Source organism: Apodemus sylvaticus, chromosome 4, assembly GCF_947179515.1.
Source record: "Apodemus sylvaticus chromosome 4, mApoSyl1.1, whole genome shotgun sequence".
In the NCBI taxonomy this organism is placed as follows: domain Eukaryota; kingdom Metazoa; phylum Chordata; class Mammalia; order Rodentia; family Muridae; genus Apodemus; species Apodemus sylvaticus.
This window is the reverse complement of record NC_067475.1, coordinates 61206905-61351083: the sequence shown is the minus strand read 5'-3', so window position 1 is coordinate 61351083 and position 144179 is coordinate 61206905. Positions and strand designations below refer to the sequence as shown.

At 44.5% G+C, this 144179-nt stretch overlaps 1 pseudogene; it reads right to left on the bottom strand.

Moving 5' to 3' along the window:
* Positions 1–57352: 57352 nt before the first annotated feature.
* LOC127683589 (calcium-binding and coiled-coil domain-containing protein 2-like) lies at positions 57353–120193 on the bottom strand (annotated as a pseudogene).
* Between the last annotated feature and the right edge of the window lie 23986 nt (positions 120194–144179).

The following is a 144179-nucleotide window of genomic DNA, read 5'->3' as shown; positions in this document are numbered from 1 at the left end:
GTGCATGCTGCCTCAATATCTGTAAATTCATATGTGCATAGTCTGTGGTGACTGGACAACACTTTTCGTGGAGTCATTCATCAGCTCTGGCTCTCACAGTCTTTCTGACTCCTTTTCCACACAGATCCCTGAACCTTAAGGAGAGGGCTTTGTTGAAGCCCTCCCATTCAGGACTAAGAGTTTCAAAGTCTTTCACTCTCTACACCTTGTCCAGTTGTGGGTCTTTGTGTTAATTCTCATCAACTACAAGAAGAAGCTTCTGTGATGTGGACTGAGTAAAGCATCAATCTATGGATATAGCAGAAGTCACTAGGAGTCATTTTATTGCTATGTTCCCTTGGGTGTCACAACTCATATGCTATTTACCTTATTTTTTGTGACAGTGTCTCTAATCAGGCAAAGCTGGCTAACCAGTGAAACCCAAGGCTCTGCCTGTTTCTTCCTCCCCAGTGCAGAATCACAAGTACATATAATTACACTTGGATATTTTTTAAGTGGCTTTTGAGGATCAAACTCAGGTCCTCATGTGAGTGTGGAAAACACTTGACGAACTCAGGGGGAATTCTGTGACAGGGATGTGGGAGAGGGTTGATTGGGGAACAGGGGGAGAGGAGATGGGTTATGAGACTTTCAGGGGGAGGGAGGACCAGGAAAGGGGACAACATTTGAAATGAAAATGAAGAATATATCTAATAAAAAAACCAATATCATTGAACCAAGCAACATATCCTGTTGCTTATTTTCAAGAAACACCATTCTGAGGAGATGGGGAAGTTTTTTTAATTTGGGGACGTGTCTCTTCTCCTTTTACGTGTGCTAAGAGTGTGCCATAGTTACTCCTGAGATACTGTGTTTTCTGTATTCCTGTCAGGGGTCTCTTTCCTTCCTTCTTTCTGTCCTCCCACACTTCCTTCAAGGTGGGACCTTGCCTTAGAAGAAGATGGGCTTGTTAAGCTCCTAGCTGTTCTTTGGGACCAGTCACCACAAGAAGTGTCTATGGCAGTCTGGGAAAGGTTGCAGGGCTCCATGGGAACTGCCTTAGCCAGCCCATTTTCTTCTAAAGAAGATATCATCTGTTGCTGTCCCTGTCCCTTCTGAACAGTGAACTGGAGTCTAGCTGCTACTCTTTGTGATTATTGATCTCTTATGGCGACTCGCTTCACTGTTCACATCTTCACCGTAATGTGCCTGGGGGTGGTTCCTATTCATCCTATTGGTCTTCCTGAAGGTTTTTGTTGCCTATGTGGACTCACATTTTCATTTATCCTTCTATATGGCAAAATCTACAATCCTTGTTTGCAAACAGTGGGGTATGCAAATTGCTCTCAGCTCCATCCTAGCTCCAAGGCTCAAGGCTGACTGTCTCAAGTTTGATAAAGACTAGATGGATGCAGTCCTAGCTGCTGCCAGAGAACTTCCTGTGATTCAAAGTCAGCACTGCTTCCTCTTAGACTCTTCAAGTTTCTAATACTTGAAACAAGCATGGTTCAATCAACTCTGAAGCTGAGCACACACTTGTAACTCTAGCACTAGGGAAACTGAGGTAGAAGATCAGAAGTGCAAGACTGATCTGAACTACAGAGTAACACCCTATCTCAAATAAGAAAGAAGAAAGGATGGTCGAATGGATCTACAGTTCCCAGCATGCACTGTTACCAACATGGCTTTGGTGACTCACCAAACTTGTCCCTGTTCATGGGAATTTACCTGTCAACATAAGGTTCTCCCATTACTCCCTTCAACTCTCCCCATGTCTTTATCTTAACCCCCATGTATTTTTACACTGGATTTTTTCCAGGAGTGAAATAGCTTTTCCCTATACACTGATGCTACTTTCAGACACTCAACTTCTATGACTAGAAAAAGATGACTGTTAAAAGAACAGATTTCAGAGACCTTTAGAATGATCCACAAACATGGTGGTTTGAAAGAAAAATGTCCCCCCTAGCCCATAGGAAGTAGCACTATTAGTCTGTACAGCTTTCCTTCAGACCCATGGCCTCTATTTTCACTAAGTGTTATTCCCATGTTTTTTTTGGTATATTCATATGTATATACATATATGCTTATGTATATACATTTATTCCTAAATATAACCTGGTTACTCCATATAATGTTATTTGTATGTTTGCATTTGGCACTGGACAACCGACTGCTGCACTCTTGGAGAAAACCACTTCTGCTCCCAGCTTTTATTTCAGTTGCTTATATTTCTTTGTGTGGGGTGAAGGCTCCTGGGCTTCCCTCCCATCTGTTTTGGCTTATCCATTGGTATTGGTATTGGTATTGTATTGGCATTGGTATTGGTATTGGTATTGGTATTGGTATTGGTATTGGTATTGGTATGGTATTGGTATTGGTATTGGTATGGTATTGGTATTGGTCAGCTCACATCTAGGCAGTCATGTTGGTGAGACTTTATGGATGTTGCTTCGGATATTCCTAGAAGATATGATATCATAGCCAACTCCCTCATATTCAGGCTCTTACAATCTGTCTGCTCCTCTTTCACAATGTTCCCTGAGCCTTAGGTACAGGTGTCTTTTGTAGATGCAATCACTGGTACTGGGTTCCACAGCTCTGCATTTTGATTAGTTGTGGCTTTTTGTAATGGTCTCTATCTGTTACAAAGAGAAATTTCCTTGATGATGGATAAAGACTATATTTATCTGTGGGTATAAAGACAAATGCTTAAGTTGTTGTTATGGATTATGCTGTTTTAAAATTAGTGGTTGTAGATTCTCTTCCAATAGCCATGACTTCATTAGCACTGGGTAGTTAAGTAGGTTTCCAGTACCAGGCATATTTTCTCTCTCATTTTGTAGGTCTTAAGTCCAACTAAAGAGCTGTTGGTTGCTACCACAGTGTAGGTGCCACTATTGTACCTTTAGATGTATTGTGCCTTGCTTAGTCATTGTTGGGTTCACAGGTGCTAGTGCTGGGTAGAACTATTGGTTGCTTGCTTCCTTTGGAAGCTTCTGTGTCACCTGTTGGTAGCATAAAAGCTTCTCCTCAGTGAGAAACATTCAGGTCAGTTCTAGCTCAGGGCTCCTTAGGCCGTGTTTCTGAAGTGCATGGCATCTTCAGCAATAGGGACTTACCTTCCACGTCTGGGGACAGCCAAGGACAACAGCAGTAGGCTGAATGTTTTGGGAATCTTTTGGAGAGCCCTGGCCAACAACTCAAAAGAGGGCCTCTTGTGCCTGGTGTTGGGGTTTTTGTTAGGTGGTCTTTTATTTTTGGAGGGAGTACTACGAGCCCAGATGAGAAGAGTTCATTAAAACTCTGTCTATAAACATGGAAATGTGTGCCTTACAGGTTCTTCTTTATAGGTAAACAGTTCATAGTATGAGTCCCTGTGGCTTTTTTCAGTCATCTGTGTTGTTGTTTCACCTCTCTTCCCTCTGTAAAGAGCTCCCCATTTTCTCTACCAGGTCACTGCACCCTTCTGCTCTCCTGCACCCTCTTCCCACCTCGGAGCATTCTGTTTGATGGAGTTAAGTGAAACCTGACCATGCTGTGAGCCGAATCCTGTGCAGCTCTTCTCTGTTGGCTTAGCTCACCTCCCATCCCCAACTCTGAGGACAGAGTCTTCCTAGATTCTGAGTTCAGATCCCCAAGGCCCAGGTAAAAACTCAAGAGTAGTAGTGTGTTCCTCAACTCTAAGGAAGTAGAGACAGGAAGATCCTTGAGGTTTGCTGGCCAGCCAGTCTAGCTAACCCAGTAAGTCCCTCCCCCCCCCCCCAGTAAAACATTACCTTTATTTTCTTTTTTACTTTATTTTATTTTAATTTATTTTTTTTTTGCTTTACATGCCAATCACAGCCCCCTCCCTTCTCTCTTCCCAACTCCCTCTTACAAATCTGTTCCCCCACTACCCCCCTCTTCCTCAGAAAAGGGGGAGCCTCCCCAAGGGTACCACCCCACCCTGGGATATCTAGTCCAAGCAGGACTAGGCACATCCGCTCCCACTGAGCCCAAGCATGAAGTCCAGGAAGAGGGAAGGGAATCCAATGGCCGGGAACAGAGGCTGAAACAGCCCCTGTTCCACTTGTTAGGAGTCCCACATAGAAACCAAGCTGCGCATTTGCTACAAATGTGTAGGGGGCCTAGGTTCAGCCCCTGCATGCTCCACGGTTGGTGGCCCAGGCTCTGTGAGGCCCCATGGGCCCAAGTTGGCTGACTCTGTGGGTCTTTTGTGTTGTGAGTCTTTTGTGGTGTTGTTGACCTCTCCAGCTTGCTCAGTTCTATCTTCTACTCTTCCACAAGATTCCTTGAGCTCCACCTGATGTTTGAATGTGTGTCTCTGCATCTGCCTCCATCTGCTGCTGGATGAAGCCTCTCAGAGGACAGCTGTGCTAGTTTCCTGTCTGCAAGCATAGCAGAGTCTCAGTAGTGTCAGGGGTTGGCTCTCTCACGTGGGATGGGTGAACCTTGCACTCAGTCCAATGGTTGGCTGCTAGTATTTGCCTTTGTATCTGTAAGGCTCTGGCGGGGCCACTCCAAAAGACACCCATAACAGGATCCTTTCAGGATACACTTCTTGTCATCCACAGTAGATTTGGGGTTTGGTGACTGTTTATAGGATAAATCCCCAGGTAGGACAGTCTCTGGGTGGTCTTTCCTTCAGTCTCTGCTCCACACTTTGTCTTCATAGTTGTTCCTGTGAATATTTTGTTCCCTTTCTCTGAGGAACCAAAGCACACCCCCACTTTGGTCTTCCTTCTACTTGAGATTTCTGAGGTCTGTGAATTGTAACGTGTTTATTTTGAGCTTTTGGGCTAATATCCACTTATCAGTGAGTGCATACCCTGTGTGTTCTTTTGTGATTGGGTTACCTCACTCAGAAAGACATCCATTTGCCTAAGAATTTCATGAATTCATTGTTTGTTTGTTTTTATCAAATAGTTTATTTACATTTCAAATGTTATCCCCTTTCCTTTTTTGTTATGTAAATAAAGAAATAAATAATATCTTAGCCATTCTGATAATGTTTAAGATGGACTCTCCTGGTCATTTTGATTTTCATTTCCCTGCTGACTAAGGGTGTAGAACACTCCTGTAAGTGCTTCTCAGCCTCTGTTGAGAAGTCTCTGTTTAGTTCTATATCCCATTTTTTAATTTGGCTATTTGGGTTGTTGGAGTCTAGCTTCTTGAGTTCTCTCTTATGGCTTCATCTTCTTTTCTAGTCCTTCCTGGATATTTGCCATGGGACAATTTTGATGAGAACGTCATGGTATACGTAAACAGGAATCTCTTTCTCAACCTACACAAATTATATGAAAATATGATTCATTCACCCAGAATCCCTCTGTGCTGTGTCCTAGAGAAGTAGACACACATTTCCAAAGGACACTTGGATCCTCATACTTACAGTCCCTTGTATTGTGAGGGTCCCAGCTTAGGGTGGTGTTGATGGCTTCTTGTTGGTCTACAACAATGCACCCCTGGTGAAAGGGAGCAAAATGAACTCACCTGGCCAAACTAAATCTGTGGCAATAAGATCATCATGGTACCAGGTCCACAGCTCTCTTTAACCTACAGCAACGCCAGCCTCCCTCCATCCTCTTCTTTCAGTGTGGAGTCAGCTGCTCAAAGCTTGTCTTCCGGACTGGATCAGGTTTCCTCCAGTGACCTTGCTGCCTCTGTCACCAGTCACTGGGTCTACTGAGCTTTTTCATAGTGACAGAAGCTGCTGGTGAGATCTTTACTGCTTTTTCCTTCCTTGGGAATGATGTAAGAGCAGAAGAGCCCTTGGAGATAGGGCATCCTGGTCTTTGGGAACTGGCAGCTTATGTTCAGGCACCTCTTTCCCCATCTTTGAAGACATCAGGCAAGTCAATTTTTCTCTTATGCATTTCCCAATACTATTGTATTCTCTGCACCAAGACAATCAATGTTGCAACATTCTGTGTGGGCAGATGACATCATGGGTACCCAGACATATAATACCAATGGCAACCAAATATATGTCTTTCAAGAACTCCACCCAGATCATTAAAAATGAACTTTCACTTACTAACTGAATGTGGAAACAGCTAAGCTTGGGAGTTCTCAACATGTTAGACTCAATGAGAGAACCATTAAGTGATTTTGCAGTTTAGCAACCTTATTTGAAGATAATACATGTGTCAGTTGCAGGACAGTGTACAGTGGGGTTAAAGGACTTTGTCATTTGCCCTCCTCCTTTATTTCCCCCAAACTAGAGATGATACAAGGTTGGGTGGAACCACTGGCAGATGAATTGATTGACAAATTAAGATGCATTGAACAAACAAGACAATGACCTGACACAAATGAAAGACAGAGAATGTTAAGGTAAGTTATCTGCTCTTAGAGTAAAATACCAACTTGCTTAATTAATGTAAGAATTTAATCCAATGGTGACCTAGTTTCTAGAGGCTCGGATAAAAACATCTTGATGTTTCAATTTATTAAATGATAAGTCTTAAGTAATTATATAACTGATAAAAAGAAAGAAAAGGTTGTACAACCAGCTACCTGAATCAAGCACAAATGGAGGCCAACTTTCTGGCTCCACAGTACTGTCACCATCATTGGGTCAGGTCCAGATGCCATGTGTTGAGGACACTGGAAAACCAATCATCCTCTGAGAGAGTACACAGGGTTATAAGTGATCCAAAAGATGTGAACATAACCCAGTCCAGGATATAGAATTGGAAAAAGAGATTTCTATTCTCAAGGATTTTAAGTGCTATTGAATGGATTCTCTCTATCCTGTTTCACAGAACTCAACCCCCTGAGACAGTGTTGAGCAGGCAGAATTTCTTCACACTAAAGAACCAAGGACATTTTAGTTCAGTGGGTAAAGTGCTTGCCACACAAGCATGAGGACCTGAGTTCAGATCCCCAGGGCCCATGTAAAAACCAAGTGTAGTAGTGTGTTCATCAGCTGTGAGGAAGTAGAGACAGGAATATCCTTGAAGCTTGCTGGCCAGAAGTCTAGCTGACCCAGTAAGTTCCAGGTATAGAGAGTCTCTGCCTCAAAAAACAAAGAGTGGAGATAGTGTGGCCTTCATATTCTGTACACATATGCACACAAATACCCATATATACATGAACATAAAGATAGATAGATGGATAGATAGATAGATAGATAGATAGATAGATAGATAGATAGTTAAGAACTAAAACACTACTTGATAATGGCCTAAGTTTTTTTTTCCTTCATTGAGATTATTCCAGAAGATTCTAGACATCTCTCAGGAGAGTTATCAAAATTATTTGCTGAAGAATGGGAGTTCAACAATAGTAACTTGCATCCCTGGGCATCTCTGACTTTGAAGTTATTTCATACTAATGTTTTAATGGGTAATGTATATCACATAAGGCCCCATGACAAAAGCAATGACTAATAGTATCACTCATGCTAGGACTTTTCACAGACTTTATCATGAATCTTAAAAGATAAAGTTTGTGTCTAGTGTAGGGCATTAAGGGTCTTACTGGTATCTTTCCAAGACAGCTTCACTGTGTAAGTCTGGCCTTAGATCATTATCTGCATACATCAGAATTTTTGTTTAATATTGGAGAAAGATGGGTAAAGGAAGCAAGGGAGAGAGGTTCATTTATGTTTCTGAAGCCCCATGGAAGCTAATGTATACTTTTATACATTACCGGGTCCCCAAGACTAGAACAGTAGTTATAATAGAAGAGATGAAACTTCCTGAAGATAAGCACCTAAGGTGATAGCCCTAATAAATAGGCTCATGAGACAAGTGGTCTAAAATTCCAGGTCTTGGACCTGGCATACATAGTCCCACCACCCATCAATGACAATGAAGCCCTTCTTAGCCTTAGAGAACTTGGTCTGTTAGGCTGAAGGTCAACATAGTAAGAAAGACATAATGGTGACATAAACCCATGACCATGTGGGGCTTTGGAACCAGAGCCCACAGCATCCTGGAGGCTCTTCTTTGGAATCTGGGTCCTGATGCAGCCCCAGGCTAAATATTGCACTCTTTTCAAACCAAGGAACCCAGAAAGCTGTCTCTGTTCCAAAGCCACCCCCAGGCCTGCACCCCAGGGAGCAGGCTCAGTGGGAAAGAATGTGTTCCTAACATCCATATCTGGGATCTCATCTTCCTCCAAGCTTCTAGACCAGTCTGTGGAAGCCTCCATGCATACCAGAGAGAAAGCCCAAGATGAATGCCTACTACCTAGAACTTCCTGCTGTTTCCACTCTCCTGAGCTCAGTCTAGCCTCCAAACCTTAGAAGCAAATAATAGCCTTCTAGCCTCCTTCACTGATCTTCCATTTTCCAGATAACAATACATCCTGACTCAAAAACAAATTTTTGATCTGTGTTAATCTTTGAAAGGAAAGCTAGGAGAACTTTGTGGCATGGGAATGCAGAGTGAAAAGGATGAGATGGAGAGAGAACAGTCTGGATCTCTGCTATCCTGGAGGGAAGGATCAAGGTCAGAATCGTTCTCTGAACTCTAGAGATATCCAGCCAAAGTCTAAGATCCTTGGAGCAGTGCAGGGCTCCTGGCTTCACTGTCCTCTGCAGAGGTCAGGGGAGAATACAAACTTGACTACGGGATTCCATGCCTGTGGATAGCATCTGGCAGAGACATTTTACACCATCTAGGCGATAGTGACTCTTCAACAAAGACCTGATCACACTCTGCCTGTTTTCTATATGGAGTTGCAGACAGGTCAAGTCTCTTACAGTAGAGAGTTGTTAAAACCAAGAATCAACCATCTTTATAGTCACAGAGAATCTAGTCCAGGGCTGACAGATACTGTAGGCTACGTGATGTCTGTTAATGTGACCTTTCTGGAATGATACGATGGTGAAATTAAGAAAGTTTGCGTGAAAAGCTGGACTGGCCATGAACAAATGGAAAAACTCTAGGTGGGGAGTGAACTCACATGGATTGGAGGGAGGCTTCTACACAACAGCTGGATTCCTCTTTCCTACTTTGTCATTCTGGGCACTTAGTTCACTTCTATATCTTTTTTTTTTTCCTATTCTTGCTAAGAGCATTTTTACTAGATATTTTCTTTATTTACATTTCAAATGTTATCCTCTTTCCTGGTTTCCCCTCAGAAAACTCCCTCCCTCCTCCCCCTGCTCACCAACCCACCCACTCCCACTTCCCTGTCCTGGCATTCCCCTACACTGGGGCATTGAACCTTCACAGGACCAAGAGCCTCTCCTCCCACTGATGTCCCATTAGGCCATCCTCTGCTACATATATGACTGGAACCATGGGTCCCTCCATGTGTACTCATTGGTTGGTGGTTTAGTCCCTGGGAGCTCTGGGGGTACTGGTTGGTTCATATTGTTGTTCCTCCTGTGGGGCTGCAAATCCCTTCAGCTCCTTCGGTCCTTTTTCTAGCTCCTCCATTGGGGACTCCATGCTCAGTCCAATGGTTGACTGAGAGCATCCACCTCACTGTACTGGCAGAGCCTCTCAGGAGACAGCTATATCAGGCACTTCTATATCTTAATGAAGGGGTTGGTAAAGCATTTCTTGAGACTCTTCCAGAAAGAAGTCCAAATGTAGGAGGGCAGAAAGAGTCTAATTCCACTAACAGCTCTGCAGTCATCCCTATTCTGCCTTGAATTCCTCTTTTCGGATAGGGCTCCTACCTTCTGATCACACTGGCTGCATGCTTTGCTTTCAGGAAAGGACGGATCTCAGGAGGGGGAGATGATCCTCTAGGTTGAGTGGCCTGGCTTACAAGCACAAGCTCATGTTCTAATCTCCACATTTCAAAATCTACCTTTTCTACCATCTTGAAAACATCTGTCTGCTGCCAGCTGTGCACTGTGTGGAGCACTAGAATCCTTCATCATATCTGCAGCTGCATCTGTCCGAAAATGGAAAGACTCTGAAAGACAGCTCGAGATCCTCTATTTGCACCTCCCCCTTCCCCTCTCTGCCCCCAGCTCCTCTGCATTGGTGATCGCTCTGCCTCTTTTCTACATGAAGAGTGTTCTCCTCCTCAGTAAAGAAGAGAATGCAAAGAAATTGAGGAGCTCTGGTTTCTTTCTCTTTCCCATTAGCATTTCACCAGCTGTCCAGAGGAAGGGGACCGTGACTCCTTTGATTTTTCCCTTCGCTCTGATCACAGTTTTTAAAACACCCATTACATTCTTACACTCAACACATCTGCTTCAATGGAGAACTTCTCTCTTCCTGTGGGTCTCTGCTGACCTTGGTTAGGTCACCTCCTGCCATGTCTACATAGTTCCTCTTTGGAAAGCTGAACTCAACAGCCCCCAAGGGCCACCATGCTCTTTCTCTGGCTGCTCAACCTTTTTCTTTATCACCCTCATGTGTAATCAGTCACAATTAAAATATTTAGACTCTCCTAGACTTAAATATGCTTGATTGCCCTGGGTTTCCATCTTATTTTTTGTGGAATCTGCTTTTGTAAATACAAGGAAGGTGTTCTTATCCATGGCTTCTGGGAAAGACTCCTTCTCCCAGACTTTCTGCCATTTCTTCATCTGCCAAATCTTTTCTTCCATACTTGAGTCCCTAGATTGGAAGGATTCTCATGACTTCAAAACTGAGTTGGGCATGGGGTGGGGGTGGGAGGGTGGTGCTGAAGCAGGAATTCTAAGGACATGTCCCCAACATTCCACTTGTGGAAATGACTGCAACAAAGGTTCCAAACATTAGCTGGGCTTTTACCCTAGCAAAGCTGTACATTTCTGACAGATTATCCTTAGCATTTTCTAACACTGTTTTCAAAATAATATTACAGTTGCAAAATATAATACTGTTACAGATAATTAAGACCAGAGTAGCAGTTCACCTTCCGCATTTTCTACCAGAGGAGTGTGTAAAGTAGAAGCAGAATGCAGTCACTTTTCTCCTTCTGACACTGCAGCTCCACTCTCAGACATTCCTCTCACACAGGACACATTGCCATCTGGGACAGATGGCCCCAAAGGCACCAGTCGTCACCCAGATCTTTCTCCCCAAATGACACTGATTTCATTAATGCAGTCACTGGGACACATTTTGAGCCTTGCTTTCTTTCCCAGGATATCTTCTTCTTTTTGTCTTGCTAGATTCTTCCCACCTTGGGGGAAGTCATGGACTCATCCACTTTTCTAGAATATAAAGGTGGGTCGCTCAGTGCCTTCGTCTTTTTCTCCTGAAAGGGCCTGACTTCACTGTGAGCCATTGCCAATGGGGACTTCTTTTTTCTGTGAGGTGAACTGAGAACAGATTCCAAGCTAAGCAACCGGGAGTCTCCACTTCAGCATGGGAGAAAAGGCATGGGAAGGAGCATCTCAGAGAGTGTAAAGACAAACCCACTCCCTTCCTAATTTCTCAGGGTTGATTCTATCCAGGATGCACAGTGACATGGAAACTATAAAAACAGAACAGAAGCCATGCTAACAGAATTCATGAAGGAAATGTTATGTATAGATATAGAGCAGATATGAAATTGTCAAACAAAACAAAAAATTCCTCCTACAACAAGTGAGGGGTGAGGTTTGAGCACGCCCAGGAAGCGGCAGCCTTAAGTGATGAAGGAAGACAGAGGTAGCATCATTCAGTCCCGATTGGCTGTTCTTCAACTGCCAGAAGCCATACAGAGCCAAAGATCTAAAATAAACCTCCCAAGCAGAAAATTGGCAGAAAGGACAAGGAAGGGAAGCTCTTCCTTTAGGCCCATCATTGCAAAGCTGTTCAGTAAGCAGCAACATCTGAATTAAGAGTGTGACAATGACAAGGACAGTGGTAAAGGGGTCCTATAAACCAACCACAGGCAGAGAATAGACTCTCCAGCCAGTTCATGTAAACCCTGAGCTTATCCAAACATAAAGTAGCTGTATATATGCTCCATTTGAAGTCAACTCAGCAGTAAGGACAATAGAGATAGAAGCCTAAAACAAGACCACTAAGAGCACAGCCCTGTCCATCACCCTGACTCCAGAGATCCTAAGTGTGGCATAAAGCATAGCTAAATTGTTTTTGTAGCAACATCCAAAGCAGAATGATTCTCCTCTATAGTTTGGTTTCTAGTGTTTTCTTTTTCTTTTCTTTTCTTTTCTTTTTTTTATTTGGTGTGTGTTTTCTCTAGAGTACTCTCTGAAGTTTTTAAGGAGCTACCTAATGGACATTCTTTCTCTGGTATTAGTTCAATGCCCATCAAATCGCCATGCACGAGCCTTCATCAAAGTTCAACATGAAAGCATCTGGGAGGATGCTGGGAAGACACACCCAAAGCAGACGGTTTACCTCGCTGAGGACGTCCATACCAAAGGGTCAAAGAATCCAATCCAGGTAAGGCACGTGTGACCCTGGATAGGATATGACATGTCCTTAACATACCATTTCTAGCAGGATGTCATTTCCAAGTATAATTAGAAAATGAAGGAATTACTGCCACACAAAACAACAAATGACAAGAAGTAAAAGTAATTCCAGGTGCTACTGTCTATCAGAAAAGAGAGGCTACATTTTAGGGCTAGAGAGTGAGTATTTTCATTGCCCAAATATGAAGCTGTGTCTATAAAGCTAAGCGTTCTATCCAGGAAGTTCCCTTTATTTTGCACAATCCGAAAACCTACAACTTCTGGTATATATATATAAAATCATTTGCACTTTACCATACCTGACACAGTGTTAGCCTCTTCCTATACCTGAGAAAGGTACTGCTCCAAGTTCTAGAAGCAGACTCAATTCTTCTGATTCTCAATCCAGGCCTACTTTGGAAGGGTAAATGCCAATGAAAGCTTTCTGGATTAACTCTAAACTTTGTTGAAATTTTCAATCCTTAGGTCAAAAGCATTCAAAAATGGTATCTTGGGAAACTTTAGAAATAGCCAAGAGAAAGAGATTTGGAGTAAAAAGCATGATATTCTATAAAGAGTGAAATACTACAAAGTGGTGGCCGTGGTGATAGTTTCTTTTTGGTACCACTTGCCAAGTTTCTGATCCCAGACCCCCACCCACACAAAAAAAAAACCCTCCATTTCAGTCCCAACTACTGTAGAGCCAGTGAGATTTGCCAGCCCTGCTGCACAAGCCATTCAGATCTACAGGAATGTCCGTTGCCTCCATCAGTTCCTTATGCTTCTAGCTTGAGCCAGTGCAGAGAGAGGAAATTGCAACCCTTCCATTTTATGACCTTGATGCTGTGACTGAAGGATTTAAAGCAGCCAGCCCCATCAGAGAGGCTGGTGCTTCTGGAATCCTTCTCTTCATGCTCATAAAATGTGTCCCTAGTGTATGTATCCCAGCCTCCTGGAGCAAGAGAATGGGTCCTTATGACAGCTGACCCTACACCCAGCTGCCCTGTTCCAGCTCTGAGATCATAGAGGCTGGGGACAAGGACTTGGCTCAGAGAGTAAGGGTCACAGTAGACTTTCCTTAGATATTTAAACATTAAGTATACCGTACAAACAACTGTGTTAAGAGGGAGGCTCTGGGCCAACCAAATCTAAGTGCGGACCCTCGATAGCTGTAACATAGTGGGAAAAGTTACCTAACGGTTATAGTCCTGGTCTCCTCTGATGGTAACAAGGTTAGCACGATGGCCATTTCCTCTTTTCTATAAGGACTCAGTGAGGTAATGTGGGTTCTCAGTGCAGCCCCTGTGCAGCACAATCACTGTCAGCCATTGCTGTCACTGGAACAGCTCTCACAATTATCAGCAAGGACTTGACATGCTCAAAAGAGATCAGAGAAAGACTGCTCAGAGATCAATGAAGCACAAAACCTAAGTAGCACTGTGTCCAGGGACCCTGAGTTGAAAGATCAGGATGACAATTCTCTTCCCTTTTTTAGCAGTTGGGAGAGATGGGAGGAAGGAGGATCAGTACACCCCTAATGGCAGTGGGCTTCATTCCCATTATTATACAACCCTCACCCCTACACTACTTGCTTTACTCACAAATAATAAAGGTTGGTCCTGCGGAGCCTATGGCGCCAGGGTGGGTCAATAGCAGATGGAATTCAGGCATGTGTGTGACTTTAAAACTTGTTCTGCCTAAGATGCTCAGAGCTTACTCAGCTCCAAGAAAGAGTCCATGAATCTGGAAGTCTAGAATGTTGTATTCTAGTTCTGGTTATGCCTCTAGCTAACTGGGTGACCTTGGAAATTATTATATCTTGCGTCTAAGTACTAATTAATAACTTTTCCAAGGTAACAGTAAATCAAGTACATAAAAGTTACATGTTTAATATTCCTGTCTTCAAAGCCCAAGGAAGCATCTGTAAAACAAAAAATATCACCCTCAATAACTAATAAGGGCCCACCATCTCTGCATTATGGAAGTGTCAGATTCAGGGTTGTTATTTATTTCTTCCCAGAAGTCTCCTTACCATGGAGCGATGATCCGAGATGCTGACTCCACAAGGCACTCCTGTTTGAGGCTATTCACAAGTGAAGACTGCTTGGACATGGGCTTAAGACAATAGATTGTCTCTATTAGGCAGCCAGCAACTACACTTAGATGTTTGGGATCCCAGTGTAGCAATGAGCTTTGTTCAAGGTGAAGTTTTAAAAGTCATGCACTGGGTTGACATACCTTGGTTAACAAAAGCAATTACCCAGAAGCAGAACTACAGAAGCTAAAAGGCAATGTTAATTCACTTTAAGACTTTCTCAGAACTATATAGAAATTGGTGGGTTAGGCATTTGTTTTGGTTTTGGAATGTGATGCTGTCTACATGCTGAGTTCTACAGCCTGAATGGTACTTCCATCATGGAGTCAATTGTGCTAAGATCTGGGGCCCTGTTACTGTTCATTACACAACAGCTTTATATTCAAAACTAATTTCCTTTCTCTTTCTTCCTTTCTTTTCAACACATATGCATATAGTTTATCCAGCTAAGACAAATACCCACATTCCTTTTCTCTAAGACAGCATACAGTAAACAGCATTCAAGTAGACAATGCTGAAATTAATAACTTTTCCAAGGTAACAGTAAATCAAGTACATAAAAGTTACATGTTTAATATTCTTGTCTTCAAAGCCCAAGGAAGCATCAAACCTTCCAATGTTCTAGGGCTCAGAAGGTACAGCCTGGTATTTGGCCTGGTGAGACTTGTGCTCTTTTCTTCCACCAAATACTCTCTTCTCAGCCACATGAAGACACAGGGGACCCTGGGCTAACTTCTAGACCACCTTCTCCAGAACATTCACCTAGATGACTTCAGCAATTATGACTGTAACCTTGAGTTTCTTTAATGAATTTAAACAAATTCAAATCCTGGAGTCTTGTTAACAGGAAACTAGAAAGTCGCCTTTATCCTGGGTAAGGTCACCATTGTCCTGAATGAGGTTACTGTCGACCTGGGTTAGGGAGCCTAAGGTCAGATATTCCTTCACTAGAACATTCCCAGTCAAAGTCTCAGAGACTAGAAGAAATACTAGCCAAACTTTTATTGGAATGACAGTTCACAGAAAGGATAGTATTACTTGTGAGAAGAGGTGAGGTGAGTGACCTTAGAAGAGATCAAGAAACCAGCCAACTGTCTTAAGTTGTTGTCCACTGAGACTTTTATTTAAGGTGAGCAAGAAAAGTATGTTCTGCCTGGGATATGAGCCTTGGGCATTAAATCTGTGTTCCAGTTCCCCGGGCCAACATAATTAACTACATTCTCTTACTGTTTGTTTAACTTCGCAGTCAATTAAAGACTGTCATGTATGGCCCAGGACTGGAGATGAGTGTTCGAGATAGATGATAGCTAAGTGAGTCTGCTTTGCTTTTGTTAGCTGTGGGCCAACTAGACACAACTAATTATGTTTACTGTTGTTACTCTTCACCTCGGCTTTGTGGGCACTGCTGAGCCCCAAGCTGTTGTTATGGTTCATTTTTAACTTAGCACTGAATAACAATTTGATGATTGTTTGTTGAAATGTGAGACTTGAAAGTGATAAGTTGCCTCCTCCCAGTTACCTGGGTTGACATCTACCCTTCCAAACCAGTCTGTGCTATAGATGTGAAAGGTCATGACCCTAAGGAACTTTTCAAGCAGCTAACTGCAGTATCTGTCATCTGAGTATGTTCTGCCAGCAGGCTTGGAACCCTGGGTGGGAGATGCAGCTGGTGATAGCCATCGCCCCAGCACCAAGAGTGACCCAGAGTATAGGAGGAAGAGCAGAGAGATTGCCCCAGGAAATCTGATATAAGGCTTTAGATTGATAGGGCTACCCCATCATGTGGAACCCCTCAATTTTGTACTTGTATGCATCCTGCCCCCTTCATTGAGTAGGTGTGTGTTTCAGAAAAGTCAACACTTTTTCTTTCTGTTTTGTGACCAAAAGTGAGGCTGATCACTCCTCACTGAGGGTTTTACATAATTAAATGAGAAAGTTAGGACTCCAGGATGGGATGGCAGGCTCGATGCTGCCTCTGTGTGACCCAGTGAAAGACAAAGGGACAGAATAAGAAAATGTATACTCTAGTCCAAAGAGTCTTGAAAATCTGTAAATTATATAAACAGATACCCTCAAAACACAAAGGAAAAGGCAGGAGGTCCACCAGCAAGAAGTGAGGGGATAGGGCTTCAACCACCTAACTCACTAGCTGGGGGTGGGAAGCAGAAGCTACATTCAGAAGGTAAATGAGGACAGGTCTATAGTCCCGCACGCCTCCAGTCTTGCTATGGTGCTGACTGAGACAGAAGTTCCTTTTGAGATGGATCTAGAGTGGAGACAATATGTGTTATTCTCCTCGTATAACTAACTCATAACTCACTGGCTAGGTGCCATCTTAAAAGAAATTATGATTAAAAATTAGGCTAGCTACCTTGGACACCTGAGATTAAGGTTCATTCACAGACCAGACGGCTTCATTTGGCTGCCACTACCCCATAGGAAGGAAACAGTTGTGGAAAGTAGGAGGGCCAAACGCTGGTAAGTCGTGATGGTTTGAATAAGAATGTCCTCCCATAGGCTCAGATGTTTGAATAATATTTGAATAATTGTCCCCTAGTTGATAGAGCTGTTTGGGTAATGTCTTAGTCAGGGTTTCTATTCCTGCACAAACACCATGATTAAGAAGCAAGTTGGGGAGGAAAGGATTTATTCAGCTTACACGTCTACATCGCTGTTCATCACCAAAGAAAGTCAGGACTGGAACTCAAGCAGGTCAGGAAGCAGGAGCTGATGCAGAAGCCATGGAGGGATGTTACTTACTGGCTTGTTTCTCCTGGCTTGCTCAACTTGCTTCCTGGTCTTGATATTTGTGCAGGAATAGAAACCCTAAGACAGGTAAGATTAGGAGGCATGGTCTTGATGAAAGAACTCTGTCACTGGGAGCAAGCTTTGAGCCATTCCAGGTTACTCCGTCTGATTTGTGGCTGCAGTTCAAACTGAGACCCTCAGCTACTTGCTCCTACTACCATGCTTACACTCCATCATCATGGACTCTAACCCTCTGAAACTTTACAAACCCAAGTAAAGTCTTTCTTGTAGAAGTTGCTTTGGTCATGGTGTCTTATCAAACAATAGAAAAGTTACCAGTGTACAACAGAAAAGTGGCAGGAAGCTCCCCACAAGCAAAGAAATGCATGTGGAAAGACAGGTGTTTGGGAGTAGAGTTCATCAACTGAGAATAATCCTGGAGTCTGATGAGCACAAAGGCAACTGGCAGGTCAACCTCTGGAGCTACGCTTCCGCTCCTCACGGCTGTAGGGCTGCAGACATCTGACGTCCCAGCAGATTTGTTATCCATGGCTGCAGCCCTCCAGAAAGGCAAAATGATACTCAGGATCTTAAAAGATCTTAGAGCTGTGGTTGCGTCCTACAACCCCAATGCACTTGGGAAACACACATTTAAAATGTTAGCCATTTCATGGTGTCCAATCTTGGAGGAAGGTCTCCAGAGGGCACGAAAACCTGCTCATCCCATAGACTATAAAGCTAAGTGTGGACAGCAGATGCCTCAGTACTCAAAGAATGCAAAGCTATTGACATGAAGACAGGCCTGACAGACACCAGACACGTGTGCAATACAGACTCAGCAGCAGTATATATGGCAGGGAAAACACAAGCATCTGCAAGCTTGGCAGAATCCCCACTGTACATAGAGCTAGCAGTTTTCACATTCCCAAGAAGACACTCCAGCATTTCAACTTTTTAAAGGGATAACCATTGTTTCTTCTGCTTGGCTAAGTATATTGGTAATTTTTCTACTGTGTTGTGATTCCACTCCTTTTACTCTGCTGCCAAAAGTATTTTTACTTTATTATGTTTTTTAATTTTTGTTTTCATATTTTATTTCCCTCAGTGTATTCATTTAATTTTTCATACTTGTGCTTTTCATTAGTGAGCAATCTGTTTTCTTTTCCTTAACTTCTTTTCTTCTATTTTCTTTTTGCCTCCAATGTGTTTTCTGTTTTTCCTTTTCTATCATACTTTTAGTATTATTTTGACATTGACTTACTTTTTAATACCCATGCTTTCATATTTTAATCCCTCTTCTTACTATTATTTAATTTTATTACTGAACTTTCTCATTATTGAGAAATCTTTCTCCCCCTTTAAAATATCTCTTTTTTTTTCTAGTTCCTTGATATTTTCTCTTCTCACTTGTCTTAGTCAAAGTTACTATTGCTGTGATGAGACACCATGACCAAAAGCAACCTGAAGAGGAAAGGTGAAATGGAAACTTCTGATTTCTTTGGACAGTCAGTTATGTCAAACGATGTTTTGTTGGGGCATACTGTGAAAGGATGTTTTGCTATAGCAGACAAGTAAAAGAATGTTTTCTGAAGCAAAACACAGGTAAAAGGATGTTTTGCTAAAGTAGATACATTAAAGAATACTTTGCTGAAGCAGACACTGGTGACAGGATGCATGATGTTTAAAAGAAATATAAATATAACCCCACAAACAGTGGGAGCTCCAGCATTGTTTTGCCTTGCTCCACCTCACTATTCTTCACTGATAACGTGCCTGTATTGGTTTGCCTTACATTGAGTTGCTGAGCTTTGCTTGTGATGACTTCATACAGAGAAAATCATCTGTGGACTCAGGCTGGTTGGTGAGCCTCATGGTTCCTTGTGGATTGAACTGCAGTTACTGATTCACGTTTGGTGTTTGCTAGTGCACTGGACTGAGAACAATGAAGATTAGAATCATCCCAAAGAACTATTTCTAAACAGGTCCACTTCCCCCTGGGTCCTAATAACCTCTATTTTCTACTACCTCTGGTAGGTGCTGGGCTGGAGGGGAAGTTGAACCCTTATTAAAGTAGATTGAGAAAAATTTATGCCTACAGAAAAATTTATTTGGCTTATACTTCTACATTGGGTTACAGTCCCTAACTGAAGGAAGTTGGAACAGGAACTGCAACAGGGCAGGACCTTAGAGGCAGGAGCTGATCAGAGGCCATGGAGGAATGCTGCCTACTGGCTTGCTCCTCATGGCTTCCTCAGCCCGATTTCTTATAGAACTCAAGACCACGAGCCCAGGGATGGCACCACCCACAAAGTGCCCTCCACCATCAATCACTCATTAAGAAAATGCCCTACAGGTTGGCCTACAGCCCAATCTTATGGGGGCATTTTCTTAATTAAGGTTCCATATTCTAAGATGACTTAAGTTTGGATCAAGTTGACATAAAATTATCCACACAGCCATCCATTAAGTCATTCATTGTCTCCTCTTTTTTTTCTGTCTATTTAATCTTGGTTCTCTTCTATTCCTCCCTGTCCCCTTCTTCTTTCCCTTATCTCATCCACCCATTACTTCTCCCTTTACCATAATTAATGTTTAACATCACAGCACATTCTAAAGTAGCTTTGTCATTTTGTCTTTTTGTTTACTGATGATGTATTTGGTCACACTTAAGTGTATTTCTATATCTTGTGTGCTTTCGTGTTATTCCTATTACAACAGTTTCTTCTCCCTCTCTAAGATTCCCAAATAAAACTAGAGGTGGTACAAACCAACTGATGCACATATTGCAAAAGAGACTCATGAAGTGAATTCCTCCAAAAGATCTCATCTCCTGAACTACTAAGCCTGAAGATACTGGAGTTACAATGCAACATGGAATTTGCAAATATTTACTGATGAAAGTGATCAAGGACCTTTAAAAGGATACAAATGAGAAGAAGAATTTAATCCAGGACCTGGAATAGAAAGTCAGTAAAATGGATAAATATGTCATTTACATACATACATATGTAATTTACATACATACATATGTCAAAACATACAGGGAAAGTCAGAAATGTGAATGAAAAGTCAGGAGCATGGGAGAAAAGGTCAGGAAGAAAATTAAGATTCTGAAAGAACATATAAATGTTGGAAGTAAAAAAATATTCAATGGATCAAATTATAAAAACCAGTACAGAAATAATCAGTAGACTTGATTAAGCAGAAAATTATAATTCCAGAGATGGTGGACAAAGCCAATAAAATACTGCATTCAAACATCAGTAATGAAAAATTAATAAACGAATGTGACTACAATGCCCAAAAGTTCTGGGATATGATAAAGAGATCAAACATGGGTTAGGATAATCTGAGCTAATTATAGCAGAAAAGTTCCCATATCTAAAGAAAGAAATGACATCTAAATAAAAGAGGCATTTCAAGCACAAATAAATACAATCAGAAAGCAATCTCTCCACAACATTGTCAAGATGTCAAAAACATAGAGCAGGTCATAATATTAAAGCTATAAGGAGGCAAAGGCAAACATCACAGCTCTCAATAGATTAGAAGTAGACGAACAGAGAAGCACTAAGAAGAAAGCTGTTATGACCAACTCACCAAACCAGCAAAACCCTAATACTAATAGGATACAAAGAAAAAAAGAAAACAATAATCTAACTAACAGGGGAAAAAGTAACCCAAAAAATACAGGAATTAATAAACATCTCTCAGTACAAATCTTAAATGTAAATGGCTTCATCTCAACAATGAAGAAATACAGACTGGCTGACTGGATTAAAAGATAGATCAAAACACATCTCACTGGTAAAGACACCCACAGGCTGGGATGCATACTAAGATAATAGTGTACAAGTCAATCTATCAAGTAAATGGAAACAAAAACAAACAAACGAACAAACAAAAAACAAGTTAGCATTGCTATTCTTGTGTGATACAGAATAACTCAAACTAAAATTAAGAGAAATGAAAAATGCCACTACACATTAATAAAGGAGAAATCAATAATATCATTTAGAAATGCATAAGTTCTTATGTGTAAAACCTGGGGTTCCTATTTTATAAAACCAACAATCATGGGTATAAGCGGTCGAATGGGTCCTGATATAATAAATAAAAGTAGGTGGGTGATTGCAACACCTTATTCTTACCTTTTGATAGATCATACAAGTTAAAATTCAGCAAAGGAACCTCAGTTAACCTACACCATAGATGAAATAAAATTGATAGATAGCTACAGAATATTTCATCCAACAGAAACACAATGCATTTTCTGCTCAGAAGCCAGAGAACATTCTCTAAAGTTGGCCACATTCTAGACCACAAATCAAGTCTCAACAAATATGAAATAATTATTTGAACAATTATTTCAAAATACAATAATCTCTTGTATTTTGTCAAATAACAGAGGAATAAAACTAGAAACCAACATCAGGATAAAGTACTGAAACTTCACCAACACTTGAACGACTGGTAAATCACTGGAAAACCATAAACATAATTTTTTAATTCCTATAATCAAATCGAAATGAAAGCACAACTTGCCAGAATATTTGAGACACAGCTAAGGCAGTTCTAAGAGAAAGGTCACAGCTCTGAGAATCTACATTTTACTGAAGCATTGAGATCAAATACATCATCTCAAACCCCAAAGCAGTAGAAGATGAAAAATAATAAAGATGGATCAGAAAATAATGAAATGGGAACAGAATGAATAATGGATAGAACCAATCAAAGAGGTTGTTCTTTGAAATAAATAGACAAGACTGGCAAAGCCAGAGTCAAACTAACCAAAAGAAAGAGAGAAGGCCCAAGCTAATACAATTAAAGATGAAGGGGGGAGGTAGCTACAGATTGCAATGAATTCCAGAGGATCATTTAGGAGAACTTTGAAATTTTATGTTTAAAACACTAAAAAATTCGTAAGATGTGAGTAAATTCTTAGAAGCATATGATCTAACAAAATTAAATCAAGAAGATGTAAGAAAAACATAAGCAGCTCAAGCAAATTCATAACCTTCAATGAAAATGAAGCAATAATAATAAAAAAAAAAAGTCTGGAGTTCACTGTATGGCAAGTTCCCAGCTCCAGAGCTGCAGGCCTGCCCCGGGGGACAGTTCCTAAGCTGGTTTGGAACTCTGGGTTTTCTTCAGGTTGTGTTGTTTTGTTTCCTTCTCTCCTTTTCCTCCTCTTTTGTAAAGGTGATTTACTAGACCCAGGACAGACCCTTAAGAAACCTGGTGTCTCCCACTCGTGTTTTTCCTTACTCTCCTACTGGTACCCACAACTGAAGAGTCTGTGTATTTGGTGGGCTGGTAGGGCCTGGACAGTGTCTTGGTTTCACTTGTTTTATTTTATTTTATTTTTTAATTAAAACTATATAAAGCTTGTGGACTAAACAGAATAAATTTCTAAATTTTAAAAAAAGAATCTGCAACAAAAAGAATCCAAGAAAGGACAGATGCTCCACCAAACTCTACCAACTCTTTAATGAAGAGCTAATACCAATATTCCTCAATAAAACACAGAGAAGTAATGCTCCTAAAACCATCCTCTGAAGTCGGTGTTACCCTGATGCCCAAGCCAGATAACAAGACAAGCACAACACTACTGACCAATTTTCCTGACAAACATTAACACAAATATTTGCATAATGAATTTAAGAACACCTTGAGCAGTTCACTCCAGACATTCAAGGGTGCTAATGTACATGAAATTAGTAAGTGTGATTCTGCACATAATAGATTTAGGGATACAAATCATACGATTACCTCAATACACGTAGAAACCTTCTTTGACAAAGTTCAAAATTCCTGTGTAGTGAAAAAGCCCTGAAAAAAAATGGCCATCATTAAGCAAATAACAACAACGCCCGGTGAAGACATAGGAAAGTGGTGAATTTATGGACTTAGGGTAGAGGTGTAAATTCTTGTGGACATGATGGAAATCAGTATGAGCTACTGCACTGTGTTCTTTGTGGTACCTCTCACAGCAGCTAAGAAGCGAGAGCAGCCTACATACATGTCCATTCACAGGCACGGTGAATTTTTTTTTCAGCCACAAAGAAAAGTGAAATCATGACCTTCACTGAAAAGTGGTTGAACTAGACATTAATAAGCTGAGCAGTATATGCCCAATATTAATCTCCTATGTATAGATCCTAGATTTAGAATTATCCATGTAACTATGTATGTGCGTGTATTTGTGTGTATGTGTATGTATCACATTTTCATTATCCACTTCTATGTTGATGGACTATACTGATCTCATTTTGTTTTGCTATTGTGAAAAAAACCAATAAATATGGAGGCCCCAATTATTCTGTAATAGGATACGGAGTGCTTTGGGTATAAGCCAAGTGGCTGCTGGCTGGTCATATAGCAGCTCTAGTATTAGTTATTGGTAAGTCTCCACACTGATTTCCACAGTGGCTGTCCTAATTTTCACCCTTACTAACAGTGGATCAGGGTTCCTCTCTCTTACCCTAGCAAGCAAAGAAAAATAAAACCTGCCAGTCTGTAGCCTGTGGCCTGTGTTCTTACATAAACCATAAGACTCCCATCAGAACAACAACAACAACAAAATGTCTTTCTTTACAGAGAGTAATCTGCATATGGGGGAAGAACTACATAACTGTGTAACACAAATGCTGACCCAAGGCTAGAGGTTGCTTCTCTTCAACAGTGCTCCTTCTGTGTGAGGAGCAGGGTCTGCAGGCAGGGGTGAGGAGCCCTGGGGATGGAAACTCAGAGAGTAAGAGGATAAGGGACAAAAATCACTGCTCCTGAGCAGACAGCATCTACACTTCAGGTCCCCTCCGAGCACAGATGAGAGGCCCCATCCCTGTAGCCATGGGCTTGGCTTCCACAGCTCTCACCAGTGCTCCTTTGCCACCTGTCCCACAGGCTAGATAAAGCCTAGAGCCAGCCTGTCCCTCTAAAGAGATGAGGAACAGAGAGTCAGAACTCATTAACCCTTGGCAGCCCTATCTCAGCGCTAATGGGCCTGGAAGGCCTGAGCCATATTTAGCGGGAGTGGGAGGGAGGTGTGTAGATGAGAGTGGCAGGTGAGCCAGCTAGGTGACGGCAGATGGCTGTCACTGCTCCGCCACTGTCATCCAGAAAGCAGCATCGATTGGGAAACAGACTGAAAAAGACAGGGCACTCAGAGAGATGGAAACAAGGAGGCGTCAGGAGGCAATAAGCACTGGCTCTTAGCTACAAAAGCCAAGTGAAGCTAACTGTAGAACATTCTTGAGTGAGGAGAACAATAAATCAATGTACCAGTAAATCTCAAGTATTCTATCTACATCTTCAATCTACTGATCACAGAGACATTGGGGGAAAGAACAGGAGGAGCTGGTGTGAAGGTTCTGGAAACCCACATGAGCATCTTAGACTAGCTTCAGCCCAGAGCTGAAGCTAGAGTGTTTGAAGACTTGAAAAGTCCCATGAGGAAAAATCCTCAAAACAAAGGTATCCAAGAGCCTCTCAGCCCCAGGGCACTATTCACTAGAATTACTTCCTGCACTGACTGGTGCCCAGCTAGCACAGAATGTGTTTGTTCTGTGAGACTTGGAAAAAAAAAAAGCTGCAAGAATGTCTAAAATAAAACAAAAATCACAGCTGGTCCTTGGCCAACTCTAAACACTCAGCACTTAATACCAACATTGTCACCCACTTGTGGGTATCAAAGACACTTACTGACAGGAACCCCCCCCCCCTCCTGGGATGAGGTCCATTGCCCTCCGACTCCTTCTGTGACTCTGCACCCCACGTTTCCCTTCCATCCCCATAGGCTGAAAGTTTTACCAATGTGTTTTACAGTTTATCCTTTTCCTTCTTTCTCTCTTTTAAAGTCATGCCCACTGTGGTGATGCTCATCATTATTTTTAATCTACACATATGTTCTACCTGGATGTGTGTCTGGTTTAAGGATCCCCCGGAACACACAGTCGTGAGCCACCATGTGGGTCCTGGGAATTGAACCTGGGTACTCTGGAAGAACAGTGCCCTTTACTGCTAAACCATCTCTCCATCCCTACCCTTTTCCTCATGATTCCTAATTTCAACACCTATTGCATCCTGCTCTTTCTTCTTTAGGGAAACATATACATTAGTTTTTCATTAGTCACTTAAATGGCTGAGCTCAGCCCAGGCCCTCTGGATCGAGCACTTGTTTCAGAATCCTCTCGCCTCCCTTCAGTACCACTGATCTTCTTGAACAATGACTTTAAAATGTCATTTCCTTGTGTGACTCCAATGATTACATATTCCTCCTAAGTCTTTCCTTGCTCACGTGGACCTTATTGGCTGAACCTGTCCCATCATCTGTGCTGTGAATTCCTTAGCCCTCTGTCTCTCTCTGGCAGAGCTGTACCCTGTCTTCATGTCTGTTGTGAAACGTTCCCTCACTCTCAAAATAATGAAGGTTCTGTTACATTACACCCTCCCTCTCTATAACATCACAGTTTATCATGGAAGTGGAGGTTACAAAGATAAACTGTAATCTACACATCCACCTCACCTGGCCTCCTTATAGCCGGCTCTCCACATATAGTCTAAGAAGAGTGAGTTCTAGATAAACAGCTGTTGACTTTATCACTATCTTGTCTACCCATGCCTGTAGTCCATTACCTCTACTTACTCCAAACTCACAATTGCCCCTGTGACCTCCTGATACTTATTTAAATCTTACCATGCATCAAGACACCCTCTATCTCTAAAGTTCTGTGTGGGATCCTGAAGTGTAGAGTCCTACTAAACTTCATCACCTGTTTGCACATGATTTTTCTAGATTGGTCAGTTGAGGATACAACTTTCCAGTGATTCTGATTGGAGAGGAACATTTGACAAACATTCCAAGATAGCCTTATAGACAAGCAGAGAGAAATATACAAGGCATCTTAGTATGAATTTGATAATTACTAATTAAATTCCATGTACCAAGTGTATAGACCAAGTGTAAAGAACAATCTTTACTGCTAAGCCATCTCTCCAGCCCTACCATTTTCCTTCTCATGATTCCTAATTTCAACATCTATTGCATCCTGCTCTTTCTTCTTTAGGGAAACATTATTTATTTACATCAAAATATATAAAATCCCATTTATGTTAATGATTTCAATTAAGGTCTATAAGGCTTGCTTAACACATAAGCTACAAATAGCAAATGAGAACTGCTTAAATAGGAACTTCTTGTTTATCTAGAACTCAAGGAAAGCTTGAATAGGGAAAGCGTGCACATGGCTTATCAGAGTAGGTCTGAAAAGGGTGTGAGTTTCAACTCACCCTGACCTCCATGTGTCAGGATGGAATGATAGTTGAAGAAAGGAAAAAAGGAAGGAGGGGGAGGTTGTTTCAAGTGCTATGTGGAAGGCTGAGCGGATCTACACAAAGCTCTGTTCCTGTAGAGAGGAGTGTGAGTGTCAACGTGATATATAGCTCTGCAGTTACCTAAGTTCTTCCAAAGGACCCAGATTCAATTCCCAGCACCTACATGACAGCTTACAGCTATTTGTAACTCCAGTTTCAGGGAATCCAGCCCCCTCACACAACATACATGCAGGCAAAAGAGTGCACATAAAAATAAATAAAAAGAGGAATTAAAAAAAAAGAGGAATTAAGACTATTCAGAGCTACCCAGTGGTCTGATGTATATCATGAAATTGTTAGAAGTGTTAGTCTGTGGGATTTCCTAAACAACTAGATCATGAAACTAGCCATGAATGAAAGGCACATTGGAACATAATGATTTAAAGCAAAGGAATTCTGTCCCTGGGTTGATCAGAGCCCATCCAACATGTCCATCCTGTACTATGGACACTCCAGAGGACAGGGAAAGAGATCACTTGGGCAGGATTAGAAAGGGCAGTCTGACCAGCAGAATTCAAAGCCATATCGAAGAAATTAACATTTTATCTGAAAAAGAGTGGGCTTGGCAGGAGAGCTGGGTGGCCCACAGGATGCCAGGCTTGGTCATTGTAATTTATATGTTGTTCTTTCTGTCAATGTGATAAAAATTATCTGAGACAATCAACTAAGAAGAAAAGGTTTATTTTGGCTCCCAGTGTGTCAGTTCCAGTCCACAGCAAGTCCAGTTGCTCTTGAGTTTATGGTGAGGCAGAGAATCATGAGGAATGGACACATAGAGGGGAGACGGCTACTTCTCTAGGATAAGAGAAACAGAGAGAGAGAGACAGAGACAGAGACGCAGGAAAATGGTCAGGTATGTATCAAAGGCATATACCAAAGACCTGCTTCCTTAACCTAAGGTACTGGAGCCCAATCTTAGATCTTAGGCAGTTTTATTAGAGATTAGTCCAAAATTAGGCCTCAACCAATTGATTGATTGATTCAACCAGAGAAGATGAGAATCAATCCAGGAAGGATAATAATAGTCCCCCAGTACAAAGGGAAGGAGAGAGAAAACAGGAATGCAGGCTAAGGGTCAGGCCAGGCACAAACGGCACCATCTGCGTGAGTGCAGGCCATTCGTCCCTCATCCAGGTCATTGCTGTGAACAGGAGACGCCATACTGACCTAAAGATGCTGAGCAGCAGGTGGTCCCAGAATGGTCAAGCCAGGCAACAGCTGCAGCAGTCCTTCTTAGCCTCTCCTTGTCTGCCATAGACAACACACAGTCATGTCATCCTTGAAAAAAAAACCAGGATTTTCCCAAGTCTTGCCTTCTTTAGACTAATTGTTTAAGAACTTTCCCTGACTTTGAATTTCTTTAGCTTTTGAGTTCATCCAAGCTCCTCATTCTTAAGTGAGAAGTTGTGGGAAGTGGGGAATGGTATATCACAGTGTCAGAAGTCAACAGATTGTGAATGGAAGGGCAGAACCCGGAACAAGATGCTCTAAGCTGCTCATCCCACTTGTGTTCCCTTTGTGTCCCCGTGACACCTACTAGAGTAATCACGACACCTACTCCAGTGACCAATCCCAGCCTATGTCCATGAGTACTGGCCAAGGTGAATTAAGTCAATACCAATGTGTGAAGACCTGATGCTGAATACTCTATCGAAATAGCAAAATTGGAAGGCAGGAGATGAACGCAGTTTCTGCTCTGGATGGAGAATGCCATGGCACAGAGAAGGGCTTCTAACTTGGGCATCTTCTTTAGGAGTATGCTGACATGAGTTCTGAGTGTTGACCCCAGACATACTGCATAGGATTCTGAAGGGATGCTGAGGAAGGACTCTAGGGAGGCTTTGGTCCCTGGATGCCTATAAATAAAGCACAATTTTCAGTTGAAATATGGGCTATAGGTTTCTCCTTTCCTGGCATTTGGGAGCTCTCTGAGGCCCCCAGAGTTGTGCCGCCAGGAAAGGCCATTAACTCCCACAAACCCAGGGGTAAGTGCTCCTTCCCAGCCAAGGCTCATAAAATTTCAAACAGAAACCCTTCTGAACCCAGGAAGAGCAGCCCAGTTGACAAGAAACACATGGGCAGAGCCAACACATGGAATGCGTTTTGCTCTGAACAGCTTCTTTTGATGATGTTTCCAAGGGCTGTGACCACAGCTCTCTGCACCTTCCTGGCAAGGCTTTGTAGGCCTCGGCATCTGGTTGGATCTGAGTCCTGGTGCTGCTGACTCTCAATGCCCTCATTGTACCACAATGGCATCGTCAACCCTGTGGGCATGAACACATCTCACACTGTCACTATCTCCACTGGACCATCTCCACCTCCACCACAGGCCTCCAGCTACAAGTGTGGGCCTTGGCATTTAGACAGGCAGCCTGTCACGGAATGCTCATCCCAGCTGCAATGGAGGGCCATTTCCCTGTTCTTCCCACCTTCTTGGAGAAACCTCCAGGCCTAAGAAACAAAACTTCTTCACTGGCTTCTCAACAGCACCCTGACAGACCCCACTACCTTCTTCTAACACTCCCTCTGTAGCTATTACCACCATCATCACTGAGGGCCCCACCATGTGTGGCCACAACTAGACTCCTGCACACATTTAGCTGTCCCATCCTTCTCCCGACTATCAGGCCCTCTCAGGTCTTCCTTTCAACCTGCAAGGCTTTGTCTCCTGTTATCCATTCAAGGAACTCTTTATGAAGCTTTCCTCAATGGCCCTGTTCCTTCCCTTCCCCTATCTGTTGTTTCACTTAAAGCCAAATTTAAAAGAAGAAATAAAGTCTGTCATGGGCACACACTCATTTTTAGAGAATCTCTGCAGGTGCTCTAATGCAGCTTTCTTGGAAGTGGGAAAGTCCCCCCACTCTGCTTCTCAGAGCCAAATCACTGCAAGTGTTAGTCCCGGGCCTCATCTCACTCTCCCTGTATTTGATTCAGAGTGCCCCTGAACTTCAGTTACTAAAGAATGACTGTCCCACTCACACTGCAACAAGTTACTTTATCATTTGGCATGGGGCTTGTGGTGGTTTGAATATGTTTGTCCCAGAAAATGACACTATTAAGAGGTGTGGCCTTGTTGGAGTAAGTGTGATCTTGCTGGAGAAAGTGTGTCACTGAGACTTAGCAGTGTGAGAAGCCAGGGAACGCCATTAGTGAAAGTACAGCCTCAGTTGCAATTGACAGCCCAGGACTAAAGGGGTCAACTTAAGGCTTAAGCTGGATATGGTGGCACACACCTTTAATCCCAGCACTTGGGAGGCAGAGGCAGGTGGATTTCTGAGTTCGAGGCCAGCCTAGTCTACAGAGTGAATTCCAGGACAGCCAGGGCTATACAGAGAAACCCTGTCTAAAAAAAAAAAAAAAAGAAAAGAAAAGAAAGGACTTGAGGCTTAGCACCATGAAGAGAGCTTATGAGAGGCTATTGGTGAAGCCTAGTTGCAGTAGAAGACGCCATCAAATTGGAGTTGCCAGTACCACGGGATGATCACCAAGAACAGTAGCAGCAGTTGAGTGGAGTCAACCAAAGGGCAGAGCTGGAGAGTAACCCACCCCCTTTAGAGGAACCCAGAAGATCATGTGTGGATTCCAGACATTGGAACTAAGAAGGTATAAAGTTTAAGTTGCCTTGAATAGCCCAAGATGGTAGAGATGTCAGAGCCATGGGATGCCTGCCCAGCTAAGCTGCTAACAGAGTGTGAACATCCCAAGAGAACCAAGTTTGCTGCAGTCAACAAAGATGAAAGGAGGTGGAGATATGAAGAGTGACTTTATGTCAGACATGGAGCTGCAGAGTTTGGAGTTTGCCCAGCTGGGGTTTTGGTCTCACTTTGACCCAGTATTTCCTCACTATAATGTTTTAGAATGATAATGTGTATCCTATGATGTTGGAAGTATATGATCTGATTTTTGATTTTAGAGTGGATTAAAGTTAAGTGATTGGATGAGTCTCAGAAAAGACTTTAAACTTTGGACTTTTAACATTGTTGAGACTATTATGGACTATGGGATTTTTTTTTTAACAAACCTATGGAGACCAGGTAGTGGAATGTGGTGATTTGAATATGCTTGGCTCAAGGAGTGGCACTATTAGGATCTATGGCCTTGTTGGAATAGGTGTCGCCTTATCGGAGAAAGTGTGTCAATGTGAGGTGGGCTTTGAATCTTTCTTTAGCTGCCTGGAAGCCAGTCTTCTCATGTTTACCTTAGGAATAAAAGGCAGAACTCTCAGCTCCTTCTCCAGCACCCTATCTGCCGGGACTCTACCATGCTTCCCATCTTGCTGATAATAGACTGAACCTCAGAACACAGAAGCCAGCCCAATCAAAAGTCTGCCCTTATAAGAGTTGCCTTGGTCATGGTGTCTCTTCACAGCAATCAAACCCTAAGACAGGGCTTTTTTTATTTCTCTGTGATTTCAACTTATTTCAGAAGTGCCCTTATTCAAAAAGAGTAAGAGCCATTTTCTGTGTGGCTTTGACCTAGATCTGACTTAAGGCAACAGGAATGGAGAAAAAGACAGACACAGACACATGGTACAAAAAAGGCCGGAATGGGTGAGTTGTTCTCACTCTGTCAGAACACTGCTAAGTGATGATAGGCCAGGTGTTTTTATTTTGGTTTATTATGGCACAAGAGGAGGTTTCAGTAGTCTCAGCCTGCAGTCACCTGGGAAGCTGTACTTGCTAGTTTTTGTACATATTGTTAACATCTGAATACTAATCAGAAGAAGTCTTCTGAGCCTCACCCTGGGGAAGGCTTTGCCACTGCCTTTGGGCTGAGGTATTGGGTTCTTGGCGTGACTGTGCCTATGTCTACACACACACACACACACACACACACACACACACACACACACACACACATGCACAGGACTTCACCTGCTCTCTACACATTCTCTCACAGTTTCCTCAGCTCCCTACAAAGGACAGGAGACTCAGGAGGTTCAACAGTTTCAATGAAGATAAAATTGAAATATCTCTACGGAGTCTTCAAACTTGTTGGAAATAACTCAAGGGAGGGACTCTAATCTATGAGAAGGTGACAGCCTTTGGCTCTTTCCAAGCTCCCAGACAGGATGAGGGCTGGGAGACCGAAGACAAGGCCAAAGTGAGTGGTCTCTCTAGCAGTGTCAAGGCCCAAGGCACCAGCCTCCTGAAACCAAGCTGGTCCTGAGATCCAAGTCTCAGGAACTGTGCTGGGGCCACTTGCCTGCATCTGTCACTGAGAATTGGGAGAGTTTGGGACAAGCCCCGATGTGTGCAGTGAAAGCCGTCTTTCTGGAATTACAAGGAGATTAATGAGGCTGAGTTTTACAGAAAACATGTTTCCAAACACATTCGCCACAGGCCAAACCCTCCACGGGGAGATTTACTTTTAGAAGCACTTTGAACTTGCTTTCTCTACAGGATCTGAGCGATAACTCACTCCTGCAGTTACTGTTCTGCTTACTGTGAGCCTTCTGGGGTGAGGTGACCATCCTTGGCAGATGGTCACCTCAGCAGGGTCTATGTTCTGGGAGCACAGGAGAAAAGACATACAAAATCCCAGGAGTGAAGAAATGGGAAGCTGCCTCCAATGACACTTGTCTCTCACATGCTTCCAAAGTTCCCTGACTAAAACTGCCAGATCTCAGAAGCAAGTTTCTCTTTGGCACTGCCACAACCTTGGGCGCATCCCAACTTATCCAAGGCTCATTTTTCCTATTTATATATGAAAGCATAGCAAAAACCCATTTCCTCCCTAACCTAGAAATTGCCTTCAAAAGTGGAAAGCCGTACCTGAAAGTGTCCCCAGGTCCCCAAAAGGGACATGCCTACTGACACAGGTGAGTTCTGTCACACTGGAGTCTTCCATACAAAGGAAGCATTTCAGGATGGTTGATCCAATCATCCAACATGTTCATGAAATAGGTGTTACAATCTAAACCTGAAATCCACTCCCACAGGCTCATAATTTGCATGCTTCTTCCTGGATAGTGGTGCTGTGTTAAGAGGCCCTAGCTCCTCTGGGAGATGGGATCAAGAGACAGAAGTTGGTCACACTGGGAGAGCCTTTTAAGGTTAGACTCAGTTCTTTTCTCCTGCTTTGCACTCTGCTTTTGCGGTACACCATGGTGTATACACGCTCTGCCACATACATGATCCTTACTGTGATCTATGGCTTTGCCCCCTGCTTGGCCTGCTGGACTGAGCCTTTTGAAACCATGAGTCAAAGTACACCTTCTTCCCTAAAGGTGTTTCTATCGGGTGTTTTTGTCTCAACCTGTGCCCCTTAGTTCCCAGAACCCTGGCTAAGTGTGGTGAAGAAAGAAAGAAAGAACAGACACACATATGGTGACATGAGGGTCTGCCGGAACACTCTAAGCACTGTGGCTACAACCTGGTGCTTATTAGATATAGCACAAGGAGGCGGAACAGAGATTGGGGGTACAAGAGGCGAGAGTCTCTGGCTGTGAACATCCTGAAGGAGGAAACTGCGGTTGCTAGTTTTTGAACACACTGATCAATTGTCTGTAAATACTCATACTTGGACCCCCAAGGAAAGCTTTGTTATTTCTCTTGAGCCAGGGCTGTAAGAGTCACAGCTTTGTAATTTGTCACATGGGCCTGAGGCCTCAGAGTTCCCAACAAGCCATCCCTTTGTCAAAATATATATTTACTAAGGACATCAATCACTCAAGGCTGACTCTGCCCTGTACAGGGTCTGGTCACAGTGATACAAAAGTAACTCCGACAGCAGGTGACTTAGAGATAGGGATTCCAAGAGAGTGTGTGGCAGTCCCAGAGCTGAGGAGGGACAAAGTGGCCGAAGTCACTTGTTCCTAGCGCACTTCCTCCTTGACCTCTGTGGCAGCTGCTGAGAGCTCTCTCACAGCTTGCAATTAAACTGTATTGTTAATAACTGTCACCATCTGAGAGTCTACTAAGAGCCAATGTGTCTGCTCTCCTTTTGTATCAAGTCTAATTCCTACAGCAATGTTGTGAATAGGTAGCTCTAGCCTCCACTTACAGCTAAGTGAGCAGTTAAGAAGGAGGATGATTAGAAGTAAGGAAATTGGTGTACAGTGAGCCCCTGCTTCTCTCTATCAAAAGAGAAAGAATTCTGCTTGAAAACCTTTGAAAACTCTTAAGATCTCCCCAAATATCTGTAAAATCTCAAGGAGGTCAACCTAAGGTGATGTTACAATTAGAGTTCACCCACCTGTGTGCTGCCAATTATGGGGTATTGGAAAATGGTGGGCACCCCAAGCTTCCATAAAGACACCTCCCGTGGGTCGTAGTGGACATGTGGAGGTTAAGGGACACCTTTTGGGGATCTGTTCTCTCCCTCTATGGTGGGCTAAACCCCGGTGGTCAGGTTTGCATGACTGCTCCTTCACCCACTGAGCCACCTCACCAGCTGTTGGCTGGACTCCTAAGGCAATTATTGGTGTATCTGCTAATCATATTATCTTAATGAGATTTAATCTTTTGGAGAGTCGAGTCCATAAGTCCCACTTCTTTGCCTTCCCAGACACACAGCAAACATGGAGAAGCTGCCCCCTGCATGCGTGGCCACAGCTGCTGGCTGGCAGGGCCATTGGATGTTCAGGGCTGAGCAGAACTTTTTTTATCCAGTAGTTCTCAAAGGTTTGTATAAAGGTAAAGGTGAAGGGAATGAATTCTCAAAGTGCCTGTTTAAAAGAAGCAAGGTGAGGACTGCCCCACAAGGCGGGAGGATGCAATCCTGCCTGCAACATAAAAGGATTATATTAGAAACAGTATGAAAACAACAGGATTTTTCCCTTTAAGAGGGGCAAAATTGCAACAACCCAGAATGTTTCTCATCCTAGACAACAAGAGGCAAGCAAGAAAAGCTGGGGTGGGGGCGGGGCGTATAAACTAAGTTCCCCCCAAGAGAAAGCAGAAGGGCCACTCTGAAGAACATTAGGCACAGTTCGCAGAAGTCTCCAGTGTACCCAAAGTCAACAGGACCCCCGGTGCACACAGTCGCTAGGCCCCTCAGCGGGCACTTCCTGGAGAGATTAGAGTCCGCTTTGTGTCGGGAAGAAAGCCTCACTTGCTTCCAGAACACTGAGAAAACCAATGAAAAGAAAGAGAGGGGTAACCAAGAGTTTCATTAAGTTCGGCTTTGGAAAGCAGCGCAGCAAGCACTTCATTACCCATGCGTGGCTTCAACACTTAAGACATTGTCCACTCAGTTTCCCCTGACAGAGTAATAGCCCCCATCCTTCCGTGCCCACGGATGCCCAGGGATGTCCCAGCACCTGTCATCAGAGGACTCAGAACACTTATGCAGGAAAATATTCCCCAGAGCAAGCTAGCAAGAGATGAACCTGCTACTCGCCCCGCCCCCACCCCATTCCCAAGCTAATCCTTCATGATTTGGGGCTTTTTCCGAGAACTAAGGAACTAAGGATTATCCACATTCCTCTTCCTCCAGAGCCTGAACTCTGGCCCATTCTATTTTGCTGCTTAAAGAAGCATTCCTGAACTGTGAGCCCCATGACTGTTAGAAAAGGAAAACAGTGGGAATTTCACAGGATTGGACCAACGCTCAGCTGCACAAATCTGGGATGTGTTAGGGATGTGAAAACAGCTCTGCATTTGCATGGCGCCGTCCTTTCCCCAAGCTCAGAGGCAGGCACGAGAGACTCTTGAGTGGGAACCTCACCAGCAACGCAGACTCCTGCACAGCTCAGAGCCTGACTCCCCCTGACCACAGAAGGCCTCCCTGGTCTTCTGCAGGCAGATTGGGCCCCATTCTTTCAGCATTCCAGACTCCACGATTCCAGGCCACAAACTGAGCTGATGAGCCAAACTCTACTCAAGTCCCTTCTCTACAAAGTTGTGCACATGTGCCTGCATGGGCACGTGTTGATGTGTGTGCATGTGGAGGCCAGAAGACAACCAACCCCAGGCACCATTCCTCGGTTCCACCATCTTTTGTCGGTGTGTGGAACAGTGTTTCTCAGTGACCTGGAACTCACCGAGGAACCTAGGCTAGCTGGATATCAGGCCCCACAGATTTCCAGGTCTCTGCCTCCCAGCACTCAGATTGCAAGCAAAGAATGCAACACTCATCTTTTTAGGTGGGTTCTGGAAATCACACGTGGGTCCTCTTGCCTGCAAGGGTAGCACTTTCCCAGCTAAGCCAGCTCCCCAGCCCTAAATGAGAGTTGTGCTCCTCTCCTTGCCTGCATCATTAACTTTTAAAGCTTGTCTTTTGCTACCTTATAGGTGGACAACTTTGGTGACTTGTGATGTCATACCAAGCAGTTATAGGAACTCCTGGTGCTATGTGGGCTGATACCACTATCAGGAGTTTTAGGGTGTGTGGGGTCCAAGGGGCTCTATCCAGTGGGATGGAAGAGTCGACCATAGGCTGGCTCCTGCTGACTCTTAGGGTGGGGGCTCCCCACAATTCTGGCTGTACTTCTCATTCCATCCACTTTCATACTATCCGTAGCCAGGAGATTTACATATTCCAAACTCTGGTGTTCTGTCCCTAAAGAGGGGACAGACATAACCCCTATTCCCAAGCTGCCTGATCACAAACACCAGCAGAGATGGAGGTGCTGCCCTCCAGCCTGCAGGACATGAATGTACCATGCTCGCTTCTCCATTTGGGGAAGGCAGAATGTCTTTTTGGTTTGATATCTCAAAGGAAATGACTATTTTAAACTAATCTGGGGGATGAGAAGGGAGCTGGCCATTTTTGTTGCCCAAGAAGACTGTGACAATTTCCAGAAGGCGAGAGGCCATCTGTGAGTGGTTTAATTGTATATTTTAAGTTCTGTGTTGACGTTCATTCGATTCCCATAGTGTCTTCTGTTGACTTTTTTATGAAGAGTTATTCCCTTACACTCTACTATTGGTGTTTCTCAACACTTACTAAGATATCTCAAGTGAAAAAGATACACAGAACTCACCCCAACCACACGATTAGCAGCTAATAGCCTGAAACCAGAAGCAAGCTGTAGAGTTAAGATCTTCTCCAACGTTCGCTGCTGACGTGCACTCAGTTCACCTCTTGGCCTCTCAGTACCCGAGGGAGCTTTGGCTGCCTTGAAAATTGCCGGACCTTTTCTGTTTGTCTCTTGAGCTCCAAATTCATCACCTAACCTGGAGAACGGGAGCAGTTTAGCAATGATTTCTGTGTTTTACGGAACACAAGAGAATTTCTGAGCCTTTTCTATTCATTGTTTTACTTATTAATGTATTTTGGATTCTGTTTTTGAGCTAGATTTCTGCAGCATAGCTCAAGTCGGCCACCTCCTGCCCACTCTGCTGAGTCACAGGGTCACAGCTACAAGCCATCCTGTCTAGCCAATCATATGTTTTCGTCCTTCGTTTCTGTTTTTAGATTGTATGTATGCATGTCCACGTGTGTGCTCACGTATGCAGGCATGCACACATATATGTATACATACATGTGGAGACTACAAGATGACATGGTGTCTTCCTCAGTCATTCTCTACCCTTTTTTTTTAAAGGCTAGATAGCCCTGGCTGACCTAGAACTTGCTGTATAGACCAGGCTGGCTCAAACTCACAAAGATCCGTGCCTACCTCTGCCTCTTGAGTTCTGGGATTAAAGGCATGAGCCACTACACCCAGCAGCTCTATTTTTTGACACACGGGCTATCACTGAGCCTGAAGTTCACTAACAAGGTAACGGTAGCTGACCAAGAAGCTCCAGGGATGTCCTGACTCTGCATCCATTGCTCTGTGATTTCGGGCATGGCACAGCATAGCAGCTTTACATTGGTTCTTCTGTTATACCGTTTAGCTTTCTAGTTTCAAATCACAGAGCTAATGGATGGAGCTGAGACTCTGCTGAAGTCTCCTGGAATCTGGTTCCCATGGCGGCTGGGCAGCAGCCCTCTCCAGCCATGTCTCCTTTTGAGAAGGCAGAGCTAGAGTGGACAGGACGTAAAGGACCTCACAAAACAGAGACATGCTGGAACACTGGGGGTGCTTGCCCATGGCTCTCATTCTAGCATCACCCCCTAGTCCTACTAACCCTGCATCTCTGAGCATGGATTCCCAGAAACCTGCAAATGTTGTTTCTGGAATGGTTCTTAGGCACACTAATATCTAAGGACCTTCTCCTTAATTCAGCAAGCAGGTTTCTAATGCCAAACTGTCAGACTCAAATAAAAGTGGAGGTTGGTTTGGTGCTGCTTGTATTCATGTGCTAAATTCTGTACCCCAAGATCTGGTTGTACCAAGGCCAGAAATCCCCACACACAGCAATCTTTGTTGTGCAACCCTTACTCCCCAATTTAAAACTACTGGTTAAATAAAACTGGCAACAGCCAATTACTTGGGGAATAGAGAGAGGTGGAGTTTGAATTACCAGGCTGGGGGTTGCAGAGGGAGACTGAGAACAGGAGAACTCAGTTAGTCATGATGCACCAGCAGCAAGTGCCCAAATACAATGCCCCTGCAGGACACCAGACTCTGGGAATAGAAATAACCCAGGAAGATTCAAACAGCAAGTATTTGGGGAGCACAGCTGGGGAAGTCGCCAGTCTAGCATGGAGGATTAGATTAGGAGTAATCCCTCAGTAATTGTGCAGAGCCTAACAAATATATCATAGTTTGAGTCTCATTTATCCGAAGCTAGACAAGGATAACTTTAATTCATATTAATTTGCAGGAAAGTTAGAGAACATCTTCTGAGCCTCCGCTTGACTGTGCTCCTCCCCTCTCCTCTGCCCTCACCTCCCCACCTCTCCCTGCCACAAAGACACGCTCTGTCTTTCTCTCCTCTATCTCTGCATTCTGTTTTACTTGATGTTGCTAAATATACTCAGAAGAGGAAAGGACAGTGTAAAAAGATAATAACGAAACACTTTCAAAAGCATTTTTTCTCTAAAGAGCCTTTCCCTCCCACCCTTTTTGCAAGAATAATACATTATCATCAATGTAAAATCAGCAACACCTGGTTTGTTGGCTGGTTTTTTTCTCTTTCTGTTTGAATGTGAGGCATTGTGTACAACCAGTTCCCCCTGGCACAGGCTGGGGGTGCAGTTCCACCCCTCAGCTCTTTAATTAAAGTCACAAAAAAAACATCAAGAGGGTCTCACCCTTGTAAACACAAAGAACCTTTCCAGGAAATGGCTCTGCCTCTTGTGTTAACAGATGTCACGGGGTGGTCAGCATGGAGGGTGTTGTTTTAAAATTCTCAATCTGTCTCGCTGGAGTTTTTCCTTAGATGGTTCCTGGACAGCATCACACAGTTGCCTTTTTGAACGTTCACATCGCTTTATTTAGCTTTTCTGCCCTGATTCACCTTAAGCACTTGTCTTGGGAATTACAAACAACCCCCAACCAACCTCCTTAGATCTGTGCTGCCATCACCCCCACCAGCTAGTTTCTCTGGATTTGATTCTGTTCTCATTTGCCTCTGGATGCTGAGAGGGGGAATAGTTTGCTACTTAAGCAGACCTGGGTGAGTCTTTCTGACTTTAAACATCTGGGTGAAAAGTGGGAAAATCTTTTAATCAAATATATAGTCATTATAGTGACATGATTCCAGATGCTCAGGGGAATTTTTTAAATTGAGGTTATCTTAGGGTTTCGTGGCTTCAGGGCCCCTTTGTATACACTAACATCAGGCTGCTTTGGGAGCATACATCCTTCCCTCCCCAACTGGGGCTAAGTCCCAAAGGAGAGCAATGGATGCCTTCACCTGGGTAAGGGCTGGCCACTATAAAGGAGACTTCCTGGAATCAAGAGAGTGAGAAGACCCGTTTTACAGAAGGAATCTTCTAGAATCTTGAAGATGAGTAGTTTTGAGTTGGGCCATGGTCTAGTGAGTCCCATTTGGCCACTGATAGCTAAAGGGAAAGAGAAATATATCATGGACGCTGGCTCCTCTGGGGACTGTGCTGGGGTGGGAGGGATGCCTCTACTCAGATGCTGAAGTCCTGAGATGATTCTACCATCCTCGCATGCACTCAAGAACACAGGCTGTCCACCCGTGTCACAACGAAAGCAATATGGCCATAAATGGGTGGTGTCATGGGCTTGGCCACATTAAAAATGGAGAAGATAGAATGTGTCCATCCAGATGGTTGAGCAGGTAAAAGCACTTGCTTCCAAACCAAATAACCTGAGTTTGAACCCAAGAGCCCACATGGTGGGAGCACTGATCCCAGCAAGCTGTTCTCTGACCTTCTTATGAATGTCATGGTACACCTGTACACACACACACACACACACACACACAAATAGTACTAAAGATAATAAGAGTAGCATATCATAATGATAACATCATAATTTATTATTATGGTAAAGAAGAGGAAGAGAAGAAGGAGGAAATGGAGGAGGAAGAGGAGAAGGAGAAAAAAGAGGAGGAGAAAGAAGAAAAAAAGAAGGAGGAGGAGGATATTTTTAAAGAGTGGAATGATAGTTTTGAAACTGAGGTAGATGCCAACCTTATTCCAGCCACACTTGTGTTTGTGCATCCACAGGAGAGTAATGCCTCTTGGGTATCTGGGATCTTGTGTATAATGGGCTTTTCTTGCTCCCTCAGTCCTTGCTCCTGTGCTGGGAGATCAATCTCTGTGTGCTAGATGTGTAAACATTCCAAGGCCCTTGGGTTCCACTCATTCTGCACATAAGCAAGAAGGAGATAGGTGAGACTCCATCCAAAGTAAGAAGAGTAAGGACAGGTACTCCCAGGAATGGACTCAGAGTTCAATATCTTGTAATGAATGTTATACAGTAGAGGAGGTGACGGCTCAGGGATAGAAACTGCAGAGCTGGAAGCCATTGTATTCATCGAACCACAAGAAAGGGCATCCAGCGTCAGGCTGAGCAACGGGGCTGATAGTTAGTATAGGGAGCAGCAGAAATAGTGCTAGTCAAGAATACAGAGATCAGTATCTCAGTCAGACCCAATACATTACTGTGTGATGCTGCGTGTACTATGACATTGTTGGAACTCAGTTTCCCCATATGTAAGAGGAAGCACTGGGTGATTGATCTCTATGGCTTCCTCCAGATCTGACTTCTAGTTCCACAAAGGTCCTTGATGATGAAATGAAGCCACCAACTCCTCCCCCCCCCCACACACACACAAATACCTACAGTTGTTCTGTCATGTGCAGCGTGTCCTTCGTTATCTTGTCATAGATAACAAAGTATTGTTTCTCTCTCTCTCTCTCTCTCTCTCTCTCTCTCTCTCTCTCTCTCACACACACACACACACACACACACACACACAGAATTCTATGGGATTAGAAAGCACAGACAGAGCAGAGATAAAAGTGGCCATGAGTGGAAGGGAAGGAGAGCTTCTCAGAGCTCCCCAAGGATTACGGCAACCTAAGGAGAGGGCACCATCTGCATCCTCCACCTCACCCCAAACCCTCAGCTTGTCTACTGATGCTCCTGTGCGAGCATCCAGTGCCTGGCCACCATTCTCTGCCACATCCTGTTTTCTCCAAGCTTTATTAGCACTCCAGTGCATTCTTGTCAGGCTAAGAAGCTGACCTGGTAGGATCTAGACAATACGGAATACTTCTGCTAATGTAGTTTTGCCACATACAAAACTCTCAAAATTAGTGGTGTAAAGCAAGGACCATTTTGCCTGCTCTGATTCCATGGTCATCTGGGGATGGAAGACAGCTACCCAATGACAAGACAATGCAAACTATATACATACTATAACTTCACATTTCTAGTAAAATTGATTTTAAAACTTAAAAGGAAACAACGAAGCTCATTTTAATAATATTTTAAAATTAATCCAACACACTCAATGAGCTAGGAGTGTGGCTCAATGATAGAACTTACTTTGCATGCACAAGGCCCTGGGTTCAACCCCCAGCTCTGTGAAATAAAACACAACCCTAAAAGCTCAATTGCCATTGGTCAAAGCAAATCACGTGACCAAACCTAAAGCTAAAATGGGGTCCACCCAAGGACATGAAGATGCTTGTCAGGGTCAGTTGGAGGAGGCCGGTTCTCCAGTCCCCAAAGCCTACAGAACAATCCACCACTCCCTCTTTCTTTTCTTCAAATGAAGTTCCCACCAGGAGGTAGCACAGGAATTGCAATAGCATGCAATCCCTTTCTTCTTGCCATGTTTGTGCATCATACAAATACATTTTACACATTTGCAGCCACATTGTTTAATACTCATTTAGTTGTAAGGCAACGAAGTATCCTTAACACGTTCCATATTATCAAATGCTCTTCTGAAGTTTAAATTTTAATGGTTTAACTCTGGTCTACTATATGATCATGATATTTATTTAATTTATTTAACTATTTAAATAATTGTATATGGTTAAGGATTTACTCTCCATTTTCACACTTACAAATATTAAAGGACCAATTTAGGTTTGTTTGTCTTTTCATTCTCTTAAGCTTACTTAGAAAGAATGGGTCCCTAGAAGTGGAACTTATTGTTTCTTTCATGGTATCTAATTCCTTTGTTCAACAGAAATTTCTAAGCACACCATCTCTCCAGACACTCTCAAAGGTATTAGGGCTTATAGCAGTGACCAAACACAAAAGCTAGTTCCTGTCCTCGTGGAAGAGTTTACATTTCCCTGGAGGGAGGCTACGGTGCATTTCAGTATATCTCAGACTAATACATGCTATAAAGAAAAGTTGGTCCAGGATAAGGATGAAGAGTGCGAGGGTGGGGTGGGGTACAATAGCAGAGCTCTCAGGATAGGCCTCCCTCACGTGACAGTTGGTCAGAGATTATTAAATTTTTTTTATATAGTACATAAGACAGGAGGGAAGGACCACTGGGCAAGAAAGTACTAAAGCCATGATCCATCTGTCACTGTGCGACTTCAGCCACCAGCTGTCCTTTTTGCCATCAGACACCCAGAAAGTTACAACTACATCCCAATACATCAATCTGGAATCTCTGCAGAAAATCACGGATTTAGCAGAAATCATACACATGACAATGTAATTAGAGGTGACCTCCTCAATGATGCACTTCCTCTAACTTGGTTCACCCCCTAATGTTTTCATCACATCTCAACAATGCCATTAAACGATGTCTTTATCCACGAAGTCATCAATTTAGAAGTCAAAGCATTGCTTCTGGACGGGACTCGTACCAAGGACCGGGCCTGTGAGACACAAGACTTTTTAGGAGATAATTCACACCTAAACATAATCCTTGGCTTGCTTAAGAAACACAAAAGATGTTAGCGTAGCAAGAGCATCGTGGGCCATTCCCAATGGGCATGGAGGAGGGATTCGTAAGGAATTCCTGTGGGCCTCTGATTTTATGCACTCGTCACTGACAGGGCAAGGCTGTTGAGGAGATCTGAACTTGCGTTATTTGTTTTGTATACCAGAAACAAAAGGGCAGGAAAGGGCAAGAGAGGAGACCAGTGAGTGAGAAGGCCCACACAGAACCTTGGCCAGAGACAGTCCTTGGAATGTGATGGTAGAGTAAAAAGAAGCAATAGGGTTTGTGACAGGTGAGCTGTTGGCTTGGGCTAATGGGGAAACTGATAAAGGAATGGTTTACAGAAATAGAGATTATGGTGCTGGATTTAAATTACATCCTTATCAAGTTGGAAAAGTCTCCTGGGTATTCAGGGGAAATGTTGAGTGACAGCTAGAAGTTAGGCCAGTCACCAGGTACAAAAGGCACCAGTGAAGGATGAAGAGATGTGCATGAGGTTCTATGGACTTAGTAACTGTCCCAGTCGACACTCAGATGACAAAAAGAGCATGAGCTCGGTTCCTACCTTCTGAGTCAGCTGCCTCCCCCAGACAGCCCTCCTAGCTTTCACACTGCTAACCTGTAAATCAGAGTTGGTGGCAATGCCTGCTGAACAGGGCTGTTCTGAGGATGGGAGAAGCACCCTGGACTGCCACAGAAGGGCCCAGGTGCCCGACCCAAGCCAGGACTCTGTAGGGAACAGGCTTTCTGCTCTAGTGAACCACAAAGGGTTTCTAGAAAACACTAGGACAAGTCAGGGAGGGCCCTCAGAGGGAGTCTTCAAGGAGCCTGAGCCAGTGTCCTATTGACAGCCCTGGTCAAGGTAAAATTAACAGTGTACAGTGGTCATTTGGATCTGAAATAAGTTTCTCGGGCGTGAAAATGGTGGTGAAATTCTTGACAGCTCTGCTGCTTGTCAGCTGGTAACATCATCTTCACAGATAACTAAGCCTGAGGGACAGTGCAATGGTGGAAATCATTCTGCAAATTAGTGCCTCTGGGAAGCGCTCTCTCTCTCTCTCTCTCTCTCTCTCTCTCTCTCTCACACACACACACACACACACACACACACACACACACTTTTATTCCTTTTCACACTCCTCTTTCTTTCAGGAAGTGCCTGCAGGAAGCCTATTGGGGGGGGGGGCGGGCAGCTTGAGTTGCTTTCCTGGCTCTGCCCCAGGAACTTCAGAGCAGGGGTTGCTCAGACAAGGATGGTGGTTTTGTGAGCTATTTGTTGTTGGTTTCCAGTGTCCAGAAGATTCTCTTTCCCATGTATTTAGGAGGTGCAGACTCCAGGCTACAGACAGTGAGTGCACAGCCTCTGAAAGCAAAGGCTTAGAGAGAGGAGGACAGAGGACTCATTCTGTGGTCATCTGTTCCCTTCTCATGATAGGGGCAATTCCAGACTGGCCCCGCTCCAGGGTCTTGGTGGGAAAATCTGTAGACCAACTACCCCTGCAAACAGCACCCTTGAGGAATGTTTCTGTGGCATTTCAGTCATAAAGGAGGTTTCTATAAAGGACATGGCTCCAGCTTGGTGTGTCAGGAAGAGGGATGGGGAACTGCTGGGTAGCTTCTCCCCCCCCCCCATAGGGAAGGTAGAGGTAAGCTGCTTAGCCAAGCCAGGGGCCCAGCAGGCCTAGAGCAACAGTAAACAAGACAGAATTGATCAGCTCTGCAGGCTCTTTATTCTGGGTGAATGAACTAAGCCTTCATGTACCAGGGCTGCTCTGCCTGGAAGTGCCTCACCAGTTGCTGGGAACCCCATAACCTCTCTGAAGTTTCCACCTGAGCAGAGATATTCTCCTGCCCCAGATCTTCCAAATTAGATAGACGGGAAGGTGGGCACCAGAACGTGGCAGCAAGTGGGACACACAGACTAGGCAGGGATCCAAGAACAAGCAAAAACCAAGAGTCATCCGACCTTCACAGTCATGAAGCTCTTCCCTGTGGAGGTCTCTGCTTTCACCACTGCTCTGTCAAAACACAGGCTCCTAGCAGGGCAGACCCATGGATGACAGAAGTCCTAACCCAATTGCACACATGAAAGAAGAACTCCTTGCCCCAAATTGCTCCTCTTTACACATTCGCAGTGTGCATTGTCCTGGACTAGCCCCTCTGTTCTCGAGGACTATTAGGCATTTGAGAAATGAAAGGGAAATAAATCTAGAACTGGATCTAACAGTAGGGATCTTTAGGCAAACCTCAGTTATTCAGCAAGTATGGTTGAGCTTCCTGAAAACGCCACAGCTTGTCTGAGAGGCCAGGGTCCGGGTGCATACCATGCCTTCTGGGCTCATGGGTTCTGACACAGCACACCTCAGCATTCTGCTAACGGCTGGTAGAAGAACATGGAAAGATCACAGGTGGCCAGAAAACTTCACTGGGTTAGCAGCAGAGTTCTACACAACAGTGAGAAAGACAAATGCAAGCTCACTTGGTTTGTAAGGATGGAGATGTTAAGTGGGGAAATGAAAATTGGGGGAAGAAATGCTGGAGTTTAGCATTTAAAATTTTTAAATGGAACTATGGCTCAGTACTAAAGAGCACTTACTGCTCTTCCAGAGGACCCAAGTCAATCCCTGTGATCCTCTGGGAGATTCCCAGCACCCATATGGCAGTTCACAACCATCTCTACTTTCACAGGATCCCACGCCCTCTTCTAGCCTCAGTGAGAACCAGGCAAGCACATGGTGCATATACATAACAGGCTGGCAAAACATCCGTATGATAAACAACAATGACAATGAAGATGATGATGATGATGGCAATTAAGATTGAGAAGAAGGCTTATGGGACATATGGGGAGGGGGGAACTGGGAAAGGGGAAATCATTTGGAATGTAAACAAAGAATATAGAAAATTTTAAAAAAAAGGATTGAATGTGCAGAAAATAATCACATATACTTCTATTTGTAGGCAAGCATGTCCAGTTTGGAAAAGTAATCATCTCTGGTGAGGGAAAAGATATGGAAGGTGTAATCAGAAGGATAGATTGTACCTAAAATGATTCACTGTTTGAAAGTTGTGTGTGTGTGTGTGTGTGTGTATGTGCTTCATACTAAAATATAAAAAGAAAAAAAAACCTTAGCCAGACTAACCAGAGAGCACAGAGACAGTATCCAAATCAGCAAAATCAGAAATGAAAAGGGGGGCATAATAACAGATAATGAGAAAAATTAAAAAAAAACAGATCCTACTACAAAAGCCTATACACAACAAAAGTTGAAAATCTAGATGAAATGGACATTTTTCTAGACAGATACCAGATACCAAAGTTAAATCAGGATCAGATAAATGATCTAAACAATCACATAACCCCTAAAGAAATAGAAGCAGTTATTAATAGTCTCCTAACCAAAAGAAGCCCAGGACCAGATAGGTTCAATGCAGAGTTCTAGCAGACCTTCAAAGAAGACCTAATATCAATACTCTTCAAACTATTCCACAAAATAGAAATAGACAGAACACTACCCAATTTGTTTTATGAAGCCACAATTACTCTGATACCTAAACCACACAAAGACCCAACGAAGAAAGAGAGCTTTTGACCAATTTCCCTTAGAAATATCGATGCAAAAATGCTCAATAAAATTCTTGCCAACCAGATCCAAGAATACATCAAAATGATCATCCAACATGATCAAGTAGGTTTCATCCCAGGGATGCAGGTACAATATACAGAAATCCATCAATGTAATCCACTATATAAACAAGCTCAAAGAAAAAAAAACCACATGATCATTTCATTAGATGCTGAGAAAGCATTTGACTAAATCCAACACCTTTTCATGATAAGTCTTGGAAAGATCAGGAATTCAAGACCCATATTTAAACATAGTAAAAGCAATATACAGCAAACCAGTAGCCAACATCAAACTAAATGGAGAGAAAATTGAAGCAATCCCACTGTAATCAGGGACCAGACAAGGCTGCCTCTCTCTCCCTACCTGTTCAATATAGTACTCAAATCCTAGCCAGAGCAATTAGACAACACAAGGAGGTCAAAGGGATTCAAATTGGAAAGGAAGAAGTCAAAGTATCACTATTTGCAGATGATATGATAGTATACTTAAGTGACCCAAAAAGCTCTACCAGAGAACTCCTGGTAAACAATTTCAGCAAAGTGGCTGGTTACAAAATCAACTCAAGCAAATCCGTAGCCTTTCTATACTCAAAGGATAAGCAGACTGAGAAAGAATTTAGGGAAATGACACCCTTCACAATAGCCACAAACAGCATAAAGTATCTTGGGGTGACTCTAACTACTAGCATCTGCCTCTGTATCAGCAAGGCTCTGGCAGGGCCCCTCTGGAGACAACCATAACAGGCTCCTTTCGGCAAGCAGTTCTTGTCATCCATAATAGTGTTGGGGTTTGGTGACTGCTTATAGGATGAATCCCCAGGTAGGACAGTCTCTGGGTGGCCTTTCCTTCAGTCTCTGCCACACATTTTATCTCCACAATTGCTCCTGTGAGTGTTTTATTCCCTTTCTCAGAAAAATCAAAGCACCGCCACTTTGGTCTTCCTTCTCTTTGAGCTTCCTGTGATCTGTGAATTATAACTTGTTTATTTTGAGCTTTTGGGCTAATATCCACTTATCAGTGAGTGCATACCATGTGTGTTCTTTTGTGATTGGGTTACCTCACTCAGGATGACACTTTCTAGTTCTGAGCACGGGGTTCCCAATGGAGGAGTTGGAGGGAGGACTGGAGGAACTGAATGGGAAGAATGAAGCCCCATGGGAAGAATGAAGATGTTGGCCACCCAGATGCCCCAGGACTCCCGGGGACTAAGCCATCAACCAAGGGGTACACCTGGTTCCAGCCAAAAGTGTGGCAGAGCAATGCCTTGTCGGGCATCAGTGGGAGGAGAGGTCCTTGGTCCTATGAAGGTTCAATAGATGCCCCAGCATGGGGAAATTGAGGTGGGAGTGGGTTGGGTGAAGGGGCATCTTCTTGGAAGCAGGGGTTGGGAGGATTGGTTGGGGGTTTGCTGGGAGGGGGGAAACTGGGAAAGGGTATGATGCACCTCTCTTCCATCCAACCCGCACCTAGGCTGTCTGCCAGCTGGGGACTCGGGAGAATGTCTCAGCAAGGCACCTGTCTTATAAAAGTGAAGAGGAGGCTACAGCAGATATTGTGGCCAGAGCAGAAACTAGAGTCTAACATCAGGTTCTTACAGGTTCGGCACATGTCCGCCTTCCATAACCAGACTGTGGAGAGGCCTCAGAAGGCAGACAAATCCAGGTGTGCTTGTCTGCTCACTCAGTAATGGAGACTTGAAGCTAGGAGGTAACACCCAGTCAACTTACCTACTTTCCTGATTTACTGATGAAAGCAGCAGGTGCCACCCAGACCCTGCATCTCAGCATTCTCTTAAGGCTGTAACTTGGGCATGGTGATATTAGCCTCCACTTGAATGGACTTTTTTTAAAAACAGAAATGTTTAAGTCTCATGATGAGCCTTGACTGAGACTAGGGCCACATCATGGTCTGTAGAGACAGAGTGAAGACCTCTGGCCTTTTAATTCTTCTTGACCATCCTAGCTGATGTCACTGTCAACTCTGCTCAAGGGCAGAAGGTCACAAGTGGTGTTTTAATTAGGCCATAACATTCCAGATACAACATGCACTTTGTATTTTACTGTTTGGTTTTTATTTAGCCTTAATCTCAGAGATAGCGCATGAATATATGTCATGAAGAGCCAATTCTTCTCTACGTCCCATGCTGGGCTCCAAATGTCAGACCCACCTCCCCAGAGTGGAACTAATTTCTCTCCCTGATTTTCTCACATTTCTTCTCCCATCCCAACACACTTGGAGAAAATTTTTGATAAGGTCAGTTTGGGGGATATATGCTGATTACAATTATGTAATTCATAGCTGAATTATATGGTAAATTATAATTCAACTCCCTCTCTGCTCATTTTCTGCTTTCTCTAGATTTAGTAATATCTTTTTCCTTACCATTTTCTTTTTTTCCCTAGTAACTTGTTGACAGTTGTTTAAATAACCTCCCAACATATTCAGCTACACCAAGAGTCTCAATTACATCTCCCTGAAGAATCCTCTCTTGGGGTCTCATTCACTTTTCTGTCTTTCTTCTTTGACACGTGTTCAACTCTCTTCTACAATTCCACCTTTCCTGGATCCTGATAACTGGTGTATTTCTCCTACACTGAGTTTTGTGCCAGTTACATTTATATTAGAGTCACTTGGGAAGGGGGCAACTCAACTAAGAAAATGCCCCCACCAGACTGGACTGTAAGGGACCCATGGTACATTTCCTTGATTGATGATTGATGTGGGAGAGCCCAATGTTGCCGGAAATATTAAAAAAGAACTGCAAGTTCCCACACTACACCCAGCTACTGTCTGCCCCTGTGGGCTGGCCAGCTATGCACTGGCAGCAATGGCCGGTCTTTTCTTATCTCGTGGAGACTCTCTGACCTAGAGCTCCCAAATCTCTCCACCCAGCTTGCTAAGTTCCTACTGGTGGGTTGCTACCATGCCAGCCCTATGTGTCAACCCCCCCACGGCCTTTTGTGGTGCACATCTGGCAAACCAACACTTTGCCGCCATACCTTTCTCTCTGAAATCCAGTCAAGCCGCCACGTGAAGGAAAACACCACACAAACTTAGTTCAGAATGAATGGTAACTCAATCTCTGGGTGCAACAACTAGAACCCAAATCTTGTAAGCCATATTAAATCTAAATCATCCAGTGGCCGCCACAGAGAGACTTTAGCAGCTACGTCATATCCTCTCCTCACCCTGTCCAAAAAGCCCCTCACTCTCTCCTCTTCCTCTCTTCCTCCATTCGATGCAGAAGTCCTGCCTACTTCCCAGTAATTGGTCCCTTTATCCATTTGGGGGAAGGTTCACAAGAAGTCACCTGAGTCTGTGAGTCATTCCTTATTATAATACCTGTTCACTGCCCTCTCTACTTGGAGTCAGTGACTAATTTCCTATCCTAGTTCTGAACCACAGGAGAAATTCCCCATGTAATTCTGTGTATAAATCTATCCTAAAAGTGAATAATTCCAATTTTATAAATTCACAGTTCAATGTTGCCATTCCTCGCTGGTCGTCCTGGGTGCTATAAGAAAGCAGGCTGAGCACGTCATGGGGAATAAGATAGCAAGCAGAACCCTCCATGACCTCTACATCAGCCCTGCCTCTAGGTTCCTGCTATATTTAAGTTCCTGTCCTGACTTCCTTTAATGATAGACTGTAACGCGTGAACAAAATGAACCCTTTCCTCCCTTAAGATGCTTTTGGTCATAGTGTTTCATCACAGCAACAGAAACCCTAAAAAGTCTCCCGCCTGCTCTGAATTCTGTGTCTCCTGATTTTGCTTTCCACCCTGGTAGCTGACTGAGAAAAAATATATGAACTATAGTTAATGTCCTGGGTGTTTAAACACGGATTTATTTCACACTGGCTCTTGATTAGTGACTTGGCTAGGAATAGAATTCTAGCTATAAATTGCTTACTTTGGAAATTTTTAAAGCAGTACTTCATTGTCTTCTGACTTCCACTAATAACACTGAGAAATAAAGACACTTTTGCTTTATGCTCCTCCATTATAACCGGCCTCATAAAGAAAATGTGTAAGATTGTCACTTTACAAGCCCCAAGGACCATGCCCTTGGTAGTGCTTCTGCAGGCTGCCTACTTTAGGTTGGGGCCATGGTCTGGCCAGGGACCTGGGAAAGGGTAACAAAGGCCCTGGCCCTGGTGGAAGGGCTATGGGCGTCTGTCAGCTGCTGGGGAAGAGAGAATCATTTTTCTTTGGAAGCGTGGCCAGTGTCCGGTTCCCAATGCCCCAGTGGATGGTCCCCACACTCAAAAGTCTATGGGCAGCACTAATCACACTCCATAAGTTATAAGAAGAAAAAAGAAAAGGACATTACATTTCAAGGGAGATGTACTGAGGAAAATGAAAGATACAGAGGAGTGGCTACAATCAGATCCATTGTATACATGCACAAAAGTAAAACAAATAAATAATATTACTTTGTTTTAAAAGTGACACATGCTATCTGGGGGCTAAGGAAGTCCTGTTTTTCCCCAGGACAACTATCTCAGGGACATGTCTAAGTGGCATATTTACAAGGGGGAAGGGAGCCCCTGAAATGCATAAATGAAAAGCAAAATTTGATTTTGTTAAGCCACCGAGGCTTTCGAAGGTCGTCAACTGCAGCAACCTTATTACGAATTCTGGCAAATGAGTTCGCCAGCATCCTGCAGCGTCACAGGGACTCTATTTTTAACCATTGTGTTGGATGCTTAGTGGGCCCTGTGGACTCACAGCCTTCATTTCTGGAAAATCTTACTTCATTCATAATTACTTCTCTAGTTTTCTCTGGAACCTTTCTTGAATTTTTCTTATTTGGTTGCTGGACTTCCTGAGTAAATCTTCTATTTTCATTTTGTTTTGGGGTTGTTGTGTTTTTTTTTTTTTTATAGAAAACATATGGGAATACATCTAACCCAAGTATTCAAAGAAATGTTAGAAATTACACTTTGTTTTTTTCTTATCAAGTAAGTATACTGTATTAGAAACTCATAAATGCCACTGTTAGCAATGGGCAGAGGAAGTGGGCACTGTCCTACTCTGCTATTAAAATGTAAATTTTCCTGGATTAGAGTTGAACAATGGGAACCCAGAGCCATGCTATGTTACAGCAAATGGCCACCAGCTACATAGTTACTCTAATACAAGTATTCTCCTTGTCAACCACATTGGCTCAGTGGCCAGACTGCTAGTGACTATATATTGAACACGTCAGACATGGAATATTTACATAAACACAGTTTTTTTTTTACATTTCTATCACTGTACATTCATTATGTGTGGTATTATATTCCATAAAGATTCCTTTCAATGAGTGGGGTGAGGAGCAACAGATGGGGCTGAAAGGAGGAATGGGAAGGGGGGAAATATAATTATCTTTTAATTAAAATTTAAAATATTTTCAAAAGATAAATTTAGAATACATTGTATACTTGACCTTATTCAAACCCAACACCCCATTTTCCTATCTCTTTCCTTCCCCAAGCCTCCATTCTGTCTTCATGTCATGTATACATGTGTATAAAATATTAATGTACCTATATAAAATCTAGATTTCACAATGTTTTTTTTCTCAGAGTCTAGCTGCCAATGTCTTCCAGCAAATGATATCATTTCAATCTTCATTATGGCCAAACACAACTATCTGATATATACCATGGTTTCTTTGTGTGTCTGTTGATCTGTGCACAGACTGCTTTCATACCTTGACTGTTGTGTTTACAATGGTGCTGCAGTGAACATAGTGTTCAGGTGTCTCTGTGGCCTGCTTAACCTCCTTTAGGAATATACCCAGAAGCCATGTAACTGGGTCTTATGATAGTTCTATTTTTAGATTTTTAGGCTTGCCATGCTGACTTCCATAGTGGGTGGAAGTTATACCCCCACAGATGGTGTATGCCCACTTCCCTTCCCTACATCCTCACCAGCATTTCTTATTGTTTATTTCCTCTTTATTTACATTTGTTTAGTGTGGTGTGTGTGTGTGTGTGTGTGTGTGTGTGTCCATGCCACAGCACACACCTGGAGAGCAAAGGACAACTTAAAGGAGTTGGTTCTCTCCTTCCGCCCTGTGAGTTGCAGAAACCAACCACAAGTTATCAGAATTGATGGCACGCACGTCCACCTGTGAAGCCGTCTAGCCAGGCCTTGTTTGCTTTATTTAATGAAAGCTGTCCTGGCTGAACTGAGATGGAATCTCAATGAGGCTTTTAAAAGAACAGAACAGAAATAATCTGGATGTCTATAAAAAGAAAGGTGTTATTATAAATCCATATAGACGGGTATGTGATATAGGCTCTTAAATCACAGCTTGGGAGCTGGGAGGCCCTCTCAGCGAGGAACGTACTTGCCGTACAAGCACAAGGACCTGAGTCTGATCCCCCAGAACCGACATGAAAATGCCAGGAATGATGATGAGCATGCATTTATAACCCCAGCCATGGGAAGGTTGGGGCAGGAGGATGCCTGGGACTCACTGCCCACCTGCTTAGCCTAATTAATGAACTCCAACTAATGAGGGAGCCTGTCCCAAAGGAGTAGGCAAAGTCCTGATGGCCTCTGGCCTACAAACTCTCTCTCTCTCTCTCTCTCTCTCTCTCTCTCTCTCTCTCTCTCTCTCTCACACACTCACACACACACATACTCATATACATGTATGTGCACCCACCCCACCCTCACACACACACCTCTCACACACAAACATCCACAAACATGTACATACACACACAAAAAACCCAAGGTTTACAATTAATCTCATGGTAGTACTGCAACCATTGTGCTGCTAAATGCACTGAGAGCCTATAAAGCAGCGTGATTGCTAAGTATCAGTAGTATTTTATTATTTAATATATATTTAATATAATAAGTAATATTTAATATATATTAAAGCAGGACAAAATTTGCCCCAAAATATTTTTAATTTGTGTTATGAAGCATGATGATTTTGAATTTGGGGGCAATGTTTCCTGCCAAAAGATAAAAATCAAAAGTATGACTTAATATCTGTTTGACACACAAAGAAATTAATAATTTTTATTGACTACATTTAACATTTAGCAGGTGTTGGCATATTTTTATGTATGGAATCATATTGCACATGAATGGGTGATATATATAGATGTGTGTGTATATAAGTGTGTGTGTGTGTGTGTGTGTGTGATGGCTTGATAGAAAACAGGATTTAAATGGATCAAAGAGAAGAATCTAAACACCGAGCAACTGATAGAAGCATTGACGGAATTGAAGAAACCAATGAGTTCGTCTCCCAGAAACCTGCCACAACATTATGGCCTCACTACAATTCCCAGAAAGAAATGGACAAGAAGAAAATACCAGAGCCCAGCATGTGCTAGACCACTGCAGGCAGTCTGTGGCTGCCCAGTGAGAGAATCACTCATGAACAGAGGCAGCAACTGCCCCAAACAGCACCAAGCAGAAGGAACACACAAGAAATAAGGCCTTGTTTCTTCCTCCCTAGCACTCACTGGAGGTCCACCAGCGAGGGCGACCCGGAAGTGGAGACTGAGCAGGACACGGAGCAGGAGCTGCGGTGAGGAGCTGCCAGTTGGTAGGTGGAGAAAACCCAGCTTGTGCCTGTCTGTTGTACATGTGTTCACCCAGCACACTAACATAGCACACACATGTGAGGGATGCAAGCAGTTTCCTGTTTAGTGGAGTATAGAGAATGTATATAAGTATGTTTCACCAATTTGCAAAAGATTCCAACATTTGTATGCACTCGTATTCAAACAAACATATGCAAACACAGAAGATGTTTAAATTCATGTAATTACAGAAAACTAAACTGGTTTGGAAAAGGATCCTGGTCTGAAGAGAGTTTCTAAAAATAATCCCTGGGAACCCTTGGGAAATTCTATTTTTTAGTTATGCATGCTCTTGCATACAACTGAAAGCGTGCCAAATACACAATTCGCACACAGCTTCAGTTGACTGTCCTCAGAGCAACGGCCACGCCCTTTCCTTCCCTATGCTCCGATGCTCTTTCTTTTTAAAAGCAATGTATGCTAATTGTACAATAATGGGTTTCATTATGGCTTTTTCATATATGCATATAATATAATTTGATGATATTCACCCGCCATTTACCCTCAAGTGTACCCTTTCTACCCTTGCGTGGGTCTCCCTTCTCTTTATTACATGTCCTTGTCTTTTTAAAAATCAGCTTCAATGCATGAGTGAAAAAAATGCATTATCTGCCTTTGAGTCTGGCTTATTTCATTGAACATGATTTCCAAGCGCACCACTTTCCTCCACATAATATGACTTTATTATTTGTCATGACTGAGTAATACTCTATCATGGATATCTGCCACATTGTCTTATCCGTTCATTCACTGGTCGCCCCTGGGCTGAATCTGTAACTTGGCTTCTGTGAATAATGCTTCAGTGAACATGGCTGTACAGATGTTGTATGCTGACTTTGATTAGGTATATACCCAAGAGCATGCCGCAAAATGCAGCTGAATCACATGACAGCCCTACCTTTAGTCTGTGAGACGCCTCTTATTTGCTGTTTTCTGTAAGTTAGATATTCCGAATCTCAATATAGTACCAACTTTGTTGAAATCTCAATGTGTTTCTAGTTTGAATTTCCCTTGTGCCTAAGGTTGTACTGACTATTCATCTGCTCAACCACTGACAAGATTATTTGCTCCTCTAGTAGTTGGCTTTATGGGTTCTTTATGTTCTGTGTATATTGATCACATTAGATGAATTGCTGTAAAAGAATAGCCCCAGTGCTATAGACTGATAATTGGTTCTTTTGCCATACATAATCTTTTTAGTTTGATGTTATCTCATTTGTTGATTCTTGCTACCACTAATATTTCCAGACTACTGTTCAGAAAGTCCTTGCATATGCTTATGTTTTGAAGTGATTTCCCTATTTTCCTTCAATAATTTCCAAGTTGAAAGCCTTACATTAAGGCCTTTTATCTGCCTGAAATTGGTTTGTACAGTGTTGCAGGACAGATCTAGTTTTAGCATGATGATACTCAGAAATTCACAGCTTCTTTGGTTGTAGAGAAAAGTCTTTCTTCCACCATCCTGTCTGGCCCCTCCTTAAGAATCAGCCGGCTACAGTTGTGTGTGTGTTTATCTTGTATGTTATTTCACTGATGTATATGCCTATTCTATGCCAGTACCGTGTTGTTTTTGTTACGGTATCTCTACAGTGTAACCTGAAATAAGGTGTTACAATGTCTCCAGCATTGTTCTAATGCTAAGTATTGATTTGGCTTCAGGGTTTTACATGCTCTTTAGAATTGTTTTTCTAGGTGTGTGAAGAATGTCATTGGAATTTTGATGGGATTAAACTGAATCTTAGCTCACTTTCATTGATACAGTCATCATTGTAATATGAATTCTGCTGGACATAGCAAGTCTTTCTAGTCTTTTGTAGTTTCCTCTTTGATTTCTTCTTCAATAGTACCCAGGTTTTTTTCTAGTGGTAGAGCTTTGTTTCTCGTGTATTTGCTCAATTGTTCTTGTTTATCTTTTATTTTTTGCTTTATTTGGGGTCTATTGTGAATAGGGTTGTTTTCCTAATGTGTTCTTTACACATTCATTTTGAATCTTGCTACTTGAATAAAAATTTTAATGAGATGTAGGCATTCTCTAATGACGTCTTTAAGATATTTTAAGTAGAGTCATATTGCTGGCAAATAGTGATGGTTTGATTTCTTGCTTTTCTATTTATACTCCTTAATTTCTTTTCTTGACTTATGCTTCTGGATAAGGACTCAAAATATATATTGGAACAAGTGGAGACCCTTGTTTCTTTTCAGTTTTAGAGAAAATGTTCTCAGTCCCTGCGCCCCCATTCTGTCACAGGTGTGCTTCTTTATGATGCTCAGGTACTGCCTTACTCCTCGCTGTTTCACGACTTTTATCATGAAGGGATGCTACATTTTGTCAAAGACTTTTTTCTACATCTATTGAGATGACCATGTAATTTTTATCTTACAATTGTGTACGTTGAACTATCCTTGCATCTCTTGAATGAAACCTATTTGGTTATGATTTATGATTTTTGATATGTTGTTGAATTTGATTTTATTTTACGAAGGACTTTTATATCTATGTTCTTCAAGGATGGGTATTGGTCTATAGTTACATCTTGTTGTTGTTGCTTTCTCAACCAGCTTTGATACTAAGGTAATTTTTGGATTTGTAAAATAAGTTTGGATATTAGGGTAATTACGTCTCTGGAAGCATCTCTTCAACTTCTCTCTCTCTCTCTCTCTCTCTCTCTCTCTCTCTCTCTCTCTCTCTCTCTCTCTCTCTCTCCCTCTCTCTCTCATTGTAAGAATGTCTTGCTTTAATTCCAGGTGTGGGACTATGGGTCTATTTCTCAACAGTTGACAACGATTTGCTTCGTGCTCTAGCAGAGGCATGATTTTGTCAGCTGCAGATAGTGTGACTTTGGAATTCTGGGGATTTTTCAGAGAATATATAAACAGTGCCCGGTCCAGAGAAGCTTTGTCCATGCTTGTTGGGTGTTGGTCATGATTTGTTAAGTAGTCATGTACAAATAATAATAAGAAGTTAGATACCTTGATTAAACTTGCCAAGAACATGATGTACCTAATCATCATCACTTCATTTCCAACCCCTGACTTTTCTCAGGGATCTCTTTCCTCCCTATCTGTTTTTCTCTAGTCTTAGGGCTTTGAAAGAGTGGAAGAAAAGGTATAGAGAAGGGAAGCATAGGACCCACAGAGTGGCTAACACTGGCTATACCTTCCAACTACATTAGGAAAGTTGCCTTACCAGAATAGGAGTTTTTATAATAGACCCATAGAGGAGAGTTTGGGCTAGCAACTCCTTAATGTGAAGGGACCTTGAGCTTAGCAGCTCCTTGATGTGAAGAGAAGTCTTTCCTATCCAGGGAGGTCTGCAGTGCTTTGCTCTCATTCTTCAACAGAGAGACTTGGTATTTCACACTCATTCTCTTTCTGCATAAGGTTGTAATAGATTGCGCAGTGTCTGAGCTGTTCTAACAGGATAGGGCTCTTGTTCTTTAGCTCAGATTGCTTCTTCCTTATTGCAGCTTTCTCCTTTTTCAACATTTCCACTCTCTCTCTGTTCAAGCATCTTCCAGAGATTCTGTTCAGTTAAGCCAAGGGTGAACTGGTTGTTTTCTTTCTTGAGCTGTTCCAACTGCTCTGTCTTTCCTTGATCTCTCACCATAAGCGCCTCCATTTCTTTTTCTTGAATTGCTAGCTGGGGCTGAAGCTCTTCTACTCTGATCCCCATGTCCTCCTTTTCCGAGGTTATCTTCTTTCAGTTGGAGCAGCTCACTCTCCCAGGAGGCCTTCTCTTCCTCCCAAGCGGCCTTCTCTTCCACTTCCTGTTCTAAGCTCTTGTCCATCCTCTGCATTGCCTCCAGTGCCACCTCCTTTTACTGGAGCTGCTCAAGGAGGTCAGTCTTCCCGTTCCTGGTTTTCTTGGTAAAGCTCCTCACTGAGCTGTTCCATCTCTTCTATCCTTTCCTTATTGGCAACAACCATTATGTCCTCATCTGGGTCTGGACAGAACTGAAAAAGGACACTTGTTCCCCGGACCAAGTCATCTTCATCCACATAGCAGAATTGGTAATGCTCCTCATCCTTGGGCAGATAATAAGCTTTGAATTGGATTTCCAGCTGTGTGGCTGATTCCTTGTTTAGGTCTTTTGGCAAAGGAGCCCACATGAAAGGTGTAATACTCCTAGGTCATCTTCCACCCCACTTAAAAGATACTGATCCAGCCCTTGCGATGAGGGATGAACTTTTCAGTGAGGATTAACAGCATATGACATCTCCTGCAGGAACATAGAACTTCTCCACACTGTAAAATGGAACCTGAGAGAAATGGCCACGTTCCAGCGAGGTAGGAGTGGGCACCGCTCCATGGCGGAGTCTGGGCAGCAGGCAGCAGTAGCACAACAGCAGCAGCCTTCAGCTTCCCTTCTAAGGCTCAGATTCAGAGCATGGCTGTTGGCTCTTCCTTAAATGCCTTGCAGAATGCAGCAGTGAATTCATCCGCTCCTGGGCTTGTTCTTTGTGCTGAAACTATCTAAATGTTTCATTTTCATAACTTATTATACGTTTATGTATTTATGTTGTATATACCAATCAAATCTTGGTTTGATTTTGGCTGAACACAAAAGTTTAGAAATATATATACATCTCCTGTATTTGCCAATTCGTTGATATATAAATACTCTAAATATTCTCTAATGATCTTCAGGGTTTTAATGTTATTTATTGTCACATCCCTCTTGTTATCTCTAGGTTTACTGGCTTGGATGCCCTCTTTCTTTTGTTACTATTGGCTACAGTTCATCAGTCTGGTTATTTTTTCCAGGAACCAACCCTTTGTTCCTTAAATCCCTTGTATTTCCTATTTAATCTCTGTTTCATTGGCGTCTTCTCTCATAGCTTTTATTTCTTCCCATCTACTAATTCTGGGTTTGCCTTCCTGATCCTCTGAGACATTGAGGTTCACCATCAAGTTGTGCACTTATTCAATGTAGTTCTTGATATCTATAAAAATTTCCACTTAGAACTCTCTTTGTTTTGTCTCAAAGATTCGGGTGAGCTATGTTTTTGTTTCGATTTGATTCTAGAAAGTTTTAAATCTCTTTCTTGGTTTCTTGAATACCCCACTAATGACTCAAAAACGGACTTTCCCGTCTCCACATGCTTTTATGTTTTCTGAAAAATATTTTTACTACTAATTTCCAGTTTAATTTCATTGTGATCTTATAAGATATAAGAAATACACATGCTATAAACATAGTAAAGCATGTGTCCTTATTGCATGCTGGGGAATCCTCTGGGTATATGCCCAGGAGTGGTATAGCAGGGTCCTCCAGAAGTTTTCTGAGGAACCGCCAGACTGATTTCTAGAGTGGTTGTACCAGCTTGCAATCCCACGAGCAGTGGAGAAGCTGGTAAGAACCCAGATGTCCCTCAATGGAGGAATGGATACAGAAAATGTGGTATATTTACACAATGGAATACTACTCAGCAATTAAAAGCAATGAATTCATGAAATTCTTAGGCAAATGGTTGGAACTGGAAAATATCATCCTAAGTGAGGTAACCCAATCACAAAAGGACACACATGGAATGCAGTCACTGATAAGTGGATATTAGCCCAGAAGCACTGAATACCTAAGACACAATTCACATATCAAATGATTCAGAAGAAGAAGGAAGGAGAGGGCCCCAGTCCTGGGGAAAGGCTTGATGCAGCAATGTGGGGGATTATCAGAACAGAGAAGTGGGAGGGGTGATTGGGGAATGGGTGGAAGGAAAAGGGCTTAAGGGACTTATGGGGAAGGGCTAACAGGAAAGGGGAAATCATTTGGAATGTAAACAAAGAATATAGAAAAGAAAAAGAAAAAAAGAAAAAAGAAAGAAACAAAGAAACAAAGAAAGAAACAAAGAAACAAAGAAATTTATGTGCATAGTGGTGCACTCTTTTGATCCTAGCCATGGGAGGCAGACTCAGGCAGATCTCTGTGAGTTCCAGGCTAGTCTACAGAGTGAGTTCCAGGATGGACAGTCAGAGCTACATAATAGCTCTAGAATATCATGTATTTTGGGGAAAGTGCCATAGGCTTCTGAGTAGAATGTATATAACCTCCAGCTGTCAGGAGACTACTGTGAGCACCACTTGATCTCTGAAATGGCTTCCTTTCTAATCCTGGTGGTAGGTACATCTATTGATGAGCGAAGGGCGGAAGTCACTCCCTGTTAATGGACCTGGACTCATCTGCCCTTGTTTCTAGCACTTCTCACTTTACAAATCTGTGCACATCATGATTCAGTGGATAAATATTCATAGTCATTTCTTCTCGATGAATTGTTCTTTTTATTATGCAGTGGACTTCTTTATCTCTTCTGATTAAGATGCATTTGAAGTCTGATTTGTCCAGGATGAGTGTAGCTATTCCTCCATTATTGAGGATTCTATTTGCTTTAAACATTGTTTTCCATTTCAATCTGAGTCTTCACCAGTGAGGTGAACGCCTTGAAAATTGTTTCCTACTTTCCTCTGTAGTTTATTTTTATGTCCTTACTTGTTTTAGCTGCCCTTCACCTTCCCTCCTACTCCCCTAGTAATGAAGGCTGAGCCCAAGGCTTTTTACAGCTAGGCAACCACTCTGTCACTGAGCTAGACCCCAGCAGGCTTTGACTTTTAAAGATTTATTTATTTATTACATGTGAGTACAGTGTAGCTGTCTTCAGACACACCAGAAGAGGGCGTCAGATCCCATTACAGCTTCTTGCTCTGGCCCCACTTGATCTGGCTCTCCTTGAAATCTTGGGACAGGATCTCACTGAGTTTCTCAGGCTGGCCGTGAACTTGTAACTTTTCTGTCTCAGCCTCCTGAGTAATTGGGATTTCAGGCCTGTGCAACAAAGCTCATCTCGCCTCTTTTTATCCCTAATTCTAACTACTGCTCCACTTCTGTCTTCGGAATGTAGTCCATCCTTTGTTAACCCTGATACTTTTTATTCATGGACTCACATAGAAGAAGCTGCTAATCAGCCATCTTGTTGATTTCATATCTGCATTACTGTAGTTTTGCAATAGGTTCTGAGAATTCCTTTCTATTTTATCTTCCAATTGTTCTACCAAAATTTTAACTTCTATTTCCTGTTTTAACTTTCAGGTGTTCCTTATTTTACTTTGTTTTTACTTTATCTTATTTTATTTTTCTGAGGCAGTGCCTCATTTAGCCTAGGTGAGCTTCAAATTCACTAGTGAACAATGAATGACCTTGAACTTCTGACCATCTCACCCTTCACCCCTTACTCCTCACCCCTCACCCCTCACCCCTCACCCCTCACCCCTCACCCCTCACCCCTCACCCCTCACCTCTCACCTCCAACCTCCAAGGGCTGAGAGCACAAACATGCACAACAATGCCTGACTTAAAGCTCTTTTTTGTTTTTATTTATTTTTTCACTGTGAAAGACCAGAGCTTCTTTTTCACAGTTGATATATCATTCCTATGAATAATATTTTCCTTTTAATAAAAAAGTATTCATACATCTACTCTTGATTTGCATTTTACAATTTAGATGAATAATAACTCTACTATATCCTCAAGTCTGTTATTTTAACTATTGCTCCAGAATTTTCTCCATGAATTTAATGTATTTTGATCCAACCCACTCGTGCTCCTCCCTTCAAACTCATGTATTCTTAAAAATTATTTTATACATGTACACAATTTATAATCATACCTGTCCCCACTCTGTCCCTCAAACTTCCCCTGCCTTCCTCAACATAACTATTTCCTTCCCTATTTTACATCTTTTTTTAAAATAACCCACTTAGTCCTGTATGTATGTATGTATGTATGTATGTATGCATGCATGTATGTATGGTCATCTATTGGGGTGACCTCCTCATCAGCCATCAGCTCTTGAGCAGAGGGTGGGGCACTGGCTGCCCCTCCTCTTCTATGCTGGGATTATTAAGTCTCTTGGTCTTGTGGAAGTCATGCATGAATAGCCATTGCTTCTGTGAGTTCGTGATGTAACAACCATGTCATGCCTAGAAGCCAGCCTTTCACAGAAGCTCCTCACATCCTACCACTCTTACACTCTTCCCACCTCCTCTTCCAAGTCCTGGAGGGGAAGGGTCGGGCAGACGGTCTATGGCTGAGCACCCGTGATTGTTTATTCTTGGCATTTGGAGTGATTATAAGACACTGCATTAACTACTACCCACTGCAGTAAGAACCTTCTTTGGCCACAGTCAGAAGCAGCACAAACCTCTGGAGACAAACATACATTTTAGGAGGGACTTTGAGAACCTGACCATTTGGAATAACAACTTGAGTAGGTTCTCCCTAAGGCCTGAGGCTTCCCTAGACATGAGGGTCAACCACATTTATAGCACAGGACATGGTTTCCCACCTGTGGAGCAGACCTCAAACCCAATCAAGAGAGCAGCCAATCTACTTTTATGAATTAAACATATGCAACCCTTATGCAAAGAGATAGCCTCACTATGTCTTCACTGCTGTGCAGGATTTAATGATCCACCACAGTGAGGGCTGCTGGTTACCTACCGTGTTTCCATATTGTTCTGCAAGCCACGTGTCACGAGCAGGACAGCCGAGGTGTTCTCACCTGTGTGCTCCATCCAAATCCAACGAGCCTGGACGGCACGTGCCCGTTGCCCCTCAGGAGTCTGTAGCAGTGTGTTGCTGAGATTCAATACATAATGACTAAGTGAAGTTCGCCCAAAGCTCCTCCTCATCAGACCCAGAGCCTGGATCCTTTCATTACACAATTGCCTGGTACTCTTCACAGACAAAAGGGGACTCTGGGGCAGCACATATTGAAATGTTCAAAAGGAGGAATTCTGATTGTAACTATTTTATTTTTTAAGATTTGTTTTTTAAAATCGTGTTTAGGAGCTAGAGCGATGACTTAGTGGTAAAGAATAGTATGTCCATTCTCAGCACCCACACTGTAACTCCAGCTCCTAGGAAAACTGTCACACACACACACACACACACTAACAATAATAATAAATCTTTTTAAAAATTATGTTTATGTGTGTGAGCCTGTATGAGTGTACATGCATCATGAGTGTAGGAGGTTGAGGTCAGAAGACAGATAGTTTGGAATTGAAGTTACAGGTGTTTGTGAGCTGCCGTGTGGGCACTGGGATCCCAGCTCAGATCCTCTGCAAGAGCTGCAAGCACCCTTATACCCTAAGCCATCTCTCCAGCCCCAAGAGCTATTGTAAAGTGCCACCTGCACTGGGCATTTGTCTGCTCCTCCTGGTTCTGTCGGGTCTTAGTTCAAAAATTTAAAATCTGTGCTTCACACACTTAAGACTTATATTTTCCTGATGAGTTCATCATGGTGCCTCATTGTCTCAGTGAAGAAGGCCTCTTCTTTCCGATCACAGGCCTGGACTTGGATTCCATTTGTACATCTTTTTCTGTGAAATGCCTATTAAAATATTATTGGGCCGTGTTTTTTTTATTGTAAAAATTCTTTATATGTTACAGATAGGTTGGATGTGTTTCTGAATGTTTGTCTCAGACATATTTGAGACATTTTCTTCCAATATGTGTCTGGACTCTATAATTTTCTTGTTTTATGTTTTTTTTTTTGAGAATTTTATTCAATATATTTTGGCCATATATTTCCCCTCCCTGACTCCTTACCCATCCCGCCTCATCACAAAAAGCAAGAGGTTTTTAGTATTGATAAAAACTAAATAATTTTAACAGTTCAATATATCAAGAGTTTTGTATTCTGTTCATAAAATGCTTCCCTAGTTTAGAGAGATCCGCTGTCCATTCCTTACAGAGGTTTTATATCTTTAAATTATACTTTAAAATCTATGATTTCTTTGAAGATGACATGTATATGAGGAGTAAGTAGTGTTAATCCTCTAAACATCCCCCTCTGATTAAAAAATATTCTGGCATAAGTCATCTGGTGCTTCATAAAACAATAAAATGAGATTGTATAAACACTAATGGGAATTTTGTGATGGCATTAGAATATCACAGCATCAATGGCTTAAAAAAAAAACTGCCACTTTATCATTGTTGAATTTTCTAATCCAGGAATATGATTTATCTCTCAATTTTTCAAGAGCTTTAATTTTACTGAACAATATTTTGGTTTTCATTATACAAATAATGGTTTTTCATTTCTAAGGATTCTCAATCTGATAGTATTGAAATGGTAATGTTTTTACTTCATTTTCCGATTTGAACACTAGTATGTGGAGCTAAAATTAATTTTTAAATATTAACTTTATAGCTTATGATCTTGCTAAACTCATGACCTTTTCCACATTTTTGAGATCTCTTAGGATTTTTGATGCAGAGGATTGTATTGTCAGTGGGCTGTAGTAAAATATTGACAAGAACTAGTGAAGGCGGAACTTTTTCTACCACTGTGGAGGAGCATAACTTTGCGTTAAGCACTTTATTAAGCATAGGGTTTTTTTTTTTTTTATGGATGTTGTTGTTTAGATTACTGGCCTGTTTGCTTTCTACAGTGTGATAAAACACTGACCAAACAACTTGAGGAGAAAGGGTTTCTTCAGTTTATTAGCCACACCTCATCACCAAAGGAAGCCAAGGCAGGAACCTGGAGGCAGGAACTGAGGGGAGACCAGAGAGGAGAGGAGCGCTGCTCCCCACAGCTTTCTCCACCTGCTTTCTTACTTTCTTTTTTTTTTTCCAGAGTGATTGTACCAGCTTTATTTTTTTTTATTTTTTTTTATTTGATATATTCTTTATTTACATTTCAAATGATTTCCCCTTTTCTGGCTTCCCACTCCCTGAAAGTTCCATAAGCCCTCTTCCCTTCCCCTGTTCCCCCATCCACCCCTTCCCACTTCCCTGTTCTGGCTTTGCCCTATACTGTTGCACTGAGTCTTTCCAGAACCAGGGGCCACTCCTCCGTTCTTCTTGGACATCATTTGATATGTGGATTATGTCTTGGGTATTCCAAGTTTCTAGGTTAATATCCACTTATCAATGAGTGCATATCATGATTGATCTTTTGAGACTGGGTTACCTCACTTAGTATGATGTTCTCCAGCTCCATCTATTTGTCTAAGAATTTCATGAATTCATTGTTTCTGTTGGCTGAATAGTACTCCATTGTGTATATATACCACATTTTTTGTATCCATTCCTCCGTTGAGGGAAACCTGGGTTCTTTCCAGCTTCTGGCTATTATAAATGGGGCTGCTATGAACATAGTGGAGCATGTATCCTTATTACATGCTGGGGAATCCTCTGGGTATATGCCCAGGAGTGGTATAGCAGGGTCCTCCAGAAGTGACATGCCCAGTTTTCTGAGGAAACTCCAGACTGATTTCCAGAGTGGTTGTACCAATTTGCATTCCCACCATCAATGGAGGAGTGTTCCTCTTTCCTCACATCCTCGCCAACACCTGCTGTCTCCTGAGTTTTTAATCTTTGCCATTCTGACTGGTGTAAAGTGAAATCTCAGGGTTGTTTTGATTTGCATTTCCCTAATGACTAATGATGTTGAGCATTTTTTGAAGGTGCTTCTAAAGCATTTGACAAAATTTAGCATCCTTTCATGCTAAAAGTCTTGGAAAGAACAGGAATTCAAGGCCCATACCTAAACATAGTTGAAGCAATATACAGCAAACCAGTAGCCAACATCAAACTAAATGAAGAGAAACTTGAAGCAATCCACTAAAATCAGGGACTAGACAAGGCTGCCCTCTCTCTCCATATCTTTTCAATATAGTACTTGAAGTTCTAGCTAGAGCAATTAGACAATAAAAGGAGGTCAAAGGAATACAAATTGGAAAGGAAAAAGTCAAATTATCACTATTTGCAGATGATATGATAGTATACTTAAGTGATCAAAAAAACTCCACCAGAGAACTCATACAGCTGATAAACAACTTCAGCAAAGTGGCTGGTTATAAAATCAACTCAAGCTAATTAGTTGCCTTCCTATACTCAAAGGATAAGCAGGCTGAGAAAGAAATTAGAGAAATGACACCCTTCACAATAGCCACAAACAACATAAAGTATCTTGGGGTGACTCTAACCAAACAAGTGAAAGATCAATATGACAAGAACTTCAGGTCTCTGAAGAAAGAAATGGGAGAAGACCTCAGAAAATGGAAAAATCTTCCATGCTCGTGGATTGGCAGGATTAATTTAGTTAAAATGGCCATCTTCCTAAAAGCAATCTACATATTCAACGCAATCCCCATCAAAACCCCAACTCAGTTCTTCAAAGAGTTAGAAAAAGCAATTCTCAAATTCATCTGTAATAACAAAAAACCCAGGATAACTAAAACTATTCTCAACAGTAAAAGAACTTCTGGGGGAATCAGTATCCCAGACCTCAAGCAATACTACAGAGCAATAGTGTTAAAAACTGCATGGTATTGGCACAGTGACAAGCAAGTGGACCAATGGAATAGAATTGAAGACCCAGAAATGAATCCACACACCTTTGGTCACTTGATCTTTGACAAAGAAGCAGAAAATATCCAGTGGAAAAAAGATAGCCTTTTCAACAAACGGTGCTGGTTCAACTTGGGGTCAGCATGCAGAAGAATGTGAATTGATCCATTCTTATCTCCTTGTACTAAGCTCAACTCCAAGTAGGTCAAGGACCTCCACATAAAACCAGACACACTAAAACTAATAGAAAAGAAACTGGGAAAGACCCTTGAGAACATGGACACTGGGGAAAAGTTCCTAAACAGAACACCAATAGCTTATGTTCTAAGATCAAGAATTGACAAATGGGACCTCATAAAATTACAACGTTTCTGTAAGGCAAAGGCCACTGTCAAAAGGACAAAATGGCCACCAACAAATTGGGAAAAGATCTTCACCAACCCCTACATCCAATAGAGGGCTAATATCCAATATATATAAAGAACTCAAGAAGTTATTCCCCAGAAAACCAAATAACCCTATTTAAAAATGGGGTACAGAGCTCCGTCTGCTTTCTTATACCACCCAGAACCACCTCTGTGTGTGTCCTTCACCAAGGAAACGCCCACAGATATACCCACAGGCCAATCTGATGGGGGCAATTTCTTAGCTGAGGTCCCCCTTCCCAGATGACTCACAAATCCAAGTCCTTTTTTTTTCTTCTTCTTCTTCTTTAATAAAGCAAGTTCCTTTCAGACACTGCTTGCTCATGACTTGCATTTGTATGCTGACACATAGCTTCAATAACTGAAATGCTTATTCCATCCCATCAGATGCAATTGCAGATGTGGTTGGTACAAATCCACCATGTTTACCCTAGTTCTGCATAGAAAACTTGATGTTGCTTTCTCTGCCTGCTGCTAAGCCTCCATATCTTTGCTCCCCTTTAGTGTTTCAAATTGAATACTTTGTATCATATGCCTCAAAGTTTTGTCTTTTTCCCAACTATATCTTCTATGAATTCTTTCCAACCAGTCTTCATACCACATAATGTATTTTTCTATTCTTAAAATATAGTTTGGTCCTCTTTTGTGCTATTTCTTGCAGCATTGTGTTTTCTCAAGCCATCTGAACACATTGCAAAAGCTGTTCTTGTCATTTCTATTGTGTTTCCATGTTGAAGTTCATTTCTATTGACAATTTATTCCTTCTTTTGGTCATGTTTTCTTTCTTGTTGCATCTGAAAAAGATTTCATGGTTTATTGGATACTGTTAATTCTGCACATCTCAATTTCTTAACTTTTCAAAGTGAAAAATTATGCTTTGTTTCCACAGGAAGTTGGATTATGTTCTGATGATCTTGCTTCTTTCTAAACTTGTCCTCAAGTGTCTTGTCCTTTTGAATGGACATTAAGACTTTTTTTTTTTTTTTAGAAAAGTTTCCCTTATAATGATACATCACCCTTTCCAAGTCTGATTGACAAGAATTCTCTATTCTAGCTGCTTGGAACCTAGTTTCTCTCTAGGCCTACATGGCATCTAGTCTCTGCTTGTGGGAATTCACTCAGTATACATACACTATAGCATACATCAAAGATACAACTAGACACCTACATGGATTTCTGCTTATTTTTCATTTAGCGTCCCCCACTGCAGCACTCTGCCATGAGTCCTATTTGTCTCCAGACCTCTAGACTCTGTCCTCTGTATCATGAACCAAGCAAGGCTCTTAGGCTATGTTTTAATTTAGACTAGTGGTTTTAAATCTTCCTAATGTTGCAACCTTTTAACCCCACATGGTATGATGACCCTCAACCATAAAATTATTTTTACTGCTATTTCATAACTGTAATTTTGGTACTGTTATGAATCATGATATAAATATCTGATATGTGGTCCCAAAGGGAGAACCACTGGTTTAGACTATGTTTACAAACAGAGCCATTGCAGGTTTTACCTCATATCAGGAATCTAGAGCTTATGCTATCTGGTGTCCATGGTGAAAATATAGCTCTATTTTCTAGTTGCTTATGGAGATAAGGTAAGTCTATTACTCTGTCATGTCTAAAATTGATTTTTTAAAACAAATTCAAAGAAAATAATCTATGTATTGTATGTTTTTTTACAAACTTAGGATTTTTCTTCCTTTCTACAGTCTAAATTCTACCTATATGAAGAATTTCTTGCAGTCTATCCTAGAAAAATTTGTTTTTTCTCAGATTTTCTTCATTAAAAATGTCTTCATTTTGCCTGTTTTTGAAGTGAACTTTAGCTGGGTATGAAAATCTAGACTGGCAAAGTTTACTTGTATTATTTTCTTTCAACATTGAAATCAGTGTTTTCTCTTTTATTCCATATTCTTGGTGTGTTTAATCATTCTTAATGTCTGTTGTTGTGGATGACCCTGGTGCTGCCTGTATTTTGATGTTAATTCAGCTTTCCTAGGAGGGGTTGTCTAGAAAGAGGAAGAGGAATAAGTCACATAGTCAGGTGTTTCTTGTGAACCTTCTGGAATGAATAAAGGGACCAATCACTAGGTCAGTAGGTGCACTTCCAGGTTGGACAGAGGAAGAGGAAGCAGGAGAGAGTTGGGGGCTTTTGGCATGAGGACAAGATGTAGCTGCTAGTGTCTCCTGGTTTCAATGGTGGATCCACCAGGATTCGCCACTGGAGGATTTAGATTTAATATGGCTTACAAGATTAGTATTCTATTGTTGTGCCCAGTGACTGAGTTACCATTGTTTTTGCACTAAGTTTGTGTGGTTTTTCCTTCATGTGGTGGCTCCACAAGTCTCCAGAGAGAAAGGTAAAATAGCAAAGTGTGAGTTTGCCTGATGTGCAACCTATAAGGACAAGGACATGGGAGTTTTGAAGCCTGGGACTGGCATGGTAGCGACCCGCCAGAGGGAACCTAGTGAATCTGGTGGAGATGTTTCAGGAGCTCAGGGGCCAGAGAGTCTGCTGAGATGAGAACGCCCCGTTCTATGTGGCCTTCAGGTGCTCAGCTTAGCACGGGAACTTGTGGTCTTTTTAATATTTCCCGCAACAGTCTGTTAAGCTTCTCAGATTTGTAAGTTTATAGTCTTTCATCAAACTTGGTTTTTTTTCTGTGTTTTTCCTTGTCATCCTTCCTCAAGTCCTCAGAGTCTGCCCCCTGTGTTGGCAGCAGCTGGACACATGCTCAGTTCCGTCATCTCTCCAGCTATTGCTCTCCATTGGTCTCTTCTAAGATTTCTTGTACAGTTGGTACATTAAAATCTGCAGTAGGCAGAGTTCTCTGGGGAAACATAAAGAGGGATGTGGGCGTGTCAGTCTTTAGATGGGAATTTGTGTGCTTATGTGATAGGGGCTTTCTGCATGCTAGAAAGGCAGAGACCGCAGTAGCTTTTCAGTCCAAGAGGCTGGGTACCTGCGCAGTCACCATCTGGTGTTCAAAGCCTAGAGGACCCCATGAAGGTTTGCTTGTGTTGAACCCACACTGGAATATCAAAGATGCTGAAGTCTGATATGAGCACAGCATCTTAGTTCTCAGAGGTATACATGTGCTCACTACCTTTTCCTCACATCTGTTTATATCTAGGCCACTGGGTCACACCCTCTCTGTTGTTCCTTTCTGGAAACACCTTCGCAGACATGCTCAGAAGTGTGCCTTACAGATGATACTAAATCAAGTCAGCAACCAAGAATAGCCATCACAAGCCCCACCTTGTCAACTTGATATTTAACCACATCTCTTTGTTCCATTCTTAATTTTCAAACAAAAATAGCAACAAACTATCCTTTGTCTGGCATGATACAATTATCTCATATAACATTATAGACGCTTTAGCAACAAGCCATCCTTTTGCCTAAAATGATACATCTACCCATTATAGATACCCTATGCCACTAAAGACACCCTAATTGTTCCCACAGAATAAATGACAGAGTCCCTTGAGGGATGCTTACTCTTCTGATAGCCTGTAACTTAACTATAATAATAGCAATTTAACAGATAGGCACTAACAGTAATTCAATCAATGTTGTGTTACATGGTAAAGGAGTAGAAGAGGAAAGAAAAAAGTGATAGATATAAATGTAAAGAAAATGAAAGTCTGATTAATATATGTATGTACATACACACAAGCATATCCTTCATAAAAATGGAAAAGAAAAGTTCATGACAATTAAGATCCTCCTTTCTGACTGCTCTCCGGCTGTACCTAGTATTATAACTACTTTCCTCTGTTATCCACTCCATAGTCTCCCACCCTTAAGAATCATCTCAGCAGTTCATGGCTCTTTACATAGTGAGGTGAACCATGTATTGATTCCTAAAGGTTATGGGCCATTTACCAGCATACCCTGATTGGATGGCCGTAGTTTCTCACTAACTGTAAACCCACGGCAGAATAAAACCAAGCACTCTCCTGCACAGCATGTGCGCTCTGTCATACCTCACTTATGGAGCAGTAGACTAACGTCCTCCAGTTGTCTGGACCAATTACCTTTTCTACCACTGTAATGTCTTTCTCTTAGCCTGTTTGTTCAAGGGCATCAAGAACCCAAAGGGTCAATGGGGGAGTTGGAGCTTCCAGTTCTATAGAATGTTTGTTGTATCCCTTGATAGATGCACTCCTTCTTCTGGAACCAAGACTTGTAGGGACAACAGAGCATAAGGATCAGGAAGCAAAACTTTTGCAAGTGGTCACTAGGAGGTGAGGTTGAGTGGTACTGTATTAGTCAAGTTCTCTAGAGTAACAGATCTTGTAAAATTAATCCATAGATTGGTAAGTAGGTCAATAGATAGATAGATAGATAGATAGATAGATAGATAGATGATAGAAATTTTATATAAGGGGGATTTATTAGGCTGTGGTACTATTGTTGGAAGGATATTCCAGTGTGGGTTCAACACAAGCAAACCTTCAGCTAATCCAACAATGGCTGGCTGTGAATGGAAAGTCTAAGAATTCGGACATGCTCATTCCATGAAGCTGGATGTCTCATCTGTACTTCAGTAGACATTGGAATCCAACAACAACAACAACAACAAACCTAGACTCTAATGCCAGTAAAGGAATGACTTGCTAGCAAGGCAAAAACAAGCAGGCCGAGCAAACACTCAGTTTGCCGTTATACGGGCTGTCAGCAGAAGCCCTGACTAAAGGCATGTCTTCCCACTTTAAGATCTGGATTAGAAATGGGTTTTCCTACCTAAGGCTAAGCAAAAATCACTCACTGGTGTGCTCTCCCCTTTTGCACTTTAATGAATTCCAGTGCCATCAAGTTGACAACCTAGAATACCCATTGTAGGCACCATTTCCATTTCTACCCTTTGGTTCCTGGACCTGTTAAGCCTGACTATGGGAGAAACACTAACATATATGGAACACCGTTATGGAGTTTACACAACCTCTTACATAACGTTGCCACAGCGTGCAAGCTATTACTGCTTAGCAATAGCTGTATGGTCACCCCAGGGAAACAGTCATATTAAAGCTTAGTGGCAATCTCTGCTGCTAGCATTAAGCATCAGCCAGAGCCAAGTTATCTTTGATGAGAAGACTGCTAATGAGTGAGCCTATACACAATCCCAACCCTTGTCATCATGGCACTTTGTTCATGGACCCACTGGGCAATAGTAGGTATGGCCAGGGAAAGAGGTTAATTGCTATCTATAGGAGAGATCATTCTAGCTAACTGACTTCCTATGCTGTGGTCACTTCTTATAAACACTGACACAGAACATAAACATCTTCATACCCTCTGCCATTTATCAGCTAGTTTCCACTAAGATCCAGAAGCAAGCCAAGGGCTTCCCTCTATCTGAAAGGGAGAGTAGTATCTGTAGATGCCAGAAGCCTTTGCTTTAAAATCCTAAAGGCCTCCACTGTGAATCGTCTGTGGGAGCTGGCCAATGGCTCCAAACAACAATCCTATGTGCCATTGACACCTCAAGTACCAGTCTAGGGGAGCACAGGAGCTGCATTGCCTGTTCTGAGCTATAGTTAAACTAGATGCTTTTAGAGTCATTTTTTAAATAAAGTAACACTCTGAGTAAGGAAGGCACTGCCTCCCAAATCCTAATAGGCCTACTAAACATGTGCTTCTTTCTTTGTACTGGGAAGACTATTATCCTTTCCTATAATAAAGGGTGATAAATTATCCTTTACTATAGAAGGGTTGTCTGCATTCATCATTCTAGTGACATATGGAAATGTTGTAGTAGAAAGCCCTTAAATCTGGTTGGATTTTTTTTATTCGATATATTTTTTATTTACATTTCCAATGGTTTCCCCTTTTCTAGCCCCCCACTCCCCGAAAGTCCCATCTGGTTGGATTTTTAGCCATCTTCTCAAAGGCAAATACCTTACCAACAAGTCCAGAGAGGTTTCTCCTTCCCATTCACTTGGTTCAGAATAATTTCATTAATGAACACCATAAACCCCTCAGAAGAAAAGAAGATTCCTGTGAACTAAGTTACAACACAAGGATAAAGAGTTAATGCACCTTTGAAACAGAGCAGTAAGGGTATACTGTTAGCCTTGTCAGCTAAAAGTGAATTGCTGCTGATGGTCCTTAGGGTAAAATATGAAGATAAAAGCATTTACTCACTGTGTACCAGGTACCAGGAGAAGTGTCGTTCTGCTAAAGCAAGCAAACCCTATGTGTCCCAGCACCTGCAATTGGAGTTCCCACTTGATTGGGCTTATAATAATCACCTGTCATTCTAAAACATCAGTCCATCTTCTATTAAATGGAGACAATGTGGTAGGAACCACCTTCCCTGTGTCTTTCAAGATCTTAATGGTGACACTAATCTCTACCATCCCTCCAGGGATGTATTATTGATTTTAGTTTATTTTCTCACTTAGGGGTATCTTAAGTGGCTTATATTTGCCTTTCTAATTATGAGAACCTTCACTCACAGGTCTTAGAACCAAGTAGAGATTCAGCCAACAGTAAGTGTATGTGTGGCAATTATCCATCACGGGTATGGCCAAATAACCTCAGGATGAGTTAGCAGATCTACTGGACCTGTTGTGAATAAGCACTTGTCTGAAACCCATGAATAACCTGCCCTTCCTAAGTCCCTACTTTAACTGGAGAGCTGTAACCCTTGCTGCCTAAAAGCTCATGGAATCAGTACCACTTTAGAGACAGTGTGCAGCAGGCCCAGAAAGGTCTGAGTATTGCCTTCCCAATGTATAGTTACCAGGTAAAAGGTCATAGCTCCTTTTGGGAAAGGATAGGAGGAAAGTTTTGGGTACTGGTATAGGGTCATTTCTCAAGGGCACTGGTCTCCCCTTCATTCAAGGGGCTCTGTGTCCATACCGTGACTCAAATCAGGAAATTGATTGAGGAATTTCAATTCTCTGTTATGGTGATTGAGGATAGCCTTTCAGTCATTTAGTCTGGAATTTTTCTGCTTATATAAATCAAACAAATATTTAGCAGGCATCTTACTGTATTTGCTTCCAAGAACACTGTGTTAATTGTGCAAAACACATAGGAAGAATGTAGGCTTCCCTACTGCAGCTTTCCCTCACATGACTTCCTCTCTAATTTGCAGCCACATTGGCAGTCCCATTATCCTCTGGCCCCGCCTGGCAGCATGCCTAGAACTTTCTGTTAGGTTTTGTCACCTCGCCCTGAGTCATCTGCTCAGGTGTCTGACTCTCACTTGCTTGTCCTTCCTCCAGTTTGGGCTAACCTTGGCGTTACTCTAGTGACTTTATTAAAGGGCAATGGCTATCTTCTATAGAGAAGTTACTTCACCCAATGTACTCTCCCGTGACCAGGAGCACTCTTCTCTATTGTGCTGGCTGGTCTTATATCAACTAGACACACAAATGAGAGTCATCTGAAAGAAGGAACCTCAATTGAGAAAGTGCCCTCAGAAGACCCAGCTGTAGAGCATTTTCTTAATTCATGATTGATCGAGGAGAGCCCACCCATTGCAGGTGGTGCCATGCTTGGGCTGTTGGTCCTGGGTTCTGTAAGAAAGCAAGCAAAGCAAGTCAAGTGGAACAAGCCAGTAAGCAGCACTCTTCCATGGCCTCGGCATCAGCTCCTGCCTCCGGGTTCCTGCCTTGTTTGAGTTCCTGCCCTGACGTCCTCTGATGATGGACAATATGGAAGTGTAAGACAAATAAACCCTTTTCTCCCCAACTTGCTTCTTAGCCATAATATGTCCTCGCAGCAATAGAACCCTAAGACATCTGCATTCATCAGATCAAACAATACATGCCTCAAAATCTTGCCCCCCAATAAGTAATTTTGTTTATTGTTTTACTTATTGTTTTTCTTCTTTGTAGCACACTAAGAAATATATTTCTGTTAAAATTAAGCCCAGTTTTATTTTGTCACTTAAGCAGAAGAGCTGTCTTTCTCAATTTATTCTTCAAACCCAATTTACCTGAGTGCACAGTTGCTTTGAATTTTCATTTTCTTTCTGTCAGTATTCTGTGTAACCAAGATATTTCTTGTATTTTGCATCAACTGGCCCTGAACACAACTTAATCCCTGTTAACACTCAGAATTACAATGCTAATATTATGTTGATGCTGAAGGAAGTTTGGCTCTTAGGACTTGGTTGTAGAAAGAGATTATTATTATAATAGATAAGATAAGAATTGGTTCACAAATCCCTGAACTTTTTCTTCTTGTTCTGTAAGGTCATTGTCCTCATACCTGGGGAGCAATGGAAACCTTCTCCCACACCATTGGACTGTTTCCCTCTGCAAACACACAACCAATTCCAGCAGCCTCTACCCCCAGGCACCCTCTAGCATGAGTGCTTCCAAAATACTGTGTTCTTGTTCCTGAACTTTCCCCATCCCACATTCCTCATTTTAATCACACCAAAGTGCACTTATTAAAGTCCTGGCAGAGCATGGGGCTGCAGCCAGCAAGTTATGCACATGTAGTCTCTGCTGTCAAGGCACACAGCATCACAATGAAGAAATACAGATGGCTCAATGTAAACAGTGAACGATGATTCCTTTAAGTCTGTGGTCTACTGTGCCTATAGGATGCCAAACATCTGGATGAAAGATGTAACTTTCAGCCAGGAAGCTGGGTTCTCTTCCAGATAATTGAATAGACTTTTATGTGAATTGCCTAAACCTAGCAATTATAATAGTTATAGCAACTTATATTTGGATAATGATTTATGACTGCAGTGTGTGTATATAAGCATGCATGTGTGTAGTAAATGTGTGTATGCCTGCATGTATGTTTCACGTAATCACGATATCTTTATGGAACAGGCTTATTTATATCAGTTTAAAGAGAGGAATTTGAGAGCCTTTATCAAGCATGCATGGGCCTTACACTCTACATTCAAATATATGGAAAAAGAAAAATGATAATCCCTATCATAAAGGTGCTTATGGGCCAGGGGAGGAGCTCAAAACTGAATGAACCTGACTTGCCCAAGGTCACACAACTAGTTACTGTCAGATCTGGGACTCAGTCCAACTTCCCTGGCACCAAGACCAGCACTCTGTTCACAGCTGCCTTCAATAAAGGCCAGATGCACTTACAGAGCAGAGAGAAGAAAGGGGAAGGGACAGCCTGCCCCAGGAATCGGAAGAGTCCCATTAACAACACTGAGATCAGGATGAAGCATGCATCATTAAAACTACAGCCATGACGGCTGTGATCAGTCACCGAATAATGTTTTTGATGCAATGTCCAGAAGACAGGGTGGGGTACAAATGGCATGTTCTCGTGTCTTCTAGGTACAGATATGGACAGACAAGGCAGATGCAGCCAACTCTGGCAGCAGCTTATTTCTCGGGTGTTAGGGTTACAGTTAAACTTTCCTCCTTTTTCCATCCTATCTTTACTTCTCTCTCTAAAACATGAGTCTTTCATTTTTATTGATGTTGCTTGGATATAAATTATAGGTAAGTAAACAGATCATTGTAAAAAAAAATAAGGTTGTTGAAATCAAACAGACCTGGATCCAAATCTCAGCGTCACAATGCATCTATATAGCCTAGGAGAACCATGCCGGTCTCTGTGCCTTGGTTTCCTCGGTGGAGAACAACACTAAACTGCACAGTTGAGTTGAGTATTAGAGATTCTGTATTAGACACGAAGACCTGTAGCCACCGTGCAACCTGCAATTATCTTTAGCACCATCATTATCTTGTGTGAGCCAGGAACTGCTCTAGAAGTTCCTGCGGGCAGGTGCTGCTAGGCCTGCTGTGAAATGCAGGGTTGGCCAAGTGTCTGCACGGCAGCTTTAACCCAGAGACCAGTAACCTAGAATCCTCCTCACCAGCTGAGAACAGGAACTGGGCCAAGTCGTACAGTTATGAACATGTAGAAAGCTCTCCTCTGTCTTACAGAGAAGGAGAGTCTCAGCAATCTCTACATCCTCAACAAGCATGTACTCTGTAGACGCTGTAAGTCAGAGACAAAGGAAACGCCAGAGGTGTGAGGATAAACGGGAGAGGACTAAGGAGCAGTGTTTGTCTGACACATGCAAAGCTCTGGCTTCCATTCTCAGAACTTCAAGAAAATAAAAACAAAACAAAGCAAATAAAAAAAGAAAAAAGTGGTCTGCGCGATTCCTACTACAGTGTGGTAAACAGGAAACCCTTATAAAATATAATCACAATATAGCATGATGGTCATAATCATAAGGACAGTGTCTCCGCTAGGGTTTCTATTGCTGTGATGAAATGACCAAAAAGCACATTGGGAAGGTTTACTTGGATTACACGTCCACACTGTAGTCCATATTGAAGGAAGCCAGGACAAGAACTTAAATGGCCGGAACCCAATGCAGAGGCCATGAAGGAACGGCGCTTACTGGCCAGCTTCCCAAGGCTTCCTCAGCCTAATTTCTTATAGAACCCAAAACCATCCCAGCCCTGGGGTAGAACCATACACAATGGTCTGGGACCTACCCTATCAATCACTAATTAATTAATCAGTAATTAAGAAAATGCCCTAAAAGCTTGCCCAGAGCTGGATCTTATGGAGGCATTTTCTTAATTGAGGTGTCCTCCTCTCAGAGGACATTAGCTTGTGCTGTTGGCATGAAACTGTCCAGCAGAGACAACCATACAAAAGCACAGACGATGAGCACCCAGCCAGCTTGGCCATGGAAGAAGGGAACTCGGAGAGGATCTCTGACAGGGTAGGTACTGAGCTAATCCCTGAACACAGGCAGGGCCTAGAGCTGATTAGGGAAAGGGGGCAGACAGAGAGCATCGAGTGCACAAACTATGTTTTCTTTAATTACAAGTGGCTGCGTTTTGCCAGAGCAAAGCAGGATCTGGAGCTGAGCAAGATTTTGTGTACCTCATCCAGAGAGCAAGGAAGAGTTTGAAGCTGGGAAGGCAGGAGTTGAAGAAGCTGGGTGCACACCCTCTGGAACCCTCTGGAACCCTCTGGAACCCTGTAGAGGACAGATTTGAGCAGAAGAGCCCAGCTGCAGTCAGAGGCTACCTCTGACTGGTCAGGGGAAGCTTAGCCATGATAGGGTAGCGCTCATAGGGCATCAATCGTGGAGCAAATATAAGGGGGGTGGAAACCAGAGAGCGGAGATAGCGCTAAAGGTCCCACGAGCTTGGTGAGAAGCAAATAGGGAAGAATTAAGCTCTTAGAGAGAGTCTGCGACACATCCAGTCTGGGCAAGCTTCATGAGGGAGAGAAGACATGAAATGCCCTTAAAGATGAATGGACAGATGGAGAAAAAGGAGCCCATCCTAGGCAAAGACTGAGCTCGAAAGGTCAAAGATGCAGGAATAATTAAATTATGGATGAGCTGATGTACAAGTACGTGGTCACTGAAATGCCTTCAGTAACTTGAATTCTATCCCCATCCTGGGAGGTGTCAGGATCGAGTACGCACTCTCCCGAAAGCTCGTTCCTAAAACTACACACCAGGAGACCACAGCAAGCTCAAGGGGAATAACTGGCTCCACATTTCATTCCTCACGATCTACAGGGGCAACAAGGACTACCTTGCTCCTGGTGGCACAGAGGCCTCGCGATGACCCTGTGGCTGTGAGACACCCCCTGCTCCCCTCTCATGCCTCCTCCACCCCTACTGCCTGCCAGGCAGTGACAGGCAGCCATCATGGGATGATAAGCCATGGCATCAAAAAAAGGGAGAAGGAAGATGGAGGAAGAGGCGAGAACAGTACTGACAGAAACGAATGAGGTCAGAGTGAAGGACAAAGACTGATTCCAACAATGAGAGGTTTTCCTACCAACCTGGGCATCCATCACAGGTCAGAACGCAGTCAGCAAACTTCCTCACAGAGGACCACATGGTAGACAGTCACTGTCTGAAGTCCTCAACCACACTGTTGCCAGACAAAAGCAGCTATGGACGACGCTTCAACAAGCACAGCTATGTTTCAGCAAAACTTTATTTATGGGCAGTGAGATTTATATTTCATAAAGTGTTCCCTATCCCGTGAGATGTTATTTTTTTCAGATCATTAAAGATATATGAAAGTCATTCTTGGCTGAAATGTGAGCCTAGGCAGTGGCCACACCTCTTGTGTAGAATGCCGATTGCCACCCCTGGTCCAGAAGAACCAGGTGGCAGCTGAGGAGGGGAGAGACTGACTATTGTTGAGGGGGGGGTGGCCCAAACAGACAGTCCTTTGGGATGGGAGACAGTAATGGGCTGAATTTCTGGAAATAACTCTTCTCTGAGTTTTATGGGTGCATTCCTGGGCAACAGTAAATTGTTTAGTTAGGGGCCATACCACTCCTCCATAATTAAAGATGTAGTGGTGAGCTTTTACATTTTGAAGGGCTGCTTTCTATATCTCTACACTACGTTATAATAAAGTATTCAAAAACATAATAATAAAACAAAACAATATGTATCCTGGCTATTAAATGCTCTGCTGGCTCCTAAAAAGACAATCTAGATGTCATCTGAGGCTGGCTACTCCAGCACCAGGGCCTCCTGCAGCCTCACCTGGCCACCAGGAAACTGGACACGACTGTCGTGGAAATACAAGACTTAGTGCTGGTCATGCTGGTCTGTGAGATCCTCACACCTACAGAGACACGTGATGCTCTATTCCCCCTCACAAAACTCCATCTCTTCCTTCACTGGTTGTTAAGAGTGTTTTCTAAGTTCCAAAGACTTTGTGTGGTCACGTCTGGAAAATGTCTGAGAGTTTGTGAGCTCTGCCTCTTCTTCCAGTGGTGTAACTGGGAAGACTAACGAGCAAGATTCTTGACAGAAAGCCCAGTCACTTCCCTTGGCCTGATCAGATGTCTCTGCATTGCCTTTAAATAAATTATCCATATCATGTCAAGTTCAGACTATAAAACCACCACCCCTCCCACCTATACATTCTTTCTTCCCTTAGCCCATGGCCCCCAGAGTAACAGGATTCACATATAATTATATTTCCCTTCTTTTATGCTACTTGGAAGCAGATATTTCTCCATATTAGAGAAAATGTCTAGGATGTTTCCATTGTCCTGCTCCCTCATTTAGGATTTAAGAACTTTCTCCCAAGTCCCAGGAACCACCCTTCTTTTTCATATAACATCTTTTAAAGGTCTAAGTAGAAAAGAAAACAGCCGAACATGGAACTAAAATAAGTATGTCAAAAAGTCTGCATGCCTGTTTCTCATAGCACTGTTTTCAATCATCAAAAGATAGAATCAACCTAAGTGTTCATTCATGGATGTCTGTATAATGGAATGCTACTGAGCCATAAACAAGAACTAAAGCCTTCCATGTACAACGAGATAGATGGACCTGGAGAACATTATGTTAAATGAGATAAGCCAGGTACATGAACATAACGCAAGTTCTTACATATATGTGAAACTGAAGACGAGAAGAGAATGCTAGTTACCAGAATCTTGGAAAGGCATGGAAGGCTGGACAGGTAGGGAGAGGGTGATTGACGGGCACAGGGCACAGCGAGCTAGGAGGAACAGTTTTCACTGTTCCATAGCACAGTAAGGTAGCCATAACTGAAAAGTTAGTTGAATATTTGAAAATAGCTTGTGAAGAGAATTTTGAATATTCTTCACGCCGAGACAATAAGCTACCCAGGGAAATTACTAATTCCCTAATTACTAATTACTAATTACACTAATTACTGACCTGATCATTACACATTTCTGTGTGTGCATTTAAAAATTACTTCATAAATATATACATTCATTTGTATGCCAATTAAAAAATATGGGCATAGAGTTGGCAAGGTGTCTCCACAGGTAATGGTGCGTCTAGCTAAGCCTGTTGATCTGAGCTCTGTCCCTGGGTCCCACATGGTAGAAGAGAACTGACTCCCAAAAGTTGTCCTCTGATTTCCACACATGCACTGTGGCCTGTGCCCCTAGCCAGTAAATAAATAAATATTTATAGTTGTATATGTAATTTAATATTTTCTAATTACAAACACAAACACATAATCCTATATCAGAGGGCCTAAGGAAAGTAAACTTAATTGGTGACATTCTTTCTACACTCTGTTGGCTTTTGTGATGGTGAAGGTGCCAGCCACTGGACCCACCGAGGGCATAGAGTGTGATCCAAAGACCTCAAACTTAAAGAACTCCACCAAAGGAGCTTCGCAGACACCGCCCCCCCCCAATAGCATGCTTTATGGGGCACGTTCCCAATCAACCAGCACTCACAGGATTTGCCCAGCTCTGGGAAGGAGCCCACCCCTCACAGTGGAGAAGCCAGACATTTCTCTCCCATCTGCCAGTTCCAGGCAGAAACCCCTTTGCTGTATGAGGCACAAGGCTGGTTCAGCTGCCTTCCCACAATCTGGTTCTGAAAGAGACACATGGGCCCGGTCAAAACCCATCCATCCACGTTCCCCATTTGATCTTCCTCCCACATGCCGTTCAGATTAATGCTGGAGCCTTGTTTCCATCTGTTTTCAGCTCGTAGCTAGAAACACATGAGTCCAGTTCTGCCCTCTGTGGGTCTAGGCATTCTGTCGCAGGGTGCCAGTTTGGAGCAGGGGTTGGCTGCGGGAGATCTGCGACAGACCAACCCATGTCAACAAGTCAACAGACACTGGACGTGGGCCTTCTCTCTGCCAAAAATCCTCACCCAGTAGATGCCAAGACACGCTGCTGTTCAAATTCAGGCTGGCTCCCACTCGTCCCCATGCTCTCCCTGTGACCTGTAAGAATTAAAATAGCCGATGCCCCACCTCCATGACCTCGTCTCCCACCAAGTCTCTTCTCTCTCTTCTTACCCTCGCATGGCTCCCCCACAGTGCCTTTGCACTGCCTGTAGCCTGTCCTTTTGCTCCAGTAAGGCCCTCTCCCTCAGCAACTCAAATTTTTGTATAAATATCTTTCTCAGCTGCGAGCCAGAGGCCGCTGTGGCACCACTAGCCCCTTGCCCATCCTGACCTTTCTGTTTTGCATCACATCCACCACATGACACTTTGGTCCATGTCCTTAGAAAATGTAACTGGGAAAGATAGTTCCAGAGAGGCAGACGTGAAGGAGAAAAGAAACAAGGAAAAGATGGAGGCAGAGAAAACCTAAGGGAGTGTTGTCTGAGTGGCCGTAGTTTTGGAACCAGATGGCCTCCTGGGACAACTTCAGATAAACTGCCAGTCCAGTACATCTTCAGATGCCCGCACATCCTGCAATCTTTCTCCTATCGGCCTCTGTGAATATCAGTAGTTTCATGCTTCCAGGTGAGAACATGGCTTGGCACAGAGTCTGTCACCTAAGTGGCCATAAGAAATCCCCATGGACAGAGCAAGGGGCTATAATGGTAAGCCTGTGAACAACAAGGGGAACAGAGGCTGAAGGAATGGCAGGGCCATCTAAAAGAGGCTCCCTGACTTCAGGGATAGATTGAGATCCCGGATGGTCTCCGCCTCTCATAGCTTTATCTGTTTGTGTTGCCTGGTGCATACGAAGAGTCTAAAACTGCACCTGGCATGTGACGGTTTCTCAGCACACTTTGAAAGGATGGAAGAGCTACCATGCTGTGTAAGACAGACTCTGAGCTTATGCTGCCCAGGGAAATCCAAACAAGCAAGGGATCTCCATAGTACCAGTCATAGAGTGCTGTGCAGGGCAGACTGGTGGCTGCAGAGGCATCCGCCTGAGCAGCAGGCCACTGATCTCACAGCTCGAAAGGTTCCATGTCAGATGTGTCCAGCCTAAGGAACCAAGAGCACTAGTGTGGGAGGGACATGTGGACTCAGTGACCCATCAACATCTGGACTTGGTGGGAGTGCCCTGATGCTGATGTTCCTATGAGTACTCACCAGTGGGGGCTCCCTGATGCTGATCTTCCTATGAGCACTCACCAAACATCTAGCTGTGCCAGTTATAGGCTGTATTGCCATTTCTTTTCTTCCTCTAGTCTCACTGCTATGTATTAGAGAGGGTGGGATGCTCATCATTTTATAGAAGAAAACTAAGCAGAGTGTAGAGAATCCCAGCAGATCTACCAACCTCTGCTGACCAAGAGATGTCAGATTTGAACTTGAAAATGACCAAACCTAAAAGATCCATCCCAGGGTCATCAAGATGGCTCTTGGGGCTGATGACCTATGCCTGGAACCCACACAGTGAGGACAGAACCAATTCCAGAACATTGTCCTCTGATCTTCACATGACTTCCACAGCCACACGCATATACACTATTGATTGATGATTGATTGATTAATATAAATATAATAATAAAAATAAAGTCCTTTCCCACTAAGCTGCATCCTAAAAATGTCAGGATCAAAGGGAAGAGAAGGCAATCACACACTGTCCACATAGAGCTAATTATATGGTGTTTGTTATATGATTATAAGGACTAATAAAGTGGTGACCTGTAGCCACCAGGCCTCTCTCCATCACCAGCAGACTCCTTCCAGTACCTCAGACGCACAAGCACCAATCTCTCTACTAGATCCATGAGGACATACACAGAACCAGCCGTCCCACAGTAGAGATACTCCAGTGGAGGAACCATGGGTATACACAGCATCCTCTACAACTCCACGTTACCAAACTTCTCTCACTCATTGCATACCCTGAGGTGAGACCAAGACTGACACGCTGAGCCTATGACAGGACAGGGTGACTGATAGCCTCCGTGACTAATCCACATTAGCATTGTCCAATAGAAACATGATATGAACTACATAGAAACCTCTCTATATATTTATGGGAAGCTGCCAAAGAATAAATAAAAATATTCTTTTTAAAAATCCACATATTCCAAAAGACATAGTTTGAAAATAAGCAGAAAGAGGTAAAGTTGACCTTTTATCTATCTATCATCTATCTATCTATCTATCCAAAATCTAATACATCAAAAGTATATAAAAGGAAGAATGTAAAACATAATCATATAAAATTTTATTTGATTTTTCCTCTTTGAAACAGCGTCATGTAGCCTAGGCTTCCCAAAAATGACTTTAAAATCCTGATTCTCCTACCTGTTTCCAAAATGCTGGGATGTGATGTCACATCTGATGTGTTGCTAGGGCTGAACCCATGGGCCTCTTGCATACTAAGCAAGTGTTCTATCACATGAATCATATTTCTAGATCATATAAAATGTATTGAAATAATTTACACTCTAGTTCAAGGCCTCCAAGGGCTTAGTTGCTAGATACGGCTTGAAGCTGCTGTTTTGAACAGCACGGATCTGCTGCTGCTGATAGAGGACATACACACCTACACACATGTTCATGTGCACATGCACCCATATTCACATTAGAACATCACAAATAACAAGGAGCGTTGTCAAATCCCTGAAGCAAATCACACCAGTTAGAGTCTCACGCCCGGGCATCTGGGCACCACACTGTAGACAGCCTGGGATGCAAAAGTGGGGATACCTGAAATCACATCCAGGGCGTAGACAAAAGAGAGGAAGCCAGTCGCTCCCAGGGGGAGCGAGGGCAGGACCACATCTGGCTTGCTGCCCTTTGAAGTTCCGCTCACCTTCTAGTATCTGGAGTAGAGGCCAAGAAAAGAGCAGGAGGCCTTTAAGCAATTGAAGCGAGAGGGCAGAGGTCTCCGGTCAATTTCTTGGGAAATGGGTTTCGTATGAGATCAGGAGGAAGAAGGGAGTGACTGCAAACGTGTAAAGTTAACGATGTGTGCATCCAAGCAGCATCGCATCCAAGCAGCATCGCGCTGCAGGAGTAGGAAGCCCCGACACAGTAACGAGAGCCTCGGCCATAGACTCACTGACACTGAAATTGATTCTCAGGACAGACTCCCACAAGCAAAGGACAACAGGGACACTCTGTGTGTGTTTTTTCTAAGAAGTGAGGGCTTAGAGACTGCTGTCGGGGAAGGTGTTCTAGGAATGGAATGAATTGAAAAGGATCATAAAAAAAGAAAGAAAACATTTCCACCCCCATCTTGTGAGCCTCCAATGTCATTAAAACATGCATTCATTGAAGGAGGGGACCTCTGCTGCCAGCAGAATGTCCCAGCACCCTCCCTCCAGTGTCAACTAACAGGGTCCCCAAACTTCAGTTGCAGCGTGCGCCTGGTCTGCTCCCAGCTCCCTGCTTCCTGCACCCATTTAAGGTTGCACCATCTGAGCAACACTGCCAGGCTCCACACGGAGGGTGTCGACTTGCTGTGTTTGTGAGGCGGAGGGCTGAGCCACATGTTAGACACATGCAGGAAATGCATCGTAACAATCTGATGTTTATAATTCGGAAAGGAGGGCAGAGTCTGGCATGGGACTGATCAGGTTCCAAATCTCTTTCCTGGAGTCAGATTTAAAAGAGAAACATTAAGGGAAAGTCTGTGATGATATGGGTGAGTCCCAACAAGCCACACGTTCCTGTCTGTTGCTGTTTGTAGATTTCTGAAGTCTCTTGGGCTCTTCCCACAAGGCCGAGTCCATCCGTGTGGACGGTTACAGAGCTCTGAAAGCTGCCTCTTGCGATCATTAGCTTCAAGTTCAGAGAATCTGATTTCCTATGAGTTCATTTGCAGGATGGCAGCCTCCTCTTACTGTAATACCTTCATAATGCTTTATTGTTGTTGTTGCTGAGACCTTAAGTGCAGCCATCTGAGTGCCGCGTCTAGTTTTACTGATGTTAACCAGCCACCCAATCATAACCCAGTCTCCAAACTTTCTCTCCGAGACAAACCACAACTTAGATCGGTCTTGTTCCAGCTCCTGGCACACGCCCATCAGAGGACACTCGAGCTTGAGGACTCTTCAGTGCCTTCGGTCTGCGCTGGCTGCTCCCCTACAGCTGCTCTGAGTCACTGCTCACATTGTGTCTCACGTAGGATGTGAGGATTTGTAACTCTTGCTGGGAAGTAGATTTCCTGGACTCCCTGGCCTAACATTTAAACTCTACAGTCACAGCACTCAAGAAGAGAATCAGGAGGCAGGAAAGCCATGGAGTGAGCAAGAAAACTCACTGGAAGGATGACAAAGAGTCATCCCTGTGAGCACCGCTCTTTAGAGTCATCCCTGTGAGCATGTCTCTTCAGAGTCATCCCTGTGAGCATATCTCTTCAGAGTCATCCCTGTGAGCATGTCTCTTCAGAGTCATCCCTGTGAGCATGTCTCTTCAGAGTCATCCCTGTGAGCATGTCTCTTCAGAGTCATCCCTGTGAGCATATCTCTTCAGAGTCATCCCTGTGAGCATGTCTCTTCAGAGTCATCCCTGTGAGCACGGCTCTTCAGAGTCATCCCTGTGAGCATGTCTCTTCAGAGTCATCCCTGTGAGCATATCTCTTCAGAGTCATCCCTGTGAGCATGTCTCTTCAGAGTCATCCCTGTGAGCACGGCTCTTCAGAGTCATCCCTGTGAGCATGTCTCTTCAGAGTCATCCCTGTGAGCATGTCTCTTCAGAGTCATTCCTGTGAGCATGGCTCTTCAGAGTCATCCCTGTGAGCATGTCTCTTCAGAGTCATCCCTGTGAGCATGTCTCTTCAGAGTCATCCCTGTGAGCATGTCTCTTCAGAGTCATCCCTGTGAGCACGGCTCTTCAGAGTCATCCCTGTGAGCACGACTCTTCACAGCTCACCAGGACTGCATAGAGAACTTCATTTTACCTCCAGGCCATAGAAGATATAGTCTTGTTTTTAGAATAAGGAAGCGGAGGAGCCGGAGGGACAGCTCAGCAGTGAAGAGCACTTTATGCTGTTATAGAAGATCCAGGTTCACAGCCATCCATAACTCCAGTTCCAGAGGCCTTTGATGCCCTCCTCTGACCGCTGTGGACATCAGACACACACATAGCACACATGCGAAAGGCAGACAAAATAACTCAAACATAGAAAATAAATAAATCTAAAAATGAAAACACAAAAAAAGGAATAAGAAGGTGGCCCAGTTCGCAGCCATGGCTCACCTGAAGCCTCACACAGTTGTCGTGGACCCCAGAGCACCTGAAAGACGCCGTTCAGTCAAAACACTTAGCCAATCTGTCCACGTAGCTTCTCTTTCTGCAGCAGATATTTCAGACATCAAGATTGATTGTAATTAGCGTTCTTTAATCAAATACTGAGTGTTTAATCTCAAATTAGCACTCCCTTTTCATCTACAGTATTTCTAAGATCCTTCTCTCTCAGCCTTCTGATAGTGATGGCACTTGGGTAAAATAATAAATAATAAATTCACTCAATACTTATAATAAGAGAAAAAGGTAAAATTTCATTCATTTGTCTGTTTGTTTATTACTCACCATGCAACCCCGGCTGGCCGGAAACTCACTATTTAGAACCAGGGTGTCCCCAAATTTGCAGCAATCCCCCTGCCTCTGTCTTTCAAGGGCCCAGACTCCAAGAGACCATCCCTATCCTAATGGAAATAAGATAAAATAAATTTAAGAAAGTAGCAAAAATGAAGCATTTTTGTCACACAGTTTTACAGAAAGTGATGTCAGCACACAGAGAAGGGAGAAGTGGCTGGAGGTGTAGAGTTGGCAGAGGATAGTGGTTTTTAAAATTCTTCAGTCTTGAAAAATTCCCATCCTCATTTCCCATGGGTCAGAACTAATGAATAATTTAGGGCTTGTGACTGCCCCCTTTCTCTAGTCATGGGTTCAGTTACATGGGAGGGTACTGTTTTAAAGTCTATTTTTATTTCATGGGCATGGGTGTTTTCTGTGTGAAGGTGTTGGATCCCCTGGAACTGGAGTTACAGACAGATGTGAGCCGCCATGTGGATGCTGGGAATCGAACCCGGGTCCTCAGGAAGGGCAGCCCCTGCTCTTAACTACTGAGCCATCTCGCCAGCCCAGGCAGACTACTTACAACCTTCCAGCCCTCAGAGTTCCAAGACAAGCAGGCACGAGGCGCCAGCTAGGGGGAGAGAGAGGCGCTTCGTGCCTCCTGCTTATCTCTGACTCTGGTGAACTCCAAGCACACTTCATTAGGAATGGAGCACAGTGACATGTCAAGAAAACCCCTACTGGGGATGTACATTGTGAGAAAACATACGCCTGCCTATGCTTAAGAGATTCCTCTGCTTCGAGCAACAGCCACAGCAGCTTCAGGTTGCTGAGGGCAAGAGGTCCACATTGCCAAAGGTGCGAGATGCACGCTGAGTTGGGGAGGAGTGTGGGCCCCGCTAGGCTGAGCAGGGCAAGCAAGCCTGGGCAGTGACTTCCCTGAATCCAAGGCACCAGGACCACCTGCTAAAAATAGAAGCTCCTGAACCTAGTGCCAAGCCTCCTGAGTCAGAATTTCCCAGACAAAGGGCTGGTCAAGCCTGTCTTTAACCTGAGTCCTAGGTGACTCCTCTCCTAGGGAGAGCAAGGAGACAGTGGGCAGTGTGAGTAAGCCCGGGGTCTGAGGGGGCTCGATGGGGACAGGAGAGGAGCACAGAGAAATGTGGGAAGGAGATCGGAGTGCGAGACTAAGGAATGGCAGATGTCACCTGAGAGCAGGACCGTCAAGATGCCAGCAGGGTGCAGGGCAGATGGAGGAGCAGGCTGCAGGAAAAAGACCTGTGGCTCCCTCCTGCCCTAACGTGGTGGAGAAGGCAGTGTGGGCAGCAAGGCGGTCCTGATGTCAAAGTAGCACTTGTTGCATGGGAACCTTCTCTGGGGGCCAATCCCCCTCTTCATCTAGAGGAGAATGCACAACAGAGTGGCCCAAGTTGCTAAACATTTGCTCAACACGCAAGCTTTTTCTCTTTTAACCCAATGCTTTCATGACGGAACCAAAGGTGACTCTGGTGGAAAGATGTCCCAAGGTAGCGTTTAGTGGCCATGGCACAAATAGGAAGGGCCTGGGTCTACGTGAAAATTGGGTTGACAGCCCAGTTTGACAGGAACATCTCAGTGAAAAGGCACTTTGGCCCACAACTCTTTTACAGTTAAAGGACAGCAATATTCTACACTGCTACTGTGTGTCTAGCAATGTCCTACATATTCTATGTGTTTAAATGCAAACAGTCCTCATTATAACAATGTAACTGGCATTGTGATATTGTTCCTGCTTTACTGATAAGAAAACTGAGGCACAGAGAAATTATATTACCTTTCTAGTTTTTTTTTAAAGAAAACAAAAGCAAAAAACAGCAGTCAAACAACTGCAGTCTGGCTCCAGAGCTGAACTCTTGACTGTTCTCTCTCTCTCTCTCTCTCTCTCTCTCTCTCTCTCTCTCTCTCTCTCTCTGTCTCTTGATAAGAGTGACAATAGGCAATGCAGAATGGTCAGAGTGTGTGTTCATGGCATGTGAGAGCAATTGTCTGTTTCAGTGACATGAAAAGTTTGCTGTGTCACACCAGTGGCGTGTGTGATGGAACATGACTCTAGGCTGGGTTAAGAAGTCCTGGTGATGAGCTTCCATCCACTACTTAGAGGAAGTTGACAGGAATGGTGGAGACTGGGAGAAAGGACCAGGTTCACTCATTCATTCATTCATTCATTCATTCGAGCAGTCGTACCCCAGCCCAGGACCCATCTCAGAATCTGGAGACCTAGTGCTGAGAAAACAGATCCCTCCCACCCTGGCAGGTCTTACAGTGTGGTAGAGGTAAGAAACTGAAGGGAATCCCAACAAGGGAACAAAGTCATTTTGAGAGTTTTAAGCCAAATGAAGGAAAGAACTGGAATTTTACAGCTCCTTGGTGTGTTTTAGCTGAATGACAGGAGACCCATGAGAGAAGGGAGCACATCTCACAGGAAGCAGGAAAGGAGGCCAGCGGAGCTTCAGCACACTGGACAGAAAAGCTGGGGCTGCAGAAGCAGAGCCCGCCCTGGCTTAGGGACCTGGAGGAGCCAGGAAGACGTTCTGTGTGCACTGGGAAACATTGGTGGGCTTCAAGCAAGGAAAAGACACAGTGTATGTGTTCGCATGTGTACACATGCACTTTGGGAAGCATGTGTGTGCTCATGCATGTGGAGATCCAATGTCAAAGCTGGGTGTCGTTCATTTTTCAGGAGTCTGCCACACTCCTTTGTTTTGTTGTTGTTGTTGCTGTTGCTGTTGCTGTTGTGTTGCTGTCGTGGCATGGTCTCCCAGTGGAACCAGGAGCTTACCAGTTAGACTAGTCTGGCTGGCCAGCAAGCCTGAGAATTCCTCCTTTCTTTACTTGGCTGGTGGTGCTGAGATCACAGGTGGGTGAGCCTCTCTGACTCAGGAGCTGAAGCTTGAACTCCTGCTTATACAGAGGTGCTTTACCAACTTAGATGCGTCTTTGTTGTTGGTTTGGGTTTGGGGTTTTGAGGGGTGCTGTTATTGTCCTTGTTTGTTTGTTTGTTTGTTTGTTTGTAATGTTTTGGTATCCTGGCAAGAGAACAAACCACCTATAGGTTACTACTTCTACCAAACCATAAAATCTGCCAAAGTGGGAGGTATCTGTTTTTTCAGTCTCCGGGGTCTGGGTCGGGGTCTGGAGTGGGGTATAGGGTAGGGGTAGGGTCTGAGAGCAAACTCCTACATGTCTTTTTTTTTCCTTTTGTTTTTGTTTTTTGTTTTTTGTTTTTTGTTTGTTTGTTTTTTTTTTTGGTTCTTGGAGACAGGGTTTCTTTGGACAGCAACCTTGGCTGTCCAGGAACTCACTCTGTAGAGCATGCTGGCCTTGAACTCAGATCTTCCTGCCTCTGCATCCTGGGTGCTTGGGCAGTACGCAGACAGATGAGAGCATGGAAGAGAAGAATGGGGTGTACTTTAAAGACAGGAGAGCTGCTCACTGTGTTACCCCACCAACATTCAGAACAAGTTTACAGCAGTGGAGTTCAGACCAAAAGCCTCTGACTGACCCGTGAAACACGAATGCAGAGAAGACCAGAGAGGCCCCAGGGTTCCACGTCTGCCCTGGTGGGAAGGACAGATAGACACAAAAGATGCTCTATCTTCCATGTCACTCTCTGGCTGTGCCAGATCTGAAAGGCAGTGCCAGGTTGTCTTGGGCGTTTTTCTAATGAACCTGAACCAAGGGCAGTGCTCCAAACAAGAACAATGGCTGTTCTGTGGGGAGCTGAGCAGGCACCCCACACCCTTGTGGAGCAGTCACAGCAGTCACTGGCAAGTGCACTCTCCTAAGACCCTGAGTCTCAGACAAGCTCAGAGTAGAGAAGAAGAGGCGACCAATGGGCCACACAGCCACCTCTAGAGCACAAGGAAAGAGGAGGCGGGGCTACCAGCGAGTGACCAGTGCCTGCAGCTGGGGGACTCACTGTGGGGACTCTCCTGAAAAGGAAGTAAAACTGCAGCTGAACATTAGATTCTTAGTACTGTCAAAAGACTTTCCTTTTAAATAAAACCAGTAGTCTAGTAACTTTCGCTAGCTTCCAAATGTTATCCCCTCTGTTTATTTACTTAGTTTGTGGCTATTAACAAAACATTCGAGACTAAGACTCTTTATCAAACTGTAACAGGCTCACAGCTGTCCCAGATTACCTGGGTCAAATGCAGATTCGGGTTGGGTCGACTGGCAGTGCCTGAGCTGCCTCCATACACTCTGCTGATGCCTCCAAGGCAGACCCTAAAACTACACTTGGGGTAGGAGGTGTGCTCATTACTGTGTGTTTCTGTCACCAAACCCCTGACTTCGCTGAGGAGAGGTTTATCTAGAGTCCCAGTTAAGGGGCGAGCTCACTCAGTTGAGGTGGGAAGGCGCAGTGGTGGGAGCTGTGGGGAGGGGAGGAGGGGGGTAGCAGTGTCTGTAGCTTAGAGCAGGAGGCACAGAAGGGAGTTCCTGGTGCCATGGGATGTCTCCTCCACAGCCCTTTTTACAATTCAGTCCTTTACTTTCCATCTACAGTATTTCAGCTATCCCCACTTAGTTCACTGTCTGCTAGCACCCTCGCTGACACACCCAAGGCCTCCCTCCATCTCCTAGGTGATTCTGAATCCAGGCAAGGGAAGGAGGAGGAGGAGCAGTCACCACCGAGGCTTCGGGCCTGGCACATATCCTGTGCCCTTTCTCACCCTGCTTTGACTTGAATACGATAAGTTCATTCACTGCTGGGCCGGCCACTGTACATGAAGCGCACAGCGTTGAGGGACGAGGTGCATTCAAGTGAGTGAGATGTGATGCTGCCCCTGGAAGAGGAGCAGTGAGTGTGGTGGAGCACTGAGCGAGATGTGGGGTGAATACAGCATCTGAGACCCGGACTCTGCCAGGCCACATATACACTGGAATTGTGCACAGTGCCTTCAGTCCATCTTCACACCAACCCTGGAGTAGAAAGGGCTCTATCTTACAGAGAAAGAAAGTTAGGCTTGGAAAAGTTAAGTAGAAAAGTAAGCCTGGTTCACACAGGCACTGTAAAGTGTGATTTGGATTCCAGCTTTGTCTCTCTGGATCTGGAGTTCCAACTGTATCCACTCACATCACATGACTGTGTGTGTGTGTGTGTGTGTGTGTGTGTGTGTGTGTGTGTGTGTGTAGCGAGACATACTGACAGCTTCCTACAGGAGTTCAGGGGTGAGGTGGTGGATGACCCCATTGTAGACCCATCCACTAAAGAAATACGGAACAACTGTACTGAATTTGTCTGGCCTACCAGAAAATAGCAACACTGGGAACTTCATGCTGAAAACATAATTTTTACTACTGCAGAAAAAAAAAGACAGGTTTTCTTATCCGTTCCTAAGTTCTCCTTTTATGGATGCAATTCCACAGTCCACAAAGCCACATGCCCAGCCAAGAGATGCTGGCATCTCTGGCTCATGACTACAGATCCTAATAGACATTTGGTCTGCAACCACCCGGGAGCAGCCTTCTGGTGCACGCCTGTCTCTCTCTCCCAGAGGAGAGCAGAGCTCAGCCTGGACATCCCTGGTGGGACCATGCTTCATCCCGTGCACTGTGGGGCAGAAAACCTCAAAGTGATTTCTTTTACAATGGCTGTCCCTTTTCTGGGCCCCTGACTCTGTCTTGACCACCCACTTACCCACATAGATGGCTCCCGCCCAGCGTCAGCCACCTACTGCCCCAGTTGACCGCTAATTCGGAGCCATGGTGGGTGGTGGCACATCTGGCTTTTGGAAACAACTCCTTTTTCTCTTGTCTCTGAGTCATTGTTGCTCGGCTGGAGGCAGGAAGTAAAAAAAAAAAAACCTACTGAAGCCATTGAGTCTTGTCCGATGGCCACTCCCTGCTCTGCCACAGAAGGGTGCCACCTGAGATTCTGGGTGCCTGGATGAGAGCCACATGTTCCATTCCATATTTGGAACGCAAAGAAAACCGAGACAGTCTGTCATTAGAGGCCAAGACACCTGGAAGTCAGGCCTTCCCGCAGATCCACCAGCAGGCTTTAGTCAGATTGTCCGTTCATTCCCACCGACGCCTGCTTTCTATTTCCTGTCCTGCGCACAGGAAAGTGAAGTCCACCAGTCTTGAGAGGACCCTATCAAGACATAGGCCAGCTTCATCTATAGGCTTCTTACCCACCTTCCCTGATCCCATTCACTGAGTTCTGGGGCAGAAGCCACACCAGGCCACAGAGGCAAAGGACAGTTTGTCAGTAGATGCCCCCACAAAACCCAACCACCTGCCACCCCAAAGACTCACATCTTGGTATCAACAGTATGTTTTGTCCTTAAGGAGTCCGAGAGAGAACTGGACACAATACCATGCCTTTTGAAATGTATTATGGAGGCCGGTGGGGTCCCATCTCTTTCCACCAGCTGTTGATTACCAGGTAGCACAGTGTCCAAGGATGACACTTGAATACAAATTGAACCCTTGCCGTCATGAAACGAGCTAGTTTTAGGGGTGATTTGTTTAAAAGCCAGATCATAAATCAGCTGTCAGTTTTTCTTTCTTCCAGGGCTGGCAAGCTCACCTTTACACTGAATTAATCGCATCTGAAACTTGACCTCGCACCCCACCCCTCCCCCGGCCTGCTGGAAACATGTGCACGAGGCCTTGCAGTCAGTGCAGCAAGAACTTAAATTGTTCCATATTTTTTAATAAATGAGCCAGGAACCCATGGGGCAACTCCCATTGACCCCAGCACTCGACATATTGATCAAATGAAGAAGGTGGAGTCAGATTGGCAGTGACCAGCTTTGAGAGAACAGTTACTAACCGTGGCAGGCCTGGACAAAGCTGGTCCACGCTCTCAAGAGCAGCCAGAGTGCATCTCAGACTTCAGCAAAGCTCGGAAACATTAACTGCCAGCTCAGCTGGGGACGGTGGGGGCGGGGTAAAGGGGAGAGAGGAGAAGAAGGGAAGGCATGCAGGACCACCTGCCAGAGATGGAGGAGCCTTTGCAGTCTACGAAGAGCCAGGTCTCTGGGACTTCTGCCAGCTTCTTCTTTCTCTGGTGCTAAAAAAAGAAATTTGATGGCAAAAAAAAAAAAAAAGTTTGGAGTTTGCTGTAATGGGGCCTAGGAGTCCGTGGTGTAAGTCAGCCTGGGTGAGAAGTGTCATAGCCCATGGTGACGCTGGAGACAGGTTTGGCATGGAAATCAGCCCCCTCCCCAAAGGAGCTAGCACTTTTTGGCAAGAAACAAACAAACGTGAAAATCGATATGACAAATGGCTACTATAGGCCGGTGCTCAAATCTGGAATGTATCACAGAGCAAGACAGGAGGCCCATTCCCCAGAGTCCAGCCAGGCAGGTGATACAGCGGCAGGGGTGTGGCAGGGACTAAGAGAAGGGCCGTGGGATCCACGGGAGGGCCACCTAGACGCACATGCTTGGAAACATTTTCCCCATAGCCGCTCTCCATGCAGGCAGAGGCCAAGGACACAGGGGACAGGAGTCATCTGCAGGGCTGTCAGAAGACGGACTGACTTGTGTACAAGCTTGGAGCCAGAGAAAGTAGAGTGCCCTTGGGAACCAAGAGGATGAAGTTACAGTGCCGAAAACAGGACCTGCAGGGGAGCTGATGAAGATGGACAGACAGCCTCCCTCTGGGAAGTCCCAAGCAGCCTGTAGCAGGAGCTTAGACACAGGCACAAACACGGGGCTGGGGGACACAGAAAAGGGAGCGATGGCCTGAGGATGCTTTGCAATGAGCAGCCTGCTAAGGAAGACTAGGTCTGCTCCAGAAGTGAGAAGCTTGCTCCAGGGGCAGGAAGCGGGTGTGCAAAGGCAGCAGCTTGGCTCTGGTGAGAGTAACTTGACACTCTCCAGTCCCAGGTGAGATCCCGGATGAACACACACACACACACACACACACACACACACACACACACGCTGTGCCTGGTTCTGCAGGATCACAATGAGGTTCAAACTATGGAGTCTTAAGCTCCAAGAAAGGTGGAGGGAACACGCATGCAGTCCACAGTGCTTCAGCCTGGGGACCCTCCTGCAGAGAACAACCTGTATTCAATATTCAGCCATAGGCTGGTCAGCTGCAATCATGTTAGGGAATGAGGGAAAGGAACTCTTTCTGGAGAGGCATTCATAAGCAAGCAGTCATGGCCCTGTTCATATATTGTATAGAAACACCATCCAAACCAGAATCCTCAGAAATCATGCCAAGTCAATCACTTGCTGTGTGATGTTCCAGACAGAGATGATTCAGAAATGTCACATTTATTCTTCTATTCCCCCAAAGAAGAGGAAGTATTCCTGTCATTTTACAAATGAGAAAATGGCAGTCAAATACCCTGCCCAAGGCTCAGCATGGTTAGTAAGTGAGAGGGAGGAAGGTCCAAGACTTTCTGGGCCATATTTCCCTGTCAGTGCCACACTGTCACCCTAGACCTGCGCATACCTGTATGAGCACATGCACACACACACCACGCACACACACACACACACACACACACACGTATACATGTGTGAAGGCAGAGGAAAGAAGAGTCTCCAACTGAAACAAATTCTACACAGAGGAACTGAGAGCGAGTCCTCAGAGGCACTTTGAGTCACTTTGTATCACTTCCGGGCAGGCACCCTGACACCCCATGATGATTTAAAAGTTGTGGATGAACAAACAGAATAAAGAAGCTCGCAACAGATATCTCAGAGAAAACTGACTAAGAAACCAGGCTAAGATCCTAATATGGCTGGCCTAATCTCCAGCACAGATGTCCTAAGGGGCTGACCTGACAGGAAGAATTAAAGATGACACGTGGAGAAAGTGGCCCTCAGAGGTGGTCATTCCGCGAGTAACCTGTCCTCCAACCACAGGACACGCCTGGGAAGAAACTGCAGTATCTGAACTTGTGAATCATCGGGTTTATCTGTACCACCTCTGTTGAGTCATTGTTAACCAGTGTCCTGCCCTCGTGTCAGTTGTGTGTTGGCGTGTGTTTGCATCTGTGCCCACACATTCAGCAGACAGCGCCAGCCAGGATGACTCATGAGTTCTCACGTTTTATCCAGCCATGTCGCCATTAAGTCTTGTCAGGGATTCTCTGTGCTTGTCTAGCTGCAGAGAGAATGTTTTTCCATTAACAGGAAGCAGGACCTGTCTACTGGGGTGCAGGACAGGAAACTGCCCACCAGCTATGCAGGAATATGTCCATCTCTCCTCAGAATTCACTCAACTTCCCCTCTTCCTTCTGCTGCCTCCAGCTTCCATATCAATTCCTAGAAGAATAACAGGAAACATAGTTTCACTGCTGGCCATCACTGTCTACTACAAAACTCCTCAGGGTCTCGAAGGTTCGCTGGTTCCCCTCATTCAATCTTTTGAAAGTTTATTCGTACTCTTTGCCAAAGGTGTCATCCCTCTTCGTAAAACCAAATTCGCATCCTCATATGTCACTCACTGCCCAAAACCCTCCCATCTCCTGCCATCCACAGTCCCTGTAAATGTTGGTTCTCCCACACACAAAAAAATGCTGGGTCTCTAATAATGTCCACTGTGTTGTGTCACACACAAGACAAGAGGGACAGGTCCCAGGACCTGTAAATTGTGACTCTGGTCACAGCCGAGCAGTCCAGGGATGAGACTCAACCTAACCCATGTCTGTCTGAATGACCTTCCTGGGGCATTATGAACAAAGACTTGCTCAGGAATGACAGTCTTAGCATCGATGCCTTCCACAAGTGAACTGAAAGCCGAGGTGAGATGGGAAAACAGGAGCCGCTTCCCCAGGACTTCCCCAGGAAAGCCCAGACAGCAGGTCCACGGTAAGGGGAGAATAAAGCTGGCCTGAGAAGTGGGGCCAAGAGGAAAACCATCCCTTCTGAGTCCCCAGGGCTTAGAACCCAGAAGGTGCGCCCCAGTTTTAGAACTCAAGCATGGAAGGCAGTAGATGAAAGAGTTAAATGTCCCTTTACAATGAAATGAAAATATGACTAAAAACATTTGAATCACAGAGTACATACAATCATACACTATTTCAGAAAAGGCTTTTCCTATACTCACAGCTCATAAAATGCACCCCCCAAATTCTTCATATCTACCTTTAGTGTGAGTGCCTGGGTCTCCCTGGAGCCAGCTTCTGCGTTGCCAGACATCCATTTCCAGAGTATCAATACATTTTTCTGTGTATGTTGTTTGACATTATTTATAAGCCCATCCCAGGATATGTTACGCCATGCCGCAGAGAGAAGTGAAGGAGACACAGAAGGGATACAGAGGGAAATGGAGGGATGGATTTATAACTTCAAAGCCATTATTCCTTTTCTTCTGGAAAGTTCTCATTCATGGCCTAAAATTGATCCTCCTCAGAGGTCTTGCTTACAGTTGCATCCGTTACTTGTGACAGGAAGATGTATCACCAGTGAATTTTTCCTATGGAGTATGTCTAAAGATTTCATAAGCTCTTCGGATGGCCCTTGGTTGGGTTTGTTTCAGGCTGGGCCTTAACCATAGCCTACACCAGCATTCAGATCAACTAAGAGTTCACTGTGACAGGAGAACTTTCCTTTTTTAAAAAAAGATTTATTTATTTTATGTATACGAGTACACTGTAGCTGCCTTTAGACACACCAGAAGACCACATCGGATCGTATTATAGATGATTGTGAGCCACCACCATGTGGTTGCCGAGAATTGAACTCAGAACCTCTGGAAGAGCAGTGAGTGCTCTTAACCACTGAGCCATCTCTCCAGCCCCGGGAGAGCTTTCCAGTGACCTGAAACACAAAGCTGTGTCTGGAGCTTTGGAGCCATTTGGCTAAATCCTTACACTTTGGTGTTAGTGTATTAGTACAGCATTATAGCCATTGCTATATCTCATTTAAAGTATACATGCACCACTGGAGGCTGCATTGTGGTTTTTATCCTACAGATGGTTTGATCAATATCTGGAAGAGATAAGATTGCCTCAGGCGGCAGAGGGTATGAGGAATCTGGCCAAATTATATAAATAAATAAATATATATATATATATATATTCATAGTATTCTCTGGCTGGCAAAAGATGGGGGTGGCCTCCATCTTTACCCGAGGGCTCTTACTTGCACCTGAACAGTCGCTTGCTTCCTAGATGGATCTTTGCACACCCCTCCCCCCGTGTCTAAGAAAGAAAGAAGATGTAGCTACTTTCCTCTGTGAGACAGCAAAGCTCACAAAGTGCCTTTGAAGAAAGCTGAACTATAAGTTTACTGAACAGCAACCACCATGGACCAGGATGTATGCTTCATTCTATGATCAAAACTTCTAAAATCATGTAGCTGTGAGCCACAGAGGAAAGGGAAGTTTAAAACAACAAAAATCACTAAAAAAAAGAATCACTGGGTCATGGTGCCTTTAACTGCAGCACTTGGAGGGCAGAGGCAGGCAAATCTCTGAGTTCGAGGCCAGCCTGGTCTAAAGAGAGGGAGTTCCAGGACAGCCAGCGCTACACAGAGAAACCCTGTCTCGAAAAGAACAAAGACAAAGGAGGAGGAAGGGAAGGAGGAAGAGGAAGAGGAGGAGGAAGAGGAGGAGAAAGAAGAGGAGGAAGAGAAAGAGAAGGAGAGAAAAACAAGAACAAAAAGAGAACAAGAAGGGAGGGAGGGAGAAAGGAAGGAGAGAGAGACAGAGACAGACAGAGACAGAGAGACAGAGAGAATAACAAAGAATCTGAAAGCCTGGGCTTCAGGAAGAAGACAAAGCTAAGAGAAGGTGGAGAAGGAGCTGGAGGCCAGCCTCCGGTCACAGCTGACGCTGCGGCTACTTGTGTAAAGCACTGATGCAGTAATGGGGCATGATTCTACCCCAAGCTCAGCTGCGGCTCATTTGCTCCTTAGTTGGAATTTCATTTTCTTGCGTGAGTGTGTATGTGTGTGTGTGTGTGTGTGTGTGTGTGTGTGTGTGTGTGTGTGTGTGTGTGCATGTTAGTGCAAGTGCCCATGGAGATCAGAGGCATCAGATTCCAGGAGCTAGGGTTCTAGGCAGTTATGAGCCTCCAACACGAGTGCTAAGAACTGAACTCAAGCCCTCTGCAAGAGCAGTGTTTGCTCTTAACCACTGCTCCTGCCCCCTTTCACTGGAATTGATAAGTAATAACCAATTGCCTCAGAACATGAGGAACTCTTCCCAAACTGTTTCACTGTAGACAAATCTCCAGCTTGGGTGAGAGGAGCTAAATCATTCTAAAAGAATCCATGGTGTTAGCTTGACTCCCACCTCACCCCCTCTGATTTCAGATGTGGTATCCTAGAAGGAAAGTCCAGTGGGTCAAGAGAGACAAAGGAGTAGAAAAATGGCCTCCTCTGAGCACACCTTTATGATCGAGATGGAGCCCAGTACACTAGCTAAGCACCCAGTGTGGGTCAACTGCCCCAATTACACTGGCATGGCATGGCATGGCTGTGTAAAGGTTTGAAGCTGTGCCCTGACCACACTGATATTGCCAACATTCAACTAGCCAGCCCCTGAGATTTGAGACAAGGAGAAAGCACAACACACCACTATCCCACATTTAAAAGCCTGTGGCCACATCTCTGACATCCTTTGGTCAGGCTCCCTGTGGTCAGGCGCAGGGCCTGGCAGCCTCCACTAACCAGAAATCTTGAAATCTGGGGCTCGGAGGGAGAGCAGGAAGGGAAGGAGGCTGCACGTCAGGCAACTGTCCCACAAACCCTGGCCCAGGTACGAAAGGGTTAAGTTGTTCTCCAAATATCAGGACCAAAAAGACCGAATCCTTTTATTCTGCCACTCCTGGGGCTCCAGGGAGGGGGCCAGAAGGAGGCTCCCACAATGATGCACCTTGTTATGTTTGATCCTTCTGAAATTATCCCCTGCCCTGGTCTAGACCCTGTGGAGACTAAAAGAAGCATTGTCACCTTGCTGGGCGGAACTCAAAAGTCCTGTGCAGAGCTGCAGTGCACTGGAGGGTATGACAGGCAAGAATGCTTTCATAGCTGCGCTCGGCTGCCTGAGTCCGTCTGTGGAATGCACAGCCCTGGACCCTTTGATCTTTAAGATGGCTGCTTGCAAGGGCGTGGTCCCATACTCTCAGCTCCTTCTGCCATGTTCCACATTGGGTCTCCACCCCAAGTTCCTGGACACAATTCTGAAACCCTGGTTCAGAACTCCCTCTCTCTCCCTCTCTTCCCAACCATTCCTGAAAGTATGCCTTCACTCAGACCACCAACAGCGCTCACATGCTCACACACGTGCACACACACTAGCAAGGCACCTGACCACCATGCGCATCCTCTGCTCAGCATGATGAAGGGACACTTGCCCTCCTCTTCTTGGGTCTTCCAGTCAGTGTTTCCTACATCCCCAAAACAAAGATCCAGTTGCTTTGAAACCGGCATCTGGTATCTTGGCTGGGGCTTCTCCTGTTTAGTTTTGCTTTGTATCCAGATGTTGGTGTCATGCAGGCCTTGCCTGGAAGTCCTGCAATCCCAGCTAGAAGTCGTGTTTTCCATTCTCATTCGGGTAAGTCATTCCAACTGAGATATGGGAGCTGCAGCTTGTCCTTTCTGAGCGAGAGAAGCTCTGCTGCTCTGCATCCACAGTCACGGCCTGAGGCTCACAGACATCTAGTTGTAGACCTGCTGCTGTCTTTTTCAAAGGTTTCCTCAGAAAACCGCTGAGAGCAAAGTGCTCGAGTCTTGTCTTCTGGGCTGAGTGGAGGCCCCAAAGATATCAGGTCACCATCCTTGGAATCTAGGAATGTTACTTCATTTGGAGAAAGAATCTGAAATTAGAGAAATGGTTCTGTCTGTAAAGTTCTTACAGTACAAGTGTGATCCAGGCTTGGATCCCTGGCACATTTAAAGTGCCGGGTACTGTGAGGTTCATCCGTGACCCTCGCACTGTAAAGGCAGAGGCAGGGTGAGTTTGGGCTGTCAGGCTGCTTGTGGCCCACCTAGGAGATAGGCAAGCACACGCTGAGTGTCAAGTGGGAAAACAACCTAGGACACTGTGACAACCCAGCTGAGACCCGAACCAGTCCTGAGGGCCAAAGACCTAAGGGTCTCATCACCTTCTGGTCAGTTGTAGAAAACCTAAAATGTGAGCCCCACAAACCTGTGTGTGCTGGCACACAAAGCAACCTGGTGTCCTCAGATCTGCCACGTGGCGAATACCATTTCTTTTCCAGAAATGTGACTGACATAATTAACCATAGACCCTCCTAAGCTGGGCGGTGGTGGCACACGCACTTAATCCCAGCACTTGGGAGGCAGAGGCAGGTGGATTTCTGAGTTCAAGTCCAGCCTGGTCTACAGAGTGAGTTCCAGGACAGCCAGGGCTACACAGAGAAACCCTGTCTCGAAAAAACAAAAAAATAAATAAAAAATAAAAATAAATAAAAAATAAAAAATAAAAAAAAATAGACCCTCCTGGCCAGACTTAAGTATGAATGGCGGTGGAGCTCATCCTTCTCAAATAACGAGCACCCACCTCCCCAAGAATGCCGACGGAACCTCTGCTTGGGCACGTCAGTGAAGGCACACATCTGCCCATTTCTGCTTCCTGCTGTAACCTCCGCCATGGCAGGACCAAGCCTACTGAGCCTGGGGATCCGCCCATGGCAGGCCCTGTGCCAACGACTGTGGACAGTGTGTTGTTCAGAGGGCAGAGGACCTGGCTAACAACCTTGCCACTGCAGAACGCAGCCCACTGAGGCATGCCTCAGGATCAGCATCTGCTGTCACCGAGATTACGATGGTCACCCTTCCCTCCCAGGACTGTGCTGTCTGGAAACTCAAGAACAAGGATTTCCACAAGAACCATGCAAAGATCTGAAAACAGATAAAGTTCTTAATGGCATAAATAAACAAATACCATAAAAAAACAAAACATTTTAATGTAATTAAAACCAATTTGATGTGAAGATTAGGAAATTGTATTGCTAAAGCTGGTGGTCTTTTAACTGTCTGGGCTTAAACCCTGAGCAACTGCTAGAAACCTGCAGTTACCTGTCCCAGCTTCCTTTGCCAATAGCACATTCTATTTCTTGTGTGTTTCTCACTTGTTTATCCACTTGCCCCATGAGGAAAGAAACAAGAAGAAGACCCTAAAAAAAAATGCAAGTCTATAAATAAAAAGCCATATCTCTACATATGAACAAGAAAGTAGAGAAGTGGGGGGAGGGGAGAGAAAGACGTGTGCGCATTCACCCCAATGTTTCTAAATATGCGAGCATTTGGCATTATGTAGGGATGGGCTCTGTGACTGGTGCCTAGAGGATAGAGTCCCCTTTAATTTGACACCCATATCCACCAGCAATCACTAAAGCTACAGCTGAATGAGAATCAAAACAACTATTCCAGAATGATGAAATTTGGGGATTGAATCGAACTGTTTGATGCTACTGAAAACACATCAATTTTGGCTAATTCCATAGGAAGTGGCCCAGAGCCTTCCTGTCCGGCCACGGTCGCTGTGGTTACCTGGGTGGGACGCTCTCAGAGCCACACTCCGTGCTTTCCTCCTCCTTCAGCCTCAACTCATCACTAATATCCACAGGGCTTCTGCTGGACCGCTGTGCCACATGACAGGAAGGCCAGCCATTGTTCAGAACAGGAAAGAGCATCCCAGCAATAAAGAATAACAGGGAAGGAGAAAAGAAAATAAGGAGAGGCGGAGATAAAAGCCAAGCAGGAACATGTAATTTGAAGAGGAAAGGGCGACCAGACCACTTCAGAGGTTTAGCTGAACCGAATGAACTGAAGACAAGGCCAGCAAAATGTCCCCGTTACCCTCGGCTGTGCCCAGGTTATTTATGTCCTTAAGAACCCCAACATCCAAGAATTTGCACATTTTTTAAGCATCCACACATTCATCTGGAAGTTGCTTGTGGACTGTATAGGCCTCTGGGCTTAGTTCTAAGGCAGCTTCAAGGTTATAGCACCAACCTGGAGTTAGACATTCCAAAGGTGTGCCACAGCACAGGATGAAATGGAGGACAATGCTGGGCCAGTGCAGGGGACGGGCACTCAGATCTTGCTGGCTTATCTTTCCCCAGGCTCCTCTAGGCTAAGACAGATGATGATGATGAAAAATTTTAAAGCAGTTTTTGAGCTAGAGACATAGCTCCCTTGGTAAGAGGTTTGCCAAGCACACAAAACCATCTCCTCATACCACAGGGAATGGTGGGAAATGTCTATAAGCCCAGCGCTCGGGAGGGGCAAGCAAGAGGATTAGATGTTCAAGGTTATCCTTAGCTACATAGCCAGTTAGAGGGCAGCAGAAGCAACACAAGACCCTGCTTCAAAAACTAAGTCAATGCTCATGACAAATTTGGGGTTTTTTTCCTCACATTATCTTTCCAAACAAAGGCGTGAGCTGGTCACATACTACATTGATTTCCCAGCCTTCCTAGCGGCTCTCACATAATATGCTCTATCCAAATACAAAATTACTATGTGCAGTGCGAGAACTGGTAAAGAGTGAGGACATAAATCAGTAGTGAAGTAGAGAGAACCAAACACAGACCCCTGAGTGCTCAGGAAAGCTGTGTAGGACAAAGGCGGGAGGGAGAGGGTGGTAAGAAGAAAAGGCAGGCACACACTGGCGAGCCCAGGGAGAGGGGCAGCTTGGAAACTTGGAAACTTCAAGACATGGTTCTGTGGAGTGCTGGATAATGACTGTGACATCAGAAGGCAGAAGTCACTGGTCCCTTTTCCTCTGAAACATCCAAATGAAAGAAATGTGTTGTAAAAAGTGCACAGCATTTCAGGAAGACTTTGGAGGTGCAATACCTTTGGGTTTAAGTCGGATCTTCTAATAACTCTTCCATCTGTCTCTCTGTTCTTGTCTCTCTTTGTGTGTCTTTGTCTCTATCTCTCTGTCTCTGTCTCTCTGTCTCTCTGTCTCTCTGTCTCTCTGTCTCTGTCTCTTTGTCTCTCTGTCTCTCTGTCTCTCTCTCTCTCTCTCTCTCTCTCTCTCTCTCTCTCTCTCTCTCATTTTCCCTCTTTTCACCTTCCCCTAGTGGAAAGGCCTACCTGACAAAGTAATCTGGGTCACCCAGTCATCCATCAGCAAAGCTCTAAGACTCTTAGACTAACAACCTACAAGGAACCACATCCTGCCAAAAGTCACGTAGCTGGAAGCAGACCCGTCCCAGACTGAGTCTACATAACACAGAAACTCCTATCAGTCCTGTGATGATGGCTGTGAGACCCCGTAGCAGAGAACTGGGCTGGACCACAGCTCAGACTGGGCTTTAGCAGCCGGAGCCTGTGTTCTGCATCAACACCTGGCTGGTTCAGGGTTGTTCCTTATGGTGAGGAAGGTTATATCTAGGCTCAAGATGTTTGTTTTCCTAGATTGTACAGTCTGACACCAGCTCCATGGGTCACATTAGTCATGATTGAGTCAGCACTAGGAGGAAAGCATTCTCTGAGGAGAGACTGGGGGCTCTGAAGTAGCGTAAATTTTGCTTGAGGCTCTTGCGGGAACAAAGACTGCAGGCAGTAAAAGGAAACACCAGATGTGTGATTCAGAGTCCTGGCCTCCACGTCCTGAAGCTGGAAGAAGGAGTAAGACCCAATTACCACCCAGAGGTAGCCCTGGAAAATTGGACTTCTTTCTCTGAACTGAGAGAAAAAAGAAAAAACACAGATGTTTCAGTTTTGGTTTTGCCTTTAAGAAAGAAGGAAAAGCACTGATGTTCACTGAGAGACAAACACAAGCCGTTTTCCAAGTCTGAGGAAATGGAACTGTTGGTCAAGAGGGAGAAAATGTTTAGAATCAATAAACCTTTTAAGAAAGCTTTGGTAAGTCCGAAGTACATTTTGAAAGAATAATAAAGGTCCCCAGGGTCAGAAGGCTCAGGAGTGTCATCTGCAGGATGGGCAAGGAGCCCACTCTGCCCACTGCCTTAGACCCTTCAAGGAATAAGGAGAGTGTGTTGAAGTGCAGGGAAATCTCCAGGGGACATGTGAGCTTCTGGCTTGGTGAGACAGAATTGAGGCTTGAAGAACCAAGAGGAGTCTGTCTCAACAGAACACCTATGCTTGGTGAGAAACTCCAGAGGGAAACAAGTATGTCCTGGGTGGGATGAAGCAGAATTGACATAAGGAAGCCAGAGAAATTGACATAAGGAAGCTTTTCATGGCAGAGGTAGAGGAGGCTGAGGGCTACAGATGAGCCAGAGGCCAGAGGTTCCTGTTGGCTTGGGGAGAGTGCAGTGATGGCGGGTAGGTTCATTGAATTGACCAGTCTTCAAACTCCAGCTATGTGCAAGTCATCGGTAGCTTCAACAACAGCAGCTCATCTGAGTTCACAGAGCTGGAAGCCCAAGCCTCCTCCAAGACTGTCTACAGATGACAGCAGATTTCAGGAAAACACTGGCATGCTCTTTTCCTGTGGTAAACAGTGGCAAATAGAATGATTAAAGTACTGGCTAGTTTATGTCAACTTGACACAAGGTAAAGTCATTTGGGAAGAGGGAGCATAAATTGAATAATCTCCCTCACGAGATTGGCTTGTCATCGCATTTACTTTTTGTATTTGATATAGGAGGGCTGTGGTGGTTTGAATAGGTATGATCCTATTCACGCTTGGATGCTTGGCCCATAGGGCATGGCACTATTAGGAGCTGTGGCCTTGTTGGAGTCAGTGTGGCCTTCAGAGGAAGTGTGTCATCATGGGGACAGACTTTGAGAACTTATCTATGCCCAAGCTATGCTGAGTGTGACACAGTCTCTCCTCCTTACAGCCCTCAGAACAAGATATAGAACTGTCAACTCTGTCTCCAGCACCATGTCTGCCTACGCCATGCTTCCCACCATGATGATAAAGGACTAAACATCTGAAACTATAAGCTGGCCCCAATTAAATGTTTTTCTTTATAAGAGTTGCCATGGTTATGATGTGTCTTCACAGCAATGGAAACCCAAACTAAGACAAAGTCTCAGCCACTGTGAGCAGTGCCACCCCTGGACAGGTGGTCCTGAGGTCTATAAGAAGGCGGGAGCAAGCTGGTAAGTAGCACTCCTCCATGGTCTCTGTTTTAGTTCCAGCATCTCGGTTCCAGCCCTATCTGTGTTTCTGACCCAACTTCTCTCAGTGATGTACTGTATGTACTGTGGGGCTGTAAGTGAAATAGATCCTTTCCTCCTCAAGTTATCTTCTGTCTTGGTGCTTCAGCAAAATAATACACCACTAAGTCTAATGACCTGAGTTTAATTCCCAGAACCCACACAGTGGAGGGAGAAAATCAAATGACCCCACACACATTCACATTCAAAAAGATAGGTAGATAGATAGATAGATAGATAGATAGATAGATACATACATACATACATACATACATACATACATACATACATATATACATACATACATATTTACATACATAGACACATAGACGGACAGAAGTAAAAAAGTAAATACAGTTCTACATTTATTCTTTAAAACTTTTCCATTCAGGACTTTACCACATGGCTAATTAGCACAGGGGAAAAAACTTGGACCAAAACTTCAGGGAGCTGGGTCTTGGTTCCAGCTCCATCCTGACAAGCTATGTGACCTTAAACTAACTTCCCTTACTCCATATGCCAAGCAAGGGGCTAAGCCAGATTCCCTCACGTCCCTGCAGCACCAACATCGCACAGAGAGCACGAAGCCAACTCTGAAGATCACGTGGGTCAGTTTTCAGTTATTTCACTTTTCAAATAAAGGAAACATTCCAGTTCTTATCTGTAACCTTCTGGAGACTTCCTACCCATTGATAGGATTCCCTGTGGGAAGTGTTTTGAAATAGTGGTCATTACTGTGAAACGAAATTCTGGAGATTAATCTGCAAGCAAGGCTGAAATTTCTGAGTGATTTTTCCCTAATGTATGAGAAATCTTTATCCAACTGGCCATGGGGTAAATTCTTTTCTGAAGCATCTTGTTTGTATTCTCGAAGCTAGGTTTAGCAAGAAAAGAGAGTGGAGGCCGGATAGCTTAGCACTTACTCACACAGCCGTTGGGGAGATAGACTGACAGCCACTGGTGAATCATGTCTAAGTCTCACATTATCTTCAAGTATTACTCCACACACATCCATGAACTTCACCATGTGACAGCATAGAACTTCAGCGATAGCCATGAGGTGAAAGAGGGACTTTCTCCCGCCTGCACCATCCCCAGAGGCTCATTTCCTCTCTCCTCTTCCATCTCTCCCCTGTATTCTCACTTTCCACATGGGAACCCCAGGCCATTCAGTCCTACCTTATATGTTGCCAACAACTCCAGCTAACCTACACCAGCGTCTCAACCCAGACCCACCAACTTTACATAAGAAAGAAGATGAAAATACATGGGGCTGAATAAATGGCTCGGCCCCTAAAAGCACTTGCTGCTCATCCACAGGGCCTAGCTTTGATTCCCAGCACCCAAGAGACAGCTCACAAATTTCTGCAACTCCAATTACAGAGCATCAGGTATTCTCTTCTGACCTCCACTGATACCTGGCATGTGCTTGGCATATACAGTGTCAAAATGTATGCACCTAAATTAAATCAATTTTAGTTCATTTTCTGTAACAATAACCACATGCCACAGCCTGGGCAATTTTTAAAAGAAAATAGATTTGTTTGACTCATGACTATGGAGACTGGGAGTTTCAAGAACACAGCAACAACAACAACAAAAAAAAAAAAAAAGAAAAGAAAAGAAAAGAAAAGAAAAGAAAAGAAAAGAAAAGAAAAACAAGCAAGGAAGCTGCCTTGGATCCCAGATGCTGGCATTTTGATTATCCTGGCCAAGCAGTTGGGGACTCCGCAAAGCTTGTCTTTTTCATAGCATTGATACCAGTAAAAAAGTACAACAACACACGGTACAATAGTGCACAGCATAGTTCAAAGATTGTACACTTTATTTTTTAGTCATTCGACAAGGATGTTTTTGTGGTATCCTGGATGCTGTGTTCCCTTTCGTAGCCTCTAAGCTATGAATTAGCTATAATAAACTGAAGTCAACTTCTTAATGGTGCTATGTTAAAAGGAATGCAATTCATTCTGCCTCAGGGTAGGAGAGGCTGGTGAGTCTTGGGTGATGAGTAACAGTGGAAAGATAAGCAGGGGCTAGCCAGATGATGAGTGAAATCCAGCGGATAGTCCAAGCAAAGTGAGCCAGAAGAGGCATGGCTCGACAGGAGGAGGATGGAGACACCTTCTAATCTAAGCCACTAAAGCTGGCGTTCAAAGATAGACACCAGGGAGCTGGGGGGGGGGGGGAGGGCAGATGGGACCAACCAGTGAAGGTTTTAAATGGCACCTTGAGAACTGGCTTTCATTCTTTAGGTAGCTGGGAGATCATGACTAATCCTACAGTTTAGAAAAGTGCTTCTATGGATCAGTAGGAAAGAGCAGACTGCTGGAGGCGGATGGCCAGACATTTCACTCTACTCTTGTTCTTAGTTCTGATTACAGCTACTTTCCTAACCTTGTCCAGGGCAGTCCCTGTGGACAGTGTTATGTCTTAGGCAGCTTCGTGCCCCAGCCCCGCCCAGAATGCCTGAATTTGTGCCTGAGGTTGTGTGAGCGCCATTGCACATAATGAGTAAACAAACCTAAGGTAGGGAGGTAGCAGTAGAATCTCCTAGAAACAAAAGACACATTCAACAGATATTTTCTGAAGTACACCCTGAAGTACTTGGTTTCTGGCAAAGGAAAAAAAGTAAAGTTTGTCTATAGGGCGGCTCAGAATGTCTTTAGGCTTTCTGTTAATTAGGGAGAGTGAGCAGTCAGCAGAAGAAAGGCAGTGGCTGGGTGGGAGCAGAGAGAACCTGTGGCTGCTTGGTCTGGGTGTTACGGTTCTGAGATAAATAATACATACATACACATACACATACACACACACACACACACACACATATATGTGTATGCATATTTCCAACTAAAGATTCAATTCAATCACCTTAGGGCACAATGATCAAAGGGTAAGCTGGGTCAGGCCTGTCACCTCCTCTGTTAAAACTCTCAGAAAGGTAGAGAAAGGGGTTGTTCTCAACCAACTCAGAAAGGTGTGTGTGCTCAGACTCTCTTATTGAGTTTAAAGATCTCTGATACCACATCTAAAAAAATAAAATAATAAGAGAGTTCCTCCACCATTGCTAGACTGCTGTTATCATGAGACTGCTGCCAACGGTCAGCAAAAGTGACAGACAATACAAAATGAGCAGAGACTCATTTAAAACCCCAAACTTCTACAAGCAGAAACAGTCTAGCAAACCAAGACCTTTCACTGCAAATGTGTGACACCTTCCCTAAAGGAGAAAGGATCCTTCAGCGGGGGCAAGACTGTTGGGGACCATCTCTGGGTGGGGATGGGCTGACTTCTGAACAAATAATTACATTTGCCTGGCTGGGTTTCCGAATGTTAGCCAATGAGTTTACACAAGCCTGGGTCTCTGCCTTTTGAAATAGAAGTGTCTATTTTGGTAATCTTGTATCTATGCCTTTCTGCACAGATTTACAAGGACAGAAAACTCCTGCCCTTAGTTTTACAGTCCACAAATCGAGAAGAATCTTTCTTACAACTGTGCTTGAGAAATGATGGCTGAAAATGTGAAGCTGGTTTGAAGGGAAGTTTCTGAACTGTGAGTTTATGTTGTAATGGAATGACATCTTTCAGGGACTGGAGTGGTATTGTGCATGGATACAGAATGTAAATTATTAATAAGTGAAAGATATACCATGGTACCCACATTCCAGAATGTTCCAGAAGGACTCCAACTTCCTGGCTTACACATCCTTGCATAGACATCTCCCCTACTGTTTTTAGGCTTGCCTGTGAGACAATAGGGTAGGGTAGACATAACAATGTGTCACTCTGATGTGGAAACTGTTGCACTGCTGTTTCTCCCTTCTCAGATCTCCCACTCAGGAAATGTGACTGTCCTATCTTGTGCCACCTTCCAGGCATGCCTCCTTGAGGTGTAAGAAGGCCCAGCCTATGGCCACCCAGTGACCATGAAAAAACTCCCCACCAGTTAAGCCATAAACATGGACACATAGATCAAAGCAGTAAGTGGAAACAAAAAAAAAAAAAAAGAAGAAGAAGAAGAAGAAGAAAAACGAGCCTGTGTCATATGATTCATTGGTGTTTTGCCAGCACATCAAAGCTGTCATGTGAGGAAGGGAAAATCTAACGGAGAGACTGGAAAAGGTGCCTACCGTATACATGGAAAGAAAATCAACACTATAATTAAAGTTAATTATAGGTGGATCATATACCTAAATGTGAAAAATAAAACGATAAAGCATCCTAAAAGACACAAGAAGATCTTTGCAATCAACACATGCAGCCTCTCCATCTGAGATAGAAATGGAGAGTTTTAATGAATCCTAAAACCTGTGCTCATCAACAGGCAGAGGAAAAAAAAATCACAGATTTGTGTTACTCTCAGACTTGATCAGAGAATCTTCTAGCTGTGAGTAGTGGGCAATGCAGAGATGCTTAGCTTTTCAAAGTGCTGAGAGAAAGCAACTGCAGGACTCAGTCACAGATAAAACATCTGTGAGCATCCCTCCCCTTAGCCCAGAGCTCAGGGAACACTGCAGAAGATGAGGCAGAGAGAACGGAAGAGTGGGTAGACTGGAAAGGGTGCTGTGACTGTCCCCTGAAGAGGAAATGGCTGTGGCACACATGATTATGATTCACAGCAACTGTGGTTACCTGCACAAGATCAGGCTGATTAAAAGTCCCAGCATGGAGGGAGCCAGTGCTCCCAGGGCCCCACCTTTATCCAAGGCACTATTAGCAGGTGATGGTTTGCTGGGGGAAAGGGGATCACATGATCACTGACAGGTTTCCCATCCCCCATGGAACCTCTGGCATCTGTGTGCATGGGGGGAGGGAGGGAGGAGAAAGAAGAGGAAGAAGAGAGAGAGAGAGAGAGAGAGAGAGAGAGAGAGAGAGAGAGAGAGAGAGAGAGAACATGAAGCTAAAAAGGAGATATACTGGGGCAGGCCCAGGATATATGGAGGAAGGGAGTGGGAGAGGGACATGATTAAAAGTTACTATATACATGTATGAATTTTCAAAATAGTAAAATGTAAGTATATTTCAACATATACTTTAGATTCTAAATAGCTAATTTTTAAAAAGCAAGAAATATACTGGGATAAAATACTCACAGTATATATCAAAGGACATATTAATTCCAATGACCTTACTAAATAATAATATAAAGACAATCCAGTTTGCTTTAAGCGGCAAAAGATGTTAGAATATACTTAGCTAATGATAATATGTAAATGAACAGTATATAGAGGAGGCTCTGGCCCAACAGTCATCAAAGCAGTACAAGTAAAAATCGCACAATGCCGCCACAGCCACCAAACTGCTCAAACGGAAAGGACTGGCAAGCAAGGGCATGGCGAGTCTGTGTAACAAGTCGGACCTGCGGGTCCTCTGGAGGGAGGGCTAGATCGACTATCTACCATGAAACTAAGACTGCTGATTCCTGACAAACACTTCTAGGCATTTCCTCCAGTGAAATGAAAATGTGTGTCTATGCAAGATTTATACAAAAAAATATAAAGAAGTTGTCTTCACAGTGGCCCAAACCAAGTATTTTGTCAAGAAGAAAAACACAGATGTGATACACCCATACAATTAAATATGATTCAGCAATAAAAGTTTTTTGAGAACTTCTGGTGTACACATATTGTAAGTCAGTTTCAAAATACATGCTGATTTGAAGAAGCCAAACAGGCAAAGCCTGCCCTGCATAGCTTCACTGATGAGACAATTAATAAATTGTCTGATGTGAAGTGTGTCTGTTAAAGAAGCAAGTTCTGGGCAAGACACGAATAATTACCTAAATGGCCAATAAGTAGAAAAAAATCATTCAACCTCATTAGTGTAAGGAAGTGAAAATATCAAACCCTTCATCATATGGCTAGTACTGCCTTTCCCAGAAAATAATGGTATTTGTTACGACAGGTGCTCTCACGTGCTGCTGATACAAATTGATGCAGCCTCTTTGGAAAATAGTTTGGCATTGGGTATTACCCTATAACCCAGGGATTTATGCAGCAGAAACACATGCATACAATACCAAGAGACCTACAGAGTGTTCACAGTGGCTTTATGTGCACAGCCAAAACTGTAGAGAACCCAAATGCCCATGGACTGGAAAATCTACAGATAAGCTGTGGGCTCCAAGTGCAATGGAACATTTTGCCAACATGGAAATATGTAAACTATACTTGACAACATGAAAAGGAAACTGATAGTAAAGGAAAAATACCATATGGCCAAGTTCAAGGTCAAAATAAGAAAGGAAAATGAGTTGTAGCATTAGCAGTTTGTTGCTGTTGTTGGTGTCTTTAATAGAATTTGTTTAAAAGCTTGACTTTAAGGAAGCTTACATTCTGGAGATGGAGGAGTGGCCACGAGAGAAGATTCTGGAGAAACTGGTCCCTTTCCTCATCCAAGTGAATGGACATTACATTACACTTCTTAGATATAATTAATTGACGGTGTTTATTTATGGTGTACCTTTCTCCATGAGTATATAACAATAGTAAAAACTGAACATAAACATGTGAATGACAGGTCCCGCAAGTGTAAGTTCTCAGATGGGTGTGGCCACACTCACTCACCACCCTCTCACCCACGGTTGTGGTGATGTGGAATGTTGTGGAAACATTCCAGGTTGCCGTGGCAGATGCTGGCCTCCCTTGCCTAGCCTCCCTGGATAGGTGACAGATAATAGGACGGACGGAAGCGGAGCCCTTCAGCACATCCCCAGCCTGTGGAAGGACTCTCGCCGCTGCCCTCACTTCCTCAGAGCTGGGGAAGAATCTAGGCCACTGAAGAACAAAAACTCCACCATAGGCCAACTGGGTGCCTTTGAGAAATGGCTAAAACTCTCCAGCTGTTGGATGTGTCCTCTATAAAATGAGAACAAGAGGGCCACCCCAAATGGTTCCTTGAGGAAAGTAGAAATGTGTCTATCAATGTGCTCAGCTGAGCTTCTCAAGAAAGTCGCTTCTTCTGCTCCTCGTCCATGGTTTCTGAAGAGACTCAACCTCCCCACAGAGACATCCCAACCTGGATCAGGCCCTCCTGGAAAGCTGGGGTTTCAAGTATTCTGTTACTTTGTTAGACTGTCCCTGGTCTGTAAGCAAGGGCCCTTCTCTGATTAGAAGGCAAGTTCGACCTATGGGAACTGACTGTCTGGAAGATGGCTTTGTCCTCTGATGTAGGTTTCCAAGAGGCCCCTTTCCTTTCTCCCTTATTTTCTGTGACTCATGGGGAAAGTTTGTTGACCTCCCCCCACCCCGCTCCTGTTCCCGAGGATGAGGGAGGGCCTTGCTCCCTTTAACACTTTGTTCAAAATGTTGTCTCTATGTGCCTGACATCTTCTAGGCAGATACATTGATTTTTAAGAGATATATGAATCATAATCGGAAAGCAAAATGCTGGATTGTCTAGCCACTTGTCAATTAAATTCATCCCCATGTAAAAGGCAGGGGAGAAAGCATGGAATTATGCACCTACGCTTCCTTCCTAACCCGCAGTACACCCTCTGCCCCACCCTACACTGACCAGGAGCAGCTACTAACTGGGTCTCTCTAGGGGCTGAGCATCTAGGGGATGGAGTCTATGAGACCATCGCCAAAAACACTTCCCCAACATTGAATCTATGTTTTCTCATTCTTTACACCACTGGCCGCCAAGCTTCTCACTACCCTGTCTCCCTCCTTTGGTGCACATGCACAGACCCCCTCCAAACACACTGTCTCATAGGTTTTGGGCATCTCGAGCACCCAGCTTCTGTCTCCGCTCTCCACCTTCTTCAACATTGAATTCACAGCACCCAGCCATTGGCCAGCCATTGGCAGCGCCCTCCTCCCAGACACCCTGGGCTTCTTGCCCCTCCCTCAGAGTCACCAAAGCAGAGACAGTTTACCAAGACCCTCATTTAGAATTCATAATTTTGTGCTCTGCCTTTTAAAAACAAACACACTCCCAAACTGAAACACAAACTGAAGCGTTTGTTCACACGGAGGAAATCTGGAACATGATGTCACAGGTGACCAGCCCCTGATGAGCCCCTGACTCCAAAGCTCACACACCGTGCCCTAGCCTCTCTTGCTTTGTTTGCTGTCGGCAGGAAGCTTCACAATCCTCACTGCTTTCTGCAAAGACTATTTTTATAAAATAAAAGAGCTCTAAAGATGTTCAGTTATGTGATCAGTCACTGCCGCCTCCTGTCCCGGGAACAGCTGAATTTCTCACTGCCAAGCGCTTGGCACGCAGCACCAGCCGGCTTGTCAGCCTCAGCCCTGCAGGGAGCTGGAGCAGGCAAGTCTCTTCTCTTTGCACAGCAGCACTGCGTGAGTTCAGCATGAATACTGTGATATACCTACCGCCAGAGGAAAGGTGAACTGGAACGTTCCTGCCTAGACAAAACTCGGGGCTCTCTGTCTTTGCAGTCTCAGTAGCAAACACTGAGCAGGAATCCTTCACTACAGCCTCCCTGGATCCCAGAATCAATGCCTTGGAGATTCTACTCCCTTTGGGGAAGACACAAAAAGGCTTCCCATGTCCCTGGCTTCTGCAGAGTTTGTGTATTGGTACAACCAGTCTAGGGGATAAAGTAGCATTCTGAGTAGAGTTGAAGGTGGACATTCCTCTTCCTGGTGTGAATCTCAGAAGTGATGTAATTAGACCTGATGATGCTTAACATAGAATCTGTAACAATAATGATGGGATTCTGAATGGAAGAGGAAAGGAAGGGAGGAGTCAAGAGAGAGAAATGAAGAGACCTGGAGTAACCAAAATGTCTGTCAGCACAGGCATAGTGTGGTCCTATGAGGAGATGTTGCTGAAAGCTAGGGAGAAGCGCTTGCTGTCTGAGCATGAGGCCTTAATATCAGAGTGGGCCCTTGAATTCAGATCTCCAGCATCCATGAGAAAAGCCAGGTGCGTGGTTTATACCTATACCCTAGCACTGGGAAAAAATAAAGACGCAAACATCCCTGAGGCTCACTAACAAGCCACATCAGTGGGCTCCAGGTTCTGTGAGAAACCTGGTTTCAAGCTATGGTGGAGAATGACGCAAGGCAATAACTGAAGTCAATTTCTTACCTCCACGCGTGTGTACACATGCCCTGTCATGTACATAACATGTACCTGACACATGTTCTACATACAAAAGAATATAATGAATGAACTACATGTGACTTATTAACATGAATAAATCTCAAATATATAGTTAACGTTTAAAGAAAGCCAAGTTGCAAAAAATGGGATTCCAGCTTTAACCATTTAAACATAAACACCCTACTGCGTGCTGTCTGTGGATATGTGGTGTTATGAAAAGGCATCACTTCAGGGGGAAAATGGCCAGAAGGGAGGAGGTTAGGATTACGGGAGATGGTTATAGCTAAATTGTTAACACTTTATTTCCTTAAGTAAATATTTGAACTAAATGTGGCAAAATATTAGCACTTGGTTAAGCTTGTGGTGAGAACATTGGGTATCGATTGCATCACTACTGAGCTGCTGAGGTACTGTCTAGTTTAAAATATAATAGGTGTAAATAATTCTCCAAATGTTCTCCAGGCTCCTGCCTCACTCACAAAAGATAAAATGCCCAGTCTGGCCAAGTGGAAATTTACAATAAACAAAAACTAATAGGAAGGTCACCAACTCCTCCAGCCAGTTCCTGACACTGTAGCCACTCTGACCTCCGTAGCGGGGTCCCCTCCCTCCTGCTCTGGCTGGGCCTGTTGGCTCTGGCTGGGGCTGGCCTGTGGGAGATACAGGCAGAGAGACAAGTACAGGAAGAAAAAAATGAGTCCTCCCCCCTGGCCTTGGGACTGGAAAAGACACTTTCTGCTACATCACATCTCCGGAGTGTGGGACCCTCCTCCGTTCTACTGTGGTCCTCAGCTTGGTAGTGATCCCTCCTTCCTCTGGCTTCTCCAGGACTTGGGGTGCACAGGGACTTCCTTCTATTACTGTCTCCACAAAGGCCTCAACACCCCTTGCCAGTTTCCCTTCAATTTGAACTCATCTTTATAAATGGTACCCTCGTGAAACCCTCCTTAGCCCCAGCTTGTGTGCTGTCTACTTTCTTCTGGTGCCCTGGCCTCATGGAGCACACGGGAAGAGCAGGACTCAAAGCGATGTGGTAGGGAGAGAAAGAAAAACAAACAAACAAAAGATAAAGCCGCAAGACTGAAGGAACAGCCTCAGCAAAGGCTTTTGTATTAGACTAACCACAGGAAACTGCCTCCAAGGACTACTTTACCCTACAAAAGTAAGACTTTCACATGGCTAGTCAAATAACAGGTTTCAGACCATGATGTCATGACCATAGGATTCAGGGAAGCTTAGGGAACAGTAAGAAGCAAAATAAGTGTATCTTTCCAGGATGGATAGACTATCATCTGTAGCAGAAGTACCGAACTGCTAGACAGGATAGAAATGCGATTTCCATGTTATGTTGCCACTCCAAGAGAGCTAAAAAGGCCCTAAATCTGTAATCTAGTTCCTACAGAGAAGAGATGTGCATGCAAATTTTTATACCTTGAGCTATTGGAACATGGAGAGCTAGATGGTCCCTTTACTGTCTAGCCCATCCTTTGAAGACTGAGTGTGCAATGTGCCATATGGGTTGAGAATCCTGCTCACCATCATACATGTGCTCTCCATCATACATGTGCTCACCATCACATCTGTACTTACCATCACACATGGCCCACCATCACATATGTGCTCACTATCACATGTGTACCCACCATCACACGTGTGCTCACCATCACACATGTACTCATCATCACACAGGTGTTTACCATCACACATGGCCCACCATCACACATGTGCTCACCATCACACATGTACTCACCATCACACATGGCCCACCATCACATATGTGCTCACCATCACACATGTGCCCACCATCACACATGTGCTCACCATCACACTTGTGAGCACCATCATACATGTACTCAGTATCACACATGTGCCCACCATTACACATGTACCCACCATCATATATATGCTCACCATCATACATGTGCTTGTCACACATGTGTTCAGTATCATACATGTGTATGAGTTTCCAGTTGGGTTTCTTATCCATGGAAACATCCAGAAGGAATGGGTTTGGGAGGGTACCAGTGACGCGTTTCTGTGGAGAGAAGATGCAGCTTGAATCCTGGCCAAGGTGAAGGAGAAAGCTACACAGAGAGAGAAGATGCAGAGAGCAAACCAGCTTGGCCAGAGGAGCAAAGCGTTCATGAAGCGAGGACTTCCTTCTATTAATCTTCTCCTGGGACCAAAATTAATCTTTCTTTAGAATTGTTAGTCTGATGAAATTTATTATCCTGGATGACAATAAGTCTTCCCAGGTTTGGAGAGAATTTAAAAGCATATGATTTATTTGTCCTGAGATGATTCCCAGACCCATACTGCTACTCCTCAAAACTAATATTTTGGCATTTAATAAACCAGGGAAATTGGGTCATGAACTTAACATTAACAAATTAAAAAAACCTCTAAGTAATATTTAATGTTGGTGTTGTTTTGATCTTGTAATTTCTGCTGTGACACTCGAGTTCAGCACTGTGGACGTGGACTGCGGAAGCCTACGTACAGGGTGCGATCAGCCTCTCTAGATCCCAGTTGTGTAATTTCAGCTCTCCAGATCCCAGGTGCTATCTGATGGGCTAGTGGAGTGCTGTTCTCAACCTTCTGAAGAACTGCGCACAATGGTATTAAAAAGGGCTGCAGTAAGACTCTGGGGCTAAGAGGGTAGAGAGGGAGGTGGTCTCTTACAGGAGCATGAGAATGAGGCTCTGCTTCCCTCTGTGTTAGGGGTCTTGCAGACAGCCCCATCTTGATGGCTACTCACAACCAACAGCATCGGCCCCAGGACGGGCAGATTCTGGCCCTGTAGGAAAGTGTGCCTCTCTCCTCTGTCTGACAGTCCACGTCTCCTGGGCTGTGCTGGTTCCAGAACCCATGTAGGTTGGTTTAGTTGCTTATTCTCAGAATGAAACCATTATCACCTCAACCCCAAGCCTTTGGGCAGAGCTGGAAAATGATCAAAGGCCAGTGGACAGATGAGTCAAATTGCCCCTCAGAGGAACCCTGGCAGTGATCTAGTTCTCAAATCTCACACAAGAGAGAAGATTCGAGCTCAGAGCTGGCAAGTGAGTTGCCGAAGCTCCTATAAAGAGAGTGTGTGAGATTGCGTTTGACTATAAGTCTATCACTGCCTAGCAGTGGCACCCAGGTCCTCCCATGGCAGTACATGGTCTACCTCTGTAGCCTAGAATATTCTCTTTTCTTTTTTTGTACAAATATTTTTCTTTCTTTTATTCAGTTACTTTTGTATTTGTCTTCAAAACTGAAATGAAATATGTCTCCAATGTTATTCTATTGTATGTAATCCAGGCTACTTTTACTGGGGGCCTGCAAGTGCTAAATCTATATGTAAAATAAGCATTCTGTCAATTTTTATTAAACTTGACTATGTAGGGGAGGTTTTTAAGCATCAGACATGGAAGAAAATCTAGACTTGGCAGAATACTGGACAACATGAATATGCTGCTTATGATGTAATTTGGTCCTCTAAGAAGATTGTGGTGGTGGTGGTGGTGGTGGTGGTGGTGGTGGTGGTGGTGAAGGCGGTGGTGGAGGTGGTGGTGGTGGTGGTGGTGGTGGTGGTGGTGGTGGTGAAGGCGGTGGTGGAGGTGGTAGTGGTGGTGGTGATGGTGGTGGTGGAGGTGGTAGTGGAAGTGGTGATAGTGGTGTTGGTGGTGGTGAAGATAGTGGTAGTGAAGGTGGTTGTGGAGGTGGTGGTGGAGGTTGTGGTGGTGGTGGTGGTGAAGGTGGTGGTGGCAGTAGAGGTGGTGTTGGTGGAGGTAGTGATGAACATTATAGGAAGAATGTGAGATATATTTTAGGGTAAAATTGGATATCAGGAGGGGAAATAAAGGAAGACTTTTGAAAAAAAATTGCCTATTTCAACTCTGAGCATCTGGACAAGCTGGTGGAGACGCCCAGGGGTGGAGAAATACACTAGTTTGCCTCCAGCAGAAGGAAGAGGGCAGCAGTCTGAAGAGACAGTGGCTAAAATGAGGAAGGAGAGCTCGCCCAGCCAGCCATCAGCAAAGCCTCCACTAAGACCTCCCTGCTGCTCTGGAACTCCTGAACTTGACCATAGAGTAGCGAAACTATGAAAACAGGAAAAATTAGAGACAAGCAAACCCATCAACCTATTCAGAGAGGCCTTGCCTTCGTATCTTTACCACCAGCATTTTCCTACCCAGAATTCCAAAGACCCCTCTCCTCCAGGAAGCACCCTGAACCCTGAATATGATCTATTCCCTAGACCTGGGAACATCCATCACTACCGTGTCTCTACCACTGGCACTGCAAGGACATGAAAGTAACTTCTGGAAGGCAAGGACAGCCATACCTTCGGGCATTCAACAGCTCCCTGGAGCAGTTGTCCTTTTCCCAGCAGTTGCATTCTCTCCCAGGACCCCTCCCCTCCAGCCTCCTGGAAGTTCTCCTATCTACCCATAGTCCTAACAACTTCTGCAAAAGCTGAGTTTTATCAAACAAAGCTTAAAAAGGAATCTATGTCACAGAAGAGAAAGGCGCTTAAGACTTGGCCTCTCTGTAAACCATCTGCGCACGTTGGAATCACTTACATGTGCAGACTCCTCTATTTCATAAACCTCTAACTCAATTTTGTTTCTTAAATATTTGTAGAATTTCCACGAGAACATCCAACAATGACCAGTGGCAATGGCAATGAAAATAGCAGCAAGGAAATGGGATAAGAACAGCAGCCCACCACGGCCACCCAAGTGGGGAAGCCAAACCTCAGGAGAGCTGGAAATGCCAGGGACGGAGGCCTCTGGGGAAGTCCTCCACTCCCTTCTTCCCAGCGAAAACTATGGAGTCACATGCCTCATGCCAATTTTTTTAATCATCAAAAAGTGTCTGGCCAGGGCTTCATTGCTATACACACTGCACCCAACAGCAGCAGTTCACCACAACCAACCGCCAGAGTACAGAATCCAGCTGTGGCCTGGATTACCCAAACCTGCAGCCACTTTGGTAAATTCCATAGCTCATTCCTGGCAAGAAAGCACTGTACCCTTCTTGGGGTGGGAGGATAAACTTGAAATCTGAAATTCTCACGACCTATGACTTTAACAGAGCCCCTCCTGGATGCTTATCACTTCCTGTTGGCTCCACCGTACCTTCTGTACGGCAGACTGACAGTTTTCAACGATTCAAGCATCTCGGGCTTATTGTGTTCCTGAAGATAAGAATTCCCTGCAGAGCCTTCCCCACCACTACAGCTAACAATAGCATCTCCTCTTCTAAAGCAGCCCCTCCAATAAGAGCCCAAACCAGACCCCACCGCACCCAGTAATGGGAACGTCACTGACAAATGTTTCTCATCCGAACCCAATCATTTTATAGGGCATTATACAGAGCCACAAATGTATTCCATATGTGTTCCATCTCGGAAATCCAGACACCTCCTCTCCAAACCAAATCACACTACTATTATTGTTGTTGTTGTTTAACATTTGTTCATTTTTACAAGTGCAAAGAGCAGTGCAATCATTTGCTAATGCTCTATCATCTGGAGCCCAACCCCTGCACATTCAGATACCAACGGCAGAGATGACTCAGAGGGCTGCGTTACAGAGCTGCAACTCTGGTCTCCTTCCTCCACCCAAGCTAGGCACCCACCCTTGTCTCCCAAAGAAAGAGAGAGCAGCGGCGACCCATGTGGGATTTTTCTGAGAAAACAGCTGTGTTGCATGACAACACATAACCGGTAGTGCAACTAAAGCAGAGAGATCCCAGCTCCTGAGAGTTGTGAGCGTGGGGGATCCTGCGTGAGCCTGGGGAGAAACAGATGGTAAGTCTCTCCAGAATGCTCCTGCACTCTCAGGGAGACATTTGCAACTTAGAGAGAATGAGAGTGGGCTCCCTTAGGTTCATATGTTTAAATACTTGGTCCTCAGTTGGTAGAACTGTTTGGGAAGGATTATCAGGTGTGGTCTTGTCGAAGGAGGTCGTGTCTCTGGGGGAGGGGGGATGTGTGTGGGCTTTGTGGTTTCAAAAGGCCTGCACATTAAAATGTGAACTTTCAGCTGTTCCAAACAACTTGCCCACTATGCTGCCCTACCATGTCAGACTCTCAACCCTCAGAAACTCTAAGCCTAATTAAACACTTTTATATTTTCTTTGGTCATGGCGTCTCTTCACAACAATAAAAAAGTAACTAAGACACAAATTGGCACCAAGGAGTAGGCTATTGCTATAATAAGCTTGACCATGCTGGTTTTGGAGGAATGTAGAAGACTTTGGTTGGACACTATAAACAGAATTTAACAGGTCATCCTAGCAGGACCCTGGAGGATACTGCTGAGAACCATGTAACTATGGAGGCCCAGCTCAAAAGATGTCAGTGGGAAATGATATTATTAGCAACTAGGCTAGAGATCTTCCTCGAAATATTTTAGCAAACAATGTAGCTGCTTTCTATCCTTGTCCTAAAGACTTGCTTGGGGGTAAACTAGTAATGAACTGATTTCCTTGGCCAAGGAGATTTCAAGACAGCCTAATATTGGTCTGTCCATGTTTGTTTGTAAGTAATAACTTTTTGTTTTAATTATTTACTTTATACTCTGCTTAATGCCCACCTCCTGGTCATCCCCTCCCATAATCCTTCCCCCATCCTACCTCCCCTTTTCCTCTGAGCAGGTGGAGACCTTCTTGGTATTCCCCCAACCCTGACACATCAAGACTCTGTAAGGCTAGGCACATCCTCTCCCACTGAGGCCATACAAGGCAGCCCAGCTAGGAAAACATAGCCCATGGACAGGCCACAGGTTTTGGGATAACCTCAGATCCAGTTTTTCAGGACCCACATAAAGACCAAGCTACACATCTGCTACATATGTGCAAGGGGCCTAGGTCTGGCCTAGGTCTAGCCTGTGTATGTTCTTTGCTTGGTGGTTCAGTCTCTGAGGGCCCCCAGGGACCAGGTTAGTCTCTTGGTCTTCCTGTGGAGGTTTTATTCCCTTAGAGGCCCTCAATCCTTCCTCTTATAATTTCTAGTACTCACTCTAATTCAGATATGCAATGTGGAAGGGAAAATGAGGAAGAAAGCAATAAAAAAGTAAAGTTTGAAAAACAGCACCCAGAAATTTAACTTTGGAGCCAAGACTTGTTCTGACAGAGAGTAGGAGAATAAAGGGAGGCTTGATTCAAACTGGAATAAACGGAAGGTGACGTTGGAGCAAAACCCACCCAAATAGGCTCCCAGATTTTAAAAAGGAATTTTCTATTCCTAAAAGCAACGACAAGCAAACGCTTCTGAAACCTGATTCAAGCATGACAAGGATCTATGCCAAGGGAGGAGGTGAACTGGGCAGTGTTCTCAGATGGTTCTGGCTTTAGAATCATGAAGGACTATGAGTAAGGAAAGAGTATCAGGCCAGGCATGTAACAGTGGAGTCCCCGGGGCACAGAAGCCCTAGATGCCATTGGCTGTGTGGAGGCCCTGAGCCGCCATTGGCTGCGTGGAGGCCCTGAGCCGCCATTGGCTGTATGGAGGCCTTGAGCCGCCATTGGCTGTATGGAGGCCCTGAGCCGCCATTGGCTGCGTGGAGGCCTTGAGCCGCCATTGGCTGCATGGAGGCCCTGAGCCGCCATTGGCTGCATGGAGGCCCTGAGCCGCCATTGGCTGCGTGGAGGCCCTGAGCCGCCATTGGCTGTGTGGAGGCCCTGAGATGCCACTGGATGAAGTGCCGAGGGTAAAGCTTAGATTATATTGGAGAGCCCAGGATGTTGGAGGTGCCAGGGATCCAAGATAAGGAAAGCTGCCTACAGGGAACATGGGGAATAGAACTAGACCAAGAGAGAAGTGTGCCGTGGGCAGCAAGCCTGGACAGAAAGAGCCACGTAAGCCCTTCGGCTACAGACATGGAACTATAATGCAAGAATGCAAGTTTGCTCTGCTGCGTTTCCATCTTGCTTTGCTCAAGCATTTCCTCACTGTTCTTTTTTTCCATCCCTTTTGGAATGGTAATATATATTCTATGCCATTGTATATTGGAAATACACAACTTGCTTTTTATTTTACGGGGGGGGGGGGCGGCGGGGGACGGACTAAGAGTCTTGAGCCTCAGAAGAGATTTTGAGCTTTTAACTTTTAAACAGTATTGAGGCTGGAAGACTCTGGGGACTTTTGAAGTCAGACTGAATGTATTTTGTACTGTGTGCTGATCGGAAGCCTGTGGGGGTCAGGGAGTGGAGTGTGTTGTGGGGATCAGGGAGTGGAGTGTGTTGTCTGAACAAGACTGGCTCCCACAGGCTCGTGTGTTTAATTACTTGGTCTCCAGTTGGTGAAGCTGTTGGGAAGGATTGAGCCTTGTTGAAAGAAGCCATGTCGCTGGGAGCAGGCTTTGGGGTTTCCAGCACTTTCAACATTCCCAGTGTGCCCTCTGCCTATTTGTAGACCAAGGATGTGAGATTTCAGCCGGTCCCGTCAAAATGCCTGCTACTTCCTCTACTGACCCACCATGATGGACTCTTAATCCTCTGAAGCTGTAAGCCAATTCAATGCTTCTTATTATAAGTTGCTTTGGTCGTGGTGTTTTATCACAGTAATAAGAATGTGACCAAGACAGTAGTAAGATAGTGTGTGAGTCTGTGACTGTTCTAGAACTTTCCAGGAAGAGAACAATCTACTCGGTAACCACTTGAGGCAACCAGTTCTAAAATTCTAGGAAGATAGTGCCTTCCTACCTATACCCTCCCCTGTCACTCTCAGGCCAAAGTCATAGGCCAATCGGTGTACTTGACCATTGCAGCTCATTATGGCGGTAACCTAAGCAGAAAAGACATAGAAGATTGATTGGCTCTGAGACGGTGTGCAATTTCACCCGAGGCTCAGAAGCAAGAGCCACACTTTGGAACAAGCCCTCCTTTGCACACACCTGCTTCCTCCTTCATGCTCGGTGTGGATCCAAAGTGAAGATTCTTAGAGGCTGTTGCTGAGGAAGCATGCCTTGGGGGTGTGCACTGCTTAAAATAAGTAGCACCAGCCCTCCCAGTAAACTAAAAATATGTGAACATACAGACTTTTCTCAGCTGGAGATGCTCCTACATTTTTGCTCCACCTTGGTGCCTGTTAGCACTTGTCTGTTAGCCAGAACTAGCCTAACCCAAAATAAATGAATGGGTAGAAACGATTAATGAGGAAACCCCAGAAGGAGCCTGTGTCTTCCAGCAGCTGCTTTTCATGACCCAGGATGCCCATGTTTGTGGTTTCATGTTGCATGAATAGACTGCAATTGTATGTTTGTTGGAGGAGGATTGTTCCTTGCTCGTTTGAGGAAATTTCAGTATACCGTATTTGATGGTGGGCTGGAAAATCATCATGACTTTCAAGCCATTACTTTCACCCTGCCCATGTAGATGAAATGGAATAGCACTAGATTTTAAACCTAGCTGGTTATCACTCCAGGAACCAAAGTCATTTCTTTAACTAAGGTGACTGCTACAAGCCTCAGTTTCCACCTCCTGAGGATGTAATGTAGCCAGTGAAAAAAAGGTACTCTTTATCACAAGGATTACTTTATTAGGCCACTTTATAAACACACCTGGCTCAATTTCTCACACCTCCCAGTAAATCCCTGGGACCCACACTCCTACTGCAAGCATTCTAAACTTCAGTCTTCAGGCTACGCCAGGCTCTAGGAGACTGCCTTACCAGCCCTTAGGATCACCGGTCTGTGGAAGCTCCTGCCCCCAGCACCCAGCCATCAGGAGTCACAGACAAACTCCAAGAAGCTGCGGCTCCAGCTGAAGTGAAGCAGGGGAGAAAGAAGGCGTCTGCATACCTTAAACCAAAGGGTCTCTGCCGAGGCTAGACCCAGCTGCTCCCCGGAGGAAACAGGATGAAAGAGACTCTCTCGGGTGCTGTCTGCCCGGGCCTCAGGTTGCCTCCCTCACAGTTTTGCACAGATCAGGCCCAAGAGTTTTAATCAAATGTGTGAAAAGAAAAAAAAAACCAACAAAACAAACCACAAACACTCCCCTTCTTGCACATGGGGAGGGCAAGCGTTTGTCATCCAGCATTTAGAAGGAGCTGGCCCTTGGAGAGGAGCTCTGTCACCTTCTCACATGTGACAGTCAGCTGGCAGAAGAGCTGAGTGTGGGAAGGCCCTAGAAGAAGAGAGAACAGCTAGATGTCAGTCCCAGCCCCTCCCCAAAGTGCTCCAACTGTGGCTTCCTCAAAGTGACTCTAATTGTTTAAACAAGATTAAACAAGCATGGAATCTGAGAGGGAGAGGGAAGAAATTTGAAAAACAAATAGCAAGGGAATTTTTCTTTCCAAAGACCCGAAACCAATCTAAACCGTAAGAACAGCTTTAACCTAGTAACCTTTTCAAATCCCAAATAGAATGTGTCCAACAGAAAGTGTCCGGAGGAAGAGAGTATCCCAGGGTGAGCACACCCAGGGGAATTAGAGGGGCAGGAGCCCATGGCCACCAATTTCACTGTATTATGGATGAAAATACACACACATGCACACGCACATGCACACACTCACATATGCACACACACATATATATACATGTACATGCTCACATATGCACACACATACATGTGCACACACTCACATATGCACATACACACACATGTGCACACACAGCCCCATGCATTTCTGTTCAGAACACCAACATCAGTCCCATAAAGTAAGAACATCACACACCTAGTTTAAGTCCCAAGAATGGCACAATAGATCCACCAAAGATTTAAGGACGCCAGGAATCCACATTCCCTGTGGGACAAAGCTGTCATTTCTTTGCACGAAGGATGAAGCTCTCCATGACTGCCCTTTCACAGTACACAGCTTTCTAACTGGACCTTCTTACTCTTCAAACTGAACCTTCTAGCTCCTCCTTGGCTCTAGATCTCCCATTCAGTCATTACCTGGCTTTGCACAGTTGGTCTTTATCCTATAGAGTGCCCTTTCCCTGACCTTCTTAGCTTGGGAAGGCCCACTTGCTCCTAAGAATTTCCTGAAAACAGCCGGGAATTGGGGATTTGCCCAAGTCAATCCCCAGAATCCAGGGAAAAAATGCTGTGTGTGATGGTGCACAATTGGAATCCCGCTGCCGGGGAGACGGGGGCAGGAAGAGCCCTCAGGCCTGCTGGCCAGCCTAGTCCACTGGTGAGCTCAAGCCCAGTGAAGGACCATCTCAAAGGAGGTAGGTGGTGTTCCCAAGGGTGACACCTGAAACTGTCCACTAACCTCCATATGTACACACATGCAGGAACATTCAAACACACACACACATTCACGCATGCATTTTGGCAAAGCTTCCTCCTTGCCTGTCACCTCTCCCTCCGATTGCATATTTCCCGCCATTCAGGGACATCTTCTTGACAATCATTGGCTTCCACAGCTCTGTCTCTCACCGAGTTGAACTTAAGTCACTGTGTTTTGGAAATACTTGTACTTCCAGCTCCTACTCTGTTGCAAAACAGAGGATGTTTTCAGCAGATGTCTGTAAAGTTAAAAACGGTTCTGATTCATGTAGGATGACCCCTCAATGATCAGGAGGCAGGGAGACTTAGGATTCTGGCGTTAACTTAGCTACTAGAAAGAATTCCCCATCAGAGACCAGAAGCTCACCATCTCCTGTGCACCCTCCTTTTCACATACTAACATCAATCTCTGGACGCAGCAGGTAAAACACTCAACTGGCCTGGCGACTTGCCATTTAATGAAGCTACAGACTTCAGGATCAAAAGGGATTCTAGAAGCCACAGGATCTCCTCCACAGATGCTCAGTCAAACTCAATGGCATGCACTTCAGCCCTGCATCTTGAGGTGGACAGAGCCCCACCACCACCGCCGCACATCTTTCCTCTCCAGCCCTCTTTGCTGCCACCGAGGCCCCAGTGGCCTGCTCCTGATGCCCAGATCATTCTGATAACAATCCTTGGTGTAATCCCTGCTGTCTCAAGAGAGAAGCACACAGTGCTGAACACAGAATTAAAGTATAGTTTCCCAGCCCTAGGCCCCGTGGAGCTCCGTGAAGAGGAGTCGTTATGAACAAGGCTGAAGAGTTTGATACTCACACTGTATTCTTTTAAAAGTAAGAGTGGAGTTTATTTCACAGTTGGGCACCCAGGAATGCTACGAGATGCGTACTGATGCGTATGTGCCCTGGAATTGTGGTCAAGGCTAGGAATTGCCTGGCAATCCTGGCAATGTGTATGATCTGAGGGTCTCTCAGGCAACTCCAGTCCTTCTACCAAAAACATACGTCTACTTAAGTAACACACCATGTTACTCAAAAACATTAAAAAAAAAAACATTAAAACCACAGGAAAGTTGAAGCTCTCAAAACTTGTCAATAATTAATATTCTCTGATGATTCAAATCACTTTTGGTCAGAACTAAGAAGTGAGAAAGGGTGTTTGCTGTAGTCAAGCATTGTGTGTGTCAAGGCCAAGCATGGCGTGAGAGAAGAATAAATAGAGAAAAAAGGACTTCTGAAGAGACTGACAGGAGCCCAGCAGGAAGCCTGGCTCCAAACCCTAAGCGACTCTGCCAGCCTCACTCACAGCTGGTTGACAAGAGACAGCCTGGGAAGAGCACGGCGAGAGTGCCCTCTAGTGGAAGGAGGCGAGAGTGCCCTCTAGTGGAAGGAGGCAAGAGTGCCCTCTAGTGGAAGGAGGCGAGAGTGCCCTCTAGTGGAAGGAACCAGAGCTTGGCTCCCCTTAGATCTGTTGTTTAGCCTGAGTTTACATTTTCTGTAACTTCTTCACTCATTCATTCAGTAGGCACAGGAAATATGTCATTAAGACTTGCCCATCACTCCCAATAGAGTCTTAACCATGTCAGGAGATTGGACAACTCCTGGGAGGGGTGCATGCATGCGTGTGTGTTCATGTATGTGTATGCATATATGTGTGTACATATATGAATGTAATTGAGTATATGTGCACATGTGAATGCATGTGTGTACATATGTGAATGTGAGAGTGTGTGCACATATGCATGCATGTGTGCATGTGTGTGAGTGTAAGTGTGCATGTGTGTGCATGTATACTTCTGTGTGTGTCTATTGTGGGGCTTTGCTTAAGCAGAGGTGGTAAATCAGGAGGATCTGCCCAACAGATGTGACCCTCAAGGTGAGAAGATATTTAGCAGATAGGCAAGTGGAATTTAGGTGTGTCAGGCAAGACAGCTGGGGCTAGAGATGTTCTGGCCCATCTAGGGAGAGAGAAGCGAAAAGCCAGAGGGAACTGAGAGGATGAGGCCGTGGATGGTCTCTCGTTCCTTTCAAACATGATAGGAAGCTAGACAAGCAGCAAGCTATTTTACAGAACCACGAATGCATTGCTCTGATGGAAAGGGAACAGAAGTTGATCCTCAGGGAAACAAGACTGAAGGCCAACAGAAGATGAGGGTCTAAATTAGAACCAGGACAAGAAGCCGGATGGAGGAAGAGATGTGGTAGGGAGCAGGTCAGCAGGACTTGCTTACAGAGTGGGTGTGGCGAGAAGGCAGGGATGGGAAATTCTCAATCAATTCCAAGCTCTGGCTTGGGGGAGGGGCTCACTTGATGGTGTGTTACTCATTAGCCTGGGATCACGGAAACGTACATAAGGACGACGGTAAGTTCTATTTTGAATATGGGGAATTGGATGTGGCTAAGAGGAAAATTCTGGGAGGTAATTGGTAATTGACTGTTTAGTCTGAAGCCCGCGGAATTGATCTAGGGTTGGCAGCAGTCTAGGGCATTGGAAGGGAAATGGCCTTACAAGGGAGCGGCCACCATAGAAAGAGAACAGCTGGGGGTAGGCTCTGAGGCAAAGCTCTCTGTTAAGAGTGGGGGGTGGGTACCATGAGAGCTGAGAACGACTGAGAAAGAGAGCCAGGCAGGCAGCTCCTTAGCGGCTAACAATCCTCTTGGAACCATGAAGATTAAGAATCATGTAACAAACTCAGCGTGTGGTAGGCACTCAAAGCTAGCTCCCTCCCTTATGTAGCTAGAAACGTAGCTAGAAAAGTAAATGTAACAAGGACCAGACCCACAGTGGAACGGCTTCTGTGGAGGCCAATGGGTGTGACTCCTCCCACTGAAGGGAGCACTGAAGGGTCTGGGGTCAGCACCTCGTGTGTGCTCTCCAAGTGGGCACTGTTGACTGATGTCTTGTGTGTTCACTGAAGTTCAGAGATGGATTCTGACATTTACATCCCAGTAACCTCGATGACCTCCCACTCCCCCCAACAATGCTGCAAGGTAGAGATGACTGGTATTTCCTATTTATCGATAAGCACATCGGATTAAGAAACACTATGCAATGTGCCTAATTCTCCTCAGAAAAGGCAGGCCCTCTTTAAATCATGTCATCTCCAGGGTGTCCCTTTTGAGAAGTGAGAATCAGAAAGGAACACATACACACACACACACATACACACAGAAGATAGAAGCCAGTCTTTGCCAAATTTCAGTTTGTTCTCTGAGAAGTCAGACCAGTGTTTGGATGCCTAACACTCGCTGTAGTCACTTCTGAAGCTGAGATCGAGTGGGAATATTGGAGAGTGATAGTTATCCACAATAAACAGCCAGCCAGTGGAAGCTCGGTCCCTGCGGTGGACCATCAGCTGAAAGGCAGTGAGCAGCAGCTGAACTCAGCTCTAACCTAAGCTAAATGGGATCACAGGGCCTGCTCTGACTGTTCTGCCCCGACTCTTCCCCGTTTCTAAGTTCCAGGTCTGAAAACTAAGGCCAGGACATCTTTACCAGATGCAAAGTACAGAAATCTCTGCTTAGGATTTCTCTAGAATGTCTCACTTTTATGTGTAATACATAAATAAACACCTCTAACTAATCTGTCATCAAGGGAAATGAACCACCCTGAAGGCATTTGGCTACCTCAGCTCCAGAAGCAACTGACCCTCGGGTGTCTGGAATGTTCTGTGACCGCCTTCTCGGCAAGCGTAGCTCACCCTCAGCCCACCTGTTCCTGGAAGCTCTTAGAAGAATTCAGTGTTTCCTTTGCCCCACCCTACTCTGTCTGATCGGTGAGGTGGGTCCCAAGAGCCACTTGCCCACCTCAACCATGCACTCATCATATCATCTCCAAAACACACTGGACTTTGGGGCACGGCTGGAGTTGACCATATTCTCTTGGCAAGGCTCCATGATCACATGCACCCTGAGAGGCTCCGACAGCAGCACGGGAAGGCTGGTCCTCCAGAGGCCCCAGACAAAGGTTAACCAAGAGTCTGTGAGAGCAGGAGATGATCACATTCAACAGCTCTTTGTGGACCCCCCATCTGCTCCACAGTGTACTAATGTAACTTTGGCCCAGCTGTGAGGGAGGGGGGAGTGTTGTGAAGGACAGTCCTTACAAGGAGAAAGCAATGTCACCTTCTCACTTGGCACCACAGTCCATTAACAAAGTTCTCTCAATAACAGCCATTCAGTCTCTACCTCTAGAAGAGAGGCTGACATTGCTACTGGATGGCCAATGGCATGGTTTCCATGTTCCCATGACGGAAATAGAGGCATGGAGATGTGAATGACCTGTCAAAGGTGTCTGGCAGAGTGCCAGAGATGATACCCTGATGGATCCAGAGTCCAGGAATGGAAGACACTCTACCACCTGCAGCCTTAGACACGAACACAGGCCTTTGTGGACTATAGCCCAAACAATAGATGGTGGATGCCGGGGGTGGGGGGATGTGGACCAAGACCACATGGTGGATGCATCTAAAGAACCATCGTGGGGAAAGGCCAGCCTCCCTGGAGAGTCTTGGGAAGAGAACAGATAGCCTCCACCCAGTGTCGGGCTTCAGGGCAGCAGGTGTCCCCTCTGGACCCCTCTCCTCCACCCTTGACCTTGTCCCACCCCAGGCCCTAAGAGCAGCATAACCATCCTTCAGTTTGTCAGACTATGAGGAGATAACTGGATCCCAAATGACACATACATTCTAGAGGAAAGTGAAATTAGCATTTCGCCTGCTACAACCAAGAGTTCTGCCTAGCAGACCCTACAGGAAGCCTTCCTGTACCCGCGTCTGGTTCCCAGTACCTATGAGATGGCTCACAACAATCCATAAGTCCACTTACAGGGGATCTGAGGCCCTCTCCCAACCTCCACAGGCACCAGGCACACATGTCGTGCACATACACATATAAAACATAAATAAACATACACATAAATAAGTATTTAGAATTTTAGTATTTCTTTCTTTACGTAGTAAATAGCTGTAACTCCCACATGGAGCACAGAGGGCTGGTGAGACTCAGTTCTCCCCCATCATGTGGAATTTTACTGTTGAGCCATCTCCCCAGCTCCCTGTAATAATTTGATAAAAGAAGGAAGGAAGCGTAGCAGCTCTCCTTCCTGGCTGCAGACAGCACACGACCCTACGCTCCACTCCCAGGCCTCCCCACCATGATGCACCCTCATGAGTCAAATAAACTTTCCTTCTTTAAATTGTATTTGTTGGGCATTTTCTCACAGCCACGAGAAAATTGGCCCGCATACCCACCCACCACTGCCCCCTCTCTGTGCCTTGCGGTTCAGAACCATCCAGGGGAACCAAGCTGCCCTTGCTCATCCTCCCGCACAAGCCACACCCACACAAGCCTACAGTTTAGTTACAGTTAGGTCAGATGCCCTCCCGACCAAGGAATGGTCTGGTAGCAAAATAAAAAGACTGTTTGCCAGAGCCTGCAGCTATGAGGGAAGTTGGGCGGAACCACAATGACACCCACTCCTGTGTTCAGGCTTGTCTTTCCTGTCCCTCCATGATGGCCTGGGGACATGATCTTCCTTCTTCACACCTGGCATTCCTGGTAGCGTGTCAGATGAACCCCTGATTCCTACATGCAGCCAAAATCTAGACCTTATTCTGGATTTGATGTATTCTCTCTCTCTCTCTCTCTCTCTCTCTCTCTCTCTCTCTCTCTCGCTCACTCGCTCTCGCTCTGTGTGTGTGTGTGTGTGTGTGTCTGTGTGTGTGTCTGTCTGTCTGTCTTCCATCTGTCTCTCTGTCTCTGTTTATAACTATTTCCCTCTCCCTCTCCCTTTCCTTCCCCCTCCCTCTCTGCGTTTGCATACATGTCTCTGTGTCTGTGTCAGTGTTATTCTCTGGCGCATTAATTTGCCTACTTCCATTGTTAACTCATCAACTAGATTATAAAACCTTCACAGCCAGGGAAGCTACCATTTTCCCTGTGTATGATAAGTTACTGGATGCAACATGTCAGGAAGGCCAGAAGCGTGAGTGAGAGAGCATGCGGCATGCAACGTGGCATGCAGCTGGTTCAGGGACAAGAGTGGCTGGCTCCCCACCACTGTTCAACACAAGACCGACCTGCAAGCACAGGGGTGATGCCACCAGCCACGTGAGTGGTGCTTCTGTGCCCTGCTGCTCCTCAGGGATGCAGACACAGGGACAGCCACAACTTGTGGCTCTGCCTCCCCTCAACATCACGACTGAGCCCTCAGCTTCCCTGGATAACAAACCTGCAGAGTCCCGGGACAAGGCCATTCATATATTCAGAAGGCACTGTTACACCAAGTGGACACTCAGCCATCTAATTTGGCTATTTGCACTCAAGCCATGCCCAGTAAAACAACAGGGCCGAGGGCGTGTTGTGTTAAAATGTCTAGTCTGTGGAAAGAGCATCCAATAAAGTGTTTGTTGCACAAGTGTGAGGACCTGAGTGTGGATTCCCAGAGCCCACACAAAAAGCTGCTAATATGCACCTGAGATCCCAGTGCTGGGAGCCAGACACAGTCAGATCCCCCAGAACTCACTGCTGGCCCCCACAGTGAAGTGGCAAGCTCCAGATGCAGGGACAGGACCTCGTCTCCAAACAGATTAGGTGAGAAGAAATAGAAGAAACAACCCAACACTGACTTCCGGTCTTTGCACATGCATGAGTGTGCAATGACTCCACCTCACTGCACAGACAGGCCATGCTCTAGGTCTGGTTCTGGTTCCACAATCATCTGTATGTCTGCTCTCTTGTCTATCCTCCTCTCCGGTCCTTGCTACCTCCCAGGGGTGCTGTGCAAGTCACAAGCCATGACAGCTGTAGAATGTGTGCTGTTATTGTCACTGTCATCAACAGTAGGCAGCCGGGCCTAGTGCAGCTTAAAGAACCCACCCCACCCCTGGGGACTCATTGTCTCAGACAGACAGGCCCAGACCTACATGTTGGAAACAGACCTGGGAGAAATGAAAACTAGCCAGACTGTGCTGTGGTGTCTACAGTGTGTAGTCAATGACTGCAAGTAGTTGTTTGTTCTCAGACAGGCTTGTCTGGGGTCTCCACACTGGGAGAAGTGAGGGGTGGTGATTCCAGCTAGGGCCATCCTACTTCCAGATGCTCTCAGTGAGTTTGGCTTACGCAGCAACCTGCCACGTTAGTGTTACCCTCCCTTCTGCAGAGAAGGAAACGGAGTGTGTGAGCACCGAGGCTTTCTCACACTCATCCATGCTCCCAGAGGCTCCTCAGAGCAGCAGTCTCAGACTAGCCAGGCCAATACTCTCAGAGTGGTAGTAGAATTTCCAGCCGGTTGTCTCCAGTGACACCAACGTCCATGAGGGTGGCACCTGGGCACAAGGGACTGACAGGAAGGTTCCCTAGCTCTAAGAAGGTCCAGATTTACCCCAAGAAAGTGGGACTCTGACACTATAGCCAACACCCTCCCAGAGGGGACGCACAGCACATGAGTGTCTGGAGGAACTTGAGAAACCCAACTTCACAGTTGCCAATCTAGTCTGGTTCCCGAATGTTCCTGAGTTTTGAAAGATATCAACATCCTCTATGCAAATACTGAAACAAGAAGTATGTGGGACAGAGCCAGTGACTTTTACTGCCGGAAATGACAACTAGGGAGTCTGGGGAGCCGGGAATGAGCTCCCAGTTCATGGTCTCCATGCGTCATAATCACCTACATTCCTAATCTGTGTTCCTGACCCCTTCAAAGATCCTAGAGACAATTCCTAAAGAAGTCAGCCATTCTTCAGTTGGAGTTCCCTAGCGATGAGGAAACCATCACTAGGGAAGAGCCCAGGAGGATGCTGGGGGAGCCAGGAAGTGAGTTTCCAAGCGGCATTCTGGAGGCACCTCAGGTTGGCGCCAAGGGACTCTGATCTAGATGTGGCCTATGTGCTTCCATGTCCCTGGTAATCAACAAGGTCTTTCTTGTCGAGATGGGTTGCTTTGCTCTGCAGACCATCCCCTGATGTTTTGCAGAAATGTGAGAAATTATGAAGATGCCCTGAATCACAGGAGAGGCCTTTCCCACACACTTCACCTGAAGAATGGAGGCCTGGAAGCCAGGGCAAAGGGCCAGAGAAGCAGCAGCTTAGCGCCAGTGAAGACCAAGCTGCAAGATGGCCATCTCCTCAAGGGAAGCCCTCGGTGCCTCCCCTTGGGTGACCCAGGCAAAGGAAGTTTCCATCAAGACAGGGCCTGACTCAACCTCTCCCAAGCAACCCAGACAGCAGCCACCAAACTGCCAGCACAAGAGTTTCCGTAATGAGATGCTTCCAGGAAAGTCCCATAAAACCTTTACTGTAAATTCAATAAACTGGATTTTGAACATGGTGGGGGTGGGAGAGCCTGGAGCCACTCCACCTCTACCATCCCCTCTCTTGTCACACACAGAAGACAAAAGGCAGTGACCCACCCTTCTCCCACTGCCAAGACCTCTCTGTTCCCCAAGTCATCTCAACACGCTCTCCCCACACAACCAGCACCACCAGGCCAAGTCTAGCCAGGCACATAGACAGTCGTGCTGACACTCTGACATCGCCAGCCTGGGGGGGGTGCGGAGGGGGGTACAGGGGTGTCAGAGGCGGGGGAGCAAAGCCCTCACACCAGTGTTCAGGGATACATTTGTTACAATGCTTTCAGTTCATGGAACAGTAGCCACCTGGTTCAGAAAAAAGAAATGCACCCCCAAACCATTCAACTCGGATCAAGATGTTCAGCCTAGGGAAGAATTGCCACAGTGTTCCCTCTGTCCATGATCCACACTCCCACTACCTCACCCTTGACCCTAACATTGAGACCCTGAATTTTACACACACACACACACACACACACACACACACACACACAGTCACCCCAGGGCTGAACTTGCAATGTGTTCAGTGTGAGCCCCTTGGCCTGGACCGTGTGGAGACGCAGAGAAGAGCAGGCCTTGGCCTTGGAAGTGTGGAAAGGTCTTGGCAGACCTGGCTCTGGGAAATGAGGTGGCTGACTGTGTGGAAGGGGGCGCTCTTACCAGCACCAGCTAGAAAATTAGGACTTGGTGGACAAGCCGAGCCCACCAAGCGTTCGAAGCTGAGGGCACAAGATGTCAGGGCTCAGACACTGCGGCTTGAAGAGGTGAAGGGGCTCTCCTGGGTCGCTCGTGCTCTCCTGGGTCGCTCGGGCTCTCTGTGGTACCAGTAAACCTGCTGTGGGCCAAGCACGGCTCTGCCAGGGCTCGGTTCTAGGGGATCAAATGAGGGTTGTATACAAATTGTATCACACTACCCAAGGGAAGGAAGAAGGACAGAGCAAGAGGAAAGGGAGAGGGAGGGAGGGAGGGAGGGAGGGAGGGAGGGAGGGAGGGAGGGAGGGAGGGAGGGAGAAGAGGGGAGAACTGGGAGGCCTAGCTGAGCACCGGGCATATTCAGTCAGGCGTCCTGACCTGCCCACTGCCGCCCCACAGGCTTGAGAAGCAGCCACCAGGAGGCCCAGCCCCCAGCAGGCTCCATGTTCATGACCCTATCAAAAACTGAGGGAAAAAAAAACTTGGCTCTTTGGGGGGTAGGATTTCATATTCCTTCCCTGCCTCTTTGCTGGAGGACCACAGAGTCCTCAGCTGCAATGCAAGCCAGTCTAGAAGACATCCCACCCCACTCAGATTGTGGACATTTTCCAGATACTTTTTTAAAAACTGCTTTTTTGGGGAAACTATTTTCCTCTAGCCCTGGCCCAAGGACAAACCCATCAGCATTCACAGTTGGAGAAGCCAGAGGGCAGCCAGGCATCTGCCTGCAGGCGCGGAGGGCACCCGATCTGCCTGTACTTTTCCATGAATAGGAGGGAGGGGTCATCACGAGATTGGCTTTCCCAAGAAGGCTGCCTGGTGGCCTGGCATTCTGAGGATTTTTCCAGCCAGATCTGGGGAAGTTACTGGAACCTGACTGAGCTGTGCCCAGGGTTCCTGATAGGTGTCCGAGTACAGACAACCTTGATCTCCTGAGACTCCAACTCCCAAGCCCCACTTTCTCTCCTTGGGGAACCTGCATGCTAGGTCTATATTCTGTCTCTCAAGCTTTTGGCTGTCAGCTCAAGTACCTGCCCATCATTTGCAGATCATAAAGACACCGGGCACTGGGCACTGGGCACTGGGCCCAGCCAGCTCTTCCCCAGCCGATGGTTACTCTTTGAGGTTGGATCCAGCCCAGAAAGAGAGCTAACTCGAGAAAGTAAACTTCTGCCCCAAACAGAACAGGGTCTTAAGATATCATAGAGATGGCATCGGCTGTATGAAGACGCAGCTAAACTCTGGAATTTGACTCTGACATCCTTACATTAGGTGGTGCTAACACCTTCTAGTTTCTGAGCCTCGAGCAAGCTAATCTAGTTGCCCCAGAGTTTGGTGGATAGGTTTCATCTTAGGAGGCTGGTAGATACAAAGTTGGCAGTTTATCATAATTATAAACAGCCGAGGTTGCCAGGCCTTGTCTCCATTCTGACTTGACTTGTGAAGGGGAAAAGATGAAGATTCAAGAGGTGCCTAGAACAGCAACAAAGGACCAATCCCCATGCTCCAGGCCACACAGGACAGAACAGCAGCGAAGGGCCAATTCCCAAGCTTCGGGCCACACGGACAGCCGCTTTTGATGGTCAGGTGTACGGGGGAGAAGAGGTTCTAGCATAGGCCTGCTCCTGGAGAACTCAGAGAAACTAGAAGCCACTTGGGGTTCAGAAGCAGTCTCCAAATGACAACCTAAACCCGTGCCCTGAGCAGGACCCACTTCCCGTCGAGCTGATTGGCTGGGGCAGCCAGGCACTGCACCCTCCTTCCCATCATCGCCTGCCTCTTCCTGCAAAACCTTGGAATAAAACCATCATACAACACAATGTTTCCCTACGTGCTGGTTGATTGGACAGTGTGTGCAGCATAACCATTCCAAGTATGCTATTAAAGATAAATACTGGTTAACGAGTGCAAGGCCATATTCCAGGTTATTAGTGATGGTTTTGAGCACCCGACTTAAGGAGATTTAAAAAATAATAATAATAAATCCTTCTTAGTGTTTTTCTGCATTTTCCAAGTGAGCAGATATGCATTTTATAAACATAAAATCTGATCATTTTCAAGCTTGCCACTGACCTTTTAGCACATATATTTGGATTGTACCTATCCTGATTACACATCTTCCATTGCTCCTCGTAACACAGAGGATAAAATTGTGAGTCCTTATGAGACATGGAGACGTTCCAGACTCTGCCCTCATCTTTCTGGTTACCACCAGGCAGCTCCTGCCTCAGAGTGAGAAGCAGAACACAGAGTTCAGAGCTGGAAGACCCTTCTGAGGTAAGGAACACGTGAACTGAAACCCAGATGGGGAAGAAATCTTCGAGGTAAGAGTGAAGTGACATTTATGCTCCACAGCAGAAGCAGCAACAGCGGTGAGACAGTGTGCCAGGCTCAGTCCCTCCGCCCAACCAGCTCCTGCTATGAGGTCTTTTTTATTCTTTCATCATTGGCAACCAAGGCCCAGAGATGTTAAGAAACCTCTCCAACATCACACAGTTTTAAGCACGTGGGACTGTGACCTCTCGTAACATCTCCCTTTCCTCTGGCGTGTTTATCAGAATGTCTAAGGACACACTGACATGGGGCTGGGTTAGCTTCATGCCTGCCTTTCCGCCAGACCTAAACTCCTCGGGGGTCAGAATCCTGGCCGGTGTGTCCGCCTCTGGCTCAGTTTGAGAAGCCTGGCAGCCAGAGGGATACTGCTCGAGAGATGCTGACTGGAAGAACGCCGTGCCCTCGGCTCCCAGATGACCATCGCCTGCTTATGGCCCTGCTTGGAACCGGAGCACTGGCTAATAAAGCTGTGTTACAGCTACTGAAGCCATCCTTATGCTGGGTTTTCTTTTTTTTCTGTTTTTAATGTTTATTGATTTTTATCTTATGTGTCTCAGTATTTTTGCCTGAATGTGTATCTGTACACCACATTCGCACCTGGTACCTCGGAGACCAGAAGACAGCATCTAGTCCCCTGGAACTGGAGACTTAGTAGTCATGAGCTACCAAGTGAGTGCTCAGAATTAACTCCTGGTCCTCTGGAAAGAGCAACAAGTGTTCTCACCACTGAACCACCCGTCCCTCCAGTCCCCTGCACGATTTCTTCACCTCACGATCTGTTTGATTTGTGTTGTTGCACTTGACTTTTGATCCTCCTGCTTCCATTTCTCAAGTCTAGGAGTGTGCCATTGTACCCAGCATTGCCTTAACCAGGAGAGGCCAAAGAAATAAAAGGGGGTCACTAGAAGCGTGTTGGGATCATGTAACCAATGGAAGGGCAGAGAGAGCTGCTTCTCTCCCTCAGACATCTGTCTTTCTAGTCTAGTGGCCAAGGCCTCTGAGCTTCTCAGCTCCTGCCTCTCACAGCCACGAAGAAAGCACATCTCTTTCTTCATCCCAGCCTGAAAATGCTTGACAAGTAGTCAACAGGCCGGAATGAGTCGGACGACCCTCCCTGTGGGTAGGAGGAGGGTATCTGCTGAGAGACCCGAGTCATGAAGCACAAATGAAGTCCCCAGAGCCCACCCCTGTCAGCCCCAGGAAAGGAAGACAGGTCCATCACAAGTAAGCAGTACCCTGGCACCATCTACTATGTGAAACATTAGCCTCCCCAGAGACAGCCTGCCATTTCAGAACTGTTGCTAAGAAATGGTCCTCGTCTCATCATCTCGTTGACCAAGGCTTACTCTCCAAGGCTGGCCAAAGCCTTCTTTCCCCATTTCCCTTTTGCATTTTAGTCTCTATTGCTTGTTGTTTGAAAATGTTATTTCATATCCTAATTACAATTGACATCTGTGAACCCATCCAGGTGGCCACATCATGCCACCCAGGGAAATCTAGTATCTCTGGAAGTCACCACGCTTCTGGAGTTGCTGAAAATCCAGCCTGCATAGCCATCCTAGGTCACCATGTTTGTCACCGTCCTGGAACCAGATTACTAAATCAAAACACCTGTGCTCCTTCCCACCCAGTCCTTCTGCATCTTATAGGAGCTATACCATCTGAAGTACAGTTCACATCAACGTGTTGTGATTGATGGGCTCGTCTTTGATAGCTCTAAAGGGTGTGAAGGGGCCTGTGACCTCTCCCTGAGCCCTCACAGACCTTGAAGACTGCCTCCCTCAGTAGAGTATGACACACTTCAAGTTGTGTGACTTCCAAGGCCAGGCCAAAAGTTCACTGTAGTCTATGTGCTTTTGTTAGGAGCCAAAGAAACTCAGTGAACCTGCTCTGAGTTCAGTGTCTCTTGTGCCGTCCTTGGGAGCCAGCTCTGAGAGCAGCAGGCAGAAGGAGAGATGTATCTGCTGATATCAGTCTCCGGCTGGCTTAGTCGGTTCAGCCTGCTATCATGAAGATACCACAGATGGAATGACTTCAGCCACAGTGGTCCATGTCTCACAGAGCTGAAGGCAGAAAATCCAAGCTCAGGGTGCATATTTGCTACGTGAAATCCAGATTTCTTCTCAGTTTGCAGACAGATGCCTTCTTGCTGTACCTCTGCATGGCAGAGAGAATGCTGGGACCTTCCTCTTCTTACACTAGAAGAGGCTCCACCCCACGGCCTCATCTAACGCTAGTTACCTCCCAAAGCCCACATGGCCAAGTACTCTCCCATCACACTGGGAACTAGGGCATCAGTATGTGAATGTGGGGACACACATGTTAAGGCTGGAGTATTCATTATAGACTGACTCATACGCTCTATTCTTGAGTCAGTTTAAGTAGCTGTGTCTTTCCAGGGACACTTCTGTCATGCTATCTAATCTCTTGGCACACAACCATTTCCTTATCGTCCTTCTCATTGCTATGAGGTCTGTAGCGATGTCTCTTCTTTCATTGCAGGCTTTAGAAACATAATTCTTCCATTCTACAGCTAAAAGTTTCATGGGTTTTTTTCTATATTCCTTTTCTATTTGCTCTTACACACACACACACACACACACACATGCACACACATACACACACACACACACATACACACCTTCTGCTGCTACTCTTTCCTTACTTCTGCTTCCTTTGGCTAGCTTGTCCCTTTCCTGCTCTCCCTAAGCAAAAGGTCAAGTTATGGATCTGAGATCTTTATTCCTCTTATAACTCCACATAACTGCCACTGAGCTGTTGCTTCACCAGCAGGTTGGCCACATTGTGATTTTGTCCTTATTCACTTAACACTGTTTCTAATGTCTCTGTTGTCTCAGCTCGAGTCATTTATGAATGTGTTGTTTAGTTTCTCATTATTCCTTCATTTCTTCATATTTGTTTCTAATACTGACTTTAATTGAATTCTGTTGTGGTTAGAAAACATATTTTGTATAGTTTTAACCTCTTCAAGCCTATTAAAACGTATTTCTGGCCTAAGGGCTCATTCTGGGACATCTCCACGTGCAGTTGAAAAGATGGCAGCCCGTGGTTGTGGGGGAGTACAATGCCCTGTGGGTGCCTGTCAGGGCGGTTGGTTTATAATTGTTTGCAGATCTTCCTTTCCCTTATTCTTTGGTCTACTTGTTCTACCCATTGCTGAAAGAGTGCTATTGGGGGCTGGGCAAATGGCCCAGTGGGTAAGAACATTTGCTGTCCGAGCAGGAAACCCTGAGTTCTGACCCTGGAAGTCATGTAAACAGCCATGTAAACCTCTGTGTAAGGCAGAGGCAGGCAGGCCGCTGAGGCTTGCTGGCTGCTGGCCACGCCAGCCCAGCTCCAGATTCACTGAGAGATCCTGTCTCAAGGGAGTAAGGCCCAGAGTGACAGAGCAGGACACCTAAGGTTGTCCTCTGACCTCCGCATGCACAGGCACACATTTACACACGTATGTACATACAACCATAACAACATACACACAAGAACTGTAACATGGATGATTCTAATTATCATTGTCGAATTGTTGAATTCTTCATTTAATTTTGTCAGTTTTTCTTCTTATAGACACATAGATGCTTATAATTATTTCTTCTTGGTGTATTGATATTTCCATTGCTATAAAAGGTCTGTTTCTCTAGTAATACTTTTTACCCTAAAGCCTGCTTCAGCTGATGTTAACACACCATTCTCAGTTTTCTTTTGTTTACTACCCAGAAATCCTTCACTGTCCTTTTTCTTAGAACTTGTGTGTGTCATTAAATCTAATATTTGTCTTTTATAGTAAATATTTGGATGTTCCCCGTATCTATTTGCTGGCTTCTGCCTTGAGTGTTTAAATCCATTCCCACCTCATTCAATTACTGATGATGTAAACCTTCTACCTCCCTCCCACCTCATTCAATTACTGAAGTGATAAACCTTACACCTAACCTGTCACAATCCATCTTCTGTGGTCTTTGCCACTCTCTTGGTATGAGTATGGCTTCCCTGTACCTGGTCTTGTGCTCCATAAAGACAATTTCTTTCAAGCAGCTTCATACATTGTAAAGCTATCAGTAGTGTGATAGTCATTGCTTCAAGTCAGGCCTGTAATTCTACAGGAGCTGAAGCAGGAGGATTAAGGGTTCGTACTCAGCTTCCAAGTGAGTTTAAGGTCAGGCTGGACTACTTGAAACTGTCTCAAACAAATAAAAATAAAATTACTATTGTTTTGTAAATTTTCTTTTAAAAGAAAGAAACAAAATAGGGGAAAAAAAAGGTACAGACAGAAATCTGTCTCTGCTGTCTTTCCCCTTTGCCCATTTAGCTGCCCTTCGCAACAAAGCTGTTCTTCTCCAGGTGGGGGCAAGCTGCCGCCGCCTCTGCCGCCGCTGCCACCACCACCACCGCTGCCGCAGCCACCAGCCACTCTTCCTTTGAACTGGGATGAACTCTTGCTAGTATTTCTTATGGGAGAATTCTTATACTAAGTTATTTTTTATTATTTTTTCCCTTGGCATCTTACGTTCTTGTTAGTTTTTTAAACAATACTGCACTTAATATATAAAGCTCTTTCTCGACAGCCTAATTCTCTCAGCAGTTTGGCAACTCACCGTCTTCTGATGTCAATGATTCCTGATGGTTTTAGCCATTAATCTTAGGGAAGAGCTCACAAATGGTGAACTGGGTTATGTTGCCACTTTCAATATTCTGTTTGTCTTGGACTTTTAAGCATTGTGGTAATGTTTAAATCCCCTTGAATTGATTCTACTTGGAGTTTGCTAAGGTTTGTTGTTTTTGTTTTTTTAATGTTCCTTAAATGTTTTTCTATTTCTTTCTTAATTCTCCTGTAAGCATCATTGTGAGTATGTCTGTATGCTTAATAAAGAAACACCAATCTCTGAAGTTTACTTACTTCTTATTTATTTGTGTCCCTGAGACCAGGTAATTCTAAAACAGCTTTCTGTCTGACTGACTAACTTGGTTTGTTTGGACACAGGATGTCACTATGTAGCCTTGGCTGTCCTGGCCCTCACTGTGTAGACCAGATTTGCCTAGCGCTCACAAAGATCTGCCTGCTTCTGCCTCATGAGTGCTTTGATCAAAGACGTGCTCCTGCAGCCTGGTTCAAGTCCCATGTCTCAGAGCCAACTGATTCTTCTGTCTCATCAAATCTGATCGGAGTCAAAGTGACGAGTCCACATCACTTCCTAAATGTTCCAGCCCCAGACTGTCTGTGTGTCTCTTTTCATCTGTGTGTCTCTCGTCAATGTCTTGTTAGTTAGTCCACTCTCTTTGGGGAGACACTGTTGCTGTGTTTGCCCTCAATCTTGGACCAAAGTTTTCTTTTCTTTGAACAAATTGACAAATGCCAATTTGAAGTCTTTGTCTAACAAATCCAACATGCATGCCTCCCGACCTGACAGAGTTCATTTGATTTTTTGTTTTTGTTTTTGTTTTCTGTGATTACAGTAAGATAACATGGCTGTTCTTCTTCCAACTTTTTTTGGTTGAGAACAGTACTTTTATAAGTGGCCTTTCTCACAGCTGTACTGTCCGCATTGTCCTGCCACGGCTGCCACCACTGCCAGGGACATTTGTTTAGTACAATCAGTAGCCCTGTTTGCCTTCGGGGATGATTCTATGCACTCTGTCATCTTTGTCACATGCGGGCACTGAAGTTTTTGTATAAACTGATGACATGACCGCTCCATGGCTAAAGGGAAGTTTTTATTGTAGACGAGAGAGAGAGAGAGAGAGAGAGAGAGAGAGAGAGAGAGAGAGAGAACAGCATCTGGAAGAGTTCAGAGCAGAGAGACAAAGTAGAAGACTGACCGTGACCAGCAGACTGGACCTGGCTGTTACAGAGCAGGCGCAGAGCAAGCGGGTGCGGGGAGGACACAGGGAGGACACAGAGAAGGGAGCACCAGGAACAGAGGGAGGGAGGGGAAGACAAAGAGCACTGAGGTTTAAAAAAAGAAAAAGACAGGAGGAGGAGGGAGCGCAGCAGAATCCTTGTGGTTGTGAGGAGGAGCGGATGGACAGAGGGGAGTCCTGGGGCTGGAGGGGGTTAAGGGTGGGGGTGGGTGGGCCAAAAAGAGCTAGATGCTTAAAAATTAGCTAATAATTAGACAGAATTCATTTTTATTTAAATATATTTGTATTAATATTTTGAGAATTTCACATATGCATACAATATATTTTGATCATATCTGCTCCCTAACTTCCCAGATCTACCCCTACTTCCCAAATCCTTCTCAATGTCAAATCTTCTTGTTTTTATTCATTTATTTATTTACTTACTTACTTACTTACTTATCTGTGGGGGGCATGTTTTGCCTGAATGTGTGCCTGGTGCCTATGGGGGACAAAGATCATTGGATTCCCTAGTACTGAATTTACATACAGTTGTGAGCTGCCATGTGGATGCTGTGGATCGAACCTGGATCCTCTGGGAGACTAGTCAGTGCTCTTAACCACTAAGCTATCTCTCCAGCCTCTTTCCTGGTTTGGTTTGGTTTGGTTTGGTTTGGTTTGGTTTGGTTTGGTTT